The sequence below is a fragment of the Eleutherodactylus coqui genome, chromosome 1, assembly GCF_035609145.1.
Source record: "Eleutherodactylus coqui strain aEleCoq1 chromosome 1, aEleCoq1.hap1, whole genome shotgun sequence".
Classification (NCBI taxonomy): Eukaryota; Metazoa; Chordata; class Amphibia; order Anura; family Eleutherodactylidae; genus Eleutherodactylus; species Eleutherodactylus coqui.
This window is the reverse complement of record NC_089837.1, coordinates 93421337-93534265: the sequence shown is the minus strand read 5'-3', so window position 1 is coordinate 93534265 and position 112929 is coordinate 93421337. Positions and strand designations below refer to the sequence as shown.

General features: G+C 43.4%; 1 protein-coding gene across 1 annotated transcript; it reads right to left on the bottom strand.

The window, feature by feature from the left end:
- Positions 1-34321: 34321 nt before the first annotated feature.
- On the bottom strand, positions 34322-87633 carry SLCO2A1 (solute carrier organic anion transporter family member 2A1). The gene is made up of 14 exons (XM_066598102.1): positions 87209-87633; positions 63622-63759; positions 62605-62767; positions 60325-60552; positions 60144-60242; positions 58735-58868; positions 55405-55486; positions 47035-47199; positions 44292-44478; positions 42604-42733; positions 40864-41033; positions 40718-40782; positions 39646-39769; positions 34322-37707 (listed from the first exon to the last, which is right to left on the bottom strand). Exons 1-14 carry the CDS (start codon positions 87287-87289, stop codon positions 37587-37589), a joined length of 1887 nt encoding a protein of 628 aa, XP_066454199.1. The 5' UTR covers positions 87290-87633; the 3' UTR covers positions 34322-37586.
- Positions 87634-112929: the final 25296 nt, after the last annotated feature.

The window sequence follows — 112929 nt, the reverse complement described above, 5'->3', positions numbered from 1 at the left end:
GTGGGTCTATACACTTCTGTATGGCCATAATAATGCACTTTGTAATGTACATTGTGCATTAATTATGAGCCATACAGAAGTTATAAAAAGTTTTATACTTACCTGCTCCGTTGCTGGCGTCCTCGTCTCCATGGTGCCGACTAATTTTCGCCCTCCGATGGCCAAATTAGCCGCGCTTGCGCAGTCCGGGTCTTCTGCAATCTTCTATGGAGCCGCTCGTGCAGAATGCAGGCTCCGTGTAGCTCCGCCCCGTCACGTGCCGATTCCAGCCAATCAGGAGGCTGGAATCGGCAATGGACCGCACAGAAGAGCTGCGGTCCACGAAGACAGAGGATCCCGGCGGCCATCTTCAGCGGTAAGTATTGAAGTCACCGGAGCGCGGGGATTAAGGTAAGCGCTCCGGTAAGCTTCCTTTACCTCCCTGCATCGGGGTTGTCTCGCGCCGACCGGGGGGGGGGGTTGAAAAAAAAAAAAACCCGTTTCGGCGCGGGACAACCCCTTTAATTCTGTAATTCTTTTGACTTATTTTTGTAATCATTTTTTTTACCATATATGCCCCCCCCCCCCCATGACGTCATATAAGACCTCTGGGGGTCATTCACATTCTTTTTTTTTAATTTCATACTTTCCACTGTAGCTGAGGCATCCATAGGAGCCCGAAAAACATCCCCCTGTAGTGACAATAGTCACTAACAGTGCTGATCAGGGTTCGCTAGGACCCTGCAGCAATGCTGTGGCAATGAGCACCCGGTGGTCTTGTGACCGACTGGTAGAATAGCGGAAGTAACACTTGTGCTTTCGCTCTACACTACAAAGCGCTCATTGTTAAAGAGATCACGGCAACCTTGGCTCACGCCCCAAATGCGCTTCATCCGGTGGATGTGGAGAAAGTCAAAGCAGTCCGCAGACTTCCTTCAATTCAAATTTATACTCAAAACTAACAACCTCACCCTCCACCATGCCAAACAAACTTACTTCACCTCCCTTGTCTCCTCACTATTCCACAACCCAAACGACTTTTCGATACATTCCACTCCCTCTTTAGCCCCAAAGAACAGGCCCCCATCATGGATCTCAGTGCTGGAGAACTAGCTGACAATTTCAAAGAAAAAAATCGAAAACATCCAAAAAGAAATCTCCGAAAACTGCATGGCTAGATCCCAGTCTCTTCAGCACTCCCTCCATCATTTACCTCCTTTCTATACTGGAACCAACGACAGAACAAGAACAAGCCTCCCCACCACCTGCGCTAGTGAGCCTCTGCCCTCACACTTCCTCCAGCCCCTTTCTCTGGCTATCATTACCCACCTCACCACCTTCTTTAACCTCTCCCTGACCTCTGGTATTTTCTTCTACTCAATCAAACACTCCATTATTTCCCCTCTGCTAATAAAACGAACCTTGACCTGACCGATATTGCCAATTACCAACCCATCTCAAACCTTCCCTTCATCCCCAAATTACTAAAATGCCTGGTTTATTCCCACCTCACACTCTTTCTCTCTAATAACTCTCTCCCCGATACCCTCCAGTCTGGCTTCCACGCCAAACACTCGACCGAAACCGCCCTCACAAAAGTATCAAGCGAATAGAGATAAGCGAACGTACTCGTCCGAGCTTGATACTCGTTCGAGTATTAGCGTGTTCGAGATGCTCGTTACTCGAGACGAGTACCACGCGATGTTCGAGTTACTTTCACTTTCATCTCTGAGACGTTAGCGCGCTTTTCTGGCCAATAGAAAGACAGGGAAGGCATTACAACTTTCCCCTGCGACGTTCAAGCCCTATACCACCCCCCTGCAGTGAGTGGCTGGCGAGATCAGGTGTCACCCGAGTATAAAAATCGGCCCCTCCCGCGGCTCGCCACAGATTTATTCTGACATAGATGAGGGAAAGTGCTGTTGGTGCCGGAGCTGCTATAGGGAGAGTGTTAGGAGTATTTTAGGCTTCAAGAACCCCAACGGTCCTTCTTAGGGCCACATCTAACCGTGTGCAGTAGTGTGGAGGCTGCTTTTTGCAGTGTTGCACTTTTTTTTTTTTTTTTTTTCTATATCGGCCGTGCAGAGCATTACGTCCTGCAGTAATTACACATACTCCAGGGCCAGTAGTGGTGGTGAAGCAGGGACAGAAGACATATATTTATTGAATATAGGCAGTGGGCCCTTCCAAAAACATTTGGGAAAAAAAAATCTATTTCGGCTGCCTGTGACTGTCCTCAGTGTACTGGGTCTGTGCTGGGTGTAGTTGTCCTCCTAATTCATATGCAGCCAGCTAAGTGTTACAGCAGGCTTGCGCAAAATTATTTCCTGGCTCTGTGTTGGCTGTTACATCATCGCTGTAATCCAGTCCACAGTGCAACAGTCTGCAGTTATTTTACATACTCCAGGGCCAGTAGTGGTGAGGCAGGGACAGAAGACATATATTTATTGAATATAGGCAGAGGGCCTTTCCAAAAACATTTGGGAAAAAAAATCTATTTGGGCTGCCTGTGACTGTCCTCAGTGTACTGGGTCTGTGCTGGGTGTAGTTGTCCTCCTAATTCATATGCAGCCAGCTAAGTGTTACAGCAGGCTTGCACAAAATTATTTCCTGGCTCTGCTGTGCGTTCCGTAAGCGAAGTCAGCCTCCAACCACAGGCCAATAAGCGGCACATTTAATTACAGCGTTCTGTTTCTGCACTACTGGTAATACACCAGGCTGAGGGGTAGGGGTAGGCCTAGAGGACGTGGACGCGGGCGAGGACGCGGAGGCCCAAGTCAGGGTGTGGGCACAGGCCGAGCCAGTGCGGTGGTCAGGGGTAAAGGCAGGGCCAGACCGAATAATCCACCAACTGTTTCCCAAAGCGCCCCCTCGCGCCATGCCACCCTGCAGAGGTCAAGGTGCTCTACGGTGTGGCAGTTTTTCACAGAGACGCCTGACGACCGACAAACAGTGGTGTGCAACCTTTGTCATGCCAAGATCAGCTGGGGAGCCACCACCACCAGCATGCGCAGGCGTATGATGGCCAAGCACCCCACAAGGTGGGACGAAGGCCGTTCACCGCCTCTGGTTTGCACCACTGCCTCTCCCCCTGTGCTCCAACCTGCCACTGAGATCCAACCCCCCTCTGAGGACACAGGCACTACCGTCTCCTGGCCTGCACCCACACCCTCACCTCCGCTGTCCTCGGCCCCATCCAGCAATGTCTCTAAGCGCAGCGTCCAGATGTCGCTAGCGCCACTGTTTGAGCGCAAGCGCAAGTACGCCGCCACGCGCCCGCACGCTCAAGCGTTAAACGTGCACATTGCCAAATTGATCAGCCTGGAGATGCTGCCGTATAGGCTTGTGGAAACGGAGGCTTTCAAAAGCATGATGGCGGCGGCGGCCCCACGCTACTTGGTTCCCAGTTGCCACTACTTTTCCCGATGTGCCGTCCCAGCCCTGCACGACCACGTCTCCCGCAACATTGTACGCGCCCTCACCAACGCGGTTACTGCCAAGGTCCACTTAGCAACGGACACGTGGACAAGCACAGGCGGGCAGGGCCACTATATCTCCCTGACGGCACATTGGGTGAATTTAGTGGAGGCTGGGACCGAGTCAGAGCCTGGGACCGCTCACGTCCTACCCACCCCCAGAATTGCGGGCCCCAGCTCGGTGGTGGTATCTGCGGCGGTGTATGCTTCCTCCACTAAACCACCCTCCTCCTCCTCCTCCTCCAACGCAACCTCTGTCTCGCAATCAAGATGTGTCAACAGCAGCAGCACGTCGCCAGCAGTCGGTGTCGCGCGGCGTGGCAGCACAGCGGTGGGCAAGCGTCAGCAGGCCGTGCTGAAACTACTCAGCTTAGGAGAGAAGAGGCAGACGGCCCACGAACTGCTGCTGGGTCTGACAGAGCAGACTGACCGCTGGCTTGCGCCGCTGAGCCTCCAACCGGGCATGGTCGTTTGTGACAACGGCCGTAACCCGGTGGCGTCTCTGCAGCTCGGCAGCCTCACGCACGTGCCATGCCTGGCCCATGTCTTTAATTTGGTGGTTCAGCGCTTTCTGAAAAGCTACCCACACTTGTCATACCTGCTCGGAAAGGTGCGCCGGGTCAGCGCACATTTCTGCAACTCCAAGACGGACGCTGCCACCCTGCGGACCCTGCAACATCGGTTTAATCTGCCAGTGCACCGACTGCTGTGCGACGTGCCCACACGGTGGAACTCTACGCTCCACATGTTGGCCAGGCTCTATGAGCAGCATAGAGCTATAGTGGAATACCAACTCCAACATGGGCGGCGTAGTGGGAGTCAGCCTCCTCAATTCTTTACAGAAGAGTGGGCCTGGTTGGCAGACATCTGCCAGGTCCTTGGAAACTTTGAGGAGTCTACCCAGATGGTGAGCAGGGATGCTGCAATCATTAGCGTCACCATTCCTCTGCTATGCCTCTTGAGAAGTTCCCTGCAAAGAATAAAGGCAGACGCTTTGCACTCGGAAACGGAGGCGTGGGAAGACAGTATGTCACTGGATAGTCAGAGCACCCTCATGTCTATATCTCAGCGCATTGAGGAGGAAGAGGAGGGGGAGGAGCATGAGAAGGAGGGGGAAGAGACAGCTTGGCCCACTGCTGAGGGTACACATGCTGCTTGCCTGTCATCCTTTTAGCGTGTATGGCCAGAGGAGGAGGAGGATCCTGAAAGTGATCTTCCTAGTGAGGACAGCCATGTGTTGCGTACAGGTACCCTGGCACACATGGCTGACTTCATGTTAGGATGCCTTTCTCGTGACCCTCGTGTTACACGCATTCTGGCCACTACGGATTACTGGGTGTACACACTGCTCGACCCACGGTATAAGGAGAACCTTTCCACTCTCATTCCCGAAGAGGAAAGGGGTTCGAGAATGATACTATACCACAGGGCGCTGGTGGACAAACTGATGGTAAACTTCCCATCCGACAGCGCTAGTGGCAGAAGGCGCAGTTCCGAGAGCCAGGTAGCAGGGGAGGCGCAGAGATCAGGCAGCATGTACAGCGCAGGCAGGGGAACATTCTCCAAGGCCTTTGCCAGCTTTATGGCTCCCCAGCAAGACTGTGTCACCGCTCCCCAGTCAAGGCTGAGTTGGCGGGAGCACTGTAAAAGGATGGTGAGGGAGTACGTAGCCGATCGCACGACCGTCCTCGGTGACGCCTCTGCCCCCTACAACTACTGGGTGTCGAGGCTGGACACGTGGACTGAACTCGCGCTGTATGCCCTGGAGGTGCTTGCTTGTCCTGCGGCTAGCGTCTTGTCAGAGAGGGTGTTTAGTGTGGCTGGGGGAATCATCACGGATAAGCGTACCCGCCTGTCAACCGACAGTGCCGACAGGCTTACACTCATCAAGATGAACAAAGCCTGGATTTCCCCAGACTTCTCTTCTCCACCAGCGGACAGCAGCGATACCTAAACAATACGTAGGCTGCACCCGCGGATGGAAGCATTGTTCTCTATCACCATCAAAAACGTGGACCTATTAGCTTCATCAATCTGTGTATAATATTCCTCCTCCTCCTCCTGCTCCTCCTCCTGAAACCTCACGAAATCACGCCGAACGGGTAATTTTTCTTAGGCCCACAAGGCTCGGTCATATAATTTTTCTAAACTTATTTTTATACGTTTCAATGCTCATTAAAGCGTTGAAACTTTCACCTCAACCAATTTTTATTTTAACTGGGCTGCCTCCAAGCCCTGTTCCCAATTAAGCCACATTAACCAAAGCGATTAATGGGTTTCACCTGCCCTCTTGGTTGGGCATGGGCAATTTTTCTGAGGTACATTAGTACTGTTGGTACACCAATTTTTTGGGGCCCTCGCCTACAGTGTAATCCAATTAATTTTTTGCCCACCTGCATTACAGCTTACGTTACATCAGCTGTGCTGGGCACTGCAATGGGATATATTTATGTACCGCCGGTGGGTTCCGGGGAGCCACCCATGCTGTCGGTCCACACGGAGTTGTAACTGCATGTGTCCACTTCTAAAGAACCCCAGTCTGACTGGGGCATGCAGTGTGGGCCGAAGCCAACCTGCATTAAACATGACATTACCTCAGCTGTGATGGGCAATGCAATGGAATATTTATGTACCGCCGGTGGCTTCCTGGCACCCACCCATGCTGTCGGTCCACAGGGACTTCACAATAGGGAGTTGTACCTGCCTGTGTCTATGAATTAAAAACCCCGGTCAGGTTGGGGCATGCAGTGTGGGCCGAAGCCCACCTGCATTTAATCGTACGTTACCTCAGCTGTGATGGGCACTGCAATGGGATACATTTATGTACAGCCGGTGGGTTCCAGGGAGCCACCCATGCTGTGGACGCACACGGAATTCCCATTGCGGAGTTGTACCTGCCTGTGACTATTTATAAAAAAACGCGGTCTGACTGGGGCATGCAGACACCTTGACAGAATGAATAGTGTGTGGCACATAGGTTCCCCATTGCTATGCCCACGTGTGCAGCTCCTGATGGCGGTGGCACAGGATTATATTTCTCATTGCTTCTGTACAGCATTGTGGGCTATCGCCCCGCCCCTTTTAAAGAGGGTCGCTGCCTAGCCGTGCCAACCCTCTGCAGTGTGTGCCTGTGGTTCCTCCTCATGGCAGACGCACTTATAAATAGACATGAGGGTGGCGTGGCATGAGGGCAGCAGAAGGCTGCGCAGGGACAATTTGGTGTGTGCTGTGGACACTGGGTCGTGCAGAGTGGGGTTGGGCAGCATGTAACCCAGGAGAAGTGGCAGCGGAGTGTCATGCAGGCAGTGATTGTGCTTTGTTGGAGGTAGTGTGGTGCTTAGCTAAGGTATGCATTGCTAATGAGGGCTTTAAAAAGTTGTTGGGGGGGGGGCCCACTCTTGCCGCTATTGTGGCTTAATAGTGGGACCTGGGAACTTGAGATGCAGCCCAACATGTAGCCCCTCGCCTGCCCTATCCGTTGCTGTGTCGTTCCCATCACTTTCTTGAATTGCCCCGATTTTTACAAATGGAAACCTTAGCGAGCATCGGCGATATACAAAAATGCTCGAGTCGCCCATTGACTTCAATGGGGTTCGTTACTTGAAACGAACCCTCGAGCATCGCGATAATTTCATCCCGAGTAACGAGCACCCGAGCATTTTGGTGCTCGCTCATCTCTACAAGCGAACTGATGACGGCGAAGTCGAGGGGCGACTACTCCCTACTAATCCTCCTTGACTGCTCCGCTGTGTTTGACACTGTTGACCATGACCTTCTCCTCACTATGCTTTGCTCTATCGGCCTAAATGACACTGCTCTTTCCTCGTTCTCCTCCTACCTCTCTGACGCTCATTCAGTGTCTCCTTTCCTGGCTCTACCTCCTCTCCACTTCCTCTCGCTGTTGGGGTCCCCCCAGGGCTCCATCCTCTCATCTTCTCTATCTACACAGCCCCAATCGGTCAAACCATCCGCAAATACGGCCTGCAATATCATCTCTACGTTGATGACACCCAGCTATTCACTTCTTCCCACGACATCTCAGCACCATTCCTCCAAAACATCATCAACTGTCTGTCCGCTGTCTCTTCACATCCAATCCCTGCCTCGAACATGCCACCTACACGTCAGAAATGTTGTTAAAATCCAGCCATTTCTCACCATGGACATGCTAAAGACACTCATTGTCGCCCTCATCCATTACTGTAACTCGTTGTTCATTGGCCTTGCCCGCACCAGACTCTCCCCTCTTCAATCCATACTAAATGCCTCTGCATTATGCCAGTCACTGCACTGGCTACCCATCCACTACAGAACTAAATTCAAACTCATCACCCTCACCCACAAAGCTCTCCACAGCGCTGCGCTACCATACATTGCCTCCCTCCTGTCCGTACACTACCCAGTCTGCACACTCCTATCCGCCAACACATTGAGATTAAATGCCCCTCTAATTCGATCCTCACATGATCTCTTTAGAGCAGCACCAATCCTATGGAACACACTACCCCAAAACATCGGGACAAACCCCAACTCACGGAACTTCAGATGCACCTTAAAATGCACCTCTTCAGGGAGGCAGACCAAATCTACTGATCCAATCTCCCACCCCCCACAACATTCCCCCTGCCCCTCCCTGTGGCTCCCTAAACTTCCCATTTTGCCTATCATATACATCTTCTTCCCCTGTACCTCCTTATCAAACCCTCTGTCCTCCGTTCTGTTTCCCAATAATTAAACAACATATGTAATTTTTGTACTGTTTTGTGTTCCCCCGTGCCTCATCTCCTGCCCCTGTACCTCCTGTGTCACCCCCACCCCGTCTCTTTCCAAATAACTGTATACCACATGTAATTGTCATCTTGTTTTGTGTTTCCCCGTGCTTTGACAGGAACGCGGAATAAGTTGGCGAAATACAAATAAAAATTATTATTATTAAAAAGCACTTTTGCTTTCTCCTCTGAGTCCTCAGCTGTGACTGACAGCCAAGGACCCGACCTGCTCCTGCTTGATTGCAGGAGCTTTATTCCCATTCCGAATTTTTACTATCGGCCAAGATTAAAGGCCAGGACCAAGTGCCGTAAAGTTACTGTGCTTGGTCCTTAAGCAGTTAAGGTTTGAATAGACGATGTATCACCCAGAAGACAAATAATTGTTTAGAGATAATCAATTTTATTTAGTATTTATTTCTGCTATCACTTTGCTCCACAGTTTGTATAAATTTGGAGATCTCCAAAGAAGATGGATCGTATCTGCTCTATTTATCCCACTTTTTAGATAGAGGTCATCCAGACGTAACTCTATTTTATACATATATTTAGGAGTTACAGTGTAACTAATAGAGATGAGCGAGCACCAAAATGCTCGGGTGCTCGTTACTCGGGACGAAATTATCGCGATGCTCGAGGGTTCGTTTCGAGTAACGAACCCCATTGAAGTCAATGGGCGACTCGAGCATTTTTGTATATTGCCGATGCTCGCTAAGGTTTCCATTTGTGAAAATCTGGGCAATTCAAGAAAGTGATGGGAACGACACAGCAACGGATAGGGCAGGCGAGGGGCTACATGTTGGGCTGCATCTCAAGTTCCCAGGTCCCACTATTAAGCCACAATAGCGGCAAGAGTGGGCCCCCCCCCCCTCCCAAACTTTTACTTCTGAAAAGCCCTCATTAGCAATGCATACTTTAGCTAAGCACCACACTACCTCCAACAAAGTACAGTCCCTGCCTGCATGACACTCCGCTGCCACTTCTCCTGGGTTACATGCTGCCCAACCCCCCCCCCCCCCCGCACAACGCAGTGTCCACAGCGCACACCAAAGTGTCCCTGCGCAGCCTTCAGCTACACTCATGCCACACCACCCTCATGTCTATTTATAAGTGCGTCTGCCAGAGGAAAAGCAGGCACACACTGCAGAGGGTTGGCACGGCTAGGCAGCGACCCTCTTTAAAAGGGGCGGGGCGATAGCCCACAATGCTGTACAGAAGCAATGAGAAATATAATCCTATGCCACCGCCATCAGGAGCTGCACACGTGGGCATAGCAATGGGGAACCTATGTGCCACACACTATTCATTCTGTCAAGGTGTCTGCATGCCCCAGTCAGAGCACGGTTTTTTATAAATAGTCACAGGCAGGTACAACTCCGCAATGGGAATTCCGTGTGCACCCACAGCATGGGTGGCTCCCTGGAACCCACCGGCTGTACATTAATGTATCCCATTGCAGTGCCCATCACAGCTGAGGTAACGTCCGATTAAATGCAGGTGGGCTTCGGCCCACACTGCATGCCCCAACCTGACCGGGGTTTTTAATTCATAGACACAGGCAGGTACAACTCCCTATTGTGTAGTCCGTGTGGCCAGGAAGCCACCGGCGGTACATAAATATATCCCATTGCATTGCCCATCACAGCTGAGGTAATGTCATGTTTAATGCAGGTGGGCTTCGGCCCACACTGCATGCCCCAGTCAGACTGGGGTTCTTTAGAAGTGGACACATGCAGTTACAACTCCCTGTGGACCCACAGCATGGGTGGCTCCCTGGAACCCACCGGCGGTACATAAATATATCCCATTGCAGTGCCCAGCACAGCTGATGTAACATCAGCTTTAATGCAGGTGGGCAAAAAATTAATTGGATTACACTGTAGGCGAGGGCCCCAAAAAATTGGTGTACCAACAGTACTAATGTACGTCAGAAAAATTGGCCATGGCCAACCAAGAGGGCAGGTGAAACCCATTAATCGCTTTGGTTAATGTGGCTTAATTGGTAACTAGGCCTGGAGGCAGCCCAGTTAAAATAAAAATTGGTTCAGGTGAAAGTTTCAACGCTTTAATGAGCATTGAAACGTATAAAAATTGTTTACAAAAATTATATGACTGAGCCTTGTGGGCCTAAGAAAAATTGCACGTTCGGCGTGATTACGTCAGGTTTCAGGAGGAGGAGCAGGAGGAGGAGGATGAATATTATACACAGATTGATGAAGCTAAAAGGTCCACGTTTTTGATGGTGATAGAGAACAATGCTTCCATCCACGGGTGCAGCCTACGTATTGTTTAGGTATCGCTGCTGTCCGCTGGTGGAGAAGAGAAGTCTGGGGAAATCCAGGCTTTGTTCATCTTGATGAGTGTAAGCCTGTCAGCACTGTCGGTTGACAGGCGGGTACGCTTATCTGTGATGATTCCCCCAGCCGCACTAAACACCCTCTCTGACAAGACGCTAGCCGCAGGACAAGCAAGCACCTCCAGGGCATACAGCGTGAGTTCAGGCCACATGTCCAGCTTCGACACCCAGTAGTTGTAGGGGGCAGAGGCGTCACGGAGGACGGTCGTGCGATCGGCTACGTACTCCCTCACCATCCTTTTACAGTGCTCCCGCCGACTCAGCCTTGACTGGGGAACGGTGACACAGTCTTGCTGGGGAGCCAGAAAGCTGTCAAAGGCCTTAGAGAGTGTTCCCCTGCCTGTGCTGTACATGCTGCCTGATCTCTGCGCCTCCCCTGCTACCTGGCCCTCGGAACTGCGCCTTCGGCCACTAGCGCTGTCGGATGGGAATTTTACCATCAGTTTGTCCGCCAGGGTCCTGTGGTATAGCATCACTCTCGAACCCCTTTCCTCTTCGGGTATGAGAGTGGAAAGGTTCTCCTTATACCATGGGTCGAGCAGTGTGTACACCCAGTAATCCGTAGTGGCCAGAATGCGTGTAACGCAAGGGTCACGAGAAAGGCATCCTAACATGAAGTCAGCCATGTGTGCCAGGGTACCTGTATGCAACACATGGCTGTCCTCACTAGGAAGATCACTTTCAGGATCCTCCTCCTCCTCAGGCCATACACGCTGAAAGGATGACAGGCAAGCAGCATGGGTACCCTCAGCAGTGGGCCAAGCTGTCTCTTCCCCCTCCTCCTCATCCTCCTCATGCTCCTCCTCCTCCTCCCCAATACGCTGAGATATAGACAGGAGGGTGCTCTGACTATCCAGCGACATACTGTCTTCCCCCGCCTCTGTTTCCGAGCGCAAAGCGTCTGCCTTTATGCTTTGCAAGGAACTTCTCAAGAGGCATAGCAGAGGAATGGTGACGCTAATCATTGCAGCATCGCCGCTCACCATCTGGGTAGACTCCTCAAAGTTTCCAAGGACCTGGCAGATGTCTGCCAACCAGGCCCACTCTTCTGTAAAGAATTGAGGAGGCTGACTCCCACTGCGCCGCCCATGTTGGAGTTGGTATTCCACTATAGCTCTTCGCTGCTCATAGAGCCTGGCCAACATGTGGAGCGTAGAGTTCCACCGTGTGGGCACGTCGCACAGCAGTCGGTGCACTGGCAGATGAAACCGATGTTGCAGGGTGCACAGGGTGGCAAAGTCCGTGTGGGACTTGCGGAAATGTGCGCAGAGCCGGCGCACCTTTTCGAGCAGGTCTGACAAGCGTGGGTAGCTTTTCAGAAAGCGCTGAACCACCAAATTAAAGACGTGGGCCAGGCATGGCACGTGCGTGAGGCTGCCGAGCTGCAGAGCCGCCACCAGGTTACGGCCATTGTCACATACGACCATGCCCGGTTGGAGGCTCAGTGGCGCAAGCCAGCGGTCGGTCTGCTCTGTCTGGGGGTGGGTAGGACGTGAGCGGTCCCAGGCTCTGACTCTGTCCCAGCCTCCACTAAATTCACCCAATGTGCCGGTAGGGAGATATAGTGGCCCTGCCCGCCTGTGCTTGTCCACGTGTCCGTTGTTAAGTGGACCTTGGCAGTAACCGCGTTGGTGAGGGCGCGTACAATGTTGCGGGAGACGTGGTCGTGCAGGGCTGGGACGGCACATCGGAAAAAAGTAGTGGCGACTGAAAACTGAGTAGCGCGGGGCCGCCGCCGCCATCATACCTTTGAAAGCCTCCGTTTCCACAACCCTATACGGCAGCATCTCCAGGCTGATCAATTTGGCTATGTGCACGTTTAACGCTTGAGCGTGCGGGTGCGTGGTGGCGTACTTGCGCTTGCGCTCCAACACTTGCGCTAGCGACGGCTGGACGGTGCGCTGAGAGACATTGGTGGATGGGGCCGAGCACAGCGGAGGTTAGGGTGTGGGTGCAGGCCAGGAGACGGTAGTGCCTGTGTCCTGAGAGGGGGGTTGGATCTCAGTGGCAGGTTGGGGCACAGGGGGAGAAGCAGCGGTGCAAACCGGAGGCGGTGAACGGCCTTCGTCCCACCTTGTGGGGTGCTTGGCCATCATATGTCTGCGCATGCTGGTGGTGGTGAGGCTGGTGGTGGTGGCTCCCCGGCTGATCTTGGCGCGACACAGGTTGCACACCACTGTTCTTCGGTCGTCTGCACTCTCAGTGAAAAACTGCCAGACCTTTGAGCACCTCGGCCTCTGCAGGGTGGCATGGCGCGAGGGGGCGCTTTGGGAAACAGTTGGTGGATTATTCGGTCTGGCCCTGCCTCTACCCCTGGCCACCGCACTGCCTCTTCCAACCTGCCCTGCTGCTGCACTTGCCTCCCCCTCTGAAGACCTGTCCTCAGTAGGCGTAGCAAACCAGGTGGGGTCAGTCACCTCATCATCCTGCTGCTCTTCCTCCGAATCCTCTGTGCGCTCCTCCCTCGTACTTACTCCAATTACTACTACCTGAGTGATAGACAACTGTGTCTCATCGTCATCGTCCTCCTCACCCACTGAAAGCTCTTGAGACAGTTGCCGGAAGTCCCCAGCCTCATCCCCCGGACCCCGGGAACTTTCCAAAGGTTGGGCATCGGTCGCGACAAACTCCTCCAGTGGGAGAGGATTCGGAACCATTGCTGTCCATTCTGGGCAGGGGCCCGAGAACAGTTCCTGGGAGTCTGCCTGCTCCTCAGAATGTGTCATTGTAATGGAGTGAGGAGGCTGGGAGGAAGGAGGAGCAGCAGCCAGAGGATTCAGAGTTGCAGCAGTGGACGGCGTAGAACTCTGGGTGGTCGATAGATTGCTGGATGCACTTTCTGCCATCCACGACAGGACCTGCTCACACTGCTCATTTTCTAATAAAGGTCTACCGCGTGGACCCATTAATTGTGAGATGAATGTGGGGACGCCAGAACCGTGCCTCTCTCCTAATCCTGCAGCAGTCGGCTGCGATACACCTGGATCAGGAGCTCGGCCTGTGCCCACACCCTGACTTGGGCCTCCGCGTCATCGCCCGCGTCCACGTCCTCTAGGCCTACCCCTACCCCTCAGCATGCTGTATTACCAGTAGTGCAGAAACAGAACGCTGTAATTAAATGTGCCGCTTATTGGCCTGTGGTTGGAGGCTGACTTCCCTTACGGAACGCACAGCAGAGCCAGGAAACAATTTTGCGCACGCCTGTAGTGAGACGTAGGTGCGTATGACTGAGCTAGTGGAATTCACAGCGCAGAAGCAGTCAAGTGGCCAAAGGCCAGTAGTAGGCCTTAAGTATTTTGCTTCTATTTTTTTTAAATGCTGAGCTGATACAGCAGACAGATACTGTAGGCAGCGTATAATATTATGTATACTGTTTCCCTCTGGTGAGATGACAGCGCTGATGTAACAGAGACAGCAGATCCAGGAAACAATTTTGCGCAAGCCTGCTGTAACGCTTAGCTGCGTATTAATTAGGACTACTACCCCCAGCATATAGATACTGTAGGCAGCGTATAATATTATGTATACTGTTTCCCTCTGGCGGGATGATGGCGATCATGTAACAGAGACAGCAGATCCAGGAAACAATTTTGCGCAAGCCTGCTGTAACGCTTAGCTGCGTATTAATTAGGACTACTACCCCCAGCAGATAGATACTGTAGGCAGCGTATAATATTATGTATACTGTTTCCCTCTGGCGGGATGACGGCGATCATGTAACAGAGACAGCAGATCCAGGAAACAATTTTGCGCAAGCCTGCTGTAACGCTTAGCTGCGTATTAATTACGACTACTCCCCCCAGCAGATAGTTACTGTAGGCAGCGTATAATATTATGTATACTCTTTCCCTCTGGCGGGATGACGGTGATCATGTAACAGAGACAGCAGATCCAGGAAACAATTTTGCGCAAGCCTGCTGTAATGCTTAGCTGCGTATTAATTAGGACTACTACCCCCAGCAGATAGATACTGTAGGCAGCGTATAATATTATGTATACTGTTTCCCTCTGGCGGGATGACGGCGATCATGTAACAGAGACAGCAGATCCAGGAAACAATTTTGCGCAAGCCTGCTGTAACGCTTAGCTGCGTATTAATTAGGACTACTACCCCCAGCAGACACGCAGTAAACTGAAGACGGTCACAGGCAGCCGAAATATAGTATTTTTCCCCAATTTTTTGGAAAAAGCCCACTGCCTATATAGCCTGAATATCTCTTTCCTTGCCTCACCAGTACTGGCCCTATACTCTGTACAATGACTGCAGACTGCGGACGCAATGCTCTGCACGGCCGATATCCAAAAAAAAAATTGTGCAACACTGCTAAAAGCAGCCTCAACAGTACTGTACACGGTCAGATGTGGCCCTAAGAAGGACCGTTGGGGTTCTTGAAGCCTAAAATAACTCCTAACGCTCTCCCTATAGCAGCTCCGGCACCAGCAGCACTTTCCCTGATCTCTGTCAGAATGCATCTGTGGCGAGCCGTGGGAGGGGCCGATTTTTATACTCGGGTGACACCTGATCTCGCCAGCCACTCACTGCAGGGGGGTGGTATAGGGCTTGAACGTCGCAGGGGGAAGTTGTAATGCCTTCCCTGTCTTTCTATTGGCCAGAAAAGCGCGCTAACGTCTCAGAGATGAAAGTGAAAGTAACTCGAACATCGCATGGTGCTCGCCTCTAGTAACGAGCATCTCGAACACACTAATACTCGAACGAGTATCAAGCTCGGACGAGTACGTTCGCTCATCTCTAGTAACTAAACTTTTGGATGTTTTTTCAGAATAAGCTGTCGTGTGTACATGAGAAATGACATTATTCCTGGCCATTATATGATGGGTAGCTGCATTTTTTTGGGAAGTTTTCCCTTTCTGTAGGTGCATGGGGCAACAGGCAGGATCAGTGATGAGGGCAAGTGTGGACAAGTTGTATATTTTAATGGCGCCATTTTGGTTTACATATAATGTGTTGTAGAACTTTTATTACATTTATTTTTGTGGGGAGATGGAAAAAAAACGTCCAGAAATTCTGCCACTGTTTTGGGGTTTCGTTTTTACAGCATTCCCCATTTGGTAATACTAACATGATAACTTTTTTGACTCTGCATTGTCGCATTCTAAGACCCATAACATTTTTAGTTTTGCAGTAATGTAGCACTGTGAGAGCTTGTTTTTTGTGGGAAGAGTTGTAGTTCTTATTGCTACTATTTTGAGGTACATGTAACTTTTGGATTGCTTTCCATTGCATTTTTTGGTAGGCAAACAAAAGAAAACGAGCAATTCTGGCATTATTTTTTAAAACTATTTCTACAACATCCACCAAGTCAGATAAATAACAAATATTTTCATTGTCTGGGTCGTTATGAACAAGGTCATACCTATGATGTGTTGCTTTTTGGGGGGTATTTTATCCATTTAAAACTTCTTTTGTAGGGAAAAATGCATATATTTTCTAAACTAGATGTTTTTTTAATTTTAATTAGCCTTTATTAATCTTTTTGGATGCTATATTTTTAGTCCCTGAAGGTGACTTGATAATGCAATAGTTCGATCACTAGAATAGTGCATGGCATTAATTATGCAGTGCATTCTATTATGTCTATATCAGCAGCCTATTAAAGTCTACAGAAGGTGGGGCCTAATAGGCTGCGTGGCATGGCAAACCTTCGGCTGCCATGGGAAACCCATTGGTACCTTGCAATCGCATGCAGGGTAGTCATCATAGTCTGGGCCTACATAGAGAAGAAAAGGGGGGAAAATGGCTCCAATCAAAGAAAACCTCTCTTGTAATCACTGGAGGTAACTACACTGTATTGACGTTTTAATTTGTAGAGCTTGTATCTACATTATCTGGTGACTGCATTATTTAGAGGTAGAACTGCACCACTGTATCAGCAGTTGTCTCCATCAGTATCTCTAATGCAGTGTAGACGTGAGCAAAGGTAACATGGTTTTTCACGCAAGGTATTTTTGATTAAAAAATACCATTGCATCACTTTTGTGAAATTGTGATCCTCAGGTGCGCGTTTTACATTTGTCAGAGGATAACACGTGTTTCCCATTGATTTCAATATCAAATATCACATCGCACTAGCAATTTTTTATTTTTTTTTAAATCAAATTACAAATGCTTTTTATGCTGGTGAATCCCTTCGCAGGGGGTATAATAGAATATAGTCATAGCATAGAGAATCATATAACAACAGTTATATAAGCCATCTATGCTTAGCTACTGATAATATGAATAACCACAAGTATCAGTATAGAAATGGGTGATAGCAGTTGATATCTAAACCGGATGAGGGTCCCCTCTTTCACTTCCCCTCCTATCAAGCTATTTTCTATCTAATTGTATGTTGCCATAAGTCGTGGGAGTCCCAGCAGGTCAAGATAACTGGACCATGGAGACCAGGTTCTCAGAAACCTTTCCATTGTAACGTTCCTCATTGCTGGAAGCTTTTCATACAGCATTATCTTAGAGATCCCATCAATGACTGGTCTAATAATTAGGGAAGCGGACAACCATTGTGAGGCCAAATATATTCTGACCGCCATGCAGATATACTGGGACAATTTATGTTGCTGGTTATTATACCTTATAGGTTTATCAGCCAGCAGGCATGCCATAGGACAGTGATGGCGAACCTTTTAGAGACTGAGTGCCCAAACTGCAACCCAAAACCCACTTATTTACTGCAAAGTTCAAACACGTCAGGGGCGGGGCTTATCACGACGTATGATTTTACCCCCATCGTTCTAAAAAGGACAGAGCCGCTTCAAAATAGACAGTGTGCAGATTTTGACAGCTTTTTGGACACGGAAATACTGCAGAATGTCCTCAGCAGAAATTTCTGTGGGGCACTTCCGTATCCAAAAAGCAGTCAAAATCTGCACACTGTCTATTTTTAAACAGCCCTGCCCATTTCCACCATATGTAAACATACTGCAGCGATAATAGTGACCCCCCCCCCCCCAGCAGCCCCAGCAATAATAGTGACCCCCCCTAGCGGCCCCAGCGATAAAAGTGACCACCCCAGCAATAATAATGACCCCCACACCGCCCCCAGCGATAATAGTGACATCCCACAGCGGACCCCCAGTAATAACAGTGACATCCCACAGTGACACCCAGTAGCAATAGTGACACCCCAGAGTGGCCCCCCAGTATAAATAGTGACACCCCCCAGTGGCCCCCCAGTATCAATAGTGACACCCCACAGTGGCCCCCAAGTAATAATAGTGACCCACACAGCGGCCCTTGGTAGTAATAGTGACACCCCACAGCTGCCCCCCAGTAATAATAGTGACATCCCACAGCGGCCCCCAGTAGCAATAGTGACACCCCACAGTAGCCCCCAGTAGTAATAGTGACACCACACAGCGACCCACAGTGTAATAGTGACACCCCACAGTGGCCCCTTGTAGTAATAGTGACATGCCACAGCTGCCCCAGTGTAATAGTGACATCCCACAGTGGCCCCCCATTCCACCCTGAGACCCACATACTTACTCTCTCCTCCTCCTCGTGGAAGCACCGCTCCTCCTCTTCCCAATGCGCCCTCCAGCAGCACTGATTGCAGGTGCACACTGACGGACACCTACTCCCTCTCTTCTCACGGAACCAAGTAGGAGACGTAGGGGGGAAGGAGGATCCCGGCTGCACACTGACATCACAGTGTGCGCCGGGATCAGCGCAGATAGCAGCACTGCTGAGTGAATGCTGGCAGGGGAGCCACCGCCCCTGCCGGCATTCACTATCATGGTGAGCAGCCGCCGGTGACGCATGCAAGCAGGGAGGGCTCTGCGGGCCGCCTCTGGCACGTGTGCCACAGGTTCTCCGCCACTGCCATAGGAGATAGAGGAAACATTTTGCCTATCACTCTAGTTATGATCCTCGCCACCTGCTTCCAGAAGGACTGTGCTGTGGGGCATGTCCACCATATGTGTAACTTTGTTCCCAAGGTGTTGCATCAGGGGATGTATCCAGGCGGAACTTGTGAGTTCTTGCCGGGACTAGATAGGCTCTGTGTAAAATTTTGAATTAAGTTTCCGCCATAGTGACTTGATGACTGCCCTTCGATATGAAGTTGCAGCAAGGCTGCCATCGCTCTATGGAAAGTGGCCTATTCAAATCCTCCTCCCATCGCAACATAAATGGCAATTTGAGAGCTTCTGGGGGTTAATTCGTTATGGAGTATAGAAGGGAAATAGTGCCTGGGAGTAATGAGTTCCAAAGACATCGTCTCTCAAAACCTGGGGGGTTGCATCTGGTCTGAGTAGTAGGTAGTAGGCTACGTATGAAGCAATACATTTAGTCTAGTTCCAACCATAAGTGGTTGGGTACCGACAGGTTTATTTGAGTTGTTGTGGTGAGGGGAGTCTATTCTGTATTAGAAAATGATGAAGAAGGGAATAGCCCATATTTCTCCACAAGTATCCCCCTTGTTGTAAGCTTGGTGGGAAGGCTGGGTTAGGGATAATAGGCGATCGCATGCACTTTTAAGGTCCCACTGGAAACAATGGGCGCAACGTTCTAAGAGAATGCTAAAACGTACAAAATTCTGCAATCTTCATCCTCACAGCATTGCTGCAAGGAAAATAATTGCTCATATGTCGAAGCCCTAACATAGTACTTTAAGCTGCAAAAAGACTTGTGTTCCCCCTCCCAATGTTGATGACTGGTTCCCTTTAAATGAAATACCCTATATGACACATAGCATAGTATATATAATAAGTCCTTATTTCTTAATCCATGAACAAATTAATTCAATTTTCAGAATTCATAGTCTTATGAATCAGTCCTGTGCATTTCCCTGTCATAAGTTACTGCAGATTATACGAGCCCCCATAAAAGCATGGGCCGTGTAAATCCTCCGTGGTTTCTACTGTCTGTAGCAAATTACAGTGGGGGAGGTGAGTAGTTCCTTGGAATACACACATTTTGCTAATGGGACCTAAAGTGATAGCATCAGATCTATCTGCTTATAAGCAAAGACCGGAACTCATTAATTATACAGATATTCTGTAGAGACTTGTGTATTATGTATACATGAAGCTATTTAATATATCAACAATGCAGGGGAAACATCAGGGACGTGAAGACAGTGCAGTTAAATCCGGGTCCCTGTTAACATTAAAGGACTATTTTGTATTATATTTGGCGTCTAAATCTGCCATTCTAGTGCTATAAGCAGTGATTATTATTGATAGTAATCAGCATAGGAAACAGGTAAAAGGTTGTCATTGGAAACTGGGAAATCCACTTTGTACTTTCACCCATTCAAGAATACATCATGCCGTCTACATCCAGCCTACAGTTACACAACAGCAGATAACATATTTCATTGCAATACAAAATTCCAAGAATAGGTCTTCTTTAGAGAAGAGATACCAAGATGGTGAGCGGTCTGCAAATCATGTCCTATGAGGAACGGTTAAAACATCTGGGAATGTTGAGCTTGCAAAAAAGAAGGCTGAGAGGAGACTTAATAGCTGTCTTCAAATATCTTAAGGGCTGTCACAGTGCAGAGGTATCAGCCCTATTCTCTTCTGCACAAGAAAGATGAGAAGCAATGGGATGATTAGATATTAGAAAAAGCTATCTGACAGTGAGGGTGATCAATGAGTGGAACAGGTTACCACGGGAGGTGGGGAGTTCTGCTTCAATGGAAGTTTTCAAACAAAGGCTGGACAGACATCTGCCTGGGATGATTTAGTGGATCCTACACTGAGCAGGGGGTTGGACCCGATGACCCTGGAGGTCCCTTCCAACTCTACCATTATCTTATGTATCTCTGTATTATCTTATGGCGCAGTGTGTATTTTTAATCTCCATCATTCCTCCTCTACGGACCATGTTAACCTGAGCTGTGGCCTCCACAAAAATGCAATGTTAAGGGAGAACTATACCTGGCCGTTGGGCATAAGACCACCATTGTTTCTTGTAGGGATAAATACTAGGATGGTATGGCAGAAACTATTGTCATATGTTGGTCTATTGTGGGCCTAATCTTTCTTATGTAAAGACTAGAAGCAATGGGATGAAATTGAAAGGAAGGAGACACAAATTAGATATGAGAAAAAAAACTTTCTGACAGTGAGGGAGATCAACGAGTGGAACAGGTTGCCACAGGAGGTGGCGAGTTTTCCTTCAATGGAAGTGTTCAAACAGAGGCTGGACAAATATCTGTCTGGGATGATTTAGTGAATCCTGCACTGAGCAGGGGGTTGGACCCGATGACCCTGGAGGTCCCTTCCAACTCTACCATTCTAGGATATACTCAAACCTGCCTTCTTCTGAATGTCTTCACTGACTTTTCTCTGTATTCTTGTGGTCCAATCTTAACGTGATCATTCACATTAGACTTACATCAGTCAAACCTGCCAATTTTAGCGGGACTGGTTGACTATCTAAAATGTATTAGATATGCGGCCAACATTTGTTCAGTGGAAATTGTGGAAGAAAAAAGATCAGACATGTTAAATTTCAACATGCCCAATCCTTTGCTCTTAAGGAAGCTAAACCACTACCAGAAGTATCTGGCTTATTCCCTCTTCCCTAATCAGAACACATGCATGATCAGACGAATGAATGCATTTGCTTCTGGGTTGCATGTGTTGGGAGGAATAAATGTATGGCCTCCTTTAGTGAGTGCAAAGTTTTCAACATTTTGATGGCTCAGGCCGCCTGCAGATGAGCGGGTCGGATCCGGTGGCGAGAATTCTCGCCGTGGGACTCGACCCGAGCGCCTGCAGAGACGAGCGCGTACTCACCCGCGCCTGGCGGCCCCGGCTCTTTCATGTGCCGGCTGCCCGGCAGCCGGCACATGCGCAGACTGGAGCCGGCGGCCGGGTGAGTGCGTGCCCCGCACAAAAATAGGACATGCCGCGGTTTGTTTGCCGCGCGAGATTTCGCGCGGCCAAACCGCGGCCGTCTGCATAGGAGTGCGTATTGTAATGCACTCCTATGCAAAATTTCAGTGGCGGAAATCCCGCGGGAAATACCGCGGCGGGATTTCCGCCCGTGTGCAAATGCTACAGAGTTTCTGTAGAGGAAAATTCCGCAGGATTTCCGCATGCGAAACAGAGTCAAAATCGGTGCGTATCTTGACTCGAAATTAACTGTGAATACGCAGCTGATTTCAGCAGAACAGCGCTCCCCACACCTCCCAATTCTTCATGCTATTAGCGCATCCTTTTACCTGATACCTGGCAGCCTCTAATGAGGACAGCACTGTTGGTTACCTGATGCCACTTTCACAAGTGTTTATTATAGAAAAAAAATCCACATTTTCATATATGACCATGTTCTTTAGCATGTTCAAGGGGAACTGTTAGACCAAATGAAAAGTGCTATACACTTGTATTGAAAAGGGTCTACAAAATATTTTTGGCAGATTCTCCCCCGTCTTTGATTAGTGAATGAGTCACCCTTTTAAAACATCCTCAGATTGAACTGTGTTCTATTACAGGGCATTGAGGACTACTTATATCCATAGTAGTGTTATCTGTGCTGCGCAGGTAGAGAATGCTAGATGAGTGACAAGTCTGGGAACAAACCGAGCTGAATGAGGTCTGTTGGTTAAATCATTTCAATCACAGAGACATTTGTGTGAACCATTACTATGTAAACTGAACTGATACACCAAGAGGACCTTCAATGCCATCATCGCAGGCCCTGAGAGTTCTTTCAACCCTTTTTTTTAGCTATGTAGTCAGAAGACCTTGGAGTGTTATAACCTGTGGTCTGCTGTTATAAGGGGGGAGTATTGGGCACCAGGAAGGGGGAGTCTGAAGCAAGAGGAGCTTGGTAGAGGAGTGGAGCTGTCCCCCTCTATGACAGTTTTCAGTTTCAGCATTGTGTTAGTGAAAGAAACGTTTTCTCACTGGGAATAGCAGCAGCAACAGAAATAGGGAGAGTAAAGCTGAGCACACTGGACCTGAAGCAGTGCAGGACGGAATTGGCCAGCAGATTAACGACGACTGTGATTGATGTGTTTACATCCTAGTAATGGGGGAGTGAGTCTGTGATTCCTTTCGACTTCTGCAGAGGACGCTTAGTCAAGCTGCAACGTTCCATCTTTTGGGTAACCGTAAGTCAGACCGTCCCACAATTGCACCATAATACTATGGTAAGCAAAGGACACCTACCCAGAGAGTGAACTGTATAAACTAGCCAGCTATTGCATAAGATTATAGTGCAACTCCAAAAATGTGTGGTTACAACCATTTGGACATTCCGAATTTATATCCAGAATTCTTCTGTTATCAAACCCCTGGCGAGAGTCAGAGTAGATCATGGTATGTACATAAGTAAAGATAAGTGCTTTATAAGAGACAACCCTATACATTTAAAGACAGTACTCCTTTCTTTTGACAATGAGCATGTATTATGGAATTACTAAATCTTCCAGGCTGTATTTAGAAAACTGCATGGTTTTACACTTTAACCCCTTAAGGCCCAATCACTGTAAATATACAGCGCTTGGTCCTGGGCTTTAATCCCGGCCAATAGCAGAAGTACGATGCAGGATTAAAGCTTCTGCTCCTGCAATCAAGCAGGAGCAGGTTGGGTTCTCTGGTGTCAGACACAGATGAGGACCCGGAGGAGAAGGGACAAGCAGTTTTTAACTGCCCAACAAGCACTATGTACTAAAGAGTGAAAGTGGAAGTGTTTCTTCCACTATGCGAGCCAGCGGTCACGTGACCACTGGGATCCCCAAGCACACCAGAGCTACAGGGTCCTAGCAAACCCTGATCAGCTCTGCCAGTGACTAATGTCACTACAGGGTGATGTTTTCCCCTGTAACTTGGGCGCCTGTGGACGCCCCAGCTTGAGTGGAAAAGTATGAAATAAAAAAAGAAATACAATGTGAGTGATTTGCAGAGGGTCATATTGGGGGTCATAGATGGTAAAAAAGAATGTTAAAAAAATAAGTAGAGAAAAATTACAAAATGAAAAAATGTATGTACATAAAAAAGAAAATGACTGAAAGCCGTGTGGAGGAGAGAGAGAACGAGAGGAACCGAGAGGCTGAGTGCTTTCTTCCAAATGTGAGTGTTGAACAGTAGAGAGCTGAAGAGAGAGAAAGTAACCGGGAACAGAACACCGCAAATAACTTAGGACTGTGGATTCTTCTGATGTCCTGTGAATTCCTCCCTGTCACATCACTTTGTGTTCATGCACCATTCCCTGCTGGCGTGTGTATTTCTACTGTTGGACTGCAGATAGTTTTCAAGTAAATGAGCACTGCTGACTGTTCCCGGCTTTTTTTCTTAAAAGTTTCCCTGTGTGTGTGGACCATTTATTCCATCATCTGGATTCACCATGGAAGAAGGAACAGTGGCGTCACCCGTGACGAGACTGTTTAAGGTAAACCACGTATTGGGTTTCCCTTGTGCAAGTCTCCCTAGCGGTAACTTGGTCCCGTGCTACCCTCAGGGTGGGAGATAGTAGAGCCACCATGACAAGGCCCAAACTCTACCCCGCTGTCTCCTAGGCTGTGGGCCTGCTCCTCGGACGCTGCAAATGGAAAACGAAACTCAAAGATTTTCATTTAGCAAAACTAACAGATGTCCCTGTGTGCCACAAGCAACCAATCACAGCGCAGCTTTCATTTTTCAAGCTGCGGAGGTAAAATGAAAGCTATGCTGGGATCTGTTGCTATGATTAATAGGGACCGTCTTACTGCTAGACAGTTTTGCTAAATGTGGCCTAAAAAGTTTTTTTGTTCCATACTCGTCGCTTGGGGGATATGAGACAAAATTAAGGGATCAGAGACAGGACTATTTTTTGCTCAGGGGTCTCTGTTGTCGGTGTTCAGCCCTCATCTAGCACTAGTTAAATATAGGGCATGAGTACAAGGGACAAAGCTCTGTTTAGTATGCCATTAGCATAATGGTTGTGTTTTTACTGTGACCATTGAAAAAAGTTTTGTTCCACCTCAGAATAATGGAACAAATTATTCGAATAAGCTTCAAATTCTTCAATCCAATGAAACCTTCGGAATGGAAGACTGCTATGATGGACCAAACGTTTCCATTTACAGTCTATCTCACTGGTGCACAACCTCTTTTGGTCGGATGCAACAGAAGAAAAACTAGAAAAAAAATCACGCACTCAACAAGAACCGTATTTGGATAGGATTCAACCAAAATCCTATCCAGATATGTTTCTTGCTGAGCGCGGGATTCATTTCTAGTCTTTCTTCTGTTGCTTTAACCAAAAACTGCCATTTTTGGATCTGTCCTGCGGCTCTCCTATTACCTCTAGATGCCCATGTGGACAAGACTTGTATCTTTTTGCAGACTTGGACTTCAGGTGTGGTGACAACCTGGCTGCCGCCCCACATCTGCTTCCTTAGATGGGGTTTCTGTTACAAATGTGGCCATGTGTGCTGGCAGCAGCAATCAAAATATTCTAGTTTCATGTCATTTTAAAATCCTTTTCCTCCTGATTACCAGCCTGTACCAAGGTGCACAGCTACAAAGACAAAATAATGCATGGCATAATTCCCCAACAACAATTATATGCTACCTCTACACAATAATCAATATAATCAGTAATAGTGGCATATACCAGGTCCATAAGGGATGTCTACTGCATATTATTGTGCTGCAGACTAGACAAGAGAATACAATAGTGATCCAGTGCAATGGAATGCACAATGCATAACAATTATATCCAATGACTTACATATGATGGCTTCTCAGAATAAAGTAATTTGCTTTCTTTGTCTTTTCCATATGGTCCAGACCTGCATGATGGCTTCATCCAAGATGATGCCCAGGCATCTTTGGCTTCTGCACTTTATCCCCACCCTCTTTAGCAACAAAAATAAATGTAGACTGCAGACTAGATCCCTAAATTCAGACTTCATAGCAGACACCTAAATTCAGACTAAATAAATTCAGTGGCCAGACTACACCCTAAAATTAATACAGACCTCAACCCAGACCCCTTAATAAATCAGATTAATCTTAAATTAATTTGCCAGACCAGACCCCTAAATTAAGACCTTCAAATTAATTTATACAACAAACCAGACCCCTAAATTAACTCACACTCCAAACTATTAAATTTCTTGGAGCAGATAAGGAAAATTATTCAGACCTAGACTATAAACTTATTCTCTTTGCTGCTGGATTCCTTTGGAATGAAAGATAACACCAATATCCTATATAATGTAAATAACACAGGCTCTACCATTCACAATAGATGATGAATGTAACTTTCCGTCTCCCCTTCCCTGCACAATGATCCTCATACATGTCACAGATTATGCCCACCACACCATAGAAGTCAATAGGCCTTTTTCTTATGTCCAGGTCTCTGCTATAAAAACTTAATATCTGAACTGCATTTACAGCAGCAATAGTCTTGATATCTGATATGACTCCTCTATGTGGATTACAAAAGGTCTAAATGAATTTTTCGTCATCTTATCAGAGACTCAGGACTCATATCCGAAGCAATATTGATAATCATATAGGATTTGACTTTGTTTGAAAAGTGAGCCAGCACAGAATACTTAATTTAGTAGTGTGGCATCAAGCATTAAAATAACACAGACCATTAGAATTTAATACAGTACATTCATTTAACATATGATACCTTTTCACTCTTCACATATTGCCTAAGGCTAACTTTACACAGTCGAGTGCGGTATGGGGTTGTGAATCCTGCCCCCATATTGTGCTCGCCATCCGCGCAATTTTGGCGACCCATGTGAAGATGGCCTTGGCAATTGAAGCTCCACTTCTGTCATGCACAGCACCTAATCCTGTGTTCCACCTAGGTTGCCACTAGAGGGAGTATACTGATATATGCGTATTTATAGGGATCTCACTTTACTGAATAGTAACATTGCTGTACCTGTCAGTAACTAATGGAGTCTGAGATCCCCTGGGTTTATTACAATTTATTACAGTTTTAAAAATTGGCATATCTATCTGTCTCTCTTCTATCTAGCTATCTATATATATCTATCTCATATCTATCTAGCTCATATCTTTCTTTCTTTCTATCTTTCTATCTATCCATCCATCCATCCATCCATCCATCCATCCATAGGCGTACATATAGGGGCCTCCTTTCCACACACTGACCGCATTACTTTCACTAAGGTCTCTGCGTGGGCTGGCAGCTTCTTCTGCACACCGGCGCTTCCTCCCAGACCTCCGCTCAGACTCCTTCCCTATGATGATTTCAGTGCAGAACCAGATAGGGGAGGAGTCTGAGCGGAGGTCCGTGAGGAAGAGCCGGTGTGCAAGAGAAGCTGCCGGCCTGCGCAGAGACCTTAGTGAAAGTAACTGCGGTCAGTGAGCGGGACCTGTGTGATAGAGGGGGGGGGAGGGAGAGAGAACAAGGGGGACCCTGTGTGATTTCACTCTTCACTCTCCCCCACCCCTCTTCATTCACTTAACATAGCGGCCGTTCAGTACTGAACTATTAGTACTAAATTATGCTGCATAAACAATGGACGATTAGCTGAACGCATACGTTTTTAAGAAGCTGCAGACACTAATAACTCTTTCCAATCCACCCACTCAACCCAGCCCAGATTGGGGAGGAGCGACTGCAGACAAACCTAGTCTGCAATGTGAACAATACCATAGAAGCCATAGAACAGTCACTATGTTAAGTCAATGGAGAGGGGCGGGGGAGAGCGAGGAGTGAAATCTCCTGCAGCCTCCCCAACCTCTCTGGCTGCTCTGTGAGCAAGCCAGCGATACTAGCTCCTGTGCAACAGCACGAGTGTATGCGGGAACGGGTTTCGGGCATTGATATCTATCTATCTATCTATCTATGGCTGGTATAAGTTATAGATCTCCCTGTATATACTGTACATAATTGCATACTTTACACACAATTAAAAAATGCATCAAAAACACATGCAATTTTTAATAGTGTATGCAGTTTCCTAAAAACATGTGGGCTTTGAATACCACATGAAATTTTTTTAATGTGTTTTTCTTTATTGTAGTTCAAAAGTACAACAGAAAACATGATGTTAGGAATTTAATGTGGATCCGATGTATCGTCCAACCAGTAGATGAATCAGGCCAGCAGGGCAGACAAACAACTCTGAAAACCCGGATGCTCACCGCTGGAGGCATGGCTTAGAATGCAAAGGGAACATTTAGCCCTTTTCTGGAAGCAGGAGATGAAAAGTCTCTGCCTATCAACAGCAGAGAATTCGCCCCTGACAAGGGCTGCCCTGCGTGGCAACCGAGGCCCTGATTAACCCTTTCAGGACTGGTCACCAGGAAGCCGAAAAGTTGGATAACACCTCGCCATCTGCAGAACCAAGGAGTCAGCAAATTCAGGACCAAGCTGGAAGTGCTGAGCAAACTGAAGACCAAGCACCAACTGCAAACACAGGAGCAACAGGAGCAGCTGTGACATGAGAGGACTCATACACCAACACTGCAGCAGAGGCTGTCAGGTCTGAGGCCTCTATATAGTGGTGAAGAGATGACAAGCAATCTGCACCTGGGTGGAAGAGGCAGAACCAATTTAAACATGGATGTGCTGTAAAAAAAGGCAATCACAGATTCAGAGAATGATACCCGCGTCTGCTAGACCTAACACATGAACACACCCTAAGGCCACTCTCACACCTGCATTCAGAAAACACAGCTCAAAATCATGGCATTTTTACAGCAATTTCAAGCGGCAGGTTTTAATGCACCACATCATTGTGATGGGTGAGGAGTAGTGTTAAGTGCGAAAACACAAAAATTGCTCAGACAGCTCTAGAAAATCATGGCGTTAGAAACACTGCATTTGAGCGCAGGTCTGAGTAACCCCATTAAAATCAATGGGAGCATTGTACCGCGGTTAGTACAGTGATTGGGACGCCGCGCTAATAGCGTTAAAAAGTGGTGTGTGTGTGAGAGTGACCTAAAGGGCTGCAAAGTAATTTTCATGTAGTGCAGGAAATCAGTCATGTTTGGAAAGATTACACCAAGGGGCAGATCATGTATGGAAATTCATTTTGCATCTGTTTGCAGCATGGTTTAGGTATGGGTACGGGTACGGGAGAGGTGGCAGGGGGCTGAACTTCTGCACCCGTGTCCCTGAGCCTTTAGATATGCCCCTGATTGGAAGGTTTACCTAATCTCCCTCCCCTCCCTTGTTAACCAGCTCCTACAGAAGTCTACGGAAACTCCTGCATTACACGCCAAAGATAGATTAGGTCCTATTTTTGCACACAGCAGGGAATGTCAGTTGCCGATGTCCTATGTTTTTTAGGTGTATGGTTTTTGTGCGGCTAAAATTCCTTAGTCTGAAGGTTTCCCTTTTTTTGTGCTTGTACACTGGCTGTGCGAATTTCCTCATGTGAATGAGCCTTTGGGATAAACAGACGAACGTGTTTGTACACGTCAAACTCACGCACGCAGAATGTGACACAGCGAACCCATTACTTTCAGTGGGTTCGCTCTCATGAGCATCTTTCTTGCCCTATCTTTGTGTATGTTACACAGAAAGCTGTCATAGAAGTCTATGGCGGGTTAAAGTAAGCAAGGGGAAGGGTGTGAACCTGCGGACAACCCTTGTTCATGCACAAATATGCTTCATTGCGGTGAGCGTATTTGCGCATACGTTCGTCTGTTGAAGCCCTTAGGCTACCTTTTTCCTAAATCCCTTGCATGATGTAAACTAATCTCTTCTGCAGTGCTGGAGAGTGCTGCCCTCTAGTGGATACATCACACATCATCATGTATAGTATTAGCTGTATAGTAGGGTATGTCATGCACATGCATGCTTTTTTTTCGACTCAGTGCGTCACTTTTCATATGTATTGACAAGTTCACAGTTTATTAGGTGTAAAAAAAAAATTGGGGAAGCAATTTTTGCTACCGGGAAAACACAATTTACTTAAAACTCTGCATTTTTCCTAAAACTCAACTGTTTTCGTCATAACATTTGCTATTATCGGTGATTATTATTCCTGTGCCTGTGTGCAGGCCATCTAGGTGAAGATAAGAAACACCTTATATTTGATAGAAAGATGATGTTTTGTGCCAAAGAGCGTGCTATGAAGTACTGACAATCGAAATATTCAAGGGTCTATGTACTATACTATGTACAAGTGCTGCGGAATATGTTGGCGCTATACAAATAAAAATTATTATTATTATTATATACACTGTAGGCAGCCCTGACTCTTGCCGTGGGCTCATTGCTAGGGCCCCTTCCCACAAACATATTTGCCCATGCACCATTTGGGCACACAATACGCAGCGAATTGAACCCATTGATTTCAATGGGTTTGTTCTCATTTCTCTTTTTTGCTTGCAAAAAAATGCAGCCTGCTCTATTCTTGCACGCATATGCTCAGCAAAGTCCCATAAAAGTCTACAGGAAGTTCACAAAATACACGCACAATTGCTTAATGAGCTACTCAGTTCTGCGGCAAAAAAGAACGCATCTGTAACTCCTTAGGTTAAATAGCCTTTTAAATTAAAGGGGTTGTCCCGCGCCGAAACGGGTTTTTTTTTTTTTTCAACCCCCCCCCCCCCCCCCCCCCCCGTTCGGCGCGAGACAACCCCGATGCAGGGACCTAAAGAAAGCTTACCGGAGCGCTTACCTTAATCCCCGCGCTCCGGTGACTTCTATACTTACCGGTGAAGATGGCCGCCGGGAACCTCTTCCTCCGTGGACCGCAGCTCTTCTGTGCGGTCCATTGCCGATTCCAGCCTCCTGATTGGCTGGAATCGGCACGTGACGGGGCGGAGCTACACGGAGCCCCATAGAGAAAAGGAGAAGACCTGGACTGCGCAAGCGCGGCTAATTTGGCCATCGGAGGGCGAAAATTAGTCGGCTCCATGGGAACGAGGACGCTAGCAACGGAGCAGGTAAGTATAAAACTTTTTATAACTTCTGTATGGCTCATAATTAATGCACAATGTACATTACAAAGTGCATTATTATGGCCATACAGAAGTGTATAGACCCACTTGCTGCCGCGGGACAACCCCTTTAAGGTGGGGAGTGTCCCACCCCCATGTGAACATGTCCTGCAAGTGCACAAAGTTGCGCATGCAGGACCTGTTCCCAGTTCACATTTGCACGCAAAACACCCCTGCCTTCATTTAAAAGACTAGGTCCAGATGTGTTCTGTTTTTCACGGAATTGCACAGCGTATTGGGCACTAAAGTTTGCGCACCTCTCATAGACTTCTATGGGGCCTTTGCTGCACAAATACACAAAAAGATAGATAAGGTCCTATTTATTCAAACACAAATCTTAATGAGAACAAATCTATTGACATCAATGCGCCCAAATACGCCCTCCCGAAGAAGCCCTTAGGCTAGCATTCTTGTGTATACACTTCCTTAGCCAGACCTCATCTGGAATACTGTGTCCAGTTCTGGGCACCCCACTTTAACCCCGTAGTGACAGCCGTATCGTAAAACTATGTCCTGCTGTTACAGGACGTGTATGGAGGGAGGTAGCGGCGCTATCTCCCTCCATACAGCGCGGGCGTCAGCTGTTTATTACAGCTGACACCCGCGGGCAATAGCTGCGCTTGGCCGTTCGGCCAATCGCGGCTATTAACCCTTTAAATGCCGCTGTCAATTCTGGCAGCGGCATTTAAATCCCCCGAACGCTGTTCGGGGGTCCCGCACGCCCCCCCCCCCCCCCCCCGCGGTGAGATCGGGGGAGACGTGCAGGTGTCATGGCAGCTGGGGGCCTAATGAATGGCCCCAGCGCTGCCTTAACAGACTGCCTATCAAGCCATCCACACAGCCTGTCAAAAAGCAGGAGCAGGAGCAATCAAAGCATCGCATGTTAAAGTCCCCTAGGGGGACTTCAAAGTAATGTAAAAAAAAATCAATAAAGTTTTTTTAATTGTAAAAAAAAAAAAAAGTTATAAAAGTTTAAATCACCCTCCTTTTGCCATATCTTTTATTAAAAAATCAAAATCAGAAAATAAAAATATGTATTTGATATCGCCGTGTCCGTAAAAGTCCGATCTATCAAAGTAGTGCATTATTTTTCCTGCACGGTAAAAGTCGTCTGAAAAAAAAAAAGGAACGCCAGAAATACACTTTTTTAGTTACCCTGTCTCCCAGAAAAAACCCAATAAAAGCGATCAAAAAGTCGTATGTATTCCAAATTAATACTATCGGAAACTTCAGGACATCACGCAAAAAATGAGCCCTTGCTCAACTACATCGACGGAAAAATAAAAAAGTTATTGCGCGCACAAAATGACGGCAGAAAATAATTGAAAAAAATTAAATATCTTAAAAAAAAATAAAAGTGCTACAGCAAAAAAAATACTATATAAGTTTGGTATCGTAGTAATTGTACTGACCCATAGAATACAAATATCAGGTCATTTTTGTTGCAGTTTGTGCACCGTAGAAGCAGGACGCACCGAAAGATGGTGGAATGTCGGTTTTTTTCCATTTCTCTCCGCTTAGAATTTTTAAAAAGTTTTTCAGTAAATTATATGGTAAAATAAATAGTGCCATTGAAAAATACAACTCATCCCGCAAAAAACAAGCCCACATACAGTGATGTCGATGGATAAATAAAGGAGCTACGATTTTTTAAAAGGGAGTAGGAAAAAACAAAAATGGAAAAAAGCAAAAAAGCTCCGTCACTAAGGGGTTAAAAAAGACAAGCTGGAGGAAGTTCAGAGAACAGTTACCAAGATGGTGAGTGGTCTGCAAATCATGTCCTATGAGGAACGGTTAAAGGATCTGTGAATGTTTAGCTTGCAAAAAAGAAGGCTGAGAGGAGACTTAATGGCTGTCTACAAATATCTGAAGGGCTGTCACAGAGCAGAGGGATCAGCCCTATTCTAATCTGTACAAGGAAAGACTAGAAGCAATGGGATGATTAGATATTAGAAAAAGCTTTCTGGCAGTGAGGGTGATCAATGAGTGGAACAGGTTACCATGGGAGGTGGGGAGTTCTCCTTCAACGGAAGTCTTCAAAAAAAGGCTGGACAGACATCTGCCTGGGATGATTTAGTGGATCCTACACTGAGCAGGGGGTTGGAACCGATGACCCTGGAGGTCCTTTCCAACTCTACCATTATCTTATGTATCTCTGTATTATATTATGGCGCAGTGTGTATTTTTAATCTCCATCATTCCTCCTCTATGGACCATGTTAACCTGAGCTGTGCCCTCCACAAAAATTAAATATACCTGGCCGTTGGGCATAAGACCACCATTGTTTCCTGTAGGGATAAATACTAGGAGGACAAGACAGAAACTATTGTCATATGTTGGTCTATTGTGGGCCTAATCTTTCTTATGTACACCCCCCTACCCAAAAAAAAGAATCAGACAGCACACTTTGTAAATACATAGAAATGTTTATATATAATTTACTTTACAAACATATTAACATTTTACCAGTGTCAGGTTAACAGTGAAAAATATTGCTAGTAGTAAAACAGAATGCCCAGGTAAGACTAATAATTACCGGAGCCAAAAACAAAGACAGGGCTTAGAATTCTACACTTGGGCCCACAAATATACATATACCCTGCAAACAGTCTGGTACAAAGTATATACAAGGATGGCATTTCTGCACTTTGGAGAACTCCTTCACCATATTTCTTTCTTACTTCTTATATACACACACTTACTTTAGCAATAATCCAGAGGTAGGCAACTTGTAGTGACCTAGCCATAGAGGTATAGCTGGCTATGGGAAGAGCATGGTGAGACTTGTAGTTCCATACCAGTAGAACCAGTAATGATCACATCATCATTTCTGAATGTGCCAACATTTCAGCCTGACATTTTAGAAAAAGGTTATTAGATTCAATGGGAAAGGCTATTTTCCTGTGGCACAACAATACGTAGATTGGGCCAAATTATCAGTCAGGAAGAATTATTTTCCATTGAAACATCAAAAAGAGCCAATATGACAAAACATTTAAAAGAAAATTTTATCTAAAGCAGAATGACCCCTGAAGAAGCTTCTGTTGTGCCATGGAGACGCAACAGAAAACAGCATTGCTACAGTTGTAATCTATGAGATGGGATTTCTACATGGGCTGGCCTCAAAATTAAGTGCTTGGGGTTCTCTGTAATTAGTTACATTCCTCTAGCAGGTTGTCCCATCTGGACACTTCATTGCCATATTTCCTAAAACTCCTGTCCAGTTTTTAGTCAATTTCTCCGAGTGATGCTAATACATAGACCCTACCCCCAGAAAATGCCTACAGGGGAACATAGACACAGTTACTGATGATCATCACACGACTCCTGTCACACAGTTATAATAGAGGAGATCACAGCTCATCCTGCTGACTGTATACTTATGGTCTTGTAGCTTCTTTAGTTGAATGATCGTTAAACTGTCCAGCCAGGCAGAAACGGTACAACCTCTAGCTAATGCTATGCTCAGATTGATATAAAAGTGAAAGCAAGATTTTCACCATCAAGATGGTGCCTGATAAGTATCAGAAAACTGCACTGCACGGAAGTGACTGTAATACACAAAGGAGACCTCCAGCATGTGACAGGCAATCAGGTAAGGGGTGCACGGATGAAAAAAATATGTTTTCACCGGAGTGGCCCCTTAAGTTGGTTTCATAGAATTTTTAGGAAAAATATATCATTTTTTAAGGTTTCTCTAGCATATTTTGAGACAAAATTTGCCATGTTAGCTGCCAATTAATAGGGGAGGTAAGAAACACACCATAAACATTTTTTGCAGTTTTTGTGTGTTTTTCACCACTTTAGTTTTTTTTTTTTTGGGGGGGGGGGGGGGGGGGTTCGTGTTGTTTTTTCAGAATGCAGCACGCTCAAGGTTTAGTGGGTTTTTTTTGGCTTTCCAAAAACTGCTCTACAGGACTTAGTGTTAAAATGTCTGTATTTAAAAAAATGCTTCAGAAAACTTAAGGAAAAATAATGGCATTTCTTACAAGCCAGAAATAAAAAAAATGCCACCAAGAAACAAGGACGTCTTGAAGTGGAATTCACCTTTAAAGAAAACGTGTTCAGTAACTCATCTGAGAACATTTGAGACATAAACCTGACAACAGTCATAAACCCATCAGATAACAGCTGATCATAACTAATCCATTGGGTTGTATGCAATCTTGTCAGCTGACACTCCACAAGTCTAATTAATCAGTAACGTTGTAAAACATTGCACTGCAGCCCCGGACTAATCTACTCAGATTTTTCCACAATCTTGGTCAATTGACACTTTGGCTTAGTTTGAATCGTATATAGCAGCGCCACATCAGGAGCTCTAATGAATGCACCACTAGGGGGCAGAATCACAACTGGGAATACATTATAAATAAGATCAAGTACAGCTTCATGTAAACTTGCATTGCATTCTCCTTTCAATAGTTCTATCACCCTTACAAATTGTATTTTGTGTTTGGAGTCAAATAGGGTTTTGTCTCTTTCTATAGAGAATAAGCATATTTTCTGCTTTTAAGAACTGAGATAGAAAATTGATTTAATAGATGCTACATTTTTGTGGTTTTAAACCATTTTTTTCACAAGACGAACTGGACAGATGACATGAAAATCTTTTTTCTCACATTTATAGTAATGCCAAATATATAGGAAGAGGCTGATATAAAGAGGTTGAACACTGTGAAAAACACCCCTAAATTAGGCAGATCCTCTGTTGTAACATATGAAATCCAAGTTGTCTGCCCAAAAAAGGCTGCAGCAGTCGGACGAGGCACCCTGCTTAGTAGAGTCTATGGTCTACTGCTCTTCTCCATTGCCCCCTACTAGGGGATGGATGTGGTTGCGAGGAGCTTCCTGGTTAAAACCAAGGGGCGACTAATCACTACTGAGCAGGCAGAACAGTGTGGATCAGTGAAAAGCCAGAAGGCAAACCAGGAGTCAGGAAGACAGAGGAGTACGCCGGAACTAAAGCATAAACCAGAACCAGAATAAGTCATACCAGAAACACTGACAAGGAGCAATATGAATTGGCATCGGAGGTCTGGAAGAACTGAGCTCAATAGCCAAACATAAGGCTCTTCTGCCATACAGCAAAAACCGCATGCGGCTGAAACTCCACCCAGCTGTCGCTGCCAATAGCCACACAATCCTGCCAACATTAATTGCCAGAGGCGTTGATTTCCACAGCTGAGCAGGGTCTCTACGGCAAGTGCTTTTTGCTGTGTGGGAGTGCAGCCTTAGGCTGGGCACACACTTGCTGTGTCTGTGAGCTGCGCCCATGAGGTTTGGGTACAACCCACATCGGACACCACATGGACTCCTGTCCAATACATAGACTGCCCACATACTGACATGCATATGCTTGTCCTAATTCTTGTCAGGATATGGATAAGAATAGGACATGTGATAAGATTTTTCACACAGACCATCGGTCCATGTGAAAAAAACGGCAGTGTGCATAGCCCCATAGGCTATAATGTGTTGTTTGTGATTTAACATAAACAGCACATGGACCCAAGTACACTATTGTGCCCGAAGCCTTAGTAAAAGGCCAACAGTTAAGTGACTACGTTGAGATCTAGTAACACAATTAATCATTACTAATCAGAAACTACATGGTGTGGTCCGTAGAAGAAATAATAGAGACTGGTAGAGAACCAGAATTGCAAATTGCAAGTCGTGATATCTCCAACTTGCTTGTCATAGAGGGTCCCACTAAATAATGAATGGATGCCAGTGGTCCTCCAGTGTCCTTTGTTGTAACTCTCTATAAGGCTTATAAAGGATGAGGGTTTGAATTGGGGTCGTCACAGTCATAAAGATAGATATATAGATAGCTGCTTGTTTGATTGATATCTACCTTCCTCAATTTCTTCATAAGCATACAAACTCAACTTGCCTGAGTGCACTCACTTATTTCAGTGGTAGGCAGGGAATAAAGGCCTTTTTACATGAAATGATAATAGAAGGTGGGAATCTGAATTATAATCATCCAGTGTAAATGCTGTCAGCAGCTGAACAACAATTAATTAGCTTATTGTTTGTCGTTCAGTTTAGGCCGGCATAAAAGTCAAATGACAATCGGGATATGTAAACAGGCCGTCGTTCTCCTATGAACAACTGCCTGTTTACTGTGAATGGAGGCGGGTGGCCGGAGCGATCTGCAGCTCGCCTCCATTCACGGAGCAATCATCGCTTCTGTGTGAAAGTACAGGAGTGGTTATCGTTGGGATGACTGTTGGATGATTGGCTGCCGCCATACTCATTAGATCATTGGGTTTGACCGACTTTGGTCAAACATATATGGTCCACAGTTCTCATCTTATTGGCAGCAGCAAAATAAGCCTCCTTCTTGCAGTCTCCAAGATTTTGATGATGGAGAAAGCTCTCACTTCGCTGGCCAATGGAGAACTGAATATGTTGCACATCTGTCTTTCATAATTCCCTGATTCGAGCCCTCCACTTTATGTGCTCAAATTTGGTTACATCCCAGCAGTTCAATTATAGCTGAGATTTAATTGACCACTGGAAACTGGATGAAGCCTGCAGTTTTATAATTGCATTAGACTAGACACACATCCAGATTTCACCCTTAAATACCTGGAATTTGTAGAGGAAAAAAAAGATTTGCTGCAATGGCAGACTAAATAAAGTTGAAGAAAGTAGTTTGTTTCTTGCTATGCAGAACCTCAATTCTCGTGCTTGATTATAAGTCCATCATTTCACTTCCAGGCTTCGGTGCCCCAGTTCCTTCTATGTACAGCAGCAGGATTAGGATGGCTGAATGATATAAACAGATCTATGAATGTGAGTGCAATTTTACTTGTATGTCTCTACGTTCTTCTCGTTAAATCATGTATACTGAGTTGTGGTACAGGCACTTCTATCTCGTCCTCCAGGAGGACTTCATGTCTTTGAAGTTGGAAAACTTTGAGAATAGTTTTTAAGTCCTGCTCTGCTGGCCACAAAGTCAGCTTCGTAATTTGCATTGCTAGGAGGGGCTCTGGCAGAGCTTGCAGTGTCCGGCCCCTGAGGAATATAGTTTCATGGAAAGTCAAAAGGCTTTAGTTCAGCAGCCCAGGCTGTGGAGGAGAGAAGCTATGCCAAGGCAGGATTCTTCTCTTGTAAATTGTATTCTCTAGTCTTCTTTACTTTCCAGGCAATTAAACTAAGCAGCAGTATTCCCAAGCACTTGTATCCCATCTGTAGACCAAGATACCTATGGAGAGAGGAATGTTAGTTCATTCTAACCCATATTATGCTGCCTTGTGTAAATACATGGTAACCATCAATATTACAGGACTATTTAGTGTGATTCCCTGGTGCACCAGGAGGCAGGAGACAGCAAATGCTACAGTGCTAATATATGTAATGGTGATGCCTGTTGCCTGCCTAGTGGTAGAACTACTGCTTCATCACTCATGAGGATACCTTCTGTCCATATGATCTATTACGGCATTTAAAGGTCATATAAATGGGACCCCCTTATAGGATCCATCTTATTTGACTTAAAGTGGAGATCTGAAAGACCCAGTTCGTCTATGCATTATACATATAGAGAGATATATTTGAATGGCCAATATATAATGCTACAGGCTATTGTATGCTTAACGTCTGGCCAAATGTAATTTTCTGTTGAAATAGCAAATGATCGCTGGGTCTAACTTCCATATAAATAAGACAACTCCTTTAAATGTTAGTAGTCGGATGAGGTGTAAAACTCTGCCTAGAAATGTGGTATTACTTTGTTTCATTGAGTTCTTTAAAATATAACTGCCCATTCTAAAACGTTTGATATGTCGTAGGGACTACAGATGAGCGAGCGTACTCGCTAAGGCAAATTACTCGAGTGAGTATTGCCATTGCCATTTTCGAGTACATGCCCGCTCGTCCCAAAGGATTCGGGGGCCAGCATGGGGAAGCGGGGAGGAATGGGGGGGGGGTGATCTCTCTCTCCCCCCCATGTTCACTCCCGCAACTCACCGCTCACCCCCGCTGGTCCCTGAATCTTTTGGTACGAGCTGGCCTGTACTCGAAAATGGCAATACTCGCTTGAGTCATTTGCCTTAACGAGTACGCTCGCTCATCACTAGTAGGGACATGTCAAAAGTTTTGATGGCTGGTTTTTGATTGTCCAGGTACTGATACCCACACCGAACTCTAGACTGAGCTAGCTGAAGTGCTGGTCCGAGGATTGTCACTGCTCTCTAAATGAAGACAGGCCCATAGACTTTCTACTGAGCATGTCTTCAGCCTGTGAGCCATGACAGATCTCAGATTATCATTTTAGCTGTTTCATTCTGGCAATCGGTGGGGGTCTCTCAGCTGGACTCCCAGGGATCAAAAGTTTTGACATGTCCCTATGACATGTCAAAAGTTTTTAGAAAGCCCAGTTACACTTTAAGCTCCAGAATAGACTTCTATATAATGATACTGAGCCTTAAGGCTGTGTTCAAACAACTGATTTGCTGCAGATCTTGTCGTGGGTTTAGGTACAGATCTGCAGCAGATTTCACCCCTTCAATTTAAATTAAATTGAAAGGGTGAAATCTGCTATAGATTCGCTATGTGTGAACATAGACTTATTTAGTTCACAATTTGTATCACAAATTTCAAGTATACCCTCAAATAGTCCGGTCTGATCATGGGTTTTGAGTAGAGATGAGCGAACGTGTCCGTTACGGACACATCCGCACCCGGACACCGGCTTTAGCGAACACTGCAGTGTTCGCGCGTAAGTGTCCGGGTGCCGCCGGGGGGCGGGGAGATGCGCGGCGGCGCGGGCGGCAGTAGCGGGGAACAGGGGGGAGCCCTCTCTCTCTCCCTCTCCCCCCCACTCCCCGCCGCACCCCCCCGCGCTGCCACGGCGGCCCCCGAACTTTTTCGCCCGAACACCGAGGTGTTCTCAAAGTTCGGTGTTCGGGCGAAAAAGGGGCGGGGCCGAACGTGTTCGCTCATCTCTAGTTTTGAGTAAAGGAGGAATCCCACCCAAGCACAAGGAGTCTAAACTCCATGCAGATGTATCCTCAGCTGTATTTAGACTTTGGACACCAACGCTGAATGGCACCAGTCCCAACCGCTAAACTATCCGGCTAGTTTTATGTACTATAAATAAAGGCCAAGCTAATGAGTTCTGCATACAAAGATATTAGATTACCTGTTCCTTAGAAGGTCATTATCATAGTACCGACATGCTCCTCTTTTCTGGCTGCAAGATGTAGACCAATAAATGCAGGAAGAGTCAATGACAAGTCCGAAGAGTGCCGGGGCTGGCAACCATGCTGAGACACAAAAGCAAAGTTAACATTTAGAGATGTCAGGAGATCTGATCTCTTGAAAGTGGAATACAGCAGTATTTCTTTCCTAAGATGTCCATACACTTTAGACGAAATTCAAATTCCACTATTCTAGCCTATCATTGCTTGAAAGGTTTACAGTCTTTCACTGAGGTCTCTCGAAATGTAACTGGTTAGATAGTATGAGTGAATGGCATGGTTGGTAATTTATGGCGGATCATTTAGCACTTTATACATATTGGGACAGAGGTCTTAATACTGCTGTAGAGTTAGACAAGATAACACTATAATAGACAGACAAAAGTTGGGCCAAATTTATCAGAACTACATGCTCCATAGGAGGAATGCAGTGCAACGTACTAGGCATGTTTGATTGCGTTTTGCCACTTCGTGGTTGAAAAAAATGGAGCATGCCATTAACACAATAAGGCCATCATCTGACTCTTATTGGCCATGCCATCTTTATGAGATAATTTTAAGGTTGCCCTCACATTTTTATTGCAGTGATTTTTACAAGCAATTTCGGTGACATTTTTTCCCCACACATATAAAATGCCTGGAAAAAAATTTGCAAAAATGTCTATAGAGAAGAATGCCTGAAAAAAAACATATCTGTAGCTTCCTACGTTTTGAAAAATAATGCTAAAAATGGTTTTAAAAAAAAAAACGCTATAAAATAAAGGGTATGAATAATTGCACTGTTTGTATTGCAGCAGCCACGAAGGGAGGATATTATATGTACAGTAAATACAAAGAATGGGGTCCTGCAGAACGAGAGCCACTGCGAGTCTCCATTCAGGCTCATAGATGGGGGTCCTGAACCTCTATGACATCTATATGCCTATATGGTATCTCTTTGTGCATGTCAATGTAAAATCCAGCATTGCTGGCCGACTGACAGATTCAATGAAGAAAGTTTTTCTCAAAACTCACCCAAAAGTCTCATAAGTAGGAATTGAACTCCAATTGCAAACGATTTCTCTTCTTGAGGTACAACCCTAAAAAAAAGAGAAGACAAAATTAAGTGGGTTGTACGGTTTCATAAATATCAATAATGTCGTTTGCCTTTCCTACTTTACCTTAAGACCATCATGTAAAGCGGATTGTGGGACAGACAGGCAACAAGTCCAGCAAATGAGATGAGGAATATCACTGGAAGCAGGAGATTGGCGCAGCTAACAAGACATGATCCCGACTGAGCGGTTCCACCAAGGGAAATATCACCGGTACAGGAGCAGTTTGTATATACCTGATGCCGGATTAAAGAAGAGAACATACTTCAGTAAAGTTGTCAGTCTTGTGATGACAAGTGTCTGGTTTATTTTTGAATCCATGGAAAGCTTTGGCGTAGATGGCAAAGCTTGCCGTAGATTGAGAGGTAAACCACCAATTAGATGGATGATCCATTAACTTAAAAAATGTGCATCATTACATATACATACAAGTAGCATGGAGAATGATAGGATAGTTTGCCAATTTTTTGGCCTTTTGCTATATATGATGAGGACCATACTACAACAGTCAACCTAGTGGGGAGCAGCAAAACTGTACCTACACATCTGCTGTTAGAGAAAAAACGACTAGGCATGTTGTATTTTGTAGCTGAGCTATAGGGCAGCTTATTGTAAGATGAATGTTTGACCATTGCATTTCTTCTACTTGGGGGCTCATTCGCACAGTGTAGTTTGCATCCGTATGAAGTCCATATTTTTATACGAACATAGTACAGACAACATAGAACACCATTGGTTTCCACTGGAGTATTCTGACACGCGATTTGCACGCGTGTACTTTATGAGGATGAAAAAATTGCAGCTTGTTTTCTTTTGGTCCGTATTACATCCATTTAAGTCTATGGGATCGTTTAAAAAAAAGGCAGTACATTTTAATGCATGAAGCCAGGAGACCATGTAGAAAAAAAAGTAATATCAGTTGGTCCTTCTTGCATCTTTTTTTTTGCGCACATGAAAAATGCAGTGAATATGCATGCAAAAAAAACATATGCACCAAATACGCATATATATGCAGTGAAAACGGTACAATTTTCATGCACTAAAACTGCAAAAAGCTATGAATGAACCCTTAGCAGTGCAGGCCCTCTCTGCCTTTCTTTCCTGCATATTACACAAATCATCTTGGCACTGTAGCCTTTTTATCACTAAAAGCATACCCGTCATTTCAGTTGACTTTTCAGAATAAGCTGCTGTGTGTGTACATGCAAAATAACTCTATTTCTGACCATTATATGATTTATATATGGCATTTGTAGCAGGGCCCTTCTGCAGGCTAATTTCCAGGTTTTCCTAAGATACTGGGTGTAGACTAGCTTCTATGTCATCTCATATACACTGCACACAGAGAATAGAAGATCCTGCTCCCCTATCACTTTGACATATGTGGAAACAGAAGTAACATGAAGGACATTATACAGTAATACCGAGCAGGGTAGATGTAAATAAAGCACTGAGGTAAGCTAAAAAACTAGGAGCTTCTTTGTTTTGCTCTCTGCTTCTCTCACTCACTGGGCTCCTTCTCCCTCCTCCCCCTCTTCTCTCCATAGACCTCTATTGGCAGCATGTAATGGGACCACTCGGAGTTGTTCAAACTCAAGATGGTTTTAGCAGTTTTTAATAGTGAATAATAAGCTTAGGATGGAGTGAAAAAAGAAATTCTGATAGGTGTAGAGAAAGGCAATTTTTAGAAAAAACTGGAAATTACAAAGTTTATCTTTGTTTATACTCCTGATAATGCAAAGTTTGTTGTAAGTACAATGACCATTTAAAAACTTGCAAGAATGTTAAGTTGCGTAGATTGCTCACCAATGACGAAGTATTGAAAGCACTACATCCGGCATGGCAGGGAGACAGGTATTCCACTCCATCAGACCCACACACTGGGTGGAAAGCATGTTCTGGGCAAGAACATTGCTGAATGCAAGCCATATTTGGACTGCAAAACATCACAATTTTTCAATTAGACCAAATTTAAAGAGCAACAGTCATGACTGATTTCTAGTAGTAGATTACTGACTTACATGTACTCATAAGTATATCCTCAGCAACTACAGCAACAGCAACTACATGGAAAGTTACATGAAAAAGAAATTTCTTGTATCTCTGCCAAATATTCCAAGGCGTGTTTGGTATTCGGACAAATATTAAGAAGTTGAAGAAAAATTCAACTGTCTCATAAACATCATTTAGAAGGTTTACATAGGAGCTAAATATCCTCCAAAGGTGTCAGGTTTTGCTATTTTTGTTAACTATCAAACCTCAGAGTGAAACCAAGGCATGTTCTCTTAAAGTGACCACATGAGGACTACTTTATGTATTTATTACCAGTTGTGTAGGGCTCTACAGAAAGTGCACTCACATCAGTTTCTGCCCCTACATGCATACATGAACTCTATTTATTGCCATTTTTGATACCCTCAAAAATGGAATGAACTTCAGAGTGGGGTTCTAGCATCAGTGGACAGTATGAAAGGTCTGAAGAAGGTCAAGAGGGGTGTCCTTAAGAAGCGCACACAGGGGATGTGTGGAGACACCTGGGGGGGGGGGTGAGTGAGTCAGGGGAAGGCGTTGTCTCTCCCCAAGGAGAGCACCCAGAAGGGATGCTATTCCCAATCATTGTTTTACAGACTTGGTAAAAACTCATCCTTTGATTTAAAGGAATGCTGCCATCCAAAAGGTGGCGCTGCAGAGGTATTGTTCCATCTTCCTTGTTTGCAGGTCTAAAGGAGAAATTTCAAATTCTTTGTAACTGGACTAATTATTTACTGTTATGGTCATCCCTCCGTGGTATTTATCTAGATGTTAGTAATCCCAACATGTCTGTGCCCTCTTTCCCTCTGTCTCTAGTATTTATCTAGTCCAAATTAAGTTCACCATGTTCTCATCACTGAGCCACCAGACTTCTCAGCTTTGGACACACATATCCATAAATATGCATACTCTTGAAACGGCCATTCAAGTCAGAATACAGAATACATAGGTTTATCCTTCAAGTTTGATGATGCGAAATAGGCCATGTGCACCACCACAATCACAGGCCAATTCTGTGATTGTTCCTATGACTTTCATTGTCCATTTTTTAAATTTGACTAATGATTCCTCCTTTCTTCCGAGAAATACTTTTTACTGTATTTTCAGTCCCTAAGGTGCACCCGCTCTTCTGTTTAGTAGCGCATCACATGGCCTGTGGCATCAATGTTGCACCCTATAAGCATATCACATGGGCTAGGAATTGGTGAATGCTCTATAAGTGAAACACCACTGGTTCCATTTCAGAATGTGTAGGTCACACTAAATTAGTTGCAGTGGTCAAGTGGGTATAGAGGCATGTGATCTGGTGAGGAGGACTGCAATGACGGCTTTGGCGTAGCGGATGATTAAGAGGTAAGTACTTGAGCATTTATTATTTTATACCACTCCCTTCCTTTGGTTTTCAAATTCAGACAATCCCTTTAAGTAACATGGCCACTACATGGCATATCTGACTTTTGTACCTGCTACTGAAGACTTCCAGCTTCTGTGTTGGACAGCCCATGAAGAACAGAGGTACGCAGAGTAGAACTGAGGTAACCAGAACAGTCAATGAAAAGCGAGGTATCGCCTTGGCGGAAAAACAAAATTTCTTCATTATGATTCCTCCAATTAGCATTCCTAGAGCAGCAGCTGGCAAATTTACAGCACCTGCATACATGAGATACATGGGTTGACTTTATATTAGATCAGTTTAAGAACCATAAATTAAATATACGTATATCAAATCCAAACCTTAAAGTGGCGCATAACCATCCTGTTCTATCACAGCTTGTGCATTGATCCCTACACTTGAAGAATCACAATCAGCAGACTATCTACAGTGCAGCAGCAGCTAGGCATTAGATTGCGCTTACACAGCGGTAACCGTTCTAGGTAAGGTAATACATACTGTGCAAAGTAATGCAAGGGACAGAAAAGACTGCATAATAGTGCAAATAATATTACTTTAAGGATAGTGTTATAGTAATCTCCAGGTACCAATATAGAGATATGTTTGACTTTTAATGAAACAATTTGCTTGAATTGTGGCAAGATTCTTAATACAGTGGGTTCTAGGTCCATGAACTAGTAGTAGTATCTAGAACTGGTCACAATAGAGCAAAACTAGAACAGCAGTTAGAAGCTATTGTAACTAAAGGAAAATAATGTTAGAAAAACTTTTATTACAAACTACGTCTAGTATGGTATTGTTGCAGCAGTTTTGAGCCATTTTTACACATGCAAAGAAAAACAGACATTATATAGAATTAGTGGTAGAAATATTTGCTCGAACAGGTTTTTAAAAGTGCATCTCTACCTTATAGCACTGTGTCATTTTAGATCCAACATTCTTTGTCAATCAATTTAATAAAATATCTTTAGAGGATTTACAGCTCAGTTTTCCTGATACAAAGCTCTAATTCCTCTACATAGAAATGTATTGATAAGGTACCTGACTTTACAGAATAAGCTGCCATGTGTGTACATGAGGAGTAATGCTATAGCTGTCTGTTATACGACTTGTATATCGCCTTTTCACCAGTTTTCTCTCAGCAGGCTGTAGCTCTAATTCTCAGTCTTACCTGAACTGGTGGGTGTAGACCAGCTATTATAGTGGCTGTACATATTGCACACATAGGAGAGCAGGATATCTTTTCTATCTCTCTATTGCACACTCTCAGAAGTAACAGCATCATAGATGACATTACTGAGCAGTGTAGATGTGATTTCCATAGTTGTGACACTGTAAACACTTGCTATTAACCTCAGCACCACATCTGTGTAAAGGCTGATTTGAGACACAACTAGAATCACTCAAAATTCGTTCAAAAGAATCTTTTGAGCGATGCGCGTTCTGTCTAAATGCACTGACATCATGCAGTTTTAGTGCACAAGTCAATGATCACTGAATTCTAGCTTGCTAGAATTGAGCGATCAGCTGTTATCAGTGGAGCGGGCTGTTATCAGCCGGCTGCACTGATAAGATTCTCTGTGCCTGTGTCCTGCTGTGAATTCACAGTGGGGCACAGGCTGTAAGCACAGAGAACACTACAGCTGTTTGTTCATGCAGAACAGCTGTAGTGTTTGGCGAGAGATAGCGGCGGTGTCCCGCTGCGCCTGCATAGCTGTATAGTAGCTAATTAGTTACTATAAAGTATGCAAAGACGATCGCTCAAAACTGTCACTCAAACTGCCGTTTGAGCGACTTTTGAGTGATCATCTGTCAGTGTAAATGGGGTATTAGTCTCTCTGCCTATCTCTCACTCTGCAGAAGCTTCCTCCTCCCCCTCAGCTCTCCATAGACATCTATGGGGAGCATCAAACAACACTCTTTCACTTCCTGTTATCCATTTTGATGTCTCTGTTACTAGAGACAGATATCACTTGACAACAGGCAGTGGACAGCAAATTAGAAAGAAGAGTCTCCACGTGGCCAGAGATTTTTCAGCAGAAATAAAAAAATTAGGTAAATAAAATGAATTACTTCTTTGTTAGTTATCATATTAGGTATTAAATAATCACAAGTTTGTTAAAAGGTCAGGGAGCATTTAAATTACAACAGTCTAGTAGCCTACAGCCAGCATTAGAGAACACTTAGCTTACTGCATACAGATTTGTTATTGAATTAAATGTGTAAGCAGTATGCAGTAAGCTCCTCCTAGTGGAGGTTGTAGGCCACTACAATTTTATCACTTATGATTTAATTATGCAGAGGATTGAGAGCTCTGTATCAGAAAAACAAAACTGGTACAAATATAAAGGAATTAATCGCCACAAAGGTTTAAACCTATTTAGATTAAAAAAAGACTGCTATTGTTTTTACTGTTTTTTGGCACTTTACTGCTGGCACATCAGAGCCCAGCAAGATTTTCTATCTGCCTCCAGAAAATGTGAAAATTATTAAATAAGTAAAGGTTACTGTCCTATTCTGATGCTCAAGACTTCTAAATAATAGTTCAGAAGATGATGGATGTTTCACTTGGACCTTCCTTGAAAAGAATCCACATGTTCACACTGCCTATGTTTGATTTACAAGACCATATGTGCTCAGTAGAAGGCAAGGTTTCCCAAGATTCTTATCTGACAAAAACAACATACTGCCAGCTGGACGCAGGTCAGGAAAGATCTTGATGATTATTAACTACTGAGTCATGAGATTGTTATTACTCTGAGGTGCTCATCCATGTATGCCATAGAAATGTTAAGAATTAGAATATCACATACCAATGAGAAGGTTGGCATTTGTAGTGCTGGTTCCATATTGCTTTTCTAGATATTTGTTGAGGAAGGTAGAAAGAGCAGCAATAACTGATGAAAAACTGCACTGAGAGAGGACCAGGATCAAGAATAGTTGATTCATGAGCAGATGCACAAAGTATCGGGGGAATTCTGCAAACAGAGAAAACAAACATTTATGACTTAAACATGGAAGTATACAGACATGACTATAGTATGTCCAGAGACAAGTCAGACTCAAACATATACTTAGTACTCAATTTATTTGTTTCAGTAAAACTAAACATTATTTTCACTATTGATGAGTAAACTTTAGAGATGAGCGAACACGTTCGGCCCCGCCCCTTTTTCGCCCGGACACCGAACTTTGCGAACACTTCAGTGTTCGGGCGAAAAAGTTCGGGGGCCGCCGTGGCAGCGCGGGGGGGTGCGGCGGGGAGTGGGGGGGAGAGGGAGAGAGAGAGGGCTCCCCCCTGTTCCCCGCTACTGCCGCCCGCGCCGCCGCGCATCTCCCCGCCCCCCGGCGGCACCCGGACCTTTACGCGCGAACACTGCAGTGTTCGGCAAAGCCGGTGTCCGGGTGCGGATGTGTCCGTAACGGACATGTTCGCTCATCTCTAGTAAACTTTTGAAAAGATCTGTTTGACGAACTTTTTCATAAGGTTTGGTTTGGACCAAATTAGTTCAAACGGAAACAGAAGTTCACCAAAACTCCTAAAACTGGTGCATAACACTGTCTGAGAGCCATAAAAGCTCTGAACAACATTCTCAGAGTGTTATACAAGGCTTCTATGGCTCATAGACAGTGTTATACACCAGTGTTCAGGACTAAAGCTGAGCGAACCAGACCAGTAGAACTTTGCTAAAAGCTTGATTCGGGTTTGTGCTAAGCTTAGCAAAGTTTGCCCCCGAAACAGGGTTCTACTGGTTCAGTTCACTCCACACTAATCTTTACCCTAGTAGGGTGTGTATCATGTGTATTAAAGGGGGTTTCTAGGACTAGAAAAGGGATCTGCTATTTTTCCAGAAATGGCACTATATCTGTTTATGAACTGTATTTGGTATTGCATGTCTTCCCCATTCAACTAAATGGAGCTCACATGGAATACCAGACTTACTGTATGGACAGGCATGGTGCTTTTCACCTAATCCTGGAAAAGAGTTTTAAAGCAGATCTGTCATCACTGTATGGGAATAAGTGTCGTACACTATCATCTCAAACTGCACAAAACATTGTGCTGCCTGGCTAATAGCAGCTATCAAGAATGGTCCTTCAGTAGTACAAGATGGCTGCAGCATATATACGCCGATGCATGGAGGTGCTACTTAAATGGGTCCTAAAAGCCTCTACAATCTTCTCACATAATTAATTAAGTGCTATTTTTCAAGTTCACAGCTTGCTATCAGTGAATGGGAACATTCATTGTCAAGTCAATTTTCCAACCAATGAATGGGAACAATAGTATTAATCATTGACTGATTAGGTGTCGCTTAAAGTTGGAAAAACATCACTCAGGGTGCTGCTTGGTGGTCCCCTGCACCAGAGACTCCCACACAGGAGATATACCCGAATGTATTTATTAAACCATATAGCAATATGCAGTACATACAATACAATACGTTTCAACCCTCTTGAGGGTCTTCGTCAGATGAGTTATGTTTTTCCAACTTTAAGGGTTTGGGATGTTTTGGACGGCACTTAACCATTTTCCTTACAGCTTGGATCTGTTGGTATTTGAGGAACTTTTTACAGATCTTTTGGTGCTTATTAGAGTTGTGCCCAAAAATGCACGATTTCTTCAGTTGAGTCTATTCATACTACTACAATTATATTGGTTCCCTACCATTGCACTTCGATTTGTACCAATATAATTGTAGTAGTAGTAGTATGAACAGACCTTGTCTTCTCTTCCTTTTTGCTTACACTGTCCTGAGGTCCAAGGTTATCTAATGCCCCAGGGGTCTCATCCTCCGACAGCAAGGGATTGTATTTTGGCAGATATATAGTTCATCCTTGCAATTTTTAATTTAGCTTGGGTAGTCACCTTCGATAACTTCCACGAAAGGCAGCACTCTATTGCATCCTGTTCTTTTACTGGGAGGAACTGAAAGGAATCAACAGCCCTGGAACTGTTTTATCTGTGATAGGCACTTGACTCCCATCCAACATCCTGTCACTAGTCAAGTTGCTTGGTTAAATAACTAACTGAATGCCCGACCTTTGGCAGCCATTTCCCTGCTTATCTCTGAAGTGGAAGTAGCTTCCTGCCCATGGATAGAACAATACAATAAGCACATGTCAGGAGAATAGGGTTCTGTAGGGTCCCCAAGATCATTGCTTGTCCTGGAGAAACCCTACTAAATGGCTAACGCATCGGTTTATAGTAACTCCAGCCAAGTGGAAACTAAGCTGTCAAGTAATATTTCACAGTTTATAAAGTCATCTATAAAGTCACACATCCAAGCAAAATAACTCCACGTATCTGAATGAGCTAACTGAATGCCGAGAGGTGGAGTTTTAGTACAGTTTGCAGCTTATTTATTTATTTGCTTACATTTTATCTTAAAAAATACTAATAATTGCCATGCCTTCTATCCTGTAACTAAACGCTCCTGGCCACCAGTCAGCACATGTTGACTATTACTGCCAAGTTGGATGCATACTCAAGTATGTTCTTGCCAAAATTCTTCATATTAATGTTCCTGAACGGCTGTGTGATTGACTATGAAGCGTGCCAAGTATTCCTTGGAAAAGTTATGGTCATTGCAGCAAACAAAAGCCAGCTTTGTGCGTGTCCCAGCACACTCATAGTTTGTGGTAGGACTTTACACTTTCCTGTCCTCTGCTAATCACTTCCACATTCTGAGAAAATCCTGTTATAACCGCTGCCAAACTATAAACCTTACCTGTTAAGCTATGATAATCAAAACATGTCTTAATTCCCTAATCCTGGCAGTGAGCTGACTTCAGAGTTGCACTTTCTACTGGTTCTACTATACAAACTAAATGATAGATGACATGAAGAAGCATTGAAGGGCTTCCTGGGAATATATACAAATAGTTCAAATTTCGGAGCACTGCTAATTATGATTTTCTGATTCTTCCAATCTATATGGATATTGGTTGAGACGTCTGATCCTGTGTTTACCTGTTGATATGTCTATATAATAGCGGCCCCCACAGAAAAATAATGATCCTAATAATTCGTCAGTGAAAAGTAAAAAAGTTGCTTCACGTAAAGTGGTCTTTAAAATGACCCTCTGGTTTTGGGACATACCACGTTTCCCCAAAAATAAGACCTACCCTGGTAATAATCCCTACCCTGATTTGGGGAGGGGGGTGGGCTTGAAATATAAGCCTTCCACCGAAAATAAGCCGTAGCTACACTACATGAAAAAAAAAGCAATACTCAGCTTGTAGCCGGCGTTCGGGTCCCTCGCGCTAGGCTGCGGCGCTGCTGCAGGTTACTGTGTACTCCAGAACGCTAAAAAGAGCATTTGTACCTGGGTTGAACACCCCGCCTCCAGCAAACGATTGCTCTGATTGGTTCATCGAGCGCCACCTCAGCCAATCAGAGTCGGTGCTCGATCAATCAATCACGGCTTTTAATGATGTCATTCAATGAATGGCTGTGATTGGTTTATTGTGTACACAGAAGCCTGCAGCAGTGTGGGAGACCTTTGCGAGGGATCCGAACGCTGGCTACTAGGTGGTATTATAAGACACCCCTCAAAAATAAGACACTGTGCCTCTTTTGGGGCAAAACATAATATAAGACAGTGTCTTCTTTTGGGAAACCGCTGTCATTCTAACCTGGGACCCCAGTGGGGGTATATTTCTTGCAATTGTTCCTCTCTGCTGGCGCTCTGTTCTGCCGATTCCTCTTTTAAGCCATCCAAGATGAATGAAGTGATCTTCAGACAACCTAAGACCGGCAATGCATTGATAGTCTTAGACTATTAATACATTATACTTATTTTCTGATTGGCCAGCACTGATCACATGAGCACCCTGGGACAATCAGAAAACAGTACACAGTGTGGATTAGGTAGGTAGAAAATTGTGTCAGCCATCTAGGATAGCCAAAAACAGGATCTGGAATCAGCGGATCAAAGAGACAGCAGAGATGAGCAAGTGCAGGTAATATACCCCTTTTCCAGTCCTGGGACAGAATTTTGTCCTAAATCTGGAAGGTTGCTTTAAGCTGTTATCGAGTTCTGACTTTGACCAGCACATCCTTTATTCCTCTTAAAAATGAGTCGTGTCAGAGTTGTTTAACATTCAAAGGGGTTTCTGGTTTATGCCCATTTTCCATTAGTCTATTAGAGAAATCAGAATTAAAAGATCAGATTCAATAATTACCCTCTTTTACCAGTCAAATCAAAAAGCATCTCTCCTTCTAGAGGAGCCACCATGACCATTCATTACATGAACAGTCCATGGATATCAATGAGAAGTGTGTAATACTTCAGTTCACCAGTGGTGGCATTGCTGGTCAAACACTAGCTACACGGTTCCCCCACTCATTTGAGCTCATCCCTGTGGTTCCTAAAGCTGACTTAAGTTTTATTTACTGTTCACTGATCCTTCTAACATAAAATGATTGTCCTAATCATAAAAACCCTTCAACCCTTTCTTCTTACTAAAACAAACATTCTGTCTTCAATTTATGGCCAGATAATCCCTGAGGTATTTAGTTTTCATTTTCTGTACTAAAAAATAAAATGTGAACTATTAGTGTAATTAGCTGACTGTTTCTCTTCAACCATTTTAGTACAAAAGGCACACTGTGAAACTATTGCACAAGGAAGGTAACTCTGTGTCCTTAAAGGGGGTCATCTATGTTGGAAACCCATGTTGAGATGCCATTTTTAAAGGGATTATATCACCAACAACATTTGTATTACTGAAGCAGAGAAATAGATTCAATTTTTCTAATTTGTTTTTATTTTCTTATTGTAGAATTTTTTTTATTCTGTTGTCTGCACATGACTATGGGGGTGGTCATCTTCCAGGGCTGCATTTAACAGAATTCAGAGAGATGCTTTACAGCAGTCTCATGGACATGCTGTGACTGTGCAAGGGTCGTTTTGCACAGAGGGGGAGCAGATAGTCACAGTTTATACCTCTTGTAAAAAATGGATCCTATATTATTTACATAGGTGTTACCCTTCAGTGTAATCCTGCCTGTGATGTTAGTGAGATGACTGCTGAAACATTTTCTCTACTGATCAGGAAGCAACAGTCCATTACTTGGCTCTCTGGTCAGTAGGATTTTTGTAAAGATATAGATTGTAATCAAAAATTAAAAAGGTAACATGTCATCAGTAAATTATATAAATCACAGTTTTGTGTGACTTTTTTTAATTTTCGATTTTTTTACTAACTTTCTCATTTAGGACCTCCACTGATTAGCTGGAGCAGAGGGTAGCTACAACTACAAAAAAATTCCTGTTCTGCAGAACCTGAAATATCTCTGCTTGCCCTCTGTTCTGCCAATTCCTGTTTTAAGCCATCCAAGATGAATGAAGTGATCTTCAGACAACCTAAGACCAACAATACATTGATAGTCTTAGACTATTAATACATTATACTTATTTTCTGATTGGCCAGCACTGATCACATGAGCAGCCTGGGCCAATCAGAAAACAGTACACAGTGTGCATTAGGTAGGTAGAAAATTGTGTCAGCCATCAAGGATAGCCAAAAACAGGATCTGGAATCAGCGGATCAAAGAGACAGAAGAGATGAGCAAGTGCAGGTAATATGCCCCTTTTCCAGTCCTGGGACAGAATTTTGTCCTAAATCTGGAAGGTTGCTTTAAGCTGTTATCGAGTTCTGATTATTTGGCTCTCTGGTCAGTAGAATTTTGTAAAGATATAGATTGTAATTAGAGATGAGCGAGCACCAAAATGCTCGGGTGCTCGTTACTCGGGACGAAATTTTCGCGATGCTCGAGGGTTCGTTTTGAGTAACGAACCCCATTGAAGTCAATGGGCGACCCGAGCATTTTTGTATATCGCCGATGCTCACTAAGGTTTTCATTTGTGAAAATCTGGGCAATTCAAGAAAGTGATGGGAATGACACAGCAACAGATAGGGCAGGCGAGGGGGTACATGTTGGGCTGCATCTCAAGTTCCCAGGTCCCACTATTAAGCCACAATAGCGGCAAGAGTGCCCCCCCCCCCCACTGTCAGCATAAAGATCGTTCTCCTCTGCCATAGCTGTAACAGCTGTGGCAGAGAAGAACGATGTTTGCCCATTGAATTCAATGGAGCCGGCAATACAGCAGGTTCCACTGAAAGCAATGGGCTGCCAGCGATCGCGGGATGAATTGTCGGGAAGGGCTTAAATATATAAGCCCTTCCCTGCAATTCATCCAGAAATGTGTTACAATAAAAATATATACCGGCGTATAAGGTGACGGGGCGTATAAGACGACCCCCCAACTGTCACCTTATACGCCGGCAATACAGCGGAGCAAAGAATAAAAATCATTACTCACTTCTCCTGGTGTTCTGCGGCGCTGCTGCAGGCTGTCGCTCCCTCCTGGTCCCCGGCAGAGCATTGCTTTCTGGATGCAGGGCTTTAAATCCCCGCCTCCAGAAACACACGTGCCTTCAGCCAATCACAGCCATTCAATGACATCATTGTCATTGGCTGTGATTGGCTGAAGGCACGTGTGTTTCTGGAGGCGGGGATTTAAAGCCCTTCGTAGAGAAAGCAATGCTCTGCCGGGAACCAGGAGGGAGCGACAGCCTGCAGCAGCGGCGCAGAATGCCAGGAGAAGCGAGTAATGATTTTTATTCTTTGCTCCACTGTATTCCCGGCGTATAAGGTGACAGTTGGGGGGTCGTCTTATACGCCCCGTCGCCTTATACGCCGGTATATATTTTTATTGTAACACATTTCTGGATGAATTGCAGGGAAGGGCTTATATATTTAAGCCCTTCCCGACAATTCATCCCACGATCGCCGGCAGCCCATTGCTTTCAGTGGAACCTGCTGTATTGCCGACTCCATTGAATTCAATGGGCAAACATCGTTCTTCTCTGCCACAGCTGTTACAGCTGTGGCAGAGAAGAATGATTTGTCTTCTATATGTTCTCAATGGGGTCGGCGCTGCTGCCGCCGGCCCCATTGAGCGCATATAGAGAAGAGAACAGAAATCGCAGATCGCACATAGGTGCGATCTGCGATTTCTATGACCTAAGAAGGACCGTTGGGGTTCTTGAAGCCTAAAATCACTCCTAACACTCTCCCTATAGCAGCTCCGGCATCAACAACACTTTCCCTGAACTATGTCAGAATGCATCTGTGGCGAGCCGCGGGAGGGGCAGATTTTAATACTCGGGTGACACCTAATCTCGCCAGCGACTCACTGCAGGGGGGTGGTATAGGGCTTGCACATTGCAGGGGGAAGTTGTAATGCCTTCCCTGTCTTTCTATTGGCCAGAAAAGCGCGCAAATTTCTCAGGGAAGAAAATGAAAGTAACCCGAACACCGCGTGGTACTCGTTACGAGTAACGAGCATCTCGAACACCCTAATACTCGAACGAGTATCAAGCTCGGACGAGTATGCTCGCTCATCTCTAATTGTAATCAAAAATTAAAAAGGTAATAGGTCATCAGAAAATGACCTATTATATAAATCACAGTTTTGTGTGACTTTTTTTAATTTTCGATTTTTTTAATTAACTTTCTCATTTAGGACCTCCACTGATTAGCTGGAGCAGAAGGTAGCTACAAAAAATTGCCTGTTCTGCAGAACCTGAAATATCTGTGATTTCAATGGGTACTTTGTAATGCTTTGTAATGCCTGTGGCGATGCACCAGAAGAACTGAATACTTTCATATCAGGTTTCCCGAAGCTCGCAGTTGATTGCTCAGGGTTCACACTTGAGATCAATACATTTTCACGGGATCTTTCTAACAAAGGAATGATCAAAAGCAGACAACCACTTTAAATTGAGAAGTCAGACATGTATTCTCTATACCTGTAGAACAAATTGTGACTTTTCTCATCACACACCAAAAATGAAAAACTGATGAGAAAAGTGAGCGTGGTCGCAAAAGAGACATAGCTTAGGCAACAGTTCATTAAAAAAAAGTATTCTTCATTCTCAACAATTGCAACACAACATCCAGTTTAGGCCAGAAATTGTACTTTGGGCAGGGTTTACCCTCTTAGTCATAAGATTCATGCTATTGTTAGTCACTGAACTGTACTTCAAGGACAAAAATTCACAGTATAAGCAATTGACAGGATTATTTTCATGCACTTGAGGAATTAAATGTGCTCAGCCCTTCCTGTGATATGGCTGGCCGAGGTGTCCCTGTGGTGCTGTCTCCTTACTTTTAATAAAACTCCATACTGAACTTTCCTCGTTGGTTGCATCCGGGATCTTTCTCAGAACGTTCTCCTCTGTGTTTAATTTCTGTGACCGAAAAGAAACATAATGATATTGTTTTTGTACTTGCTAAAAAATATATGAACACCAATGGTTACATAATATATATCATACATTATCTATATGCATATATTAGCAGTAGATCAGGTCAAACCGAAGTCAGTGAGGCCATAGGACAAAATGTCACCTAAAGCCAATGCAGTATATTTCTTTCCTGTTATAGTCCTTTTACACGGGCTGATTGTGGGGGACGAAAGTTCCTACAAATTCCTATTCATCCAACATTTCGACCATGTAAAGAGACCAACGATCAACTGATGAACAAGCAAACACTCTTTTATCACTGATTGGCTTGTTTACGTCTGCATTAAAATACTCACTAATTGGCTGTCCATCTCTCTGCTCAGCAACAGAGAGATGGATAGCCGGTCTATAGGGACAAGCGATCCTATTAGCAATTGTTCCTACCCGAAGAACAATTATTGGCTTAGTGCTCACTAAATCAGATTCGAGATATGTAAAAGGACCATTAGGCTCCTATTCAACAGCAAGTGCTGATAATTGGAGGTGGAAATATTTAAGAGTATTAAGTTCATCTCTTAAGCCAAAGGCCACGCTTGGTCACAGAGCTGGATAAATGTAGCATATAAAGGCCATCAGTCCATGGTCCAGGGTCCATGCATAATTATTAACAAGTCCCAAACTATGCAACATCTGTTGTAAGTAGGTTCAATATTTGGAATTCCATGGCTGAGTAAACAAGTCATCATTAAGTGCAAACATCATTGTATTCCGGGGAAATAGAAACCACTTTTTAGGAGTAAAGGAGTGATAAATTATGATTTTCCACCTGTTTTAGTGGAGGTCATTAGAACATTACCTACATGATCATGTAGTGCTAAATGTAAAGTTCTATGGAAAAGAATAATCTTTTGTGGTTGTGTTTAGTAGCTTAAGTTGGGGCCTTTAGTTCTAATAAAATCATGATGACATTCTAAGGAATTGGGCACTTCCAACTTTGTGGCAAAGGTTCGAGGAAGGTCTGTTCCTGTTGCAGTACAACATACTTGAACTTGATTGAACTACACAAAGTCATGACTTCACCTACTGGGACACATCCGGGATAAAGGGTACAAGCTAAGCTTCATGACCTAACATTATTACCTCCATCCCACTAAGGTTCCTGTGTCTGAATGGGCACAAATAGTCACTACTAGTGAGACCATTAAAGAACATTTGTCAGCATCCATGTGGTTACTAGATCAGTAGCATAGGCTATACATACCTCTCCTGCCCCTCATACTTCATGAGGAACCCCCAAATTGGCTTTGGCTATTACGCTGTGCCATATGTAAATGAGGCTAGAATGTAATGTTGGGCAGCACATTACAAGGGATTGCTCTTCTTCATTATGTCATCTCCCTTGGTCTTTATGGGCCACTAGTGTTATGCTTGTGTCAAAAATCAGGGGGAATTGAGATTGCATAATGCAGAAAGCCCATAACTATTCTCTAGTAATGGACAGCCCATGTTGTCGTTCTAGCCCCATTTACGCACGTCATGTGACAATATCAAAAGCTGACTTCATAATACCTGATGAAGTATGAGCAGTGAGGTTGGTATAAGTAGCCTGTCCCCTAAATCGGCGTCCCTGCCACATTACTGGTTAGCAGCGGCAAGGATATTGACAAATGTCCCTTATTTATATTGTACAGAAGAAAACGTGATAATTGGACACAGATTTCTACTATACATTGATAATAAAGTCGATCAGACAATAGAAAAACTGCATAAATGTATAACCTTGAAGGCCCTTTTACACGGGATGACTATCGGGCGCTTAAGCACCCTACAGCCATACCAGCCATAATCGCTCTTTTGCTTTCATACACGAGCCATTATTGCTCAGTGAATGAAGGTGGAGTACGAGAGAGATCACTTCCTGTCACCCACCTCCATGCAGAGTAAAACTGTGCAGTCCCAGATGAATGGCTGCCTGTTTAGACAAAATGATGCCTTGGCAGACCAATGATAATTTTCGTGTCTGCATGAAAGATCTGATCAGCAATTCATTGATGATGATTATTTCTCAGTATGTGTTTACACCTAACAATTATTATGCAAACCACTTAATCTAACAAGTCGTTTGCATGATTAACCCTTTCCAATCCAATTTGTATCCTGGTTTTCCTAGGGGGCTTACTCTTTTTCTGCTGTTATACAATGGTGCTATCTGCTGGCTAAAGCCAGTACTGCATGATGTGACACATTGGATAGGCTCTGACAGTAGAGAGGCTGGCAACATACAGTAAGAGAACCCCGACGGACGTCTTCCAACATCAGAGCTGCATAGCCTTAAATCATAATGTCTTTAGGCGTCAGACAGTGGATTGGAGAGGGTTAATATGCAGTGTAAAAGTGCCTTAATGTGGCCATACATATCAGATAACTCTTTAGGTACCTTTACATGGGATGATTATCACCCGAATTCTTGCTGGAAACTTCGAATTCGGGTGATAATTGTCCCATGTATATACAACCACCCACAGGGCATTGAGCGAGAAAACTAAACACCAAGCCACTGTTGGTCCGTGTAAACAGGGGCTGCTCAATGTTTGAATGACTCCTGTTGACTGTGAGTGGAGGTGGCCAGTGGGAACGATTCTGGCCCACTCTGCCGCCATTCACTGGAATGACTATTGCACCTGTATAAGCACAGGAGCAATAGACAAACGGTAGTTCATGAGACAGCTTTTGGGCATTTATGCACCCAAGAGTCTGCCTGTGTAAAGGTACCTTTAGACACTTTGCTCCCAACTCCCTGTATTTCAGTGAGGAAGGGGTATAAGCCACTTATCTACAGAGTAAACAAACAATTGACATGCAGAATTGAAATATGCCAGATACTTTTTTTCACTTCTCATCTATTGTTGATGGAGAGTCAGATGGCCCCCCATACACAGGACTGTTGGCCAATCTCACTGCAATAGGTGGTTTTAGCCAAGTTTTGCCCAATGTGTACGAGCATCTTTAGTTCAGCCAAAGATCAATGTTTGAGAACTAAAAACTCACCATCACTTGGACAAAGAAATAGAATTGCAAAGCAAGTAACACAGGAAAGTTTTTAAAAAAGAAGTCCATCAAGTTCAACGGAATTGGGGTTCCAACATTTTACTATATAATTTTGATTAGGAAACTTAATTTGTCAATTTAAATAGTTACATTTTAGAAACCGTGTTAAAATGTATGAGTGTAGGAGATGTGAATATTTTTACCTTATTTGTTGCCATATGCCTTGGAAAGAAAAAATAAGGGATGGATGTAATCACAAGGCATCCAGATGATATGAGTAGACCTAGCCACCAAGCCCCTATCCAACGAGGGTCACGTGGTTTAATGTCCACTTTACCTAAAAGCACAAAAATAACAGTTGCTATCAAGAGATTAGATAAACAGTAACATGGCATAAGGGGCATTAAAGATAAGAGAAGACAACTACATACGATATTATATACAATACATATGCTCAAAATGTTCGCATTTTACCTCAGCAATCTGTTCATCTATATCACATAACAGTTGTGGACACAATGTGCCACTTACTGATTTGACTTTGGGCTGCTAGGCCTAGGGCTGCACCTAGGAGGTCCCCGGGTTTTCACTCTTTTAAAGGGGTTATCCCATTTTAATAATTTTTCACCTATTAGTATAGGGAAAAACGTTAATGACCAGTGGAGGACTAACCACTGGGACCACCACCAATCACAAGATTTTGTCCTTGTTACATCCTGAAGTTTTGGCAGCAGCGGCTGTGCATGTGTATGCACTTTAATGGGACAGTTGGAGAAAGCCAAGGTCAAGTGCATGACAATCTCTGATGGGCATATTGGAGTAAATGGAGCCATGACATACATGCATGGCTACCACTGCCAATATTTCAGGATTCCCTAGGAAAGAAATCTCAGGATCGGTGAGAGTCCCAGTGGTTGGACTCTCAACAATCAGCAAGATATGCTCTAAACTGTGGATGGGGGATAACTTGCTGAGATGGGAACAACCTTTCAACCCCTTTTTGAGTTATATAGTCTTAGCTGCAGGAACTACTAAGATGTTACCCCAGGAGTATTCTCAGTGCAGTGGCAGCTGGCACAAACAACTTAGTGGCATCATAGCGAGTTACCAAGGAGATGGGCAGAAACATAGTTGATATAACAGGCCGAGGTCAGAATAGACGGAGTTGATGCAAAATAGAGAGAGGGGCAGTGGATCAAGGCAGATTGTTGTCAAAGAACAGGTTGAGAACAGGATAGGCAGAATTAAGAAAAGCTGGGTATGTAGGCAAGGGTCAACACTAGGAGTCAAATACGAAACACCTTAACAGAACCTACTGTTCAGACATCCTCCAGTGCAAAGGGTGTCTTAAATAACCCAGGAACCACTAGAATGGAAAGAAAGCTGTATGTGCACACTTTTAAAAGTTGGTCTGACTAGATTAACATGCCTTGGGAGATACCGTCTGTAGGAAGAACATTGTGATATGTGCCGCATAGAACGGGCTGAAGATACCATTGGCTGCAACCAGTGGGGAAAGGAGGTGAGAGATACTGCCAACTTCACCTAACGGCAGTAACAATCTAATTAACAAACATACTAAACTTACTGTATGTTTTTCATCTCTACTCACCAAGGTCAGTTCTTCCAATGTCAACAAACAATCCTAAGACCACGGAACCCAGAAGAAACCCAAATGCTGGGCCGAAAACAGATATTGCAAATAGAATAGCTGTAGACAAACATGCAGAGAAGTGTTAGAAATGTACATACTAATACAATAACTATAATTCTACTTATTTTTATTTACTTACCAATATACAAAGGGGAATTGTTTGCTTCTGCAAAATCATCAATATAGGAGATGCCAAAAGGTTGTATGGGAACAGTGCCAATGCCAGCCAGCAGTTGTCCCATAACCATAATCACCCACATGCTGTGGGATTGAATGTTTTTTGCTTGAGATGTTTGTTGGCCTTGTGCTCTTGAACAAAATGAAGTTCTATTTTCTCCTGTACATAGCTCATGCTGAGTCTTATTTCCTGCCCAATAAAACCATATGTCAAATTAATTGCATTGTGTATTTTACCAATGACTAAACAGCAAGTATATTGTCGACCACATCAGTATCGGCTTAGGCTCTTATCTAATAACAAATAAAATATCTTGCTATGTGCTGCTGAGTTTACCACCTATAACTTCCCTCCTGAATGTTCTGATGGTCTCCATCCCTTCAGCTGTCAATGACGCTCTACATTGGGGACAACATTGTCTATACATGCTCTAGATACAAGAATTGTGCTCACCAATACAATAGACCATTTATGGTACAGACATGTACCATCATCATAGTGTTTGTGTGGGGTCTACACAAAATGTAAGTAGTATGGCTAGGGGTTACTCTATAAACAGGTGTGTGAGTTGGTGTACATTGGTATACTGGGGATAGGGGTCGAAAATAAATCTTAAGAGACCATGGTAACCTTTTGGCTAGGATCATGTGGATTTTCCTTTTGAAAAGGGCTAGAATGGTTAATGATTATGATAAATATGACTCTGATATTCCATTAAACATCAAAGGTAAAAAAAAATGTTCAGTGCAAAAATATTTAGTGATTCTACACCTAATGAATGCGTTTGTTATTGAAGTAATGGGAAAATGTAGGTGAGGAAGAAACTCACACACATCATGTAAATCCATGTTACTGTGATGTTAGGTATTTTTGGTAATTGGTTTTGAATGACTACACTCATTAAATTTAATAAACTTAATTTTTTAAATTCTATTGTGCCATTAAAAGTAATGAGATGATGGAACATTTTTGCTACAATGGCGGCGGATTCAGAGTGCTGACAATGGGTGACTGGTGTGAAGGGAAGTATAAAATTTACCTCCCTGGACTCAATGTGTCAGCTACCTTGAGCTCATAAGCTTAGCTTAGCTTATAGGGCTCAAAGTAGCCAACAGATTCCACTTAATGCTGTTGTGGTGGAGCTGCAGAGAAATTAAACACATTTTTTACCAAATTGACCATTAGATTAAAGGGGTTGTCACAAAATTATAATTTATCCACAAAAAAGGAGATAACGTACTGATCAGTGGGGGTCTCACTCTGTCCCGTTCTGTCTATCACTGTGGGGGTCACTTCCCCCTCTTGCAGTGATGTCAACATAAAGGGAGTGATGGCTGAGCATGCTCTGGCTGTGCTTCATTAATTTCAATGGGACTGATGGAGATACCCAAGTTAGTGCTGCTCGGGTATTTCCACAGTCCCATTGAAAGTGAATAGAGAGCTATTTAACTCAATAGCTACGTAACTTTATTGAATTGCATGGCATTCATAATTGAACCTTGTTTAAATTACGAGTACCTTATTAACTTAAAGCAGATTTTTTTCACCTTTACATTAAGATAGTCAGAAACTACCAGAGGTTGGATTCTGCCTTCCTGTTTAACATTGGATGATAAGACGTTGAAATAAAAAGATTTGTGTCTTTTAACCTAGTTAAGGTTTGAAAGAAACCTCCAGGGTCATCGGGTCCAACCCCCTGCTCAGTGCAGGATCACTAAATAATCCTAGACAGATGTCTGTCCAGCCTCTGTTTGAAGACTTCCATTGAAGAAGAATTCACCACCTCCTGTGACAACCTGTTCAACTCATTCATCACCCTCACTGTCTAATATCTAATTTGTGTCTCCTCCCTTTCAGTTTCATCCCATTGCTTCTAGTCTTTCCTTGTACAAATGAGAATAGGGCTGATCCCTCTGCACTGTGACAGCCCTTCAGATATTTGTAGACATCTATTAAGTCTTCTCTCAACCTTCTTTTTTGCAAGCTCAACATTCCCAGATCCTTTAACCGTTCCTCATAGGACATGATTTGCAGACCGCTCACCATCCTGGTAACTCTTCTCTGAACTTGCTCCAGTTTATCAATGTTTTTTTTGTCAACATCTACTTTGATTTATTACAATTTAATAATGCTACTGTATATATAATATGCATTAGTGTCAATCTATAGTAATACAAATAGACTTATAACATTACATAGTCTCAGTTGTCATACTCAGAATACTCCTTAAGGTGAACGTACCATTTTCTAGAGAGATGTACTGATATTTCTCTGATAGGAAGTGTGGTACTGTCAGTAGGAATGTTCCAAGGGCCAGTAGTAAACCACCGATACCAATAACACGAGGCCGATGCACCCGACTTCCAAAATAGCTTACAAAGATTATCAGCACCGCATTACTAATCTGCAATAGAGAACATTAAAGATTAGTCCAAATAAAAATGTTCTATTACTCAATCCATCGCAGAGATAGCCCTGCCTAGCAAACTATGAAATACAATATGCCCTTTTTTGAAAGTGCTACGGCTAGATGTTAGCTGTTGCTCAAAAGGGAATGATTAAGTGCACAGTGCATTTGTGTATGGGGGGGGAGGGGAGGGAGGTTGCACTCCACCTTTGGTACATTTTTTTGGTCAGTGTTTTTTTTTCGATATGCAGCATGCTCTAGAAACTGGGGTTTTTAAGCCGTTTTCTTCATAGGCTTCTCTATAGGAAAAAGAATGTATGAAAAAAAAATATGACAAAAATATCAGTATTAAAAAATTCCACCCAAATGTATGATTTAAAAAAGGCATGACAATCATGGCCTTTTTTTTTACAAGCCCCCCTCTTAAAAAAAACTCTGAACTGTGTGTGAAGGAAGCCTAAAGGCTTCTTCATAGGATAACAAGTGTACTTTGGAAAAATCCAACATGTATTTGCAGAGGAATCCATGGCAGAAACTCAAAGGCAACCCTTGAACTTCTGCCACAGTTTTGTAGTTTTCATGCTGTAGAATCCACATCCGGATTAGCCCCATTCACACCCCCATTGTTGCCTCCAAAAATACATGCAATTAAGTAAATAAATAATTGTCCCGGATTAGATTAAAAAAAAGCAACTGGTTTTTTTTCCCATAAACAGCGCCTCTACTGTGTGTGGGCTGTGTCTGGTATTGCATCAAAACTCCATTCACTTGATAATCAATCTGTACAGCTAAATAATATATTTTAAAATGTGGCAATTATTCTGCATACTGACAAATTATATCCTGCCTACCTCATGGATACTTGAGAGAAGACCAGAAGAAGAGCTGGAGAGGCCGAAGCGTCTCTCAATTGTGGTCAGACTGCTCTTAAAGTAAGCGCTGTACAGGAGCTGAGAGAGCTGCAGCAGAGCATGGCAAAGTACAAAAACCTGAAGAGAAGAAATCAATTAAGTTAATATTTCCAACCAAAACAAAATGTTCATTTCTGTCTTTACATACTGTATATAGGGCCTGCATGAATAAGAAGAATGATCAGTCCCAATAGAAAGCCCTGATGTTTGGTTTCTACTCCCTTTTCATAACCCTTAGGTCAATTCCTGCCCCGTTGTGCGTGAGCAATGCAAACCGAGGCTGGGCCTTCTTTCACCAAGGGCCCCATAGTGATAAATCAAATTGATTCTTCATTTCGGTGGGTAAAAAAATACCACCTTAAATAGTTTAGATATTACCAAAATTATATTTAATTTTATGAAAAAAATCCTATTTCATTGGTATGAATATCTCAGCACTGTTTTAGAGAAACTCTTCAGGACTATGTGGGATGTTCTAAGAACTTGTAGGAAGAAGTGAGTCATGTAGGTTGTAAGGCTGTTTCCCTGTCACATCAGGGGGTGTTTGATGTCACTGATCTAACGCCAGACGCGGATGTTTTATTTCTTCTAAGGCCTATGAATCTCAGGGAGCATGAGTAACATTAGAAAGCCGAACCAAGACAGCAACCGAGTAACATTGAGCAAATTATAGGAAAGGTAGTTCCGGGACTCTAGGACTATATGTGCCAAAGAAGAACTGCTATTGACTATCATCAGGGTGTACAGTCCAATGAAGGAGAATATTTTAGACTTAACACTAATTGAGGTTCAATGTACAAATGTCCACATATGCATTTTCCTATCAATTTTCAAAATTTCAAAGCAATATATAGTAAAACACAACATTATTGCCCATGTAGAGTATCTGTAAGGGTAGAGCCATAGAGGCCACAGATGTACAGTAGCACCTGAACACTGGTGCCTGAAAGACCCCTCTGCCTCATAAGAAGACAGTATTCTTTAAAGGGATTCTGTCACCAGGTTCATGATGTTTGACACAGAGCAGAGCTCCGAGATGGGCCATGCCGCTATCACCCTGCTCGCAGCATGCAAAGTGACAGCTCTATCCCTGTACATAAAATGGGAGATAGCTATCACTCTACATAATGAAGGCAGGGAAAGTGTGGCATGGACCACCTCCGTGACTCGGAGCTCAGACCTGAGTTAAACTTCGTGAACCTGGTGACAGATTCCCTTTAATGGTACATAGAAGGCAAAAGACTTGTTACAGATTTTGTACTGGGGCTTGGGAACATGGTGTTAAAAGTTAGAGATTCACTTTATGGGTAAGCATGTTCATGCCTAGTGTAAATGCAGATTTTCCAGGAAATTTGCACTGTTTTACAATATAAACAATGTGAATTAGAGTTTAATAGAGATGAGCGAACGTACTCGGTAAGGGCGATTTCGCAATCGAGCACCGCGATTTTCGAGTACTTCACTACTTGGGTGGAAAGTACTCGGGTGCGCTGTGGGGCGGGGGGTTGCAGAGGGGAGTGGGGGGTAGCAGCAGGGAACAGGGGGAACCCCACTCTCTCTCCCTCTCCCCCCCACTCCCCGCTGCAACCCCCCGCTCACCCACAGCGCACCCGAGTACTTTTCACCCGAGTAGTGAAGTACTCGAAAATCGCAGTGCTCGATTGCGAAATCGCCCTTACTGAGTACGTTCGCTCATCTCTAGATTTTAAGAAATATTGTCTGCAAAATATTCCACTGAGTAAATTGACCTGCGATGTGGATTTTAATTCCACAGCATGCCAATTTATGCTGCCGATTTTCAATGCAGATTTCACCCCTTTAAAATGGAATCTGCATCAAAATTTGTGGCAAAATTCACAATGTAATATCACAAAATCCCATGTGGACCTACCCTTAAATTGTTTTCATAAGTTCAATAAATTCTGATAAAGTTCAACTCTATCTCAAGCCTAGCTAAAGTAAAATCCAAATGTATACATATTTTCTCTTTATGCATTGTAAACCTGAGCAGTTGCTTTACATTCGGTACATAGGCACAGAAACAGTCTAGATACATATTTTATACTATAATGTATAACAGCCAAGCGCTCCGAGCAGAGAACAGCTGGATGCAGAAGACAAGCAGCCCTGCTTGTCTTCTGCATCTCCAGTTCGGAGCGCAAGGTGATCGTTCAACCTTTGAGCGATCACCTCGTACTGTAAAAAGCACACAACAATTATTGCTCTAAAATCGCTCAAAAGATTTTTTGAGCGATAATCGTTGTGTCTAAACCAGGCTTAAAGGGGTTGTCTCACGAAAGCAAGTGGGGGTATACACTTCTGTATGGCCATATTAATGCACTTTGTAATATACATCGTGCATTAAATATGAGCCATACAGAAGTTATTCACTTACCTGCTCCGTTGCTAGCGTCCCCGTCGCCATGGATCCGTCTAATTCTGCTGTCTTCTGGCGTTTTTAGACGCGCTTGCGCAGAAGGGTCTTCTGGCTTCTCTTCGGTCCGGCACGAGCTGCGTTCTGGCTTTGCCCCCTTCTACGTGTCATCGCGTAGCTCCGCCCCGTCACGTGTGCCGATTCCAGCCAATCAGGAGGCTGGAATCGGCAATGGAACGCACAGAGCCCATGGTGCACCATGGGAGAAGACCTGCGGTGCACCATGGGAGAAAACAGCAGTGCATCCCTGGGAAAGGACCGGCGGCCATCTTGGGGAGAAGATCTTTTAAAGTTCATATTTCGTCGGATCGGTGAGTAGCAAGCGGCTAAACCGCTTTAAATTGCTATTTTATGCCAGGGGGGTAACAGGGGGAATGGGGTAATGTAAAATTTTGACGTTTGCCGCGAGACAACCCCTTTAACAGGTATCGTTCATAATAATGGTGTCTTATTTTGTGACAGAGGGGCCTTTGAGCTCTATCAGGCCACAGAGCCTGGGTGTGACTGCTATGTCTGCACCCACTATAGCTATAACCCTGGTCAAAGATTTCTCAGCAGCAAACTTTACAGTCTTTGGGAGAAATCATCAGGACAGTCTGGGTCAACTGGAGATGAAAAATAAAGTGTCACTAGATTAAATATTTTTTTTTGCCTGCATCTGTTTCTTATAAGATGTGATTAAATTTCTTTAAATTACACAGTAAGGTGGCTTTTAAATGATTCTGGGAATTTCAGGGGGGAGCACAATTTACCTAAACTACCTAAAACCTCGAATCACATTGACCCCAGCTGCAGATAACTCTTTACTATGAGGAAAGCATTTTAGCCTTTGCAACAGAACTTAAAAAACAATTGAAATCAATGCAGATTACTGCAAATATAGTGAAAGCCATCGAAATAAAAAGTGAAATGTTATCCATGCACACAGCCCCCAACACACAGGCCTCTCTGGCATGAGAAGACTCAGGTCACATGTTGCTATTTGTTCTCTATTTCCCCAGCAATAGCAAAAAAAAAATTGTCCAGGCAGAACAAGACAGAGACCTGCTCAGTATACAGCTTGGCAAAGCCTAAGGCTATTAAGCAAACATACAAGGCAAATAATATCCCCGAACAGAATGTTCAGCTTGGATGCTGATGTTTGTGCCCCCTCATGTCCGCCTATATATTCATAATGTTTAAACTCTGAACAGGAAAATCCTCTATTTGTAGGACAAAACCTTTTGTATGTGTAATACAAGGTTTTAAATGTCCTTGGACTGCAGAGCGTTAATAGAAGTGTCAAATGATTCATCCTTCAAGTGTCTGATAGAACAAGTACATGACGGTTATTTTATTAGAAATTGTGTAATGGCTTATGGAGTAGAACATGTGTTGTAATTATTTTGTTTTGTCATTTTGTACTAGTTAAGAGGATCCTAAGGGTACTTTTAAATACGTCACTAACACAGCCAAACTGTATGAAGGATGAACAATCGTTTGTCCCCACGCACTAATTGTCGGCAGCACATTTGGTTTACAAGGGGAGATGTGCTGCCAACAACGATGATTTTTGTGACTGCATAAAAGATACAAAGTGCCGACAAGCAAGTTTGATCACATTCATACAAATGCCCATCATGCACATTAGACCAGGGCTTCTCAAATTATCATGTAAGCTACTTTGAGCGATTTCTTTGAATGATTGTCATTTTGTGTATAAGGGCCTTGAAGGAGTGCATTTTGAGAGTTGGGATGAAGAGAAGCAACTAGGAGTTAGCTTGTGTTTCCTGCCAGATGAGCAGATATAGAGACTAAGACCAGAGACATCTATCCTGTCACATCAGTGTAAGGGGGTAACCCCTAGGGTTCCCTAAAAGTTTGTTTCTAATATTATTTGATGGTAGAATGTGTGGAGTGCAGTGTTAATTATAAAAACTAATGTTACAGTGACATCTAATGGTTATATAGAAAATGTAACTTTTCTATCTTTTGTATTGAAATGTTTCTATTGGTGGACAGTGGTCAGGTGATCAGGCAGGCAGGAGCACCCAGGTTTCAGAAAAGAAGGGAGATGCAGGAGAGTCTAGTGAAGCTGGAGGAAACAGAGCAAATGGGAGCCTCTTACATAGGCCTGCTTGCTGCTAAGGAATGGAAGCTAGTGGAAGTGAAGTGTAGCACTGCTGCACTAGGGGTACATGGAGAATCCCAATGTTGCTGGGTGGTGATATGACATGTGTTTCCAGACTTGAGGTTCATTGAGGTGCCTCCCTGTGTATCATGAAGTTTCCATTGCCACTTGTATTAAAGTCAGTTTGAGTTTCGATTGCAACGTTTGAGATTACAAAGCAGTTCAAGAAATCAAGCACGTAAGATTGCAGTGAACTGTTATACTGTTTCATGTCTTCAACATTGATCAAGCAGAGATATTATCCGAGCTGAATGTTGTCAACCGCGAGTAAGCCCAGAGAGACTGCACCTACAATCCAGCCCAAGCAGCTGCCCAGTGGTCATCAGCACTCCAGACTGGATGCAAGCCGCAGCCTCAGGGGAGGAAGGTAAGGGGCCAGGTGACATAGTTAGGAGCCCAAATATGTAGTCAAAAGGGTTAAGTGCCCTTAGTCAAAGGTGGGCCAGCCATATGGACAATGTGGATGCCCCTCTGCTGTCCTTGGTTTATGGAACTGAATCTCTGGTTGGGCCATCTGAGGTCTATCTTCATCAGTGCCAACAATTGTAGAATGTAAATTTACTGTTTATAAAGGTCACAGATGAGCCAACATGTTTACTACGACTTCTGGCACATATTTGGTAGCAATTTGGTGAATTCTCCAAGAAAATAGCTTTTGGCAATCTTTTAGGCAGTTTTACGATAGAAAATTCCATTGTGGGGCACAGCAGGCTTGTGTGCTTACATCCTCCTATCCCTAGGTGACCTTATATTAGGGCGTCTTAACAGCTATTTCTTCATACTAATGTGCCTCAAGGTGCTATAAAACACATTGTGTTCCCTTTATAAAATGTACATTGTCTCATATTCCAAATTTACGTTTCATAGTGGATTTTCTCCTAAACTGTGACCTCCGTTGAAATAAATGGAAACCCTTAGTGTCAGGATATACCGTGGTTGGAGCAGAAGTTGAGGCTCCGACCCCTGTGTAGTTGCCGACACTCATAATTGCAGTTCCTAATGAGAGTTGCACCTGAAATTACAAGTGTCGGACTTTTCAGTTACAGTAGAAACATCAACCCTGGGGGGTGCAAACTATTCGATGAAATGCTGAGCAGAGAGTTTGTTAAATAAGGTATTCCCATCTAATAATCTTACAAAGTGCTAGGATATGCTAGAACATTATAATCAGTGGGGTTCTCATCCAAAAAACATGAAACCGAGGTCCCTTCACCTTTATCCTGCATTTCAGTACTCCTGTCTACCTTATTCAAGTGAATGGGGATTTATTAAAGTTCCAAGCACAGTGGATGACTGGGAGAGTCTAAAAGGTAGACAGTGCAGCCTTATCTGCATGCAGATAAGTGAATGATGGATCGGCCCGTGTAAACAGGCAGTCATTCATTTATGCACAACTGCCTGTATACTTTGAATGAAAGCGGACGGGCCCGAAAAATTTCCAACTTGCTCCACCTCCATTCAATCAGGGATGCTCATTCCTGTATGAGGCGCGATCATCGTAAGGATGACCTGTCGGACATCTGCAACCAACAGGTCGTCCTATGTAAAGGGCCCATAAACTAGATAGTCTTAAAATGTGCCAGATTTATCACAGTAGCTCTGCTGAATGCTAAATCTGTCACATTTTAAGACTGTGTAGTTTAAGTTTAGACCACCTTTTAATTGCTTTAGTTTATGCCAAAAATTGTGCCAAAATTTTGACGCAATTTTGCACAATTTTTTGGCACAGTTTGGTCACACTCTCTTGCAGTTTGCCCCATTTTTAATATTATATAAGCCATTGTGCTTGGAAACACTTTATTAGTGCTGCGCCCCTCTCATCTAGGCTATCAGTAATGGGGTCATGGCATTTAAATGATGCCGTCATTACGAGGGTGAGAAAATCCTTTAACATATAAATATGTATAGCATGCTTTCATCTATAGAGCTCGGACTATGACCAAGTATATTGTAACATTTGATACTCATTTCATGCTTGCTTCGTGACTCCTTTCTTATTACATTTTTTGTTTTTAAATGCATTACTCTTTGCACTCACATGACCCTTGTTTTTCATGCACACTAAATCAATCCCACCCATATAACCTACTATGACAACTTAAAGGGAACCTATCATCAACTATAAGCACTATAAACTAAGTTATGGTACTTATAGTTCAATCTCATACTCCCCCCTACCCCCATTCCTGCAATGTTCCCCAGCGAAGTCAGCAAGCACACAATTGGTATACAGGCAAACATATACTGGAACACCTTTACTTGGAACATTAGGAGCTTATTACTAAGGCATCCTCCAGTGGAGGAGGGTGTCTTAAAATAGTGTTTCTCAACTTCAGTCCTCACGGACCCCCAACATGTCATGTTTTCAGGATTTCCTCAGTATTGTACGGGTGATGTAATTTTTGTCAGCAGCTCAGACATTACCACCGTTGTTCTTACTATAGGGTATCCTGAAAACATGACCTGTTGGGTGAGGACTGGAGTTGAGAAAAACTGACTTAAATAACCAGAAAAGAGTCTGGATGAACTGGGACTGGAAAAACTGAGTGTATGGAAGGGCCCATTAAGAGGTGAGCCAAGGACATGTGAGTTTGTAGACAGTCGGCAGGATAGTGCAGTGTATACTGCACAGAAGACCTGAAGTATGCTGGTGACTGCTGCTGCGGGAGAGGGGGAAACAGAGAAAAGACACCGCCATCCGCAGTCAACAGGCATAACACATTGGGCTAAAATGTATATGAAATGTTACTTTACTAGATGATTGTTTAAGCATCAACCTATGTCTTTCTGTGTATGGCCAACTTAACTCTTGCTTCTTTAACTAAATTCATATGTGTTGAGCAATCTAACATGTCTTGTAATTAAAGGATTAGCTGGAGGCTATACCATTTTTGCCTGCCGGGGGTAGTTTAATCATCATTGCCTTCTATATTCACCTAAATAAGCTACAGATCACAATCAGGAGGATGAACTGTGATCTCCTCTATTATAACTATGTGACAGGAGCCATGTGATCATCATATGTAACTATGACAGGCATATCTGTGTCCCCCTCAAGGCAGTTTTTGTAGTTGGGGTCCATGTAATAACATCACACAGACCAAGAAATTGACTAGTTTTGAAAAACATAAAACCAAATAGATCCGAGCTGATTTGAATTAAGATCACATGACCATCTGAGGGTTTCAGATAGAAAGAAATAACTAGCCAAGGTAACACTAGCTCACTATTGGCCCACTTACACGTAACGATTGTCGCTCAAAATTTGCAAAACTGCACGATAATTGTTACGTCTAAACATGAGGCATCGTGCACTTTTGTTGAAAAAAATCACAGTCTCAAAATGGCAAATTGGCGACCGTCTTTGGTTGCCGATTTTTCACGCTGCTGAAAAAGACAGGTCTTGACCTATCTTTTGATGAAAAACACTATAAGCTCCCATAGACTTCTATGGAAGCTGAAGAAAAAAGGAGGGGGAGGGAGTATATCTGCGACCGACACTCAGAAATGAAGACAGCTGCCACTATTTAAGCTATTTAGGCTATTACAAGTCATTTCGAGGATTTCTGCTGACCGATGGAAATCCGTGTTGCAGCGTATTGTTCATGCGATACGCCCAGATGAATGGACGAAAAACTAACTAATCTCTGGACTCGATCCCAGCTATTCCTTATTGATGCGATTTTTGTCCACAATGCAGCCGGCGTAGTATCACTTCACCCATGTGAGTGAGCTCTTAACCCTTTCCAATCCAATTTTGGATTTAGGGTTTCCTACAAGGCTTTCTCTTTTTGCTGTCATACAACGGTGCCATCTGCTGGCTAAAGCCAGTGTGCGTGTGCGCGCCAGAGAGGCTCCAACAGCAGAGTAGCTGTCAATAGATGGTAAGAATACCCTGTCGGACGTCTTCTGATATTGGAGCTGTACAAGCTTCATTCAGAATGTAGGAAGACGTCAGACAGTGGATTGGAAAGGGTTAAAGCTATGTTTTGAAGGTATTCATTCACTTAGTAATAGAGATGAGCGAGCGTACTTGCTAAGGCAAACTACTCGAGCGAGTAGTGCCTTATGCGAGTACCTGCCCGCTCGTCTCTAAAGATTCGGGTGCCGGCGGGGGGCGGGGGTGGAGAGCTCTCTCACTCTCTCCCCCCTGCTCCTCTCTGCTCACTCCCACAACTCACCGCTCTCCCCCGCCGGCACCCGAATCTTTAGAAACGAGCAGGCAGGTACTCGCATAAGGCACTACTCGCTTGAGTAGTTTGCCTTAGCGAGTCCGCTCTTTCATCTCTACTTAGCAACTTAATTGGAATCTTAAAGCATAAATTACCAGAGCTGACCTGTGTTTGACAGCTGAACAATAGGCTTTCAGAGCCGGGGTAATTATTACGTGTGGTTTTAATGACATCTTGGCTTGCATTTACTGAGATTTCGGGGACAACCAGTATGAAAGGTTAAAGAACAAGGCTGGTTTGTACTATTATGTGCGAAGGAGCAAATGATTTCAAGTATCGCAATTTATATGATCACTAAGGCCCCCTGTACACGGCAGTGAATTCGCCGGCGGTAAATCACTAGCGAATCACACCGGCCGACACTTCCCATAGCATTGCTATGGAAAGCGCTGGCACCTGTCCACGAGCAGAGAATCATTGCGATTATCTATTAGATAGGGCTGACCGGCGGATATTCGCCGCAGGATACCGCATCGCCCATGGGCAGCCAGCCTAACTTTGCAAAGCACTTGTGCTTACATGATAGCCAGCGGGATAATTAGTAAAACTGCCATTTGCTTTATTTACCTAAAATACATGAAATATGTTTTTGTGCTGGAAGAGCCCTCTAAAGTGCTGGTCACTAGGGGTCTCCCTTCTCCTAACTTGCAGTCCGCTGATGTTATATCTGTTACTGGTGACAGCACCACAGCAGAATAGCAGTTGTGAAAAAGGGGGATCTGTCATTGTGCTGATTGAAGTCTATGAAAGCAGAAGGCAGGGTAGGAGACAGCTTATTCCAAAAGGTCAGCTGAAAATTAAAGTATGCTTTAAGGTCTGAAAGTCAGCAAGCATTCTTAGTTTAAGTGATATATGACAAAGTCAAGTCAACAACTAGGTCAATCAATATGATTTTGTCTGAAACTATTACAATGGAGATCAGAGTTTAATAGAGCTTAATAAAATATTTCATAATTGTTCATCTAGATTAGTGTTTCGCAAACTTCAGTCCACGTGAGACAACATCCCCTCCCCCCACTCCACCAGGTCAGGTATTCAGGATTACCACAGAATGTATCAGGTGATGTAATTATTGTCACTGCCTAAGACTTTGCAACACGTGTTCTCTGTCAGGCCACACTGCTATTGGGGCCCATGATTGGGCATCGCCATCCTCTATATGCTGCATGCTGTGCATGTTCCACCTCTGGGCCACTTCTGTCTGTCTGTAGGGCATGCAGGCACTCCTGCCCTTTCCTTAAAGGGTCAGTGCATGCATCCTAAATGTGTCTTCCATCAATCCCTTTCCAGGTTCCGCTCTAATAGGTACACTCACCATATGGAGAATTCCTAAGCAATCATTCCTATCAGCTGTTGTGATAAAGACCCAGTTTGTGTATTCTGGTTCTGACGTTTTGGATAACTTCCTGTCTATTCTGATTTCTGTGCTCCCTGCCTTGGCTCTGTATTTTGGACTTCATGAATGCCTATTGCCTGCCTTGCTCATCTGCATGGACCTTGTTATTGCACCTATGCCACCAACCTTGACCATAGACAGCCTTTTGAATAAGTGCGTGTTCATATTGCGTCTCGGCCCTGTGCAGTGTCAGCAGTGATACTACCAGTACTACCTGAAGGAGTAATAGCTTGGGGACCCCACAATAAAGGCCAAAATACAGTTGGAGGCGTCAAGGGTGAAAAAGAGGGTTCCCAAAGTCCCGCCCTCTCAGATAGTAAGTCAAACTGTTGTGTGGCAAGGCAGATCCACGTCCATGGGGCTTGAGTAGAAAAATGGCAATTGAAGTTCAACATCTATAAATGTAAGGTTATGCACATGGGCAGGAGAAACGGATGTCACCAATATACACAAAATGAGGTACTGGAAAAGTGTGATGTAAAAAGACCTGGGAGTACGGGTTGACTGTAGATTTAACTGGAGAAACCAATGCCAGTCAGCTGCTGCAGAAGCAAATAAAGTCTTGGGGTGCATTAAAAGAGGTATAGGGGCGAGGGATGAGAACATTATCCTCCCACTATATAAGGCACTTGTCAGGCCTCACATGGAATACTGTGTACAGTTCTGGTCACCAATGCTGAGGAAAGACGTTACAGTGCTTAAGGAGGTACAAAGAAGTGCACTTAAATTAATAAATGGAATGAGAGGACTGGAATACCGAGAGAGGCTGAGATTATTGGGATTATTCACCCTAGAAAAAAGACGGCTAAGGGGCGATCAAATAACTATGTATAAATATATTAGGTGACAATACAAGGATCTCTCCCATGATCTGTTTATACCCAGGACTGCAACGGTAACAAGAGGGCATCCGCTATGTCTAGAGGAACGAAGGTTTCATCACCAACATAGAAGGGGGTTCTTTACTGTAAGAGCAGTGAGACTGTAGAACTCTCTGCCTGAGAATGTGGTGATGGCAAAATCCATAGAGGAGTTTAAGAGGGGACTAGAAGGTTTATTTCTGACTGCCAGCCTTGGAGTCAGGAAGGAACTTTTCATTAACGTTGATCCAGGGATTATTCTGACTGCCATTATGGAGTTGAGAAGAAATTGTTTCACCCAAAGTGGGCTAAATTGGCTTCTCTCATTGGGTTATTTTTTGCCTTTCTCTGGATCAACAAGAGGAGGTGGAAACAGGCTGAACTAGACGGACATTGTCTTCTTTCAGCTAACATACTATGTTACTATGTGCGCGCCATTTTCTCTATGGAATATCCTCAAATCATGACCTGTTGGGGGGTTGTGAGGACTGGATTTCGGGAAACACTGATCTAGATGGAAAGCATTAACTAATATACAAGATACATTTTATTATTAACATCAAAGAAGAAATACATTACCAAAACCCCAAAGTGCCTAATAATCTGGAAATGGAAGATCCCAGTGGCTGGAAACACTGGGAAGACCCTTACAACTTCTTTTTAGGGCTTTGAGATAACAAGTGGTTTCATTTATTTCCAACTGAATTATGAAATTGTTGGGTATTAAAATATATTTAAATATATAAAAGGGGTTAAAATATAAAAATGTATTATAACATAAAGTGAGGCACTTATTTCATTTTGTGAATCTAAGCCTACAATGTCAGATATCTGATTTCCACTAAAGAAAGATATTTTTAAGGCCAAACTGAATAAAGCACGTTGGAGGTCACAGTTTTTTGTAATTTTTTTTTCTACTTTTTAAAATTATTTTCCCAGCTATTGTAAAATAATGTGACACTTATTGTGACAAATTAATCTATAAGGTCCTCTAGTACATCATTACCACCTCTCTACTTCTCTTTCAACTACGCTATTCTGTGTGCGTTGGTCTCCACTTTAGTGATGAAAGCCTATGGTTCTTTTCACAGTTCTGTCTCCATGCGGTTTTCGGTGTTCCAGACAGAAGCTTAGAACGTAAAAGCTGGATGCACACTGAAATGCAGTATGAACACAGCTTTACTGACTCAAAAGGGTTGTCCAGGGTTAGAAAAACATGTCTGCTTTCTTCCAAACACAGCGCCACCCTTGTCTGTGGGTCATGTCTTCTGTTGATCCCATTCACTTCAATGGAGCTGAGCTGCAATATCACACACAGCCTTATGGACAACGGTGGCGCTGTGTTTGGAAAAAAGCAGCCATGTTTTTTCTAACCCTGGAAATCCCTTTAATGCTGTAGACTGATCAGTTGCAGCAGGTATACTGCATATTAGCACGTCCTCACTGCTGCGGTGTAAATATTGTTTGCAAGTGTTAGTCCTATTACTACAATAATGTATTTGTAGAAGTAAAACGTTAACAGGGGATTTTGGTTTGCTGCGGTGGTGGTTGGTGGGAGTGATAAGCTGAACTTTTACAGCAAGGTCCATGAGCCTTTGGCTATGACCCTGACAACCCAATAATTGAGGTTAATGTCTTTGCTAAACAAACATTCTTAGGAAATTCTTCTAGAAATTCTGTTTTTCATGTTTTTCCTCAATCCTATTAGGGCTCTTTCACATGACTGTATACGTTTCTTACGGTTGCCTGTATGTGCTGTAAAATTGCATGAAGGAAGAATTGCCGTGATCGAGTCTCAAACTTTAGCCGCAAACTTTCTGGCATTCACGCGGGGCAGTTGCTCCGTAGCAGCAAAATAATACGCTGCAGCGTGGAAATCCATTGATCGGCAGAAATCCTCAGAATGACTACTAATGCCTAAATCAGGCCAGCTGTGTTCTTTCCCCAGCATTGTATGCCATGTAACTCCCCCCCCTCCCCTTTTTTTTACTCCCATCGAAGTAAATGCTATCTCGACGAAAGATAGTGCAAAACCTTTTTTTTTTTAATAAAAATCAGTGTCTAAAAACGCCCGTCGTTGTTCTTTTTTAGGTGCCCAAAAATCGTTCATCTGAATGAATACATGGGAATCCAATGCTTCAGATGGTCGTGACTTTTGGGCAATTTTTTTGACACCGCTAAATTGCGGCGTATATATACGGTTGTGTGAATAAGCCCTTAGACTACAATAATTACTTTGTTCTGCTCTACCCACTCCATAGTGGAAGATGCCCAAGTTGTGTTATTGAATCACAGAGCAAATTCAATAGGTGTGAAGCGCCAGCTTTACTAACAACTTTTTTAAAGTTCAGTTTAGCTGGTTCGCCTACTTTTGCAAAAAGTTCAGTTACGCTTGAATTAGTTTGAACCAAACTATGCTCTAAGCATTGTCTGAGAGCCATAAAAACCACGTAGAACACTATGAGTGTGTTCTGCAGGTCTTTTATGGCTCTTAGACAATGTTGTATATCAGTGTTCAGGACTAGTGCTAAGCGAACCCAACCAGTAGAACCTGTTATGGGTGGAACTTTGCTAAAAGCTCATTTTGGGTCTGTGCAGAATGAAACTTTTAGCAAAGTTCGTCCCGAAACAGGATTCTCTAAGTTCAGCTCACTCATAACTACTAACAGCTACTCTTAATGTTCGCCTATAATTACTAATTAATAACTGTGAATTACAGTTTGTGTAGAATGTTATTTACCATCAGCGTGTAGACTTCTTTTATTAATTACTAGAGATGAGCGAGCACCAAAATGCTCGGGTGCTCGTTACTCGGGACGGACTTTTCGCGATGCTCGAGGGTTAGTTTCGAGTAACGAACCCCATTGAAGTCAATGGGCGACCCGAGCATTTTTGTATATCGCCGATGCTCGCTAAGGTTTTCATTTGTGAAAATCTGGGCAATTCAAGAAAGTGATGGGAACGACACAGCAACGGATAGGGCAGGCGAGGGGCTACATGTTGGGCTGCATCTCAAGTTCACAGGTCCCACTATTAGGCCGCAATAGTGGCAAGAGTGCCCCCCCCCCCCCGCACTGTCAGCATAAAGATCGTTCTCCTCTGCCACAGCAGTAACAGCTATGGCAGAGAAGAACGATGTTAGCCAATTGAATTCAATGGAGCCGGCAATACAGCAGGTTCCACTGAAAGCAATGGGCTGCCGGCGATCGCAAGATGAATTGTTGGGAAGGGCTTAAATATATAAGCCCTTCCCTGCAATTCATCCAGAAATGTGTAAAAATAAAAATATATACCGTATATACCGGCGTATAAGGCGACGGGGCGTATAAGACGACCCCCCAACTGTCACCTTATACGCCGGGAATACAGCGGAGCAAAGAATAAAAATCATTACTCACTTCTCCTGGCGTTCTGCGGCGCTGCTGCAGGCTGTCGCTCCCTCCTGATCCCCGGCAGAGCATTGCTTTCTGGACACAGGGCTTGAAATCCCCGCCTCCAGAAAACACACGTGCATTCAGCCAATCACAGCCATTCAATGACATCATTTAAGCCCTTCCCGACAATTCATCCCGCGATTGCCGGCAGCCCATTGCTTTCAGTGGAACCTGCTGTATTGCCGGCTCCATTGAATTCAATGGGCAAACATCGTTCTTCTCTGCCACAGCTGTTACAGCTGTGGCAGAGAAGAATGATTTGTCTTCTATATGTTCTCAATGGGGTCGGCGCTGCTGCCGCCGGCCCCATTGAGCGCATATAGGGAAGAGAACAGGAATCGCAGATTGCACATAGGTGCGATCTGCGATTTCTATGGCCTATGAAGGACCGTTGGGGTTCTTGAAGCCTAAAATAACTCCTAACGCTCTCCCTATAGCAGCAGCACCAGCACTTTCCCTGATTTATGTCAGAAGGCATCTGTGGCGAGCCGCGGGAGGGCAGATTTTAATACTCGGGTGACACCTAATCTCGGCAGCCACTCACTGCAGGGGGGTGGTATAGGGCTTGAACGTCGCAGGGGGAAGTTGTAATGCCTTCCCTGTCTTTCTATTGGCCAGAAAAGCGCACAAATTTCTCAGGGAAGAAAATGAAAGTAACTCGAACATCGCGTGGTACTCGTCTCGAGTAACGAGCATCTCGAACACCCTAATACTCGAACGAGTATCAAGCTCGGACGAGTATGCTCGCTCATCTCTATTAATTACATAATAGCATTTGTGACTATATAACAGACCTTAATAGAACACAATAATAGTTATACTTCAACAGGACAATTTACTTGCTAGTTTGTGTTACAGACCACAACGAACACAAATATATTTTCATGCGCACTCATCCAGTTTCGTGTTTTTATAGCCCACAAGAGAAAGGGTGGGATATTCAGCTCCTATGATTAATAATATGTAGTATCTAGCTTTTTTTTAATAACATAAGCTAAAAAGTGTTACAGATGTACAGCATGACATCCAACTTGTTACTCCACTGACATCATCGGAAGCCGTCCACATGGAATTCGCCTAAAAATAGAGCATACTGTGATTTTTCCAACGTGAGCAGAAAATCGCAATTAATTTCCACTCGTGTGCAGGAAAAATCACTTTTCCTTTGCATACTGTGGGCGGTATTTGCTGCGGAATCCAGAGGCGGACGCCCGTGGTGTGCAGACGGCCTTAGCTGCAGATTTAATCTTTTCAACTGAAGTACAGATCTGCACCAAAATCCACAACAATTTTCTCAGCAAATCAGCGATGTGTGAACGCACCCTCAAGAGGTCTAATCCTGAGATGATAACTTATTCATGGAATATAAAAGCATTAGCAAAAATACAAAAGACCTAGTGGTGGTCATACACCCATACACTTTAAAGAGCTGTTGGCCGACAGCTATTCCCTATGCCACCCCCACCCCCATGCATATGCATGACCGAACATACATGTGCTCTCACTAGGGAGGCGGCAAAAAGCCACTGCCAATATGCTCTAGTGGTGGCTTACCACTCTTGAGAACAAAAGGATTGGGTATGTTGAAACCCAACATACCTGACCCTTCTTTCCGAATATCTACCATTAGGGAATAGTCAGGACATTGCCATATATATTATATCGTCATCTGTTCCCAATCAAATCGCGAGATTGGCTGACATTCATCTAATATGTATAACCACGCTAAAGAAGCAGAGATTACATGGCCTTGATTAATACTAATTACAAATCTACACAAGGAGCCATTAATTGTTTCATTGACACTTTATAGGAAAGCTGCCATGCTATAAGGGAATCAGGAATGGTATGAGATCCACACATTTGCCTCCAGTTTACATGCTCAGTAAATGTTTCCTTAAAGAGACGTTGTGGCCTTTTAGCCATATAAGCTAAGCTTTTGGGCTAAAAGTAGGTGACACGCTGAGTCCGGGGATGTAAGTATTTTACTTACTCCCCCGTCATTACCAAGCTGTGAGCGATGAAAACTGCCGCTCAATGCATTGAGCAGCACTCTAATTTTTTTAATGGGTGGACTATGTAGTAGCACTGCCCAATGAAGGGCAGCGGCAGCTTTTAGCACTAGCACCAGGGGAATGACAGGGGAGGTAAGTATAAACACTTACATCCTCAGACTCAGTGGGTCACTTACTTTCAGCCTATAAGCTTAGCTGATAGGGCTAAAAGTAGGTGACAGAGTCTCTTTAGGTATACAAACCATGAAGCATTTACAAATCCAACTTGTAGAATCTTGGTGTCAATAGAAAGTCATCTAATATGAAAAAATCCTACAGCCTTTTTCTTGCACCGCACTTTGACCTTTTTGCATGACCTTTGGTGGATGATTTTGGTGTCATTAGATTTGTGACATCCCCAACACCGCCGTAAAATCATAAAATTTGAGTTTGATACACTGAGTGATCTGTCAGGCCAGGTTAAAGTTGCTATGTTAAGTCTAGCGGTGCGGTTGTACTTCAGCCAACAGCACCGCTAGGGAGAGTCAAGCATTGGTAAGAGACCTTCATATCAAGTGCTTAGCAGTATGACTGTTGCTATTGTCCCCAAAACGTGGAAGACCAAGTCGTGGATGGCGAACAGTTCGACCCGAATCCTCGGCTCGACAGTTCTTAAAACATTTAGAACCATTTTTCCAAACATTTTACATTCGCATAGCGAACATCTGGGCAATCTGGGTATGATAATGATAATATTTAACAACTAGAGATGAGCGAGTATACTCGCTAAAGGCAATTCCTCGAGCGAGCATTGCCTTTAGCGAGTATCTCCCCCACTCGAGACTGCAGGTTCGGGTGCCGGCAGCGGGCATGGAGCTGCGGGGGAGAGTGGGGCGGAATGGAGGGGAGATCTCTCTCTCCCTCTCTCCCCCCGCTCCCTCCTGCTGACTGCCGCTACTCACTGCTCCCCCGCACCGGCACCTGAACCTGCAGTCTTGAGCGGGGAAGATACTCGCTAAAGGCAATGCTCGCTCAAGGAATTGCCTTTAGCGAGTATACTCGCTCATCTCTATTAACAATGCCAATGATGCTTAATAGGAAGCAGGAAAAATGTCCCAGTATTGTCTTGTCTGCTGAAGTTAGTGCTCCCGATAAATGATTTGGGTGGGCCATGGAAAAGTAGTCGGGCACTACACTCGTATGACAGCTGTCTGAAAGTAAACCTTTGTTGCCCAAAGCAACCAATCACAATGCAACTTTTAATTCTTATACTTCCAAGGTAAAATGAAAGCTGCGCTATGATTGGTTGCCATGGAGGAACAAAGACAGATTTTATTATAGACCACTTTCATAAGAGTGTGGTGCTACATTTTTCGTGGCCCATCCTATACAATCCCATTGTACCTGTCATAGTTAACATACGTACACAGCTTCCACCTCAAACCATTCCTAGTCAGGTGTTCTCTGGTAATCATGTATCTAGCCAGTTGCCAAATAGAGCTATGCAAAGGGGACATGTGATGAGTTTTTTCACATGGACCATTGGTCTGGGGGAAAAAACGGCAGTGTACACATCCTTGTAGCCCTATAATGGGGCCCTGTGTTATCCATGGATTAATATGGACATTACACAGTCCCAAATACGCCAGCGTGCCGAGGACCTAAAGAAGAAAAAAATTACAATCCACGGGGAAGATAATGTAGCCTCCCAATAGAGGTTGCAGAACATCTCTGTCTATGGTGCCTTCACCCAGATACGTTATATATCCAGTAAACCACTTTACCATCTAGAATTAACACCAGATCTCGGTTATTACAGATCATCCTGGTTTTAGGACTCAGAGCAGGTTTTGTGTTGTAGGAAGGACAGAAAGAGGTTATTGAGTGATGGCTTCAGGCAAAGATATTTAGTACAGGACCCAGAGGAGACCAAGTCTCTCTACGGACTACATTGGGTAAACTGCCTGCTGAGTGAAGGCTGGAGTCCTCCTTTATATCAGCACATTATATATCTACTCTATTACTAACTAGAAGAAATTGGAAACCAGTAAATGGATGAACTGAAGCCAGTGAATAATACAAACAGGTACATCTCATATTCAGCCGGTTTGGTTTTACTGTGGTTTTACAGAAAATTGTACCAAGTTGCAGCAAGATATATATCTATTCAATGCAAAGCCAAAGACAGCGTGTACCTACTTTTTGGGTACTTCCATATACACACCGATTCCTTAATACAAGTCTATGCTTCTCTTTGGGGGAGCAGGGGGGAGGTATGGGGTTTTGAAGTTTTCAGTAAAGACTGAGGAAGCAGCACTTACTCATATTTTGCGGCGCTTCTCTGCAGCCCATGTTATACCAGTATGTACCTGCTGTGCCACAGGCAGAATACAGACTGATGTTAGTGCAGTCTACATTCTGCTGATTAAGGGTATGTTCACATGCTGCAGAATGTCCGCAGAGGAAAATTCTGCGGCAAATTCCACATCCAATGGCGTGAATTTTGATTCTTAATCATGCATATCCGCACCTAATTTGAGCAGATACAGTGGTCCATTCTGCCACTTCTGCATCAGCTGACCAGCGGCTCGCCACTCACTATAGGCTGCTGGGTGCCAGAGCCTGCTGACAATGCAAGCATTGCAAGGTGAGGGGGAGCACCATACCTGCTGAAATCAGCGCAAATACACTGCGGATTTCAAGTCAAAATCAATTGGTGCGAATTTTGGCTTTGTTTTAGATATGTAAATGCCGTGGAATTTGAAGTGGAATTTTCTGCCATTTGCACCCCATGTAACCATACCTGCTCCTATGATACATATATATCATATCAGGCTATTGCTATTTCTGAAAGGAATAATTCTAATAGCAGCATTACATTTAAAGTGGTCTTCTTGATTTTTACAAAAATGATCTGCTTTTCCAGGAACAGTGCCACTCTTGTAAATAGGCTGCACCTGGTACTGCAGCTCAGTCACATTCAAGTAAATGCGGTTAACTTGCAATGCCATACGCAGCTTATAAGATACGAGTGGCGCAGTTTTTAGAACGAAAAAAACTATCCTTTTACTAATTCAAGACAACCCCTTTAAGGACCTGGTATTTAAAGAGGTTTCTGAATTTGCACATTTTTTTCTGTTAATCAGTGGGGGTCCGCCACTTGACATCCCTGACAATCAGCTGATTCCCGACACTGTTATCAGCACGAACAGTGCTGTCAGATTGCACCATCTGTACTGCAGCAGCCTGGGTTGCTAGTGCAGGCGCAGCTCCTGCACATTCAATGGGATGAGTTGAAATGTGGTCATAAACTTTCATCTTCTATATAAATAAGGGCTTAGTCACATGGGAAAGATTTGTATTTCTTGCGTATTTTGGGCCCGCTCCTGGTTTGGGCTCACAAAATACGGATAGAAAATACGCTGTGTGAATAAGCCCTATCTTTGACTTCTGACTACTATGTGTATTTTAGGCATCATGAACTGGACGTAAATGCTTACCATTATATATTCCTGTTCTTTAAGACAAATTTAAAGGGGATGTATAGGATTAAAAAAACAAGGCTGCTTTCTTCCCCAAACAGCACCATGCTTGTCCACAGGTTGTAAGTAGTATTGCAGGTCAACTCCACTTACTTCAATGCAATACCAGATGCAATCTAAGCACAGATGGGGTGCTGTTCCTGGAAGAAAGCAGCCATCCTTTTATAATCCTGTAAACCCCCGTTAACTCATTCCATACCTTACATTATTTCCTCACCCTTAATATAATAGATAAGGAAGTTTCATTAAGAGTGCTTTAAAGAAGAACTTGTTGGGTGCAGATGCCCAAAAGGTCGTTTCAGAGATAATCGTTCCTATGCTCCTACACAGGAACATAGTGAATAAAGACAAAGGGGGTCAGGGATCAGTCCGGCTGCCCACCTCCGTTCACAGTAAACAGGCAGTCGTAGATGAATGACTGCCTGTTCACGTGGGCCGATAAGTCGTTCAGTTTCTGCATGAAGGAGGAGTGAGAGAATTCTTGTTCACTCGGGGCATGCATTTACAATAAGTGATAAGTGTTCATATCCTGCTGCATGCGGGAATCTCAACGATTTATTGACCCATGTAAAAGGGCCCTTAGAATACCTGGCGTGCCAATGTGTAATTACACGGGCTGGATATGATGTCACAGGATCATTCACCTGGATGAAGTAAGACTCACAAGTGTAAGTGAACTAAGGGCAAGAATCACGTGACAGGGAATTTCCAGTAGCCCATTATCAGCGAGTCAATGCCTGTCACTAATGCACAATGTGTTATCAGCTCAGTTCCACTAATCACACTTACACCAATAACTTCACACGGATATGTTGGAGTATAGGGAAGAACCTGTTTGCATTGGTATAGTCCTATCAATGTAGGTAGAGTTCTAAGAAACCTTCTATCGCCGTCTACGCAGTCATTTTTCTTCCTGGTAAACAAAATAATCTGAGCCCTAAAAACCACAATGGATTTAAAAGGATTCTCTCAGTTCCAGTTCAGGAAACACAGCTGGTGGGATCTGCATTCCTTCCGAATCCGTAAATAAACAGGCAACCCTCAGTTTACAGCTACAGAATAAAATATATTACCAAATGTGTTGTGCTATTGTAATGGAGCATTATTTATGTGCCCCCTCCCTCCCTCTAAGAATCCTTACTCATCTCATCCGTAGTTGTAGTCATAATTCTATGCTTTCCAGTAGGAGACAAAATCCAACTATGTTCTAAAAACAAAAAAGCCCTTTAGGGAACCAGACACTGTCACTTATTTATATCCCATTGCACATAAGATCAATGTGAGCCCACTTCAGATCACCAATAATATCACTTTTATTACCTTGTTTAATCCCACATCAATATCTAATATTATGGGCACAGAGACTCTCTTCCATGTTAATGAAACCCACTACTTATGTAAATGGACCAGTGCAGTAGATATAGGTCTTATATACGTACACTGAAGCTCAATGCCCACCAATAAAGCATTACTCAAGCCCCCTAACACGTTTCGCTGTATCCTGGCATCATCAGAGAGTATTAAGAAGAACTGATTGCCACAGTCAGTATTTATTAGTTTTGGTGTAATGTCATCAAAGCTTCTCAGTGATCACTGACCAATCAGCATAAGCTAATCAAAACACGGTTCGATGATGTCACACCCAAACTATTAAGTACTGGTCAGTTCTGCATATTAAGCCCTACCCTCTAATGATGCTGGTATATAGTAGGTTTCATCACCAACATAGAAAAGGGTTCTTTACTGTTAGAGCAGTTAGACTGTGGAACTCTCTGCCTGAGGACGTAGTGATGGCAAAATCCTTAGAGGAGTTTAAAAGGGGACTTGATGTCTTTCTGGGGAGGAGGGAAATTATAGGCTATAAATCTAAGGTTAATTGTTAATCCGGGTATACAGGCAGGTAGGAACTATTAGTGGTTGATCCAGGGATTAGTCTGATTGCCATTAGGGAGAAGGGAAGGAATTTTTTTCCCCAAAAGGGCTAATTGGCTTCTGCTCTTGGGGTTTTTTGCCTTCCTCTGGATCAACAAAACAGGAGAATAAACAGGCTGGAGTAGATGGACATTGTCTTCATTCAGCCTTACGAACTATGTTACTATGTTACTATGTCAGGGGGGCTTGAATAGCCGGTTAAATCGTGGACTTTGAGCCTTAGTTTACATATAAAAGACCTATATCTGCAGTGCAGGTCTGTTACCATAAGTAGTTTGTTGAGACTGTCTGTACTTTTAGATATTTAGCTGGTTTTAATTGAGATAATAAAAGCTATATTTCATTAGAGAGTCTAAGTGGCTCAATTGTGCATTATGAGCAATTGGGTTTAGGTAAAATCCAACTATGTTCCCTTATATCTGATTATCAATCTATCACTATTACTTATATCTGATTATCAATCTATCACTATTAGTTATATCTGATTATCAATATATCACTATTAATTCAAAGCCACCATACATTGTCATCAATACACATAAATTAATCAACCATACTGAGTTCTGCTTCATCTGAAGTAAAACAGATGATATCAGCCTGTTACTTATTCTTCTCTTTATGCAGATTGAAAACAGATCGCCATGTGTTCCCCAGAACATTATCTGCAAAATAACGCTGAATCGAGGTCAATGCGACAATGTCAGAAGATTGGTAAATGTGGACGGTGAAAAACTTGGACCTCCTGGTGGTATCTATAGTATGTAATGGACAGATAAGACTATGAGAACCCTAGTGAGCTACATAATACTACACTACACAGAGCAAGCAAACCTTAACTTGACATTTAAAGGGGTTGTCTGGGAATTCGAACATTTCTACTGCTATCCTCCAGATAGGTCATCAATAAATTCTTGATGGAGGTCCTACAGGAGCTGCACTTGCAATTCCAAACTGGTTCAGTAGGGTCTTTACTGTTCAGCATAGATCTGAGTGGCAGAACCCCAATGGGCATCGATAAAAAAAAATATGTCTGAATTCTTGTACAACTCTTTAACTTATTATGATAGTTTAACTGCAATGTACTACAATTCTGAAAATTGAGTTAAGCCTGAAGCAGAACCCTGCCTAGGATCGAAAGCTCGCATTACCATCATGTATTTTTGTTAGCCATTAAAATGTATCATATCTACAAGATTACTTGGTTTCTCTTGCTGGGAACAATCACATTTGACATTGCACCAGTCATGTTAAAGATTGCTACATCTGTACTTACAGAGTAAGCAAACACAGGTCCACACTAGGGAACCAGGAGAGGAGAGTAAAAGTTTCCTTCTTTTGAAGAGTACAACGGTAACACGTTTCGCTATCAGACATCTTCCTCAACCATCTGTGCTTTCCTATAGTCCTACAGAAAACTACTGATAACATTGCAATATCACTAGCAACTGTGTCTGATGTTAACATCAACTCTGCTACATCTGTAACTTTTAAGCAATGCTTAAGTAACTAGCAAGTGGCAGAAATTCATCTTACCTTGATGTTATTGAAGATCCCCTTGCAGCAGCCGCCTATAGACTTAGCTTGAGACTTGTTATCTCCAAGTTTCACTCCCATTGTAAGACTGAATGGCTATGATGATATGTCTGAAGAACTCCAGTAGATGTTTCTAAGGAGAGAGAGTATGACAGGTCATTGGTCCTCTACCTGCGGATGTGTGGAGGTCTCTGGTGGTCTTCAGAGAGTGCCTCTTTTGCATTCTCCAGCACAGCCAGCTGAGCAGAGCTTTCTCCTTCCCTCTCAGCTCAGGTGTCTGCAGAGGTTTAAGTAAAAGTGGGAGGATTTATAAGTTTTCCACTATGACAAATTCCTTCTCTTTCCCTCCTCCCACTTTTGGGAAGAGAGAAATGCAGGAGTCTGGAAGAGAGTGAAAGCGGACAGATAATGAATATGAAAATAGAAGGAACACGTCGCCTCGGAAAAGAAAATACAAAGTCCTATTATTCTGACACAATTGCTGGCAAGGCTGGAATAAAAGGCACCTTTGACTTTGACTATATGACTGCTGAGCTTCCAGCACTGCCTTATATACTGTTAGCACCATGAACTGCCCTAGCTGAAGCTCATACCACACTGCAGATATAAGAAACACAAACTTTTTACTATGCAGGAAAGAAGACTTTTTATTACTTCAACATACTTATAGATCTTGCAATAAAATCGCCTGCAGCTGAATGGGATATGTAATACATTGTATGGAAAGTGATCTAGAAATGTATGTGTATGAATTGGGTTGTTTTTGGTTCTTGTTGTTATTATAATTGATTTTTACATGTTTTATTGTTATTTTATGAAAAATGGGTTATACTATAATTACAAGTTATCCCCTATCCACAGGATAGAAAATAACTTAATGATCAGTAGGGGTCTGACTACTTGGACTTAATAATAAATAATAATAATCTTTATTTGTATAGCGCCAGCATATTCCGCAGCACTTTCAAAGACTTACTTAGACCCATCAATCCCTAGAACAGAGCTTCCGTGTCTGCCCTTCTCACTACAGGCTTACTGTACCCTCCGCAGTGAGCAGGAGACTGAATGAAGTGCTGGTTGGGCAAGTCTGCTGACGCCCCATTCATTTTCAATGGGACTGCCAGAAATAGCCAAGCGGCTAGCGCTCAGATATTTCCACCAGGTTAATTAAAGTGAATGGAACGCTTACCGTGCATGCGTGATCAGCACTCCATGCAGTGTGACGTCACCGTGGGTGAGAGAGGCATCCCCAAAGTGTTGTGAACAGGGGAACATGAGACCCCCTCATGGGCGTCTGAGGCCCCCAGTAATCAGCAAGTTATACCCAATCCTGTGGATAGTGCACTACACGTAATTACGTAATTCTGGTACAAACCCTTTAATGAAATTTGGAGTCATTTTAAAAATTCTGGGTAATATTATGAGGATCTCATGCAGTACTTTTATTATAGGCAGCAACAGGATACAACTTTGAAATACATTTGTTATCCCACGTCTTTCCTCCAGGGGGTGCCCATATGTGATGAAGTGCATTCACAGGTAGCAGCCAAATATTCTCTATAAAGCACTCATTTATTAAAGTATAGATTCTCTTAGTACATTTTTTATGTTTAATCTATGTTGAAAGCAGTGCAAGGCATATTATAGTACAATCCTCCTGTATATTGTATATGCTTATTTCATATACAGTGAAATTTCTCCAGAAGACCAGCTCTGAGAAGACGTAAGCCCATTATCCAGAATAGACTTGCTATAACAGATTTTTAGTTCCACCATATATTATACAAATTAGCCATCTTCTCTGAAAAAAACTGCCTACCAGAAGACCTTTATTCAATGCAATTTTAGATAGGTGTCCCAAAGAGGTTTTGTTACATCTGAGCTGGATGCCTAAACATCTTGTCTGGGTCAGATGTAGGAGTTGTCCAAAAGGAAGGATATGCATCGTAAAAATTAGGAGAACCAAAAAGATCAATAGCAAAACTAAGGCTAATTTCACATGGACGAGTGTGAGATCAGGTGGTGAAACTTGGCCCGATATCGCGCCTGCCAACATTTGATGTCCACACAGTCGCAAGACGTATTTTTGTGTTAAAACCGCCTCACATCATCAGGAACGTAGGATTGCAGAGTGTTTCCCATTGTTGTCAATGGGTAAACCTTGCACACTGTGTGATGCTGTGCTGGCCCCATTGAAAAAGATGTGCAATGCGAGGCGTTCCAAGGAAACGCCTAAAGGTAGGACACGTCTCAATTTTTCCTACAAAAAAATCGCTCATCTGTATAATCCTATTCAAAAGAATGGGGTTTATATTTGTGTGAGATTAACGTGTTTTTGTCGGCCATGTAAAAATGGCTTAAAAAAAAGAAGGCAAAATCTGACCCCAATGTAATAATATAGGAAACCCTTTCAAAAGCGGGGTAATCACCCTGATAAGGGTGGCTCCACGACCAGAACCTGTGGACTTCCTAGACTGTCCCTAGATGGATAAGGGGAAAACCGTGAACAGATGAAAATGGCAATATAAATCACAGTAAAGGAAGCAGAGATAACCCTAGAAAAATAGAGTGAACACCAGGGACTTATCTGGAAACAGGATAAGACCAGGGAATCTTGTACTAGACCAGAACTGCACAAACAGAGGAGTAACCGGCACCCTCTGAGAGGAGGGGCCAGAAGTTATACACTACAATAAAGGCTGGCTGGGAAAACCCCCTCCCCAACCAATCCGGACCCAAGCATCTGAGAGATGTTAACACATATTTGCCAAGTTCAGAATGACAAGGTGCATGCACCAATGCCACGGTCATATTGGCTGGGATGATGATGTCACAAGCGCTTCTCCGTTGCGACCGTCGTGACAGGTTTCACTGTAGTTATATTCTTTCCATACCACTAAGCCACCCTCTATTTGCCTTTTCTACAATAATTTGTAATTTATATAACATAGCACTAATAATATAATTTAATATGCAGAAAGGAAGGCAACTGCAACAGGAGATATGCAATTGAGGCTACCATAAAAGTTTCAACAAGTTAGATTATATTCTGTAAATGATCCTCTGTAAATGCAATCTCTGAACTGGATATACAATAAAGGGGATCTCCAGTCCCAACACGTTCTAATGTACTCAAGGTCAGAGAGTTGATCTCTGGGACCACAGGTGGGGATTGTTTGCTCTCTTACATTTCATTCATAGATGAGGGCTATTTACACAAGGATCTATGTATTCATTCCACTTCCATCCAAGTACATAGCAGTAATGGAAATGTTCATGATTGATGGAGGAGATATACAATATGTAAATAAGTAATTCTGCTTGCGGTCCAGATTCCGGAGATAACATGCAATATTATCCTTGTACATTTTGTACTCTGTTAATTGCAGGGGTGTAGTCCCCAAAAAAATTGAAAAACAAGGCTAATTTCTTCTAAAGACAAGGGCTGTGTCAGAATCACAACCCAGCCCTATTCACTTGCTGTAAGTGGGAACACTGTGCAATGCCAGACACAGAATGGATTAGAATGGTGCTTTCTCTAAAATACAATTAAAAAAACAACCATTTTTCTAATCTCAAAGGATTTTTTTAAGATGTCCTTTAAAATGTCACGGTTCCCTTGTTCTGTGCTCCGTTCAAAGTTGTTTTGAACTTTAAAGTAAAGTGTTGCTACCTAATTCTATTTACTGTCTGTATCCAAGTTAATCTGGCAGGTTTGCCTTGTGGTTTATAACCGTATTCAGTGTCTTTGTTCTTCATGTTTCCTCTTGGGTGACAAATGGTTCATGTAAAATGTACAACAGGAGTGTATGGCACCTAGGGGCCCGTGATATAGACTTAGTACAACAGGAGTGTATGGCACCTAGGGGCCCATGATATAGACTTAGTACAACAGGAGTGTATGGCACCTAGGGGTCAGTGATATAGACTTAGTACAACAGGAGTGTATAGCACCTAGGGGCCCGTGATATAGACTTAGTACAACAGGAGTGTATGGCACCTAGGGGTCAGTGATATAGACTTGGTACAACAGGAGTGTATGGCACCTAGGGGTCAGTGATATAGACTTAGTACAACAGGAGTGTATGGCACCTAGGGGCCAGTGATATAGACTTAGTACAACAGGAGTGTATGGCACCTAGGGGCCCGTGATATAGACTTAGTACAACAGGAGTGTATGGCACCTAGGGGTCAGTGATATAGACTTAGTACAACAGGAGTGTATGGCACCTAGGGCCAGTGATATAGACTTAGTACAACAGGAGTGTATGGCACCTAGGGGTCAGTGATATAGACTTAGTACAACAGGAGTGTATGGCACCTAGGGGTCAGTGATATAGACTTAGTACAACAGGAGTGTATGGCACCTAGGGGTCAGTGATATAGACTTAGTACAACAGGAGTGTATGGCACCTAGGGGTCAGTGATATAGATTTAGTACAACAAGAGTGTATGGCACCTAGGGGCCAGTGATATAGACTTAGTACAACAGGAGTGTATGGCACCTAGGGGCCAGTGATATAGACTTAGTACAACAGGAGTGTATGGCACCTAGGGGTCAGTGATATAGACTTAGTACAACAGGAGTGTATGGCACCTAGGGGTCAGTGATATAGACTTAGTACAACAGGAGTGTATGGCACCTAGGGGTCAGTGATATAGACTTAGTACAACAGGAGTGTATGGCACCTAGGGGTCAGTGATATAGACTTAGTACAACAGGAGTGTATGGCACCTAGGGGTCAGTGATATAGACTTAGTACAACAGGAGTGTATGGCACCTAGGGGTCAGTGATATAGACTTAGTACAACAGGAGTGTATGGCACCTAGGGGTCAGTGATATAGATTTAGTACAACAAGAGTGTATGGCACCTAGGGGCCAGTGATATAGACTTAGTACAACAGGAGTGTATGGCACCTAGGGGCCAGTGATATAGATTTAGTACAACAGGAGTGTATGGCACCTAGGGGCCAGTGATATAGACTTAGTACAACAGGAGTGTATGGTACCTAGGGGTCAGTGATATAGACTTAGTACAACAGGAGTGTATGGCACCTAGGGGTCAGTGATATAGACTTAGTACAACAGGAGTGTATGGCACCTAGGGGCCAGTGATATAGACTTAGTACAACAGGAGTGTATGGTACCTAGGGGTCAGTGATATAGACTTAGTACAACAGGAGTGTATGGCACCTAGGGGTCAGTGATATAGACTTAGTACAACAGGAGTGTATGGCACCTAGGGCCAGTGATATAGACTTAGTACAACAGGAGTGTATGGCACCTAGGGGTCAGTGATATAGACTTAGTACAACAGGAGTGTATGGCACCTAGGGGTCAGTGATACAGACTTAGTACAACAGGAGTGTATGGCACCTAGGGGTCAGTGATATAGACTTAGTACAACAGGAGTGTATGGCACCTAGGGGTCAGTGATATAGACTTAGTACAACAGGAGTGTATGGCACCTAGGGGTCAGTGATATAGATTTAGTACAACAAGAGTGTATGGCACCTAGGGGCCAGTGATATAGACTTAGTACAACAGGAGTGTATGGCACCTAGGGGCCAGTGATATAGATTTAGTACAACAGGAGTGTATGGCACCTAGGGGTCAGTGATATAGACTTAGTACAACAGGAGTGTATGGTACCTAGGGGTCAGTGATATAGACTTAGTACAACAGGAGTGTATGGCACCTAGGGGTCAGTGATATAGACTTAGTACAACAGGAGTGTATGGCACCTAGGGGTCAGTGATATAGACTTAGTACAACAGGAGTGTATTGCACCTAGGGGTCAGTGATATAGACTTAGTACAACAGGAGTGTATGGCACCTAGGGGTCAGTGATATAGACTTAGTACAACAGGAGTGTATGGCACCTAGGGGCCAGTGATATAGACTTAGTACGTGTGAAGCCTCTGCTCTTCTACACGTTGATCAATCTATAAAGCGAAGGAGCTTTTGAAAGCCACCAACTTGAAAACTATTGATTGGAGGAGATGTGCTTCAGAAAAAAAGAGTACATTGGAGAGAGAAAGAAGAGAGGCATGGAGCAGGTAGAAGGTGGCAAACTACAGGCTCCTTCACGCGAGCATCATTTTGGCGCAGAGTAGGTGTGTCAAAAAATCGCATCTAAAAAAACCTATGGTTTCCTATGGATTCTTTCAGACGAACGATTTTTTGACACGCCGAAAAACTTGTCCTATCTTTTGACGGCACGACACCGGAAGCTCCATAGACTCCTATGAGAGACTATGCGAGCCGGCCGGCAAAGGAAATGGGAGGGAGTTTAACACTGCGGGGATGAAGGGAATCCCTGTGGAGATGAAGGAGGTCCCCGTGTAGATTCCCTTCATTGTTCTAGTGGCCGAGGGATTTCATGGCTGCCACGTCAGTGCACTGCAAGACGCCGCAGCCAGCCGGGCAAACACGTGGAGAATAGCTGCGACCTGGTCGCTGATATTCTTTTTCACACGACTTAGAGCTCCAATAGCCTTGATTATTTAGCTGCAGCTATCGGAGTGTTAAAACAACACTCATGTGAAGGAGTCCTAAGGGCGGATTCACTTGGACATATATGCGTGCGCAGCATGAACAAGGTTTGAATAGGTACATAATCTGCGTGTTGTGCACGTGTCTGCGCATAGTACTGTACTTTTTGCGCATGCACGGTCAGTTCACACACAGAATTGAACTGGTTTCAGTTGATGCGGAATTGAAAAAGGCTTAAGACTGGAGCATGCACAAATACGCTTGCCACTACGGAGCATATTAGTGCATGAACCAGTATTTTGTTTTTGACTACTCAAACCCTGCGCTATTGCGTGAGAGTTTGAAAAAAATGGGGAGGTAGGTCCTGCTCTATATTCTTACGCACGTAGAAAAACTAGGTGTGAGAAAGACAGGGCAAGTCCTGTGCTGCGATAATTCTACTAGCAAAATCGAAACCACTGAAATCAAAGGTTTCGTTTCATCCTGTTAGGCGGGCGTGATTTTCATGCCCGCAAAATAGGACAAAATCACAGTTGTCTGTATAAGCCCTCAGTCTGTGGATTTTAGTGTGCAATTCCACCACTGCGGATTTGGCCGCGTCCTGCGCATAATTCCGTCCGGTGTAAAAGATCCCCAAGAGGTATTGGAGAAGGAGAGTAAAGCGAAGAACAGCACAGAAACAATGTGACAGCATTGAGCCAAAATATGTAGAGCAAAAATGCGGTTGTGCCCTCACATAGTAAATGTACACTAGTAGAGTACGTGACTGTGCTACATACAATATGTAACCTCCGCCCTGTGAATGTACGTCTCTTTCCAAGTATCAAATCAATATTTAGCAGCTTCACAGTAATTATAGTCTACAGGCTGTGTAGGGAAGTGTGGCATGAGGCCGGTGTCAGCGGTAGTTATGTCTTCACTTCGCAGTAATAGTTGCATTAACTAAAATAATAGCTTTACACCATGTTGTGTCAACATCCCATGATCACCTCCACTGCTCAGTCTGCCACATGAGCCGTTACAAATGTTCCCCTGCAATGTTTGCATTGCTGCGCAATAGCAAACAATGAGTAGATAATATATTGTATCCATTTAATTCAGAGCACTAAATGTGCCGTGATGTACGCCCAATTTCAAGTATCTACTCCAGATGAGGAATATAAGAACACACATCTCTATGGACCGAATTTATCAAAAATATCATAAAACAGGTCTTGTTGTGCTTGGAAAAGTATCATCCTGTAGTGCAGCATTAAGTACTCCAGAGCAGTTGAAAGAAATTGTCTAGGGTTAGAAAAAGAGTCAAAAGGACCATTCTTGTCCACATCGGGTGCGCTTGACATTGCAGCTCACTGCTATTCGAATATATGGAGCTAAGCTGCAATGCCAGACCTAGCTAACAGAACAGAGTGGCGCTGTTTCAAGAAAAAAAAAATCATTTTTTGTAGCTTTGCACAACTCAGTTTTGATAAATCTCTCCCTTTTATGCAAGTATGCTGGGAAAGTTTGCATTTAGGTCGGCTTCACACAGTTGTGAGCATGTTTACATGCAGGTTTGCTCAACAGGCGTTGCATTTTTGTGCACGTATGTGCGGTATTTTACTGTATTTGTTCTGCACACAAAAAAAAACATGAAAATATGCTCCCTTTGATTTGAATGGCCAATTAAGTGTAATTTGGGTTAATATGTGCGTAATACGCACCAAAAGAGGACATACTACATTTTGTTTTGCATGAACGAAATGCACGCGTAAAAATATGCTTATGTGAATGAGTCCATTGAAATCTAAAAAATCCCAGCTATTGGAGCGCTAGATTGCATGAACAAAGAAAAGCCGTGACTTGGTCGCGACTATTTTTCGTGATTTTACCTGGCTGACTCCCCCGAATCTTGGCCGCCAGAACACAGAAAGGCAGCCTTTTGGTTATAAAGGAGTCCCTACGGAGATAAATTGAATCGCCTGCCACGGGGATGAATTGGATTTCCTGCGGTGGGGGATTCCCTACATCCCAGCAGGGGGGGGGGGGATTCCCTTCATCTCGCTGGGATGTTAAACTCCTTCCCCCTCCTTTGCCAGCCGACACACATAGTCTACCATAGGAGTCTATGGAGCCGCCGACATTGTGCCGTCAAAGGATAGGACAAGTCCTATTTTTTGACAGGGCTTTTTTTTGACGCGCAAATTTTTAGGTGCATCAAAAAATCGTTCCTCTGAAAGAACCCATGGGAAACAATAGGTTCTTTTAGATGTGTTTTGTTAGGGCTGGCGAGGGCAGATGGAGAGGGAATCCCTATGCCAACCCTCTCCCGTGTCCCTACCTACTTGCCCCCCTGGGCTAAGCCCCAGGGCGACAACTGGGCGATGGTTTCTGGGCTGCACTAGTGTCAGGGAACCCAGGAAGGAGGGACTGGGAAACAGACAGGTGGGAACCTGAAAAGCAAACAGAACCTAATCAGCAACCAGAGAATAGTCAACCAGGCAGGGTCAGAACCGGAAAACACGTGCGCAGTACTGAGGGAAAACCAGAGGCGAAGTCAGAGGCAAGCAGTAGTCTAAACACTAGATGTCAGGTCAAAGATAGCGGGTGTCGCCTGAACGGAGCAAAACTAAACACTGGCAATGAGAGACTGGCTGACCAGGTGTGTATGTAGAACTCCCTGCCCAGAGGGTGGGGAGAAGTCACATGACCACCAGAGGGACGCGCACAGACCAGAGTGCCGCGTGGACGACCAGCAGTCGGCACGCCCGCACACGATGCGGGGCGCACTGCCGGCCGCCGCGACCAACCACACCCCTGGTGGTAACCCCAATTCTAACAGATTTTTTTTTACTTGTGTGAAAAAGGCCTTAGACTATTGATGACTATTGATGGGATAAGTTGCGGGTCAGAATATTGAGGAGAAACGCATTTGAGCAGCACCGGTTATACCAACAAGCATTTGTAAAGACTTTTCTGTCATTTTAATAAGGTCTGTACTTTAATTTGGCATTTGCACAAAATGTACTGACGTGCGATGACTTTGCATAATATGACACTTCCCCATTCTTTTTAAAGTAACCATGACGTGAGAAGTGCTCGCCTTTCTGATTTCCAGGGTGCATTCACAAGGGCGAGCACGATCCCAGTCCAAGACACTCGAACTGATATCGCACTTGTAAATTTGCGATTCTTAATGCCAGCACAACGCGTTTTTGCTTAAAAATGCATGGCATCACATCTTTCCGCATGTGATTTTTACGTGCATTTTTCACGCTCGTGAAAAAATTTGCCAGTGCTTCCATTCGTTTCAATGGTAAAAATCTTGCCGCACTCACATGCTAATTGCATGGTGTAGCAAGGAAACAATGGGCGATTCCTTGGAGACATCACCCAAAAATAGAGCATCGCTGTGAGCGAAAAGTCGCTTATGTGAATAAACACATTAAATCCAATGTGATATTTACACGTGCGAGTTCTGTAGCTATTGCGATCGGACTGAACCTGCACGTGAAACTCACCCATGTGAATACACCCTTACATTCATGTCAATCCCACAGACATCTGTTATAGGCTTCATTATGTTATGTAGGTCATTAGGAATGATGCAATTTGTATCGTAAATGAATTTATAGTGTTGGTTGTCAGAACAATGTTATTGTATTTAATACTGTGACACAAACTAGTAGTACAACAAAAGGGAAAAAATATTGTGTGGGGCAATCAAAGTAAATTATCTGGAGTATATACATAACAAGCTGTCACACACCCAGCAAAACTGTCGACTATAAAACCTGCAGTAAGATATAGCGTACACGTGACAATAGTTTTGTGTATGTAATTATAAACGTGCCCTTTTTTTTTATCATTTTATCATTAAAAACAAAAATAATAAATTATAAAGTATACTGTCAAAGTGCCCCCTAGTGGTGACCAGTATAGTATACTTTATGGTTGTTTGTATTATAATGGGACATTCAAGTGCAGAAACACTTTTGCCTAACAATGCATTTGTAGTTAGCAAATCTAAACTATAGACTAAATGGCCAGACACCTAACTTGTCAAAAGTAGGTGAGAATCAGGCATTGTAACCCCACCAGATACCACTTCAGGCAGAGGGTCTTCAGCCAGGAATTAGATAGGAGACAGATAGAAGTAAATCAGAACTCAGACATGAGTCAGGCAAAGTGTTGAACAGTAAAAAGTCAGGAGTAAGACAGGTATACAATGGAGAAATCAGACAAAAGTCAAACCAACTGAGGCAGGAGTATAACTGGCGTCCTCTGAGAGGAGGAGCTGGAATAAATATACACAGACTAATGGCGAATCTCCTGTCAGTGAGGCTTAACACCTCAGGTTGTCCCCGCAGACTCCATGTCACTGAAAGCCAGATTAATGGAGAATCTTTTAATAAGGGTTATTAGTCATGCAAAGCTCCTATCCAGATATGGATTTTATTTTTGAAATCGAGCGAACCAGCTAAATGAAATTCATCTAGACACATTGAGGTCCAAAGCCCAGAATACCCCAAACGTCGTATCCGCAGACCTGGTTATAATTTACGTGTCATGCTTGATGTAGCTGAATAGATAAAATCATGACCAGAAATATGCCGGACCTATGTTCCCGATCGGAGGGCCTCCCACCCAGATATGGGGAAATGAGGAATTATGAACTTTCCTTAATGACATCTGAGGGGGCGGGGGAAGTAGTGTTCTGAGGAATCCTTTACAATTTGGTTGCCAGACCATGGGGGTATGTTGTGGCATATGGGCTAACCTGTTTTGTTTCCAGGAACTCTTTCAATCAGAACCTTGGGCTGGATATCCCAAATCTGGTATCTTTCTCCTTGTTTTATTTTACAATACTGCCTTGTTTTGTATACCTCTATACCCTTATACTCCCGTGTAACAACCTTTTTTGTATATCCTTTATATATATATATATATATATATATTTTATCTGCCCTGCTGTTTTTTTAGAATCAATCTGCAGTTTATTATTTATCCTTGTCTGTTTTAAAATGAACCATAAGATCTGAAGATTGTGTTCATAATTTAGAGTCTGGGTCCTAGCTCCCTGAACGGCTGATGGTGGCAGCATATGTATGTGCACTGCATTGTAGAGTGCTGGAGTGCGTTAGGCCAGATCAGGGGGTGATTTGTGCTTTTGTTCAGCATGTGGCACGACCCTGTCAAAGCTGGTTATGAATCCACCCGTAGTCTGGCGACTCCACACTTGCTAGAGTGATAAAATGAGGCTCTGCTGTAACACGTGGTCATAGCGGCGAGAGCACTCAGAACAGTCAATCTGTGACAAATCGGTGATAGAGGCAGGATCGATCGGGGTCCCCCCTCTCCCATCTGTGATACTAATTAGCTGCAGAAGATGTCACACTATCAGTACCCAATGCCGAAATGTCAGTGAGCATACGCCAGCACTAGAAAATAGCTAGTTGGGGCTGACAGCATGACATCACTAACTGCAGCTAGTGGTGCTGTGACACTTGCCTCTCTGTTCCGCTTCTACAATAATGACACTTTAAACTGTTTGTCTGCTGTTATAGCCCATATAGCTGGAATAAGGAATATTGAGTTGGTACGTTCAGACACATTAGTTGCAGCACCAGTATTGTTTTAGTCATAATTTGCTTGACTGCGCCACCTGTTCATCAGAACAATTCTTGATATCCTCCTCTGACGCCTTTTGTCAACAAGCTGTTTAAGTCCAGAGGATCTGCTTTCACTGACTGTTTTTCCTCAATCACAACATTCTCTATATAGTCTTGAAACTTTTGCGCAAGGTTGGCAGTGCAGGAAATCCTGGCCCCAATTAGTCTGGCACCAATGACCACACCTCGTTCAAAGTTACTCAGATCACTCAATTTCCACATCCACCAACTAATCCATAGAAAACTTCACATGATTTTATGCTGCACTCTGGGGTCTAATTTCCGTTTGTGAGTGGGCAGGGTCATAATTAAGTGGATATCCAGTCTATCTTCATTACTTTTTGGCTGCTGCCACAAGGTTTTCACTTGTTTCAATTGTATTTATAACATTTTTCATTTTTACAATAGAATATAACAGGTTGAGCAGTTATCTTCCAAGTACAAAAGTTATACAATTGTAGCACATTGGACATCATAAAGAGAGAGTCAGCCGTACATTGGTTGAGTAATATAATGTGAGTATATAAACATTTAACTTAAAACAGAATAGCAAGTAAGTAAATAAGTAGTTACCAGGTGAAAAAGAGTAATTTAGTCAGGGCTTCAAGTACTTGCCAGCCTTACAGGGGTAGCTCAGGGGCTTGGAACAAGAGTTTATAGTCAATCTGATATACAATGGATACTGGACGTCCAGTGTCTCCATATGTGCTAAAATTTAGAGAGCAATTTTCTCATAAGCATATTTCTGATTTATAAAAGTTATTGTTTCTCCTAAATTGGGGATATCTACACCTTTCCAGTGTCTCAATATAACAAGATTCCATAATGACAACATTTTACATCCAAATATTCAGAATTTTAGTGGAATTGCATGTGGGTCAATATTTAACAATGCTAAGGATGGAGTTTTCAGAACCGCATAACCAACCAAAGAAGATAGAATATTAAACACAGAGCCCCAATATTGCCGAAGAAGAGGGCAGCTCCACAGTATACACTACCGTTCAAAAGTTTGGGGTCACATTGAAATGTCCTTATTTTTGAAGGAAAAGCACTGTACTTTTCAATGAAGATAACTTTAAACTAGTCCTAACTTTAAACAAATGCACTCTATACATTGCTAATGTGGTAAATGACTATTCTAGCTGCAAATGCCTGGTTTTTTGTGCAATATCTACAAAGGTGAATAGAGGCCCATTTCCAGCAACTATCACTCCAGTGTTCTAATGGTACAATGTGTTTGCTCATTGGCTCAGAAGGCTAATTGATGATTAGAAAACCCTTGTGCAATCATGTTCACACATCTGAAAACAGTCTAGCTCGTTACAGAAGCTACAAAACTGACCTTCCTGTGAGCAGATTGAGTTTCTGGAGCATCACATTTGTGGGGTCAATTAAACGCTCAAAATGGCCAGAAAAAGAGAACTTTCATCTGAAACTCGACAGTCTATTCTTGTTCTTAGAAATGAAGGCTATTCCATGCGAGAAATTGCTAAGAAATTGAAGATTTCCTAGAACGGTGTGTACTACTCCCTTCAGAGGACAGCACAAACAGGCTCTAACCAGAGTAGAAAAAGAAGTGGGAGGCCGCGTTGCACAACTAAGCAAGAAGATAAGCACATTAGAGTCTCTAGTTTGAGAAACAGACGCCTCACAGGTACCCAACTGGCATCTTCATTAAATAGTACCCGCAAAACACCAGTGTCAACATCTACAGTGAAGAGGCGGCTGCGGGATTTTGGGCTTCAGGGCAGAGTGGCAAAGAAAAAGCCATATCTGAGACTGGCCAATAAAAGAAAAAGATTAAGATGGGCAAAAGAACACAGACATTGGACAGAGGAAGACTGGAAAAAAGTGTTGTGGACGGATGAATCCAAGTTTGAGGTGTTTGGATCACAAAGAAGAACGTTTGTGAGACGCAGAACAAATGAAAAGATGCTGGAAGAATGCCTGACGCCGTAATGTGATGGTCTGGGGTTGCTTTGGTGCTGGTAAGGTGGGAGATTTGTACAGCGTAAAAGGGATTCTGAATAAGGAAGGCTATCACTCCGTTTTGCAACGCCATGCCATACCCAGTGGACAGCGCTTGATTGGAACCAATTTCATCCTACAACAGGACAATGACCCTAAACACACCTCCAAATTGTGCAAGAACTATTTACAGCAGAAGCAGGCAGCTGGTATCCTATCGGTAGTGGAGTGGCCAGCGCAGTCACCAGATCTGAACCCCATTGAGCTGTTGTGGGAGCAGCTTGACCGTATGGTACGCCAGAAGTGCCCATCCAACCAATCCAACTTGTGGGAGATGCTTCTAGAAGCGTGGGGTGCAATTTCACAAGCTTACCTCAACAAATTAACAGCTAGAATGTCAAAGGTGTGCAATGCTGTAATTGCTGCAAAAGGAGGATTCTTTGACGAAAGCAAAGTTTGATGTAAAAACAATGTTATTTCAAATACAAATCATTATTTCTAACCTTGTCAATGTCTTGACTCTATTTTCTATTCATTTCACAATGCATGGTGGTGAATAAGTGTGACTTTTCATGGAAAACACAAAATTGTTTGGGTGACCCCAAACTTTTGAACGGTAGTGTATGCAGCAGTGTTCCCCTACTACCACAATTCATCTACCAATTAAAGGACCGGTGTATAATACCATTACAATGTCATTTTAATTATTGTCTCTACATGTGAGCTGCCTTTAAGTGCTTTATGTATTAAGTGAGAAGCTTGTTTCCAATCTTATCACTCCGTTTCCCATTCCCTTAATAGGTATATTTGTTGGAAACTTGCACGATCATGGAATAAAGGAATAAATGGGTTTTAACCCTCTGGTTCCTCTGGAAAACATCTTGAATATATTCAGGTCACCCCAAAGCAGTGAAAGTTTGTGGGCACTCAAGAAATGATGAATTTGTGAATATTTATAGTAATCCCCTAAAGTAAGATGATGTTGGGATACTAGCTGTTCATGTGGCATAAGAGATTCTCCCTGTGATAGTTGTGCAAGAGAAGAGATACCAAATGAGACCCACCTACAAATATTCAAATAGTGCATAACATGTTGAAGGAACTCTAAAAATATGTATTCCTTTGAGGTTTACCATAGTCATGGAACTTTTTCCAGACCTTTAAAGATCTTTGGTCAATGAGAAGAGGCAGGACGGTAGATATAAGTCTCAAAAAGGGATTACAAGTAAGGACTTGGTTGAGACAGGAGATGCTAAGTGACTCTCTAGATCACAAATGTCAAAAACAAGGCCCGCAGATCAAATGGGATCTGTTAATGTCAAAATTATATGATCTGCATATAGTAATTCACAGAGTGCAGGAAAGTCTATATTACATGAAAGCCCTTCACAGACTAGACTTTTTAAAATCTCGTAGATAATTTTTATTGGATAATTGTTAAAAACAATCACACTAGGGCTAGACAGCTGTAGTGTGAAGCCCATGCACACATATATGAGCCTCAACACCTCAGTAACAGACTGGACACAACACAGAACTCATACCCAGATACAGGAGAGGAATACTCTCAAGTCAGGTCATAAAAGAATGACCCTGTATATTGGGTTTAGATGGAGTAACCCAATCTAAACCATATGTCTCTGAATTGGACAATGAGTATGCTTCTGGCTTCAGAAGAGCTTAAATTTCATAGTGAGCAGAATTGGATATTAAAACCCATCTATCACTGACTAACTGAGTCAAAACTATAAGAACTAGAGATGAGCAAACCTACTTTTTCGCCCGAGCGCCGTGATTTTCGAGTACTTCCGTACTCGGGCAAAAAGATTTGGGGGCGCCGTGGGTGAGTGGGGGGTTGCAGCGGGGAGTGGGGGGGAGAGGGAGAGAGAAAGGGCTCCCCCCTGTTCCCCGCTGCTAACCCCCGTTCCGCCACACCTCCACCCGCCCCCCAGCGCCCCCCTAATCTTTTCACCCGAGTACGGAAGTACTCGAAAATCGCGGTGCTCGATCGAGTAAATACTCGAAACTAGTATATTCGCTCATCTCTAATTAGAACCATACTCATTGTCCAATTCAAAGACTTTTAGTCCCAATGTCCACCCGCAGATTTGAATTGCGGAATCCGCGCAGGACACCCGCGTGGATGATCCACAGTTCAAGCCGCCGATAGGGAAACATGGGCATCCGCACCTGAATTAAAGCACGCAGATTTGATTTACGGACCTTTAGATGCAGAAATCAAATCGCAGCATGCTCCATTTCAGTGCAGTTTGACCGCGGTCAGGGTTGTATTCCGCTGCGGGCTGACTCACCTGTAGACATGAGCCCTTACAGGATGGCAGTGCAGGAATAAAAAGGCTCAATAGTCTGTCTTACAATACTAAAGAAAGTCAAATCTACTGTTGAAATCTTGCTAAAGATATATATTTTTTTAATTACGGGTGAAAGGAGCAAAGCTGATAACTTGACTAGAAACACCTGCCAGACTCAAACTGGCTAGGTGACTAAATAACTCTCCCTAATCACCACCCCCAGGGGAATCTCAAAATGCTCTACAGGTTTCCCTAGCTCTTCTTATGCTAGATCATCAAGACCAGATAGATCAAGACATTAGATGATATCTAGCATTTTATCACATATATCAGTTTTGCTCCTTTCACCATTATTTTTTTAATCCCTTAAGGACCAGGGTCCTAAAGGACTACTTTCTGGAGATTTTATCTATGTGGTGGTTTTACTGCCCTTTTTCCTTCAGCTGCCAAAATTTATTTGCTGAGTTTTTTTTCCCGTGACATCTGGGCTGTTTATTTTAATCTTTTTCACTGACTATTTTCCTCCATTTTTGAGTGCTATGTAGCCTGGAAAGGAGAAGGCAGAAGAGGTTAAAAACTGTTTCTACCTTCTCCTTCAGGTCTTTGGCTGTCACTAACAGCTGAGGACCCGACCTGCTCCTGCTTGATTACAGGAGCAGGAACATTATTCCTGCACTGTACTTCTATCGGCCAGGATTAAAGCCCAGAATCAAGCGCCTTAAATTTACCAAACTTGGTCCTTAAAAGGTTAGATATCTTTAGCCACAGCAGTTTGATTTTACTTTCTTTTGCATTGCATGAAAAAACCCACTACTGATCCTTTTTATCCCTGCACTGCCACCCTGTAAAAATGGGGGAAATATCCAATAGTGCTATTAGTAGCCTTTATCAAATTATCTTTATGTAATATAGGCTATAGGAATGGTTTAGACCCCTACCCTATGATAGAGTAGTTTGGATGTTTTATATGAAAATCATCTTTTAAAATTATATGTGTCTCCTATGCACAAAAAATATCTGGAGAAAGTATTTTTACATTTTCCTATATAAAAGCCCATTTTTGGCAGCTATTTAGCCCTTTAACATTCAGCGATACTACCTTAATCACCATAATTAATAGTAACAAAATTGAGCATAATTATGTAGCCTTTCATGCAGTCAAAATTGTACAGAGTTGTCATTATAGGAGCATCCGATTGATCAATGGATGTACCTGGTGTACGACAAGAGCTGCCCCTTGAACTTCTGGCTGCGCCACATTGGTCCCATTCCAAGGAACAGCAGAAATAGAAATTAATAAGCTTCTATGGTTTGGCGGATGACTGCCTTCCCCTCCATGGCATCCTGGATGTGTGAGCAGTGGGTAAGGCCCACATAGCTGTAGCTTTTGCCACTGTTGGTGATTCAGGAGGTCTGCACTAAGGCAGCCATTCACTCCAGCAGTCACACAAATTTGAAAGTTTTAGTTGAATCTTTTGCTACCTTGAAACCGTCCACAAGCAGGTTAGCCCTTGTTGACCGATGTGATCGTGGCTCTGTTTCTTTGGCTCTCTTATTACGGTTTCTATACCTTTAAGGATAATGTATGTAAAACAAAAAAAGAACAACTTTGCAGATAATCCTGCTGAGGACATTTAATCATGTCTCGATGGTTACAGGCTACAAATAAACATTGTGTAGTCTAATCCTGCATTTATCTTCTTTTCAGCCTGTCCACTACCTTTTTCTAATGTACATTTAATAGTTTAGCAAGAAGGTGGGGATTTTTGCAAGGGAGTGTGACCGCACGTTCAGACTAGACAGGGTTTGTTTGTAGTCTGTTACCATGAGACACATAGATCTGCATAAGAACTGTAGCCATAAAACGGTAAAATATCATAAATCAAGACTATTTGCCACTTTCCTTCATTTTTTATTTTAGATGCATTGAAGCAATTAAAAATGACTGCAGATCATTATAAATATCCAAAGAGTCAGAATAATATATTGCCTTGGCTAATCCTGTGTTAAGAAGCAGGTAAGAAGGGGCACATTTGCAAGAAACCACAACCCACTGCTGAATGATGAAAAAACCACAAACTACATCATAAATATGTGTGGGTTTGCCGTTTTTTTTCTTAACTTCTTCTACGAAAGCCTACATTACAGTACCAGATAGTGAATCAGGTTTTATCCGTGTGGTTTTGTAAGCTTCTGTTTTTCCAATGAATTCAAAAAACGAAGAAAACTAAGGCCATGTTTACATGGGGCAACAGTCGCTCCTGACGAAGCCACAAGCATGGCAATATGCGTGGGTTTGCTCATTCCCCTTGTTCCAATACATTGCATTTTTGGAATGTAGCGTTACTGATTGCTGCCTCGATAATGCTGGTCTTCTCAGGTTGGGGAATTTCCATACATGAATACATCTAGGGCACTTTGGATTACGTACATGCTGGAACTATTTGTAATGTTGTTAGTACAAAATCAGATCTACAAAAGTTGGTGATGAAAGTAAGGCCAAGGGTACATTAGCCATGAATGCGATTTGCATCTGAGAGGTTTGGTCATAACTAGACAGGAAAGGACACCGATACTTAGTCTAATTTACATGGAGGCAGCACATTGACATGCACTGGCGTGTCTTTTTCTCATCCATGATGTGGCCAGGAATATGACATGCTATGAGTTTTTCACGCCGATCGATGGTCCGCATAGTGCATAGTCTCTTAGCCCTATAATTGGGCCGTGTGGTGACCGTAGAGCAACGCATACGGCCCCAAATACGCTAGTGTGCTGGAGGCCTAAAACAGAACTGGCATGAAGAGCACAGGAAATGGAAAAAAAACAAGAATGTAACATTAGTTATCAAATAAGTAGATGCGAAAAATAATCTAAACAGTACTTTCCCATTACGTCCATCCTGACAGCACACATGGAGGTTGTCCTCTTGACCTTGCTGGGACAGGAAGAGGAGAGCTCTTATGGCCGCCTCCCACCGCCATTCTCCAGTGTTCTTCCTGCCCCAACGGACACAGGGAGAGTTACATGTGTGCCGGAGGTAAAGTCTCATCTGGATCCGACGGACCATGTTGGACACGGAGGCGGTCTTCTGATCGCCGCCCCCTGCAGAAGAGGGCCCAGACTGAGCGCTCCAATGGATCTCCTACTCAGTCCAGATTCCTGCTCAGGAGACCGGGCCTCTCTGCAAATACTTGCAACCCTGCAGAGGGGATGGTGTCTAGTGGTGATTGCTCAATGGCTCCACTACCCCAGAGACCCTCTCCTGTGGGGCTATGAGGGAAGGTGACAGGTTTGAATCCCGTGGGTAAACAAGTAAATCAGCAGCACTCAAGTGACCCCAGCTGGTTCAATCAAGTTGGGGAGGGAGAAGAAATTGTGTTCAAAGGAACGTCCAAAAATGCAAAGCCACCAAATAGGCCGTGGACCTTCAGCCAAACAGATAGCTAATTATATAGAGAGTAGGTAGCAGCATTAAAGCGGTGCTTCACAACATCCTAAAAAGACACGGACTTTATTGTTTCATCTTAAAAATTGCAAGACAACGTTTCGACCAGTCATGGTCTTTTTCAAGCCGCACATAAGGTGAAACCAGACATACAGTCCATGTTCCAGAAGAACCATGACTGGTCGAAACGTTGTCTTGCCATTTTTAAGATGAAACAATAAAGTCTGTATCTTTTTAGGATGTTGTGAAGCACAGCTTTAATGCTGCTACCTCCTCTCTCTATATAATTAGCAGGTTTGAATCCCTAATGAGCTTCTCCTGTGGGATTACAGCTCAGAGTTTCCTAAAGCTATGGACAGCATGGAGGTAGCAAGGAAAATCTACAAACTGTGAGTGGTCCACTTACAAAAAGCTCATTGCTCATATTTGGTGTAATGGCACTCACCTGTTAATGTTGAATGAAACCCCATAGCCAAATCCTGGAGAGCAGTTCACTGGAACAAAAGCTCATAGTATATGATTGGTATAATGGCATTCACCTGTTATTGCAGGATGAATCTCCATAGCCAAGGCTTGGATGAAACTCCATAGCAAGGCTTGGTGATTAGTTCACCTGAACTAAAGCTCATAGTATATGTTGAGTGTAATGGCACTCACCTGTTATTGCAGGATAGAACTCCATAGCCAAGGCTTGGTAAGTAGTTCACTTTAACAAAAAGCTCATAGTATATGATTGGTATAATGGCATTTTGTTGTTAATGCAAGAGGAAAATCCATACCCAAGGCTTGATGAGCAGTTCACTTGAACAGAAGCTCATAGTATATGATTGGTATAATGACACTCACCTGTTAATACAGGATGAATCTCCATAGCCAAGGCCGGGTGAGTAGTTCACTTGAACAAAAATGCATAGTTTATTTTTGTATAATGGCACTCGCCTGTTAATATAGGATGAAACTCCATAGCTAAGGCTTTGGGAAGGCTAATAAGGCTGTGCTGGAATCCTTGATGGGTAATCTCCGCCAGATAGTCAGAGAAGCAGTCTCTAACCCACTAGACCAGCAAATAAGGACCTGTATTTATGAGCACCCTGAAGGAATGCGGCACCATACCTTAGCTGGATTAAGACGCATATCTAGTAACAGGAGATCTGGAATTTATTTCAGCAGTTCTGTGCGCTCTATACAAAAGAGAAAATGATAATATAACAGGTTCAGCAAGTAGAACTGATGTCTGTGATACTAGAATTACTGGTGCAAGACTGAGAAAGGAGCAACTTTATAAAAGGCTGGCTATCTTCCATAGAGTTTAAAACTTTGAACACTGGAGTGAAGTGCCTAAAATTGATTTACAAGTGACCACCAAATCATGTGAGACTGCATGTAGTCTTCCAGAAACAATTTATAGCAGCCACTTGGGTGGCACACTCAATGTGCCTATGGCTCTCATAGCTAGGAAACCATCTGAAGCTGGCAGGTGTCGCAGCAAAGCTTCACACTTTCAACAAAAAAAAAAAAAATTTGCACCATTTGGAACCTATGCTAGGCGTGCCCTATTGGCTAAGACAGTTTCAAAATAAATAAATAGAATAAGCTATTCTCCATTTACCGTCTACGAGGGAATAGTAGAAAAATAAATAAATAAACAAAAAGCGCAGGCAAGGGCAAAACTGCTAGATGAACCTACCAAAAGATACCTAGCGCAATAGCCTCTCTTTGCCCTAGGTCAACTGTATGTCAACAAGAGAGAATTGGAGCAGGGAGTTCGTACTGAATACATTTGGAGCTGTTATCCAGTTCCTTTAGGGAAACAGTGTTTTTTTTGTTATTGCTCCTCTTTTCTTGGGCTGCTCAGCTAATGGTTCCTTTAACTATACTTAATTTAATGTTTCTTAATCAGTACATTTCTGGATTTAGTTTAAAATGAAGACTATTAGGTCTACGATTCCCGGGGTTAATCTGGGCAGCGTCTTTGCACATTGAACTCAAAGACTCCCACTATATATTCCCATCCACTCAGCGTACCAAAAATATATTAGATTGATGGTTAAATAAATTCAAACCATTTATTTCTAGCCTAAACCTAGACACCTAAAAAAATAAAAAAGTTTGCGGACTATTCCACCACTGGTTTTTGAGCAGATGGTCCAGATCTCGGCAGTCTGGACCTTACAAGATCTGGGATCTTAGTTTAGCATTAGACAGCCTCTGAAAACCTCTCTTTGAGACCCATACATTCGGTATCTCTTTAAAACCTATCCATCAAAGTAACCTTACTGATAGCTATTACAACTACTGGACAGATTGGTGAGATACAAGAGTTACCTTGTAGAAAGTCCTACTTAAGTGCTTGACGATAGGATAGTCATGAGACTAAATCTATCTTTTTTCCTAAAGTGTTGACATTCCACATGAACAAGTAATAATGCTACATTCCTTCTGTCAGGATTTTAAAATGGCAAAGAATGGCGCTTGCACAGCTTAGACGTCAGACGTTCAGTTCTGTCCTATTTACGGGTCTCCCAAACCTTTAAAAAAATCAGATAACTTATCCTTCCACTTCAGTGTCAAAAATGAGGAAAAGCAGTGTCTAAAGATACCATCCCTGGATAGATTAAAGCATCAGTTCAGGAAGCATATAAAGCCAGAGATCTGCCTTCCCCTAGAGGGTTAGGAGCCAACGCTACAAGGGCTCTCGCTTCCTCATGGGCTGAAGATGGTGTAGCTCTACAGAGCAGATTTGTAAAGCTACAATGTGGTGTAGCGTCCTCACATGTTCTAAGCATTATTGCTTGGATCTCCATTCTGATAGAGAGCTGGCCTTTGGGTGGAAGGTCCTTCAGGCTGTTGCCCCCCCCTGATGTGTCTGTGGTAATTTGGTATTGCCTCCATGTGTGCTGTCAGGATGGACGTAATGGAAAATGGGGAATTATTCTTACAAGAATTCCTTTTCCATGAGTCCATCATGACAGCACAAACTTCCCCACCCTATTGGATTTTGTGTGTACTGAGCTTGGTAACGTAATAGTACAAAAAATTGGGCCACATAACTGTTGTGATAATTTGGAAGTCACTAGAGAATGGTGGTGGGAGGCGGCCTTAAGAACTCACCACTACTTTTCCCAGCGAGGTCAAGCAAACAACCTCCTTATGTGCTGCCATGATGGACTCATGGAAAAGGAATTAACGGTAAGAATAATTCCCCATTTTGTAACTAAATATACATGAAAGGAATAAAACTGATAAAATCTATTCTGCTTGTGATGAAAACATATGGTAGAGTGTAGTTCAGATGCAATCAAATTCTATACACAAAATTGATAAGTCTACTATTTTATAAATAAATCTATGCATAAATTAAATCCCAATAAAAACACATTAAAACACACAACTAAAGTGCATAAAAGTTAATGGATGTCTAAAATTAGGTAGAATATAATAGTAATAGAAATATGAGTACAAATCATCAGTATTAGGCCTCGTTCACATGAACACTGTTTTTGCTCATTAGAGGTGCATGATAAGAGCGCTTCCATAAGAACCAATGGTTTCCTATAGAAGCATTCCTATGAAGGAATTTTAGATGCGCTAAATACTCGCACCAGTCAAAGATAGGACATGCGACTGCAAAGCTTGCATCTAAGGTCCATGGTGCATGAAAAGATAAGACCTGACCTACCTTTGGTGTGAGCTGTGCAGGAGTTTCCATAGACTCCTATGGGAGCAGGAGTCTATGGAAACTCCAGCGCAGAAAAATGAGATTACAAATCTCACAAGAAGAAATTCTGCCGATGGAAGGAATTCCCAGCTGCTTGCAGCAGGACATTTAAAACATGCTGCACAGAAGCACATTTTACATGTCCCACTGTAAATTCCTGTTAGTCCCCGTGGCTTTCTGGGCAGCACGTTTTAAATGTCCCGTTGTAAGCAACTGGAAATTCCTCCAGCCTCGCTGCTGAGCAATTCCCATCAGTAGGGGACTCCCTCCATCTCTCTCCCTAAGGGATTTCCCTATAGGGGGAGAGAGAGGGAGCGTGGTTACAGGGCTTCCCCAAGAGCGTGGGAGGAGAGAGTGGGACTAGAGGGATCCACCCTTTTGCCCCACCCTTTCACTCTCTGCTAGGGGGAATCCCTGTGAGAAGCCATATATCCCTGCTCCTCTCTCTAGCCCCACCCACTCTCTCTGTGCTACGGGGATATCCCTCAGTCCGCAAAACAAATCTTCATGCTTTAATTCATGTGTGGATGCCCATGCTTCCCTATGGGTGGCTTGAGTTCCGCAAATCAGATCCCCCCGTGGACACTGGGCATAAGTTAAAGTTTTTATTTCAAGCATAACATCCTTAGAATACAAAATACAGAATTACATGAATTTTATTAATCCAATGTTGTTGGTGATTGACAATGCATTAGCTGCACCTCAGGTCTATTGAAGGTCTGTATCAAACAACATTTATCTGACATCTCTCACGCAGCTATCATCTACACTTCTGAAGCATCTGAGCATTTTTACAAAGTCCATCAGGGAGATGCAGATAGATTTTACTTTCAATGTATAATACAGTGCAGCGCCCAATCAGGGGGAAAACTGCAGAAAATTACTTTTAAATGCAGACGCTAAATGGACTTTGTAATTACATAGTAGACACCACCAACATCCTAATTGGAGACATGATACTGTATTACATTACTTTTCTGTAGTTTGTTTCTAGATACAATAATATTTCAGGCAATAGTTTTAGTGCTAATCCACGATTGGTTTCATGGGGTCGTGTGCTTTCATATATAATTAGGCAGCGCACGGTGGATAGGCCTGATTAAAAATACATTGGTAATATTCATCATGTTTCACCATGTTTAATTTAATTCCCTAATAAACATATACTTTTATATTGTGGATCTGTGGTGCTGGAGTTCTAAAGTTTTGCTGCCTATCAACTACAGCCCTAATGCAGGTGTGAATGGGCCCTTAGTGAGTGGAGGATAAACAGATGAAAATGGTCATAACTCAAAGTCACAACTAGAATTACAATCCCAGCAGGGCAATGTCCTATAAGGCAGTCTTCTTAATTACTAACCGATTAGCTCTACGTCCCAGCTATAACTACAATCCCAGCGGGGCAATGTCTTGTGAAACCAGTCTTGATAATTACTATCATATAACAATAATACCGTTCAAAGAGTGTTTAGAGACATCATATGGCTTCAGGAGGTAGTGTCAGATTGTTACCTTACCGTTAGGTTAGCATGGACATGTCTTAACGAATGTTGGTGTGAAGAGAAGCCAGTAACACAGGCATGCAGTATTCGATTACCAAGGAAGCAGAGTAGGCACCAACCAATAGGACTGATTAGGTAGAGGGGTTCCAAAAAACATGGCAGCCTTCATCAGACTTTTTCGAATTTATGGGAAGGGGCTGGGGGTCAGCCTTTGATTACGCAATGAGAAAGTTGGTACTACTCAGTTAATTCTTTATACCCTGGATATAAGTTTCCTTCTACTTGCCTGGACCATCTATTCCAGTTATTTATGAATGTGTATGTATTTTTATATATATATTTTATTTTTTTTTTATTTATGTTCTGGTTTTGTTGCCTACGTTCTTGTAGGTTTGTTTTTCACAAATTAGTTATTATTGAGTTCTGAATGTCCTAACTAAGCAATTCACTGTAACTCTTTGCTACAATGCTGCCAATTAAATTGAAGATTAGTAATCCCTCTCCATAAGAGGTTAATGGTGCTGTAGTTTAATATGCCACCTGTGAGAGGAAATATAGTTTTTTTATGTTCAAAAAGTTGAAAAATACTCAAAAGTTTGTGAAACTAATAAATAGATTAAAA

Coding starts and splice junctions, on each gene's coding strand:
- SLCO2A1 (XM_066598102.1), bottom strand. CDS start 87,289: ATGGGAGTGAAACTTGGAGATAACAAGTCTCAAGCTAAGTCTATAGGC. Junction 63,760..87,208: donor GGATCTTCAATAACATCAAG/GTAAGATGAATT, acceptor TCTTCTCTTCAG/GTTTTTGTACTTTGCCATGC. Junction 39,770..40,717: donor CCTACTTATGAGACTTTTGG/GTGAGTTTTGAG, acceptor TTTGTGTCTCAG/CATGGTTGCCAGCCCCGGCA.